This window comes from Pipistrellus hanaki, assembly GCF_964339955.1.
Source record: "Pipistrellus hanaki genome assembly, chromosome: 9".
Taxonomy (NCBI): Eukaryota; Metazoa; Chordata; class Mammalia; order Chiroptera; family Vespertilionidae; genus Pipistrellus; species Pipistrellus hanaki.
Genome location: NC_140511.1, coordinates 7,156,602 through 7,296,509, shown reverse-complemented (window position 1 = coordinate 7,296,509; position 139,908 = coordinate 7,156,602). Strand labels below are relative to the sequence as shown.

Sequence of the window (139,908 nt, the reverse complement as noted above, 5' to 3'; positions counted from 1 at the left end):
CCACCGGGCAGAGCCAGAACAGGAGTCAGAAGCTCGGGGCTATTTCCAAGGATCGCCCACGCTCACCCAGGTTCGGCACCAGCGAAAGATGAGGCAGGGGCCGGAGGCCGGGACACAGGCTTTCTCAGAGGAGAAGGACCTGCCGGCCGCCCCCGGAAGGAAGAGCACATGTGCAGGGGTGAAGGCGCCTTCTGAGGGGAGGAACGAGAAGGGGTGGGGCTTAGGGTACTCGGCATGCACTGATTGGTGGCTTCATTTAGGGCACATGATTAGGCACTTAGGGACTTAGGAATCGAGGGCTTAGGGTATTTGGCAGGTGCTGATTGGCGGTTCAAAGTACAGGCCATGTAAGGTGCCTAGTTAAGTGCTCAGGTGCAGGTTATGTCATACTCTACCCACCAGTTGGGGGAAGGGAGGATATAGCAAGTGTGTGCACAGGTGAGAGTGGGAGGGGCAGATGGGTGTGTGCACAGGTGAGAGTGGGAGGGGCAGATGGGTGTGTGCACAGGTGAGCAGTGGGAAGGGCAGATGGGTGTGTGCACAGGTGAGCAGTGGGAGGGGCAGATGGGTGTGTTCACAGGTGAGCAGTGGGAAGGGCAGATGGGTGTGTGCACAGGTGAGAGTGGGAGGGGCAGATGGGTGTGTGCACAGGTGAGCAGTGGGAAGGGCAGATGGGTGTGTGCACAGGTGAGCAGTGGGAGGGGCAGATGGGTGTGTTCACAGGTGAGCAGTGGGAGGGGCAGGTGGGTGTGTGCACAGGTGAGAGTGGGAGGGGCAGATGGGTGTGTGCACAGGTGAGCAGTGGGAGGGGCAGATAGGTGTGTGCACAGGTGAGCAGTGGGAAGGGCAGATGGGTGTGTGCACAGGTGAGCAGTGGGAAGGGCAGATGGGTGTGTGCACAGGTGAGAGTGGGAGGGGCAGATGGGTGTGTGCACAGGTGAGCAGTGGGAAGGGCAGATGGGTGTGTGCACAGGTGAGCAGTGGGAGGGGCAGGTGGGTGTGTGCACAGGCGAGCAGTGGGAAGGGCAGATGGGTGTGTGCACAGGTGAGAGTGGGAGGGGCAGATGGGTGTGTGCACAGGTGAGCAGTGGGAAGGGCAGATGGGTGTGTGCACAGGTGAGCAGTGGGAGGGGCAGGTGGGTGTGTGCACAGGCGAGCAGTGGGAAGGGCAGATGGGTGTGTGCACAGGTGAGAGTGGGAGGGGCAGATGGGTGTGTGCACAGGTGAGCAGTGGGAAGGGCAGATGGGTGTGTGTACAGGTGAGCAGTGGGAGGGGCAGATGGGTGTGTTCACAGGTGAGCAGTGGGAGGGGCAGATAGGTGTGTGCACAGGTGAGCAGTGGGAAGGGCAGATGGGTGTGTGCACAGGTGAGCAGTGGGAAGGGCAGATGGGTGTGTGCACAGGTGAGCAGTGGGAAGGGCAGATGGGTGTGTGCACAGGTGAGCAGTGGGAAGGGCAGATGGGTGTGTGCACAGGTGAGAGTGGGAGGGGCAGATGGGTGTGTGCACAGGTGAGCAGTGGGAGGGGCAGATGGGTGTGTGCACAGGCGAGCAGTGGGAGGGGCAGATGGGTGTGTGCACAGGTGAGCAGTGGGAGGGGCAGGTGGGTGTGTGCACAGGCGAGCAGTGGGAAGGGCAGGTGGGTGTGTGCACAGCTGAGCACCTGTGGGGAGGATTCTGAGGGAGGGAACCTGAAGGGAGGACTCAGAGAAGGAGGACACCTTTGGGGAGGACTCTGAGGGGGCACCTGTGGGGAGGACTCAGAGAGGGAGGGCACCTGTGGGGAGGACTCTGTGAGGGAGGGCACCTGTGGGGAGGACTGGGTGAGGGAGGATACCTGGGGGGAGGACTCTGTGAGGGAGGGCACCTGTGGGGAAGACTCTGAGGGAGGATACCTGTGGGGAGGACTTGGAAAGGGAGGAGACCTGTGGGGAGGACTCGGTGAGGGAGGACACCTGTGGGGAGGACTCTATGAGGGAGGGCTCCTTTGGGGAGGATTCGGTGAGGGAGGGGACATGTGGGGAGGATTCTGAGGGAGGACACCTGTGGGGAGGACTCTGAATGAGGGCACCTGTGGGGAGGACTTGGAGAGGGAGGGCAACTGTGGGTAGGACATGGTGAGTGAAGACACCTTTGGGGAGGACTCTGTGAGGGAGGGCACCTGTGGGGACGACTCTGTGAGGGGGGGCACCTGTGGAAAGGACTCGGTGAGGGAGGGCAACTGTGGGGAGGCCTCTGAGGAAAGGCATCTGTTGGTTGTACTCTGAGTGAGGGCACCTGAGGGGAGGACTCTGAGGGAGGACACCTGTGGGGAAGACTTTGTGAGGGAGGATACCTGTAGGGAGGACTCGGAGAGAAAGGAAACCTGTGGGGAGGACTCAGTGAGGGAGGACAACTGTGGGAAGACTCAGTGAGGGAGGGCATCTGTGGGGAGGACTCTGAGGGAGGGCACCTGTGGGGAGGACTGGGAAAGGGAGGGCACCTGTGGGGAGGACTCGGTGAGGGATGGCACCTGTGGGTAAGAAGTGGTGAGTGAGGACACCTGTGGGGAGGACTCTGAGGGAGTGCACTTGTGGGGAGGACTCTGAGGGAGGACACATGTTGGGAGGACTCGGATAGGGAGGGAACCTATGGGAAGGACTCTGAGGGAGGGCAGCTGTGGGGAGGACTCTCTGAGGGAGGGCAGCTGTGGGGAGGACTTGGAGAGGGAGGGCAACTGTGGGGAGGACTCAGAGAGGGAGGACACGTGTGGGGAGGACTCTGTGACAGAGGACACTGTTGGGAGGAGTCTGTGAGGAAGTGCACCTATGGGGAGGACTCGATGAGGGAGGACACCTATGGGGAGGACTCGGTGAGGGAGGGCACCTAGGGTATACTTGGTGAGTGAGGGCACATGTGGGGAGGACTCTGAGGGAAGGCACCTGTTGGGGGGAGTCTGAGGGAGGTCACCTGAGGGGAGAACTCTGAGGCAGGACATCTGTGGGAAGAACTTTGTGATGCAGGATACCTGTGGAGAGGACTCGGAGAGGGAAGGACACCTTGGGGAGGACTCGGTGAGGGAGGACACCTGTGGGGAGGACTCAGTGAGCGAGGACACCCGTGGAGAGGACTGAGGGAAGGCACCTGAGTGGAGGACTCTGAGGGAGGACACCTATGGTGAGGACTCTGTGAGGGAGGGCACCTGTGGGGAGGACTCTGAGGGAGGGCGCCTGTAGGGAGAATTCTGTGACAGAGAGCACCTGTGGGGAGGACTCGGTGAGTGAGGTCACCTGTGGCGAGGATGCTGTGACAGAGGGCACTTGTAGGGAGGACTCTGTGAGGGAGTGCACCTATGGGAAGGACTCTGTGACAGAGGGCACCTGTGGGGAGGACTCAGTGAGGGAGGGCACCTGTGGGTAGGACTTGATGAGTGAGGTCACCTGTGAGGAGGACTCTGAGGGAGGGCACTTGAGGGGAGGACTCTGAGGTAGGACAACTCTGGGGAGGACTCTTAGGGAGTGCACCTATGGGAAGGACTCGGTTAGGGAGGACACCTGTGGGGAGGACTCGGTGTAGAAGGGCACCTGTGGGGAGGATTCTGAGGGAGGACACCTGTGGGGAGGACTCTGTGAGGGAGGGCACCTGTGGGGAGGATTCTTGGTAGGACAACAGTGGAGAGGACTCTTAGGGAGGGCACCTGTGGGGAGGACTCAAAGAGGGAAGGACACCTGTGCGGAGGTCTCAGAAAGGGAGGACACCTGTGGGGAGGACTCAGTGAGGGAGTACACCTGTGGGGAGGACTCAGTAAGGGAGGGCTCCTTTGGGGAGGATTCGGTGAGGGAGGGGACTTGCAGGGAAGATTCTGAGGGAGGACACATGTGGGGAGGACTGGGAAAGGGAGGGAAACTGTGGGGAGGACTCTGAGGGAGGGCACTTGTGGGGAGGACTTTGAGAGAAGATACCATTGGCGAGGACTGAGTGAGGGAGGCACCTGTGTGGAGGACTCTGAGGGAGGGTACCTGTTGGGAGGACTCTGAGGGAGGGCACCTGAGGTGAGGACTCTGAGGGAGGACACTGTGGGGAGGACTCGGTTAAGGCGGACACCTGTGTGGAGGACTCGGTGAGTGAGGGCAACTGTGCGGAGGAGTCTGTGAGGGAGGGTACCTGTGGGGAGGAATCAGTGAGGGAGGATACCTGTTGGGTGGACTCTGAGGGAGGGCACCTGTGGGGAGGACTCGGTGAGGGAGGGCACCTATGGGGATGACTCTGAGGGCAGCTGTGGGGTGGACTCTGAGGGAGGGCACCTGTGTGGAGGACTCTGAGGGAGGACACCTGTGGTGAGGACTCTGAGGGAGAACAGCTGTGGGGAGGACTCTGAGGGAGGGCATTTGATGGGATGACTCTGAGGGAGGGCACCTGTGGGGAGGACTCAGAAAGGGAGGACACCTGTAGGGAGGACTCGGTGAGGGAGAACACCTGTGGGGAGGACTCTGTGAGGGAGGGCTCCTTTGGGGAGGATTCTGTGAGGGAGGGGACTTGTGGGGAGGATTCTGAGGGAGGACACCTGTGGGTAGGATTCTAAGGGAGGACACCTTTTGGGAGGACTCTGATGGAGGACACCTGTGAGGAGGACTCTGAATCATGGCACCTATAGGGAGGACTCGGAGAGGGAGGACATCTGTTGGGAGGACTCTTCGGGAGGACACCTGTGGGGAGGAATCTGAGGGAGGGCACCTGTGGGGATGACTCTGTGAGGGAGGGCTGTGCAGAGGACTCGGTGAGGGAGGGCAACTGTGTGGAGGAGTCTGTGAGGGAGGGCACCTGTGGGGAGGAATCGGTGAGGGAGGACACCTGTGGAGAGGACTCTGAGGAGGGCAACTGTGTGGAGGACTCGGAGGGGGAGGGCACCATGTGGAGGACTGGGTGAGGGTGGGCACCTGTTGGTAGGACTCGGTGAGCGAGGACACCTGTGGGGAGGACTCAGTGAGGGAGAGCTCCTATTGGGTGGACTCAATGAGGGAGGATACCTGTGGGGAGGACTTTGAGGGAGGACACCTATGGGGAGGACTTAGTGAGGGAGGAACCTGTAGGGAGGACTCTGTGTGAGGGCACCTGTGGCGAGGACTCTGAGGGAGGAAACCTGTGGGGAGGACTTGGTGAGGGATTGCACCTGTGTTGAGGACTCGGTTAGGGAGAAACCTGTGGGGAGGATTCTGAGGGAGGACACATTTGGGGAGGATTTTGTGTGGGAGGGCATCTATGGGGAAGACTCGGAGAGGGAGGGCACCTGTGGGCAGGATTCTGAGGGAGGACACCTGTGGGGAAGACTCTGAGGGTGGACACCTGTGAGGAGGACTCTGAATGAGGGCACCTGTTGGGAGGACTCTTAGGGAGGGTACCTGTGGGGAGTGCTCAGAGAGGGAGGTCACCTATGGGGAGGACTTTGTGAGTGAGGACACCTGTGGGGAGGAATGGGAGTGGGAGGGCACCTGTTGGGATGACTGGGTGAGGGAAGGCACCTGTGGGGAGAACTCTGAGGGAGGTCAACTGTTGCGAGGACTGGGAAAGGGAAGGCACCTGTGGGGAGGACTTGGTGAGAGAGGGCAGCACTGGGTAAGAAGCGTTGAGTGAGGACACCTGTGGGGAAGACTCTGAGGGAGGGCACTTGTGGGGAGGACTCTGATGTAGGACACCTGTGGGGAGGACTCTGAGAGAGGACTCCAGTGGCCAGGACTAGGTGAGGTAGGCACCAGTGGGGAGTACTCTGAGGGAGGTCACCTGTAAGGAGGACTCTGAGGGAGGGCAATTGTGGGAAGGACTCGGAGAGGAAGGGCACCTGTGGGGAGGACTCTGAGAGAGGACTCCAGTGGCCAGGACTAGGTGAGGTAGGCACCAGTGGGGAGTACTCTGAGGGAGGTCACCTGTAAGGAGGACTCTGAGGGAGGGCAATTGTGGGAAGGACTCAGAGAGGAAGGGCACCTGTGAGGAGGACTCTGAGAGAGGACACCGGTTGCGAGGACTTGGTGAGGGAGGGCACCTGTGGGTAGGGCTCGGTGTGTGAGTACATCTGTGGTGAGGACTCTGTGACAGAGGGCACCTGTGGGGAGGACTTGGTGAGGGAGGGCTCCTATTGGGTGGACTCAGTGAGGGAGGACACCTGTGGGGAGTACTTTGAGGGAGGACACCTGTGGGGAGGACTTAGTGAGGTTGGAACCTGTGGTGAGGACTCTGTGCGAGGGCACCTGTGGGGAGAATTCTGAGGGAGCACACCTGTGGGTAGGACTCTGTGAGGGAGGGAACCCTTGTTGAGGACTCTGTGAGGGAGAAACCTGTGGGGAGGACTCTGATGGAGGACACCTTTGGGGAAGACTTGGTGTGGGAGGGCTGCTATGGGAAGGACTCTGTGAGGGAGTGCACCTATGGGGAGGACTTGGTGAGGGAGGACACCTATGGGGAGGACTCGGTGAGGGCGGACACCTGTGGGTACACTTGGTGAGTGAGGGCAACTGTGGGGAGGACTCTGAGGGAAGGCACCTGTTGGGGGGAGTCTGAGAAAGGTCACCTGAGGGGAGAACTCTGAGGCAGGACACATGTGAGAAGGACTTTGTGACAGAGGATACCTGTGGGTAGGACTCAGAGAGGGAAGGACAACTGTGGGGAGGACTCAGAAAGGGAGGACACCTGTGGGGAGGACTTGGTGAGGGAGTACACCTGTGGGGAGGACTCAGTAAGGGAGGGCTCCTTTGGGGAGGATTCGGTGAGGGAGGGGACTTGCAGGGAGGATTCTGAGGGAGCACACATGTGGGGAGGACTGGGAAAGGAAGGGAAACTGTTGGAGGACTCTGAGGGAGGGCACCAGTGGGGAGGACCCTGAGGGAGGGCACCTGTGGGGAGGAATCTGAGGGACCACACCAGTGAGGAGTACTCTGAGGGAGGGCACCTGTGGGGAGGACTCTGAGCAAGGGCACCTGTTGGGAGGACTCTGAGGGAGGGCACCTGTGGGGAGGACTCAATGAGGGAAGGCACCTGTGGGGAGGACTTTGAGAGAGGGCATCTGAGGCGAGGACTCTGAAGGAGGACACCTGTTGGGAGGACTCTGAAGGAGGGCACCTATGAGGACTCTGAGAGAGGGCACCTGTGGGGAGGACTCTGAGGGAGGGCACTTGATGGGAGGACTCTGAGAGAAGGCACCTGTCGGGAGGATTCTGAGGGAAGACACATGTGGGGAGGACTTTGTTAGAAAGTATACCTGTGGGAAGGACTCGGAAAGGGAGGACACCTGTGGTTAGTACTCGGTGAGTTAGAACAACTGTGGGGAGGACTCTGTGAGGGAGGGCTCCTTTGGGGAGGACTTTGTTAGGGAGTATTCCTATGGGGAGGACTCGGAAAGGGAGGACACAGGTGGGGAGGACTCGGTGAGGGAGAACACCTGTGGGGAGGACTCTGTGAGTGAGGTTACCTGTGGGGAGAACTCTGAGGGAGGATACCTGTGGGGAGGACTTTGTGAGGGAACACACCTGTGTGGAGGACTTGGAGAGGGAGGGCACCCATGGGGAGGACTCTGTGACGGAGGGCACTTGTGGGGAGGCCTCGGTGAGGGAGGGCAACTGTGGGGAGGCTTCTGCAGAAGGGAACCTGTTGGTAGTACTCTGAGGGTGGGCACCTGAGGGGAGGACATTGAGGGAAGACACCTGTGGGGAGAACTCTGAGGGAGGATACCTGTGGGGAGGACTTTGTGAGGGAACACACCTGTGTGGAGGACTTGGAGAGGGAGGGCACCCATGGGGAGGACTCTGTGACGGAGGGCACTTGTGGGGAGGCCTCGGTGAGGGAGGGCAACTGTGGGGAGGCTTCTGCAGAAGGGAACCTGTTGGTAGTACTCTGAGGGTGGGCACCTGAGGGGAGGACATTGAGGGAAGACACCTGTGGGGAGGACTCTTTGAGGGAGGATACCTGTAGGGAGGATTAAGAGAGGAAGGACACCTGTGGGGAGGACTCAGTGAGGGAGGACAACTATAGGTAGGATTCTGTGAGTGAGGGCACCTTTGGGGAGGACTCATATGTAGGGTACCTGTGGGGAGGACTCGGAGAGTGAGGTTACCTGTGGGGATGACTTTGTGAGAAAGGACACCTGTGGAAATGACTGGGAGAGTGAGGGCTTCTGTGGGGAGGACACAGTGAGTGAGGACACCTGTTGGGATGACTGGGTGATGGAGAGCACCTGTGGGGAGGACTCTGAGGGAGGGCACCTGTAGGTAGGACTGGGAAAGGGAGGGAAACTGTGGGTAGGACTCTGAGGGAGGCACCTGTGTGGAGGACTCTGATGGAGGGAACCAGTGGGGAGGACTCTGAGGGAGGACACATGTGGGGAGGACTCGCTGAGAGAGGGCACCTGAGGGTAGGACTCTTAGTGAGGACACCTGTGGGGAAAACTCTGAGGGCAGGCACTAGTAAGGAGAACTCTGAGGGAGGGTAACATTTGAGAGGACTCGGAGATGGAGGGCACCAGTGGGGAGGACTGGGTGTGGGTGGGCACCTGTGGGTAAGACTTGGTGAGGGAGGGCAACCCTGGGGAGGATTCGGTGAGGGAGGACACCTGTGGGCAGGTCATTGAGGGAGTACAACTGTGTGTAGCACTTAATGAGGGAGGCACCTGTGGGGAGGACTCTGTGCGAGTGCACTTGTGGTGAGGACTCTGAGGGAGGACACCTGTGGGTAGGACTCTGTGAGGGAGAAAACCTGTGGGGAGGACTCGGTGAGGGATGGCACCTATGTTGAGGACTAGGTGAGGGAGAAAACTGTGGGGAGGTCTCTGAGGGAGGACACCTTTGGGGAGGACTTGGTGAGGGACAGCAGCTATGGGGAGGACTCTGTGAGGGAGGGCACCTGTAGGGAGGACTCTGAGGGAGGGAACCTGTGGAGAGGACTTGCTGAGGGAGGACACCTGTGCGGAAGACTCTGAGGGGGGGCACCTATGGGGCGGACTCGTTGAGGGAGGGCACCTGTGGGGAGGACTCTGAGGGACTACACCTATGGGGAAGAATCTGAGGGAGGGAACCTGTGGGGAGGACTTGGAGAGGGAGGGTAACTGTGGGTAGGAATTGGTGAGTGAGGACAGCTTTGGGGAGGACTCTGTGAGGGAGGGCAACTGTGGGGACTACTCTGTGAGGGAGCGCACCTGTGGGGAGGACTCGGTGAGGGAGGGCAACTGTGGGGAGGAGTCTGTGAGGGAGGGCACCTGTGGGGATGAACTCTGAGGGGTGCACCCCAGGGGAGGACTCGGAGAGGGAGGGCAGCAGTGTGGAGGACTTGGTGAGGGTGGGCACCTGTGGGTAGGACTCGGTGAGCGAAGACACCTGTGGGGGGACTCTGTGTGGGAGGGAACCTGTGGGGAGGACTCGGTGACGGATGGCACTTGTGTTGAGGACTCGGTGAGGGAGAAACCTGTGGAGAGGACTATGAGGGAGGAAACCTTTGGGGAGGACTTGGTGTGGGAGGGCAGCTATGGGGAGGACTCTGTGAGGGTGGGCACCTGTGGGGAGGACTCTGAGGAAGGGCACCTGGGGCGAGGACTATGAGGGAGAGCATCTGTGGGGAGGACTCAGAGAGTTAGGGCACCTGAGGGAGGACTCTGAGGGAGGGCACCTGTGGGAAGACTCTGAGGGAGGGCACCTATGTTGAGGGCATCTGTAGGGAAGACTCTGAGGGATGACACCTGAGGGGAGGACTGGGTGAGAGAGGATACCTGTGGGGAGGACTCTGAGGGAGGACACCTATGGGCAGGACTCTGAGCGAGGGCACCTGTGGGGAGGACTCGGTGAAGGAAGGCACCTGTGGGGAGGACTATGAGGGATATCACCTGTGGGGAGGACTCTGAGGGAGCCACTTGAGGCGAGGACTCTGAGGGAGGACACTGTGGGGCGAACTTAATGAGTGACGATGCCTCTGGATAGTACTAGGAGAGGAAGGACACCTTTGGGAAGAACTCGGAGAGGGAGGACACCTTTGGGAAGAACTCTGAGGGAGGACACCTGCGGGGAGCACTCTTATGGAGGGCAACTGTGGGGAGGACTCTCTGAGGGAGTGCACCTCTGGGGAGGCCTCAGTGAGGGATGGAACCTGTGGGTAGGAAGTGGTGAGTCAGGAACCTGTGTGGAGGGCTCTGAGAGAGGACACCAGTGGGGAGGTCTGGGTGAGGGAGGCACCTGTGGGGAGGACTCTGAGGGAGGGCATCTGTGGGGAGGACTCTGAGGGAGGACACCTGTGGGGAGGACTTGGTGAGGGAGGGCACCTGTAGGGAGGACACTTAGGGAGGTCACCTGTGGGGAGGATTTTGAGGGAGGGCACCTGTGGGGTGGACTCTGAGAGAGGACACCAGTGGCGAGGACTGGTTGAGGAGGGAACCTGTTGGGAGGACTCTGAGGGAGGGCACCGGTGGGGAGAACTCTGAGATAGGACACTTGTGGGGAGGACTCTGCGGGAGGGCACCTGTAAGGAGGACTCTTAGGGAGGGCACCTGTAAAGACTCGGAGGGAGTGCAATTGTGGAAAGGACTCGGAGAGGGAGCGCACCCGTGGGGAGGACTGGGTGAATGTGGGCACCTGTGGGTAGGACTTGGTGAGCAGGACACCTGTGGGGAGGACTCTGTGACAGAGGGCACCTATGGGGAGGACTCGGTGAGGGAGGGCACCTGTGGGTACGACTCGGTGAGGGAGGACACCAGTGGAGAGGAGTTTGAAGGAGGACACCTGTTGGGAGGACTTAGTGAGGGAGGCAACTGTGGGGAGGACTCTGTACCAGGGCACCTGTGGGGAGGACTCTGAGGGAGGACACCTGTGGGGAGGACTTTGTGAAGGAGGGCACCTGTGGGTGGATTCAGTGAGGAATGGCACCTGTGTGGAGGACTCATTGAGGGAGAAAACTGTGGGGAGGACTCTGTGAGGAAGGGTAACTGTGCAGAGGACTCGTTGAGAAAGAAACCTGTGGGGGGAACTGGTTGAGGGAGGGCAACTGTGGGGTGGACTCTGTGAGCGAGGGCACCTGTGGGTAGCACTCGGTGAGTTAGGGCACCTGTGGGGAGGACTCTGTGAGGGAGGGCACCTGAGGGGAGGACTATGAAGGAGGACACCTCTTGTGATGACTCTGAGGTAGGTCACCTGTGGGGAGGACTATGAAGGAGGACACCTGTTGTGACGACTCTGAGGTAGGTCACCTGTGGGGAGGACTCTGAGGGAAGGCACCTGTGGGGAGGACTTTGCGGTAGGGCACTTGTGGGGAGGACTCTGATGAAGGGTACCTGTGGGGATGACTCGGAGAGGGAGGACACCTGTGGGGAGGACTAAGTGACGGAAGTCACCTGTGGGGAGCACTAGGTGAGTAAGGGCAGCTGTGGGGAGGACTCTGAGGGAGGGCACTTGTGGGGATGATTCTAGGGGAGGGCACCTGTTGGGAAGACTCTGAGGGAGAGAACCTGAGGGGAGGACTCTGAGGGAAGACACCTGTGGGAAGGACTTTGTGAGAGAGAACCTGAGGGGAGGACTCTGAGGGAAGACACCTGTGGGAAGGACTTTGTGAGAGAGGATACATGTGGGGAGGACTCTGAGGGAGGGCTCCTTTGGGGATGACTCTCTGGGAGGGCACTTGAGGGGAGGCATCTGAGGGAGGGCACCTGATGAGTGAACTCTGAGAGAGGACACCTGTGGGTAGGACTCAGTGAGTGAGAACACCTGTGGGGATGATCCTGAGGGAGGGCACCTGTGAGGAGGACTCTGAGGTAGGACACATGTGGGGAGGACTCTGAGGGAGGATAACTGTGGTGAGGACTGGGTGAGGGAGGGCACATGTGGGGAGGACTCTAAGGGAGGGCACCTGTGGGTAGGACTCGGAGGTAGGTCACATGTGGGGAGGACTCTGAGGGAGGATAACTGTGGGTAGGACTCGGAGAGGGAGGGCACCTGTGGGGAGGATTCTGAGGGGGGACACCTGTGAGGAGGACTCTGATGGAGGGCACCTGTGGGGAAGACTCGGTGAGTGAGGACACCTGTGAGGAGGACTCTGATGGAGGGCACCTGTGGGGAAGACTCGGTGAGTGAGGACACCTTTGGGGAGGACTCTGATGGAGGGCACCTGTGGGGAAGACTCGGTGAGTGAGGACACCTGTGGGGAGGACTCTGATGGAGGGCACCTGTGGGGAAGACTCGGTGAGTGAGGACACCTGTGGGGAGGACTCTGTGACAGTGTGCACCTGTGGGGAGGACTCTGTGATGGAGTTCACCTATGGGGAGGACTCTGTGAGGGAGGACACCTGTGGGTAGGTCTCGGTGAGCGAAGGCACCTGTGGGTAGGACTCTGTGAGTGAGGGCACCTGTGGGGAGGACACTGAGGGAGGGCTCCTTTAGGATGACCCTCTGGGAGGGCACCTGATGGGTGAACTCTGAGGGAGGACACCTGTTTGGAGAAATTTTGGAGGACACCTGTAGGGAGGTCTCGGTGAACGAGGGCACCTGTGGGTAGGACTCTGTGATGACGGCACCTGTGCGGAGGACTCTGAGGGAGGGAACCTGTGGGGAGGGCTCTGAGGGAGGGCACCTGTGGGAAGACTCTGAGGGAGGACACCTTGTAGAGGTCTCAGTGCAGGATGACACCTGTGGGGAGGACTAGGTGAGGGAGGGCTCCTTTGGGGAGGATTCGGTGAGTGAGGCCACTTTGGGGAGGACTCTGAGGGAGTACACCTCTGGGTAGGGCTCGGTGAGTGAAGGCACCTGTGGGTAGGACTCTGTGGGAGGGAACCTGTGGGAAGGACTTTGTGAGAGAGGATACATGTGGGGAGGCCTCTGAGGGAGGGCTCCTTTGGGGATGACCCTCTGGGAGGGCACCTGAGGGGAGGACTCTGAGGGAGGGCACCTAATGGGTGAACTCTGAGGGAGGACACCTGTGGGTAGTACTCAGTGAGTGAGAACACCTGTGGGGAGGATCCTGAGGGAGTGCACCTGTGAGGAGGACTCTGAGGTAGGACACATGTGGGGAGGACTCTGAGGGAGGATAACTGTGGTGAGGACTGGGTGAGGGAGCGCACCTGTGGGGAGGACTCTGAGAGAGGACACCTGTGGGGAGGACTCTGTGGGAGGGCACCTGTGGGGAGGACTCGGAGGTAGGACACATGTGGGGAGGACTATGAGGTAAGAGATCTGTGGGGAGAACTGGGTGACGGAGGGAACCCGTGGGGAGGACTCTGTGGGAGGGCACCTGTGTGAAGGACTTGGAGATGGAAGGCACCTGTGGGGAGGATTCAGAGAGAGGACACCTGTGGGGAGAACTCTGATGGAGGGCACCTGTGGGGAAGACTCAGTGAATGAGTACACCTGTGGGGAGGACTCTGAGGGAGGATAACTGTGGTGAGGACTGGGTGAGGGAGGGCACATGTGGGGAGGACTCTGAGGGAGGACACCTGTGGGGAGGACTCTGCGGGAGGGCACCTGTGGGGAGGACTCGGAGGTAGGACACATGTGGGGAGGACTATGAGGTAAGAGATCTGTGGGGAGAACTGGGTGACGGAGGGAACCCGTGGGGAGGACTCTGTGGGAGGGCACCTGTGTGAAGGACTTGGAGATGGAAGGCACCTGTGGGGAGGATTCAGAGAGAGGACACCTGTGGGGAGAACTCTGATGGAGGGCACCTGTGGGGAAGACTCGGTGAGTGAGGACACCTGTGGGGAGGACTCTGACAGAGGACATCTGTGGAGAGGTCTTGGTGAGCAAGGGCACCTGTGGGTGGACTCTGTGAGTGAGGGCACCTGTGGGGAGGACTCTGAGGGAGGGAACCTTTGTGGAGGACTCTGAGGGAGGGCACCTGAGGGAAGATTCTGAGGGAGGACACCTGTGGGGAGGACTCTGTGAGGGAGGGCTCCTTTGGGGAGGATTCGGTGAGGGAGGGCACCTGTGGGGAGGATTCTAGGGAGGACACCTGTGGGTAGGATTCTGAGGGAGGACACCTGTGGGAAGGATTCTCTGGAGGACACCTGTGGGTAGGATTCTGAGGGAGGACACCTGTGGAGAGGACTCTGAGTGAGGGCACTTTGGGGAGGACTCTGAGGGTGGACACCATTGGGGAGGACTCTGAGGGAGGATACCTGTGAGGACTCTGAATGAGGGCACCTGTGGGGACAACTCTGAGGGAGGACACCTTTGGGGAGGACTCTGAGGGAGGACACCTGTGAGAAGGACTCGGTTTGGGAGGGCACCTGTAGGGAGGACTCTGTGAGGGAGAGAACCTGTGGGTAGGACTCTGAGGAACTGCACTTGTGGGGAGGACTCTGTGGGGGAGGGCACATGTGGGTAGGATTCGGTGAGTGAGGGCACCTGTAGGGAGGACTCTGAGGGAGTTCACCTGAGGTGAGGACTCTGAGGGCACCTGTGGGGAGTACTTTGTGAGGGAGAATACCTGTGGGGAGGACTCGTAGAGGGAGGACACTTGTGGGGAAAGGACTCGGTGAGAAAGGACACCTGTGGGGAGGACTCTGTGAGAGAGGGCACCTTTGGGGAGGACTCTGTGAGTGAGGCCACCTGAGGTGTGGACTTTTAGGGAGGGCACCTGTGGGGAGGACTCAGAGAGGGAGGTCACTTGTGGGGAGGACTTTGTGAGTGAGGGCACATGTGGGGAAGAATGGGAGAAGGAGCGCACCTGTGGGGAGGACACAGTGAGTGACAACACCTGTTGGGATGACTGGGTGAGGTAGGGCACCTGTTGGGAGGACTCTGTGAGTGAGGACACCTGTGGGGAGAACTCTGATAGAGGGCACCTGTGGGGAAGACTCGGTGAGTGAGGACACCTGTGGCGGGACCCTGTGAGGGAGGACACCCTTGGGGAGGACTCAGTGAGGGAGGGCACCTGTGGGGTGGACTCTAGGGAGGACACATTTGGGGCGGACTGGTGAGGGAGGGCACCTGTGGGGAGGACTCTGTGACGGAGGGCACCTGAGGGGAGGATTCTGAAGGAGAGCACCAGTGAAGAGGACTCAGAGAGGGAGGGCACCTGTGGGGATGACTAGATGAGGGAGGGCACCTGTGCGGAGGACCCAGTGAGGGAGGACACCCATGGGGAGGACTCACTGAGGGTGGGAACCTGTGTGGAGGACTCTAGGGAGGACACCTGTGGGGATGACTAGATGAGGGAGGATACCTGTGGGGAGGACTCAGTGAGGGAGGACACCCGTGGGGAGGACTCAGTGAGGGAAGGCACCTGAGGAGAGGACTCTGAGGGAGTACCCCTGTGCGGAGGGCTTTGTGAGGGAGGATACCTGTGGGGAGAACTCGGAGAGGAAGGACACCTATGGGGAGGACTCGGTGTGGGCGGACACCTGTGGGGAGGACTCGTGATGGAGGGCACCTGTGGGTAGGACTCTCTGAGTGAGGGCACCTGTGGGGAGGACTCTGAGGGAGGGTACCTGTGGGGAGGACTCGGAGAGGGAGGACACCTGTGGGGAGGACTGGGTGAGGTAGGGGACCTGTGAGGAGGACTCTGTGAGGGAGAGCACCTGTGGGGAAGACGCTGAGTGAGGACACCTGTGGGGAGGATTACGAGAGGGAGGGCACCCATGGGGAGGATTCTGCGAGGGAGGGCACCTGTGGGGAGGACTCGAAGATGGAGGTTACCTGTGGGGATGACTTTGTGAGAAAGGACACTTGTGGGGATGACTGGGAGAGGGAGGGCTCCTGTGGGGAGGACTCTGAGGGAGGGCACCTGTGGGGAGGACTGGGAAAGGGAGGGAAACTGTGTGGAGGATTCTGAGGGAGGGCACTTGTGTGGAAGACTCTGAGGGAGGACACCAGTGGCGAGGACTGGGTGAGGGAGGCACCTGTGTGGAGGACTCTGAGGGAGGGCACCAGTGGGGAGGACTCTTAAGGAGGACACATGTGGGGAGACTTGCTGAGAGAGGGCACCTGAGTGTAGGACTTTTAGTGAGGACACCTGTGGGGAGGACTCTGAGGGCGTGCACTTGTAAGGAGAACTCTGAGGGAGGGTAACTTTTGGGAGGACTCGGAGATGGAGGGCACCAGTGGGGAGGACTGGGTGTGGGTGGGCATCTGTGGGTAGTACTCGGTGAGCGAGGACACCTGTGGGGAGGACTCTGTGACAGAGGGCATCTGTGGGGAGGACTCGGTGAGGGAGGGCACCTGTGGGTTGGACTCGGTGAGGGAGAACACTTGTGGGGGGACTCTGTGAGGCAGGACACCTGTTGGGAGGACTCAGTAATGGAGGGCACCTGTGGGTAGGACTCTGTGAGTGAGGGCACATGTGGGGAGTACTCTGAGGAAGGGTACTGTGGGGAGGACTTGGAGAGGGAGGGCAGCTGTGGGGTGGACTCGGTGAGGGAGAACACTTGTGGGGAGGATTTTGAGGGAGGACACCTGTGGGGAGGACTCTGTACGAGGGCACCTGTAGGGTGGACTCTGAGGGAGGACACCTTTGGGTAGGACTTGGTGTGGGAGGGCAGCTTTGGGGAGGACTCTGTGAGGGAGGGTACCCGTGGGGAGGACTCTGAGGAAGGGCACCTGTGGGGAGGACTCTGAGGGAGGGCACCTGTGGGGAGGACTCAGAGAGTTAGGTCACCTGAGGGAGGACTCTGAGGGAGGGCACCTGTGGGGAGGACTCTGAGGGAGGGCACCTGTGTGGAGGGCACCTATGCAGAGGACTCTGAGGGAGGACACCTGCTGGAGGACTGGGTGAGAGAGGATACCTGTGGGGAGGACTCAGCGAGGGAGGCCCCCCGTGGGGAGGACTCAGTGAGGGAAGGAACCTGAGGGGAGGACTCTGAGGGAGGACCCCTGTGCGGAGGGCTTTGTGAGGGAGGAAACCTGTGGGTAGAACTCAGAGAGGAAGGACATCTATGGGGAGGACTCGGTGAGGCAGGACACCTGTGGTGAGGACAAGTTGTGTGTCGAGGGGCAAGGATGTTGTGTGTGGCATGCCTGTGGATGTATGTGCATGGATGTGAATTTGTGGGGATGAAAATGTTTTGCGATTGTGGGTCATAGAAGAACAGCCTCATATACACATGTGTGCCCATTATGTGGATTTGCCTGTGGAGTGGGGGAGGTGTGTCTGTGTGGCTGTGGATCCTGTGTCTAGGGCAGGCGTGTAGGGTGCCCGGTGTAAATGCGGGCACGAGGCAGGCCTGTACCCATCCATGCGTGTGCCCGCGGTGCCTGTGTGCTGGGAAGGAGGGACATCAGGTGTCCTCGTCAGCTCCCACCCAGCCCCCAGGCCCTCCGTCCTCTGCCTTTTGGTCTGAGAGACCAGAGCCTTCCGGCGGCCGCGGCCTGTGCTGCTGACACCCAGACCCCGTCAGAGCCCCCGCTCCATGTGGCGGGAGGGCAGGGGAGGCGGCACCAGTGTGGACACAGAGTGGACCCCGCGGAGGAAGACCCGGGGGCTCAGGAGCAGGGCCGGCCCGCCGGGCCACTCCTCCTGCCGCCTCCGCCCGCGCAGAGCCTGGGAGCAGCCTCACCGCCAACGCGTGCCCCAGTGACCTTTGTCAGTGTGAAAACACTCCAACCTGGGAGGGATTTTTGTGAGTTTATTTGAGCCAAACTGTGGACATGTGCCGGGAAGCAGAACCACAGCGGACTGAGGTAACGCTCCGGAGAATGGCGGGTCCACCTGTGTTCATTCGTTGCCATCAGAGGAGGGGCACGGGTGGGGACATGAAATCCACTGGTGACAGACTGGAGGCGGGAGAAAGCAAAGCGGGAAACCCTGGGATTGGGTAAAAAGTAAAATGATGGACACGTCCTCAGGTGGGTGCAGGGACAATTAACACGGTAATGAAGGACTTTGTGGTCTCTGTCCTGGCGCCCAGAACCTCAGGCTGTGCCCCAGGGGCTCCGGGAAAAGGGAAGTTACAAGCTACCAGACACTTCAAGGGTGTGTTATCACTGATGCCGAAAGACTGACGGCTCCGGGAAGGTAAAGGTTGACCTTGTCAGGGAAGATACCGCCTAGGAGGTGACTGCACCATCACTGCTTTAGTTAGGGTTTCATTTCACACCATCCTTGTGGTTCCTTTAGGTCTGAGTCTGCAAGACCGCCATGCAGGCCGCGCCTGAGCTGTCAGGTCCGCACGTGGCCCCTTCCGTCCAGTCTGGAAGAGGGTCTCAGCGGGATCTGACTAGGATGGCACTCTGACCTCAGCCAGCACCCGCCCCGCCTCCAGGAAGGCGAGGAATGCACTTCTGCAGCAGCCCGCAGACTCCACCAGTCCGCGGGAAACAGGGCTGTGAGCTGCTGACCGGGTCTTGGCTAGTCTGCACGGTCTGTCCTTCGAGGGGAGCACTGGGCCTGCACCACAAGCCCCCTTTGCAGGGAACAGCCGACCCTCCTAAATGAAGGCAGACAGAGCCATCGGAAATCGCCGGGTGACCTCTGCGCCCCAGCTGTGGCTTGCTGAGGCCAGGGCTTCCGCTCAGAGGAGGCTTTGAGGAGAATAACCCGTGGCCGGTGAGTGCCTTTCCCGGCGCCGCAGAGGGGGGGCAGCACCAGCCCCGGCTCCCGCACACGAGCAGGGGTGGGAATCCAGGGTACGACCTTCTCCACGCCTTCGGACATGGGCTCACAGTCTGGTTGGGACGAGGCCTGAGCTCTGGTGGGCAGGGCGGGCCTAAAGTTTGTCAAAGGCCAGACAGGTGGTCACAGACCTCTGTCGGGGTCAGGCTCCCTCTTATTGACCCCAAGTCGATCTTGAGGAGGCTTTCAAGAAGGGAAGTGCTGGCAGGGCAGAGGGGGTTTCAGATGAGCGGGGGTGGGGAGAGGCGATCCATCCCCTTGGGGGACAGGGCTCCCCTGAGCTCCCCCGGGGGCCTCTCCCCGCCCCGCCATCACGCCCCTGAGCCGTCCGTCTCTCTGGCACCCGTTGGCCAGGACCAGGGAAGTCCCAGCTCTCACAGGGCGGCTGCCGGTGGGCTGTGCGGGCAGACGGCTTCCCACGGCCCAGCCCACATGTCCCGGCCTCCATCAGGGCCCAGGGCGCCCTCTGGAGGCGCACTGTGCGGCCTCAGGGTTTGGGGTTGCCCGGAGTGAGGGCCTCCCCGGGCCCTGGCTCCTGGCTTTTTGTCCTCTGGCAGCTCCTATGAGAGAAGAATGTCTGTCTGGGCCACAGACCTGGACCCCCTTGTCCTGGTGGGGGCGCTGGGCCTGTCAGACAGGCGCCGCAGAGTGCCCGCAGAGTGGGGTTCCTGGCTCTTGCCTCCCAGGACAATGCCTAAGGCGGGGAGAGCGGGAGGAGGGACGAGCGTCTGAGTTCAGAGGAGACCCGGGGGCTGGAAAGCAGGGAGCCATCCATGGGGTCAGCTCTGCTGTCTCTCCCCGTGACTAACGGTCAGTGTCCCCACAGGAGGGGTGGGGGTCAGGGCGGGGCGTCCGGAGGCATCGGCGAGAGGCGGGCGCGTGCCGGGGCCATGCCCCACGCTCCTCTGCCAGGCCATCCCGTCCAGCGCGGAGGGGGGACGCGGGGTCTGGGCCCGGGTCTGCTGAGGGCTGGCCGAGAGCGGCACTGGGCGGGGCGGCGTGAATGGGAGCGGTGCCCCTGCAGGCCAGGCCTGAAGGCCATGCAGAGCGGCCACGGGCAGGCAGGGTCCCAGGAAGGCACCGCTCGGGGCAGTGGTGCCGGGGGTGGGGGTGTGGGAGGCGGGTCGTCCTGGGGTGAGAGGGAGAGAGGAGGGGGCGGAGGAAGGGACCGCATCCGCCCCTCCCACCCGCCGTCCTGCCGCCCGCAGGCCGCATGCCCACGCTCCGCCCAGCAGCAGAGCGGTCCGGCCTGGGCGGCTGTGCGTGGCCTGGGATGGAGAGTTTACTCCTGGGACCTGCACGGACCTCATTCACCCCAACCCTGAGCCCAGGTTGGGGTGCCTCAGGGTCCCCTCACTTCACTCTGGGAGCTCACTTTGGGGGCAGCTCGAGCGCCTTTCCAGGGCTGCCCAGCAGGGGGAGCCCCCACCAGCCACTTTTCCCAGGGCTGCGGCTCCAGGGCTCAGACGTGGACAGTGGCAGCCACTCTGAGGACAGCGGAGCCACAGCGCCCTGACGAGGAGACAGGGTGTCTGCCCTCTGACCCGGGCCCTCTGACCCGGCCCCCTCTGTCCCCATCTCCTCTCTGACCCGGCCCCCTCTGACCCGGCCCCCTCTGTCCCGGCCCCCTCTGTCCCGGCTCCCTCTGTCCCCATCTCCTCTCTGTCCCGGCCCCCTCTGTCCCCATCTCCTCTCTGTCCCGGCCCCCTCTGACCCGGCCCCCTCTGTCCCGGCCCCCTCTGTCCCGGCTCCCTCTGTCCCCATCTCCTCTCTGTCCCGGCCCCCTCTGTCCCCATCTCCTCTCTGTCCCGGCCCCCTCTGTCCCGGCCCCCTCTGTCCCCATCTCCTCTCTGTCCCGGCCCCCTCTGTCCCCATCTCCTCTCTGTCCTGGCCCCCTCTGTCCCGGGCCCCCTCTGTCCCGGCCCCCTCTGTCCCCATCTCCTCTCTGTCCCGGCCCCCTCTGTCCCGGCCCCCTCTGTCCCCATCTCCTCTCTGTCCCGGCCCCCTCTGTCCCGGCCCCCTCTGTCCCCATCTCCTCTCTGTCCCGGTCCCCTCTGTCCCGGCCCCCTCTGACCCGGCCCCCTCTGTCCCGGCTCCCTCTGTCCCCATCTCCTCTCTGTCCCGGCCCCCTCTGACCCGGCCCCCTCTGTCCTGGCCCACCAGACTTCAGGCATGAGACTCGGCCCCTGGGCTCCACGCGACTCTGGGGTGAGCCTGGGCCTCACCTCCTCCAGGTTTAGAAGAACATGGAGCCGGACTGCCAGGGGTTCGGGCCGCCTGTCACCACCTGCGCCAGTCCGGCAGAGACGGTGAAGCACAGGAGCGTGTGCTCCAATCCTCCGCAGTGTGGGAGAGCAGCGGGTCAACCCCCCAACACATCTGCTCTCCCCCTCCCCCCCAGCCAGCTGCCATATTGGGAAGAAGGACGAAGATTACAGGGGAAGGAGGCAAAGGGTGTGCCAAATGGGCAGTTCGCAGGTACTGGGGGCTGGATTTGCAAAGGCCTGTGGGTGAGCAAAGGCCTGAGGGTGAGCAAAGGCCTGTGGGTGATCAAAGGCCTGAGGGTGAGCAAAGGCCTGAGGGTGAGCAAAGGCCTGAGGGTGAGCAAAGGCCTGTGGGTGAGCAAAGGCCTGTGGGTAAGCAAAGGCCTGTGGGTAAACAAAGGCCTGTGGGTAAACAAAGGCCTGTGGGTGAGCAAAGGCCTGTGGGTGAGCAAAGGCCTGAGGGTGAGCAAAGGCCTGTGGGTGAGCAAAGGCCTGTGGGTAAACAAAGGCCTGAGGGTGAGCAAAGGCCTGTGGGTAAACAAAGGCCTGTGGGTGAGCAAAGGCCTGTGGGTGAGCCAGGCTGGGCCTCCAGAGGGCCGGGGCTCTGGCTCGGCAGCAAGGTTGCTGACCTTTCCATGCTCCCAGGAGCTCCCGGAGGGAGGGGGGCTGCATTCCAGGTGAGCGCCCAGGTCCCCCTGCAGCGCCCACCAGGTGAGCCTGCGCCTTCTGTGCTCAGAGCAAAGCAGTCCGGCCACAGACAGGACTCCCGTCCGCAGTCAGAGCCGCCCACACTGACTCTGCCCCTGTCAAGGCTCAGCTGAGAGGGGGTCCCAGGGGCAAAGGCTGTCCCCAGAGGGAAGGGCAGACCCATCAGCGCCTTGGAGGGGAGTTGGGCTGACCCCCAGCTCTCCGGCAGCTCGCACCCCCCTGGCCCACCTGCCCTGGGCAACATCTGGGCCACTAGGACTCAACCCATGGGGGGCTTCAGGGTCAGGCACCCGTCTTGCCCACCTCCCCACAGGCTGATGGGAAAGTGCCCCGCTGGCTGGCCTGTGAGGCCAGGCCTTTGGGTGGTGCCTCTTTCAGCCCAGCCCTGCGTCTGTTTAAATTAAAATGGCCGCCGGCCTGGCTCAGGGCTGAGCTTCCATCTAGGCACCAGGAGGTTATGGTTTGATTCCCGGTCAGGAAATCAAATGCCTGGGCTGTGGGCTCCATCCCAGTGGGGGAGAGGGGGGTGCAGGAGGCAGCCGATCCATGGTTCTCTCTCATCATGAATGTTTCTATCTCTCCAACCCTCTCCCTTCCTCTCTGAAATCAATAAAAATATTTTTTTTTAAAAAATTAATATAAAAATTAAACAGTGTGACATCGACACACCAGTGTGTGGCTGGTGCTGTGCCCTGGAGGGGGCCTGGCTTCGGGGACCTCACTGAACCAGGAGCTGGGTGCAGGGGTGCTCCGCTCACCGTGGGGGGTGGGGGGGTGCTCCGCTCACCGTGGGGGGTGGGGGGGTGCTCCGCTCACCGTGTGGGGGTCCAGAGGGGGGGTGCTCCGCTCACCGTGTGTGTGTGTGTGTGTGTGTGGGGGGGGGGGGACTGACTTCCTGTGGCTCTGAGTCCCATGTCCATTTACAACCTGGAGAGATGGACCAACATGGTCATGGCGAAGAGGCCTGCTGTGTCCGCCCCCCCTCCTCCTGTGCCCGCCTCCCCTCCTCCTCCTGTGCCCGCCTCCCCCCCTCCTGTGCCCACCCCCCCCTAATCCTGTGCCCGCCTCCCCTCCTCCTGTGCCCGCCTCCCCTCCTCCTGTGCCCCTCCTCCTCCTGTGCCCGCCTCACCTCCTCCTCCTGTGCCCCCCCTCCTCCTGTGCCCGCCTCCCCTCCTCCTCCTGTGCCCGCCTCCCCTTCTCCTCCTGTGCCCCCCCCCTGTGCCCGCCTCCCCTCCTCCTGTGCCCCTCCTCCTCCTGTGCCCGCCTCCCCTCCTCCTGTGCCTGCCCCCCCTCCTCCTGTGCCCGCCTCCCCTCCTCCTGTGCCCCCCCTCCTCCTGTGCCCGCCCCCCCTCCTCCTGTGCCCGCCCCCCTCCTCCTCCTGTGCCCGCCCCCCTCCTCCTCCTGTGCCCGCCTCACCTCCTCCTCCTGTGCCCCCCCTCCTGTGCCCGCCTCCCCTCCTCCTGTGCCCCTCCTCCTCCTGTGCCCGCCTCCCCTCCTCCTGTGCCCGCCTCCCCTCCTCCTCCTGTGCCCCCCTCCTCCTGTGCCCGCCTCCCCTCCTCCTCCTGTGCCCGCCTCCCCTCCTCCTGTGCCCGCCTCACCTCCTCCTCCTGTGCCTCCCCTCCTCCTGTGCCCGCCTCCCCTCCACCTGTGCCCCCCCTCCTCCTGTGCCCGCCCCCCTCCTCCTGTGCCCGCCTCACCTCCTCCTCCTGTGCCCGCCTCCCCTCCTCCTCCTGTGCCCCCCCTCCTCCTGTGCCCGCCTCCCCTCCTCCTCCTGTGCCCGCCTCCCCTTCTCCTGTGCCCCCCCTCCTCCTGTGCCCGCCCCCCCTCCTCCTGTGCCCGCCTCACCTCCTCCTCCTGTGCCCGCCTCCCCTCCTCCTGTGCCCGCCTCCCCTCCTCCTCCTGTGCCCCCCCTCCTCCTGTGCCCGCCTCCCCTCCTCCTCCTGTGCCACCCCTCCTCCTGTGCCCGCCTCCCCTCCTCCTCCTGTGCCCGCCTCCCCTTCTCCTGTGCCCCCCCTCCTCCTGTGCCCGCCCCCCCTCCTCCTGTGCCCGCCTCACCTCCTCCTCCTGTGCCCGCCTCCCCTCCTCCTCCTGTGCCCGCCTCCCCTCCTCCTGTGCCCGCCTCCCCTCCTCCTGTGCCCGCCTCACCTCCTCCTCCTGTGCCTCCCCTCCTCCTGTGCCCGCCTCCCCTCCCAGAGGGACCACTTCCTGGACAACAGGCCCAGGAGGGTCTGCAGACGGAGGCGGAGTCCCAGCTGCTGTGAGAGCCTGGCAGCAGGAAGAGGCTTCGGATCTGGGCTGCGGCCGAGGGCCTGGCCTTCTCCCCGGCGGTGGTGGTGGTGGTGGTGGTGGTTGTTGTTGTTCTTCTTCAATACATTTTTATTGAGTTCAGAGGGAGAGGGAGAGGGAGAGACACATCCACGATGAGAGAGAATCATGGACCGGCTGCCTCCTGCACGCCCCCCTCTGGGGACGGAGCCCACACCCGGGCAGGTGCCCTGACGGGAACGGAGCCCTGACCTCCTGGCTCACGGCGGATGCTCAGCTGAGCCGCTGGCCGGCCGCCTGTTCTCTGCGATGGCAGTGAGAGCAGAGGCACCGGTGACCCGTCCCGGAGCCCCCCCCCCCACGCCATGGGTGACCCTGGGCCCAGCTAGGGGCTGGGAGGAGCGGGGCTGGGCACCCTCTCACCCCCGCAGACCCACACTGCCCCAGCCGAGGCGGAGAGCTCCGGGGGAGCCGCGCAGAGCGGCCCGGTGGGACGGGGCCTGGCTCCTGCGGGGGAGCAGCCGGCCGCCGGACGCCGCGCCCTGCGCCCAGGGGGGCAGCGCCTGGGCACCCGGGGCCCCGCCGGCCTCCCTCTCCCTCCCTCAGGGCAGCCTCCACACCCCTCGGCCGCCCAAGAGCCGCAGCCAGGCCGAGCGGCCCGGCCCGGAGCCAGAGGCCAGAGGCCAGGCTCCGTCCCCACAGGCGGAGGCGGAGGCGGGGGCACCGCCCGCTGTGGGATCGGTCCGGGAGGGGAGGGGGGGTGCAGGAGGCCACACCATCCCCTGGTCCGGAAGGGGAGGGGAGGCGTGCAGGAGGCCACACCATCCCCTGGTCCGGGGGGGGGGGGGGGGGGTGCAGGAGGCCACACCATCCCCTGGTCCGGGGGGGGGGGGTGTGCAGGAGGCCACACCATCCCCTGGTCCGGGGGGGGGGGTGCAGGAGGCCACACCATCCCCTGGTCCGGGGGGGGTGCAGGAGGCCACACCATCCCCTGGTCCGGGGGGGGGGGGGGAGGAGGCCACACCATCCCCTGGTCCGGGGGGGGGGGGGGTGCAGGAGGCCACACCATCCCCTGGTCCGGGGGGGGGGGGGGAGGAGGCCACACCATCCCCTGGTCCGGGGGGAGGGGGGGTGCAGGAGGCCACACCATCCCCTGGTCCGGGGGGAGGGGGGGTGCAGGAGGCCACACCATCCCCTGGTCCGGGGGGGGGGGGGGTGCAGGAGGCCACACCATCCCCTGGACCGGGGGGGGGGGGGGGGTGCAGGAGGCCACACCATCCCCTGGACCGGGGGGGGGGGGTGCAGGAGGCCACACCATCCCCTGGTCCGGGGGGGGGGGTGCAGGAGGCCACACCATCCCCTGGTCCGGGGGGGAGGGGGTGCAGGAGGCCACACCATCCCCTGGTCCGGGGGGGGTGCAGGAGGCCACACCATCCCCTGGTCCGGGGGGGGGGGGGGTGTGCAGGAGGCCACACCATCCCCTGGTCCGGGAGGGGGGTTGGGGGTGCAGGAGGCCACACCATCCCCTGGTCCGGGGGGGGGGGTGCAGGAGGCCACACCATCCCCTGGTCCGGGGGGGGGGGTGCAGGAGGCCACACCATCCCCTGGTCCGGGGGGGGTGCAGGAGGCCACACCATCCCCTGGTCCGGGGGGGGGGGTGTGCAGGAGGCCACACCATCCCCTGGTCCGGGAGGGGGGTTGGGGGTGCAGGAGGCCACACCATCCCCTGGTCCGGGGGGGGGGGTGCAGGAGGCCACACCATCCCCTGGTCCGGGGGGGGGGGGTGCAGGAGGCCACACCATCCCCTGGTCGGGGGGGGGGGGGTGCAGGAGCCCTCTCCTCACAGTCTCCCTCTCCTCCCTCCGCTCTGAGGCAGGAAGGTGACTAAGAGATGACCAGGATGCCCCAGGCCAGGTCTCCCCGCAGGTGCTCGGGCTCCCCCGCCAGGCCTTCCCCGCTGGCTCCGACCACTGTGCTTCCTGGGTTTGGATGGGTGCTGGGTGGGGTGAGGTGTTGTGGTGGGGTGGGGTGCAGGGTGGGGTGGGGTGCAGGGTGGGGTGGGGTGCAGGGTGGGGTGGGTGCAGGGTGGGGTGGGTGCAGGGTGTGGTGGGGTGCAGGGTGGGGTGGGTGCAGGGTGGGGTGGGTGCAGGGTGTGGTGGGTGCAGGGTGGGGTGGGTGCAGGGTGGGGTGGGTGCAGGGTGGGGTGGGTGCAGGGTGGGGTGGGGTGCAGGGTGGGGTGGGGTGCAGGGTGGGGTGGGGTGGGTGCAGGGTGGGGTGGGTGCAGGGTGTGGTGGGTGCAGGGTGTGGTGGGTGCAGGGTGGGGTGGGGTGGGTGCAGGGTGGGGTGGGTGCAGGGTGGGGTGTGGTGGGGTGCAGGGTGGGGTGGGTGCAGGGTGTGGTGGGTGCAGGGTGGGGTGGGGTGGGTGCAGGGTGGGGTGGGTGCAGGGTGGGGTGGGGTGGTGTGCAGGGTGGGGTGGGGTGTGGTGGGGTGCAGGGTGTGGTGGGGTGGGTGCAGGGTGGGGTGGGTGCAGGGTGGGGTGGGGTGCAGGGTGGGGTGGGGTGGGTGCAGGGTGGGGTGGGTGCAGGGTGGGTGGGGTGCAGGGTGGGGTGTGGTGGGGTGCAGGGTGGGGTGGGTGCAGGGTGGGTGGGGTGCATGGTGGGGTGGGTGCAGGGTGGGGTGGGTGCAGGGTGGGTGGGGTGGGAGAGCCTTTGGAGAGCTGCGGTATCAGGGAGAGCCTGGCCTCTGACAAGGCCCAGTTTGATCTCCTTTGAAGTCCTGGCCTCTGGAACCAGGCCTCCTGGGGGAGAAGGGCAGGGATGAAAGGGCGCGGGCACAAAGGGAGGGGGGCAGAGACAGGAGAGAAACAGATGTGTGACCGGGAGCTGGTGAGAGGGGTGGACGGGAGTGTGAGGGAGGGAGGGAATCCGTGGGGTGGGGGGCGGGGAGCAGGGTCAGGTCTTGGGGCCCAGCTTTCAGCCTCTTGTGCCCAGGAATCAAACTGTGGGTAGAGCCGACCTGGCCCTCACTGCCATGGCCCTCACTGCCCCACCCTGCACCCCACCCTACCCTGCACCCCACCCCACCAACCCCACCCTGCACCCCACCCCAACACACTACCCACTGCCATGGCCCTCTGCCCCGTGGCACCTCCCTCAGGCTGCTCCTGCCTGGCTGCCGGGATGGCCAATGGCACAGGCCTCCCTGAAGGCAGCACACCGGTTCCAATGCGGACTGACCAGTTACAGGTTACTGATAAGGACTGACCAGTTACCGGTTCCTGATGCGGATTGACCAGTTACCGGTTACTGATGCAGATTGACCAGTTACCGGTTCCAATGCGAACTGACCAGTTACCGGTTACTGATGCGGATTGACCAGTTACCGGTTCCATTGTGGATTGACCAGTTACCAGTTACTGATGCGGATTGACCAGTTACTGGTTCCAGTGCGGATTGACCAGTTACCGGTTACTGATGCGGATTGACCAGTTACCGGTTACTGATGCAGATTGACCAGTTACCGGTTCCATTGTGGATTGACCAGTTACCAGTTACTGATGCGGATTGATCAGTTACCGGTTCCGATGCGGAATGACCAGTTACCGGTTATTGATGCGGATTGACCAGTTACCGGTTCCATTGCGGATTGACCAGTTACCGGTTACTGATGCGGATTGACCAGTTACAGGTTCCAATGCGGATTTACCAGTTACCGGTTACTGATGGGGATTGACCAGTTAACGGTTCCAATATGGATTGACCAGTTACCGGTTCCTGATGCGGATTGACCAGTTAACGGTTCCAATGCGGATTGACCAGTTACTGGTTCCAATGCGGATTGAGCAGTTACCGGTTACTGATGCGGATTGACCAGTTAACGGTTCCAGTGCGGATTGACCAGTTAACGGTTCCAATGCGGATTGACCAGTTACCGGTTACTGATGCGGATTGACCAGTTACCGGTTCCAATGCGGATTGACCAGTTCCGGTTCCAATGCGGATTGAGCAGTTACCGGTTACTGATGCGGATTGACCAATAACCGGTTCCATTGCGGATTGACCAGTTACAGGTTACTGATGTGGATGACCAGTTACCGGTTACTGATGTGGACTGACCAGTTATCGGTTACTGATGCGGACTGACCAGTTACCGGTTCCTGATGCGGACTCACCAGTTACCGGTTCCATTCCGGACTGACCAGTTACCGGTTACTGATGCGGATTGACCAGTTACCGGTTACTGATGTGGATTGACCAGTTACCGGTTCCAATGCGGATTGACCAGTTACCGGTTACTGATGCGGACTGACCAGTTACCGGTTACTGATGCGGATTGACCAGTTACCGGTTCCAATGCGGATTGACCAGTTACTGGTTCCAATGCGGATTGAGCAGTTACCGGTTCCTGATGGGGATTGACCAGTTAACGGTTACTGATGCGGATTGACCAGTTACCAGTTACTGATGCGGATTGACCACTTACCGGTTCCATTGCAGATTGACCAGTTACCGGTTACTGATGTGGATTGACCAGTTACCGGTTCCAATGCGGATTGACCAGTTACCGGTTCCAATGCGGATTGAGCAGTTACTGGTTCCTGATGGGGATTGACCAGTTACCGGTTACTGATGCGGATTGACCACTTACAGGTTCCATTGCAGATTGACCAGTTACCGGTTACTGATGCGGATGACCAGTTACCGGTTACTGATGCAGATTGACCAGTTACCGGTTCCTGATGCGGACTGACCAGTTACCGGTTCCATTCCGGACTGACCAGTTACCGGTTACTGATGCGGATTGACCAGTTACTGGTTCCATTGCGGATTGACCAGTTACCAGTTACTGTTGCGGATTGACCAGTTACCGGTTCCTGATGCGGATTGACCAGTTACCGGTTACTGATGTGGACTGACCAGTTACCGATGCGGATTTTGTCATCAAAGAAAACAATAATTTCAGGAGATACATCGAAAGTGCTTTATTCAAAGTAATGTCCATCGCTAGCTAGGCATTTCCCCATCTTTCAGATAATTTGTGGGTTCCGTCCCAATAGAACTTTTCTTGTTTTGAGGCAAACCATTCAGAGACCCAATTTTCCACTTCTTGGTACATTTGAAGTGCTGCTCAGACAGTGCGTGTGCCATCGATCGGAACAAGTGGCCATCTGAAGAGCAAGGGCTGGTGAATACAGTGGGTGAGTTCATACTTGCCAGGCAAGATCTTTTAATGTGTCTTTAACTGGTTTTGAAGTGTGTGATGGTGCGTCATCATGAAACAAAATTACTTTGCCGTGTCTTCTGGCCCATTCTGGTGGTTTTATGATGAAAATGTGGTTCAAGTTGATTATTTGTTGTTGATAGCGATCAGTGTTAACGGTTTCACCTGGTTTTAGAAGCTCATAAACACCACACTCCCTGATCCCACCAAAGCAGGACATTGACTTCTTTCCAATGCGATTTGCAGTCGATGATGGTGACCTGGATCAACCCATGATTTTGTGCGTTTGGGATTCTCAAATCCATTTTTCACCGCCAGTCACAATTCGATGCAAAAAAGACTTCCTTTCGTGCCGTTGAAGCAATGTTTACTGATGAATCCGGTTTTCCATTTGTCTTTCGTTCAGTTGATGTGGCACCCGTTTCCTTCCTTTAAAATCCCTTTGCTTGTAAACGATTGGAAATTGCTGAGTAACTTTTAATCTTTCTGAAAGGTGTTTTTGAGTTTGACAGGCATCTTCATCCAATAATGCTTGTAATCATTGGTCTTCAAACTTTTTCGGTTGACCTGGACGTTCTTTGTCTCTCACATCGGAATCATCACTGTTAAAGCGTGTAAACCAGCGTTCACAAGTGTCTTGAGATGGAGCATGTTCACCAGAAGCTTCCCGAAGTATTCAGCAGCACTTGTCTTCAAAATAAAGTAATGAATTAAAACTCCCCGCAAATGCTCTCTCTCTCTTTTTTTTTTTTTGGCATGAAATTCAACATTTTTAAGTGTAAAAATATCTGTGATGTTAACACCTTCAGCAAATTCGACATATGAAATTTGGAAACTTGCTGTCAATACAACAAAATAGCATACATACCAAATCGCATATATATCAACATATGTGTAGCTCCATCCATTGAAAAAAATCCGAATTATTAGCCAGTATCTGGTACATAGATATTTGTATTGATTTTAGAGAGGAAGGGAGAGGGGAAGCGAGAGAAACAACGATGAGAGAGAATCACTGACCCGTGGCCTCCTGCACGCCCCTCACTGGGGATTAAGTCTTCAACCCAGGCACGTGCCCTGCCTGGAAATCGAACCCTGACCTCCTGGTTCCCAGTTGATGTTGAACCACTGAGCCATGCCGGCCGGGCAAGCTCTCTTTGGAGCAACCTGGGTTCTGAGATTGGGGTGGGGGTGGCCAAAGGCGGTGCGGGACCCTCTCCAGTTCCTCCGGCAGGTCCTGGGGTGCAGCGCTGCCAGGACCTCGATAGGGTCCACCTCAGAGGCGGGGGCGAGAGGACGAGGCCTCCTGCTTGGCGAGGGGCAGCCTGGGGCCGGCACCTCGCAGGCCAGCTCCGCTCCAGCCTGTCTCACCGGAAGGAAGGGCACCCTCCCGGCAGAGTTCAGGCCTCTCCACCTGCTGATAAACCAAACAGTAACCTCCGCCCTGCTGCCCGCACTGTGCGCACCCAGGGCCGGGGTCCTCCGGCCAGCACCGCACAGGCACCAGTCCGGGCTGCTGCCTCGTCGGGTGCTCCGCGCCCCGCCTCCCACCCAGGCGGTCCCTGTGCCGGCAGGGAGCCCAGCCCAGCTCCTTCTGCCTGCCTCCTTCTCGGACCCCTGCTCGAGGTCGCCCGGCCTCGGCCTTGAGGCCGGAGGTGAGACTGGACGAGAGCGTCCCAGGAGGCACAGGGTGAAGGAGAGGCCGGGCCGGGGCAGGAGTGGCCCTGAGGATGGAGGGGACGAAGGGGGGCACGGGCACCTCAGACAGCAGGGCAGCTCGGAAAGGCTGGGGGCAGCAGGGGCCTCACGCTGGGCCCGCCCACAGGACCGCTGCCTGGCGGCCCAGCTGCGCTCCGGCAGATGTCACGGTGATCCAGCCGGCAGCTGGGCTGTCAGTCAGTGGGGCCCCTGCACCGCTGCAGAGCTACAGACACAACAGGGGTGTGGGGCCGGCATTACCCTCCCCCCCCTCCCCCCAGTTTCCCCTCCCTCCCTCACCCCCTGGGATGCAATTGAGGGTGAATTTGCTCAGGAGTGCCCCGCCTCCTGGCTGCGGGCTGAGAGCGGAGGAGAGAGGGCCGGGAGAGCCCGCGCTGCCGGCTGTGGGGCAGCTGTGCCGCCCCAGCGGAGGGGGCGGCGGACGGAGTGCGGGAACTGATGGCGCAGGGCCCTGTCCTGGTGCCCGGAGCACTGGTGTGGGGCGCATTCCCGGGACATGGCCACGGCCCGCCAGCACCCAGAGCACTGAGCGCTTTGCTCGGAAGGCACTGGCGTGTCCCAGGCGCAGGTGCAGAGCTGGGTGACGCACCAGCACGCGTGGGGCCCCTTTCTGGGGACAAGAGCCAGCAGAAGCCTCCACAGGTGCCCAGGAGCCAGGAAGCAAATCGGAGGTGACATCGTGCTTGCCCTAGCCAGTGTGCTTAGTCGGCTTGTGGACTGAAGGGTCCCGGGTTCAATTCCCATCAAGGGCACATGCCCAGGTTGTGGGCTTGATCCTAGTGTGGGGTGTGCAGGAGGCAGCTGATCAATTATTCTCTCTCATCATTGATGTTTTATCTCTCCCCTCCTCTCTGAAATCAGTGAAAATCGTATATAATAAAAGCCTAATATGCAAATTATTCCCTCGGGTGGTCATAGGACCTGGAGACGGGGAGTTCAATCGCTCACTGTGACATGCGCAGACCACCAGGGGGCAGCGCGGAACACGGCAGGTGGCTGGTACCAGGGCACCGGCAGTGAAGGTGCTTTGGCCCTGATGGGCCCCCACAGAGCGGGACTGCAGTGGGCGGGCTGCGCCAGGCCAAAGGGTGCGAGCGGCCCGATTGCCCCCATGATCACCCCGTTGGGGCGGGGCCTCGAAGGGACAGCGACCGCCTCCCGCATGGCGTCGGGCTGGGGGCTTCGACCTCCTCCAGGGTGAGGGGTGCGGTGAGAAGGCGTGTGGGAAGAGCTCGCTCTCACTGCCGTGCTCCCTCCCCCAGGACCCAGGGCTTGCTGCTAGGAAAGCCCCTTGCGCTCCGGTGCCACCAGGAGCCCGCCCGCCCGCCCCCGGCCTCTTCCGGGCGAGGGGCCAGCCGCTGGGACCGCAGGGCAGGGCAGGCTCTCGTGGGTGCAGCCAGGAGCCGGTCTGCACGGCCAGCCGGGGAGAGCGCCTGCCGCCCAGCTTCCGTGCGGCGCTGCGCCCGGCCGCAGGGTCTGGCTGCCCCCACGCACCTCTGTGTGGGGACTCGGGTGCCGTGACCCAGGTGGAGGGGGCATGGGGGGCCCAGGGGCCCAGGGGCCCAGGTGCTGCCCAGGCCCAGAGGTCAGCTGGGACCTGCCCTTCCATGCCAGACGCTCGCGCTTCCATCGCCGGCCAGGCCTGGGAACGCGCCCGTGCCCGAATCTGGTGCACCGGCCTCTAGTTTACTTTAAACAGTAGTGACATCATGGAGGGTGAGAGATTGGTGACCTCATTACACCCAAGAGGACCGTCCCCTGCAGCGTGTCCAGCTGCCCTGCGGACATGGCTGTGGGTGGCCGGGGCATCATCACGGAGCAGCCCAGATGCAGCTGCCACAGCGTCGGAGCCAGCAGCCCAGTGGCAGTGCTCTGCCAGGCCTCTCTGTGGTGCTGTGTCCCAGCAGGAAGGATGCATGGCCCTGGGACCAGGGATGGGAGCAGGGATGGCCCCACTCCCCATCACACTGATGACTCAATGGGGAAACTGTGCCCCCACTCCCAGCCCTGAGGCCAGGCCCTTGGCAGGGGGACTGGTTCTGGTCAGCAGGAGGAGGCCTGGCTGTGCTCAGACTTGGGCTTCTGCTTTTTGTTTTTGTTTGTTTATAATATACTAGAGGCCTGGTGCACAAAATTAGTGCCTGGAGGGGTTGGGGGAGGGTGTGAGTGTCCCTCAGCCCAGCCTGCACCCTCTCCAATCCAGGACCCCTCGAGGGATGTTGGGCTGCCTGTGGAGGCCCTATTCCAGGATCAGGCCTAAACAGGCCGTCGGACATCCCTCTCACAATCCAGGACTGCTAGCTCCCAACTGCTCGCTTGCCTGCCTGCTCAATTGCCCCTAACTGCCTTCCCCTACTGGGGGCGGCCATCGTGGGTGTTGGAGTGATGGTCAATTTGCATATTACCTCTTTATTCAATAGGATTTTTATTGATTTCAGAGAGGAAGGGAGAGGGAGAGAGAAACATCAATGATGAGAATCATGGATCAGCTGCCTCCTACATGTCCCACACTGGGGATCGAGCCCACAACCCAGACCTGACCGGGAATCAAACTGTGACTTCCTGGTTCATAGGTTGATGCTCAGCCACTGAGCCACGCCAGTCGGGCTGGGCTTCCGCTTTAATGGTGAGTGGACATCGGCCTGGGAAGGGGGCGATGGTCAGGCTCTGACCACTGAGGAGTGGGGATGTGGGTCAGTGCCAGGTAAGCAGCCGGGCCTGCGCTGAGGCGACCACTGAGTGAGGCTGGGAAAGGGCAGTGGGTCCAGCTGTGGCCCTAAGACCTGCCCAGGCAGCATCCTCAGGCTGAGGGGTTTGCTGAACACCGAGGAGCTGGCCTGTGTGCAGGGTGGGCTGTGGGCTCTGGGCCCACACTGCGACCTCGCCGCCCCTCCCCCACAACACACACACACAGAGCGTTGGCGCTAAGACCACGCCCCAGGCTGCCCTGCCCGGTTGTGGCAGCGCCCAGTGCCTCGGGGCCAGCACCCAGAGCCTCTCCCGCCCACCCCTCCCGCCCTCCCCCGTCAGACTACCCCATGGGCCAGGCTCTCTGCTTCTGCCCCTCCTGCCCACTCCTCGGTGCCTCCAAGGACTCTAATTCCTCTTGCACCCCTGCTTGGGAGGCCTGAATGGACACACCAGCCTCAGACCCCCTCCCTCAGAGTCGCTGTGTCCAGTCCTCGGCGTCCGGCCTGGGCCGTCTGTCCTCATGAGGAGTCTCCTCCTCCTTCCTCTCGTCCAGACATCTGCCATGGACCCTCTGCCGTCCTCCCTGAGGTCTAGTCTAGAGCCACCTCGCTTTTCAAGTTGTACCTGCCTGGCCCGGCAGCATGGCTCAGTGGTGTGTCTACCCATGACCACGGTTTGATTCTGGTCAGGGCACATGCCCAGGTCGCGGGCTCCATCTCCAGTGTGGGGCGTGCAGGAGGCAGCCGGTCCATGATTCTCTCTCAGCATTGGTGTTTCTATGTCTCTCTCCCTCCTCTCGGTCATCGATAAAAACATCACGAGTACAAAGCAACAACAATTGTACCTGCCTGGGCAGACTCCGGGCCCAGAAACCTGGCCAGAAATGGGGGCCGTGCTGGCGTGGCCTCGGGTAGCGCCGTGGGGGTGTGCAGCAGGGCCTGGGAGGAGCTTGGATGAGCCTCTGCTAGTCGCTGCCCCCAAGCCTCCGGCAGCCCGCCCCCATCCCTGCCTGGGTCCAGCGCGTGCTCCAGGCCCCCTCTGCGTCTGGGAAGAACGGAAGACACCAATAAGCGCCTTGTAGGCAGCTGCCCTGCGGCAGTCCTGGGTGCTGGGCAAACCCTCCTGCCCGCAGCGGCTCCGAGACGGAAGCAGTTTCCCGTCCCTGGGCGGCTGGCCGGGCCAACCCCACCGCCCTCTGGACGCCCCAGTCGCGTGGCCCGGATTCGGGAGGTAGAGGTCTCCACCCCGAGCCCCCCCTGCCCAGGCGGTGGTGGAGAGGGCTTCTCTCCTCTTTGTGCCTCTTGAATGCTAAGCTCAGCCAGGCTTTCCCTCCGCCCCAGACGGCCGGGCGGGGCCGGGCGGGGCCGGGCGGGGGCACAGGCGGAGCTGCTGGGCCTGGTTGGCAGGGGAAGAGGGTGGAGCAGCGGGCAGGGGAGGGGGCTGCAGCTCCAGCTGGGCTGGGGTCCTCTGTGCCCACCCCCTGCCCGAGGGCTGTGCGTGCCAGGCTGGGCAGCAGGCAGAGTGGGCGGGAGACGGCGCGGGTGGGATCAGGCGGCTGCAGCTGTCCCCTCCGGTCACAGCCGTGTCGGATGTCCGGGCTGAGAGGCCCAGTGCTCAGGGGGCGCCCGCGGCTCCCACCACATGGCGACTTCCACCCCCCCTCGGCCTCGGGCCCTCCCCCTCTTCCACGGGGCTCTGCCGAGGCTGTGGGTCTTGGCGTTGGAGGCACTGGGGGGAGGGGGGGCGATGGCTTCTCCTCGGCAAATACCAGGGTCTGCGTGCTCTCCCTCCTCCCCCTGGCTCCTGGGAACAGTTCTCCCTTATCCTCCGGAGGCAGAGCCTGAGCGGGCTCTCGGAGTCCCTGCCTGGTGCTGTGTGGCCCCAAGTGACAGCTGACACGACTCAGGACACCAGCCGGAGCGCTCGGGCTCCTGGCTGCTCCCGGCGGCCGGGCTGAGAGGCACCGCCCCTGAGCTGAGCACAGGAGCCTGGGCCCCGAGGCTCTGCCTCGGCCAATGCGGGGTGGGGGAGAGGTGCGGGGAATTCTGGGGGATGGGTGTGTGTGGGGGGCGCAGCAGGCCTCACCTCTGAACTCCCCACAAGCGCCGCCAGGGTGGCTGCCTGGTGCCCAGGGCAGCGCTCGGGAGAGCAGGACCGGGCTTAGAATGACGCTCCCCCAGGCACTCGCTGGGTGATCAGGGCAAGCCTTGGCTCCACGGAGCCTCAGTTTCCTCATCTGTGAATGGGGACCCGCCAGGACTTACCTGGAGGGGATGGTGAGAGCATTGAACGGAACAGTGTTTGGAGCCTCAGCCTGGTGCCTGGCCCGGAGGGGCGCTCAGTGCAGCCACCAGGACCCCCTTTCCGGACTCACGGGAGGCGGGATGAGTGGTGTGGGTGGAGCACGAAGCAGCCCAGGAGGTGGGGTGGGAGGGGGAGTCTCCGCGGGGAAGGGGCTCCCAGCTGCTGTTCGAGGAAGGACCCTGTGTCCTCAGTGAGTTCCAGCTCACCTCCGCGCCCCCGCTGGTTTATGATGGTTTATTATTCTCCGGGCATAACAGACAGCTGGAGGTCTCCCCCACTCCAGGCCTGGGATGTGGCCTTTGGCCTCGGGCAGAATTCAGCACCTCAGCATGGGCTCCAGGTGGGGGGGAGGAGGGCTGTACTGGGCCTGGCCCTCCCACCAGTGTCAGGAGGCCATGCCCTCTGGGTGGGAGGTTGGGGGGGGGGGTCTGGCCAGAATCCCTGGGCAGCGCAACCTGGGTGGGAACGGGCAGCAGCCGGGCCGGTGGGAAAGGCCGGGCAGACTGGATGGTTTGCTGGTGGTCGTTGGTGGGGACTGGGTGCAGGGTGGAGAGAGGGGTGGGTTGGGGAGACAAGCTGGGTATCAGATCCCGGTTCTGCCTCATCATAAGCCCCCCTCCTTCCTGGTCTGTCAGTGCCCCACCCACTCCTCCCTGATACCCACCTCAGAGCCACTCCCCGCTCCAGGCCCCCCCTCCCCACCCCCCTAGGCTCCCTGCCCCCTTTCTCTCTGAGGCAGTGGGTGGAACTGGGTGGGGGCACCAATTCAGAGGCCCAGTGGTCCTTCCTGAGGGGTGGAGAGGGAGGCCCCATCACAGTGGGGGGGTCTGCAGGGGCAGCTCCTGCTGTTCCACGTGTCCCCCCAACACCCGCCCTCCGGCTGCTGCTGCAGGGGCCTGGCCACCGGGCTGCAGGGAGCCTGTGGAAGAGAAGCAGGTGAGTGGCTGCAGACTCCACGCGCTCCAGGCAGCCTTTTCACACCCCAGCACGATTGGGGTTTCCTCCGGTCCCCTAGGCACCCCATCTCTGCCTTCGCTGCACTGCTGGCTGCTGGTAACAGGGGCAGAGAGAGTGTGGGCAGCTCTGACTGCGGACGGGAGTCCTGTCTGTGGCCGGACTGCTTTGCTCTGAGCACAGAAGGTGCAGGCTCACCTGGTGGGCGCTGCAGGGGGACCTGGGCGCTCACCTGGAATGCAGCCCCCCTCCCTCCGGGAGCTCCTGGGAGCATGGAAAGGTCAGCAACCTTGCTGCCGAGCCAGAGCCCCGGCCCTCTGGAGGCCCAGCCTGGCTCACCCTAAGGCCTTTGCTCACCCTCAGGCCTTTGTTTACCCACAGGCCTTTGTTTACCCACAGGCCTTTGCTCACCCACAGGCCTTTGCTCACCCTCAGGCCTTTGCTCACCCTCAGGCCTTTGCTCACCCACAGGCCTTTGCTCACCCTCAGGCCTTTGCTCACCCTCAGGCCTTTGCTCACCCACAGGCCTTTGCTCACCCACAGGCCTTTGCTCACCCTCAGGCCTTTGTTTACCCACAGGCCTTTGTTTACCCACAGGCCTTTGCTCACCCTCAGGCCTTTGCTCACTCTCAGGCCATTGCTCACCCTCAGGCCTTTGCTCACCCACAGGCCTTTGCTCACCCACAGGCCTTTGCTCGCCCTCAGGCCTTTGTTTACCCACAGGCCTTTGCTCACCCACAGGCCTTTGCTCACCCACAGGCTTTTGTTTACCCACAGGCCTTTGCTCGCCCTCAGGCCTTTGTTTACCCACAGGCCTTTGCTCGCCCACAGGCCTTTGTAAATCCAGCCCCCAGTACCTGTGAACTGCCCATTTGGCACACCCTTTGCCTCCTTCCCCTGTAATCTTCGTCCTTCTTCCCAATATGGCAGCTGGCTGGGGGGGAGGGGGAGAGCAGATGTGTGGGGGGGTTGACCCTCTGCTCTCCCACACTGCGGAGGATTGGAGCACAGGCTCCTGTGCTTCACCGTCTCTGCCGGACTGGCGCAGGTGGTGACAGGCGGCCCGAACCCCTGGCTGTCCGGCTGCCCTGGGAGGTGCGCAAACAGCTGAGGCCTCAGCTCTGCAGGCTCCAGCGGGGTTCCCTGAGTGGGTGCAGGGGAGGTGTCCAGGGGGTCCTGTCTCTGGGTGGGGACGGGGTGTCCAGGGGCCCATGTGGAGAAGGGCCCCTTCAGGTGGGGTCCCTCCTTGAGGACATCTTCCTTTTTTCTCCCGCCCCCTCATTCCTGGGCCTGGACCCCGCAGGTCCTGTGGGAGGAGGCACCCTTGGGGGGGGCGGGGTGGAAGGGTAGTCCTGGGTGCGCAGAATGAGGCTGGGGGGTGGGGGCTTCCCGTCGGGCCACCTAACAGGAGTGGCCCCGGAGTGGCCGAGCGTGGGCTGTGGTCACCCACGGGGTGGGGAGGTGGCTAGGTGGCTGTGCTCCCCGCCCCGGCCAGGCACAGGCGTCGAGGGGCCACGGTGGGAACCTGAGGGTGCGCGTGGCCCAGGACGCGGGGGGAGGCCTCGGGCAAAGGGGCGTAGACAGGGTCTCGGCCTCCCCGTGAGCAAGGTTCCCGCAGACTCCGACCCGGACCGAGCGCAGCGTCTCCGACGAGAAAGGCCAGCCCCAGTCCAGGCGCTGCACCCGGGGTCCCTGCACCCGCCACGCCCGGGGACGCCACTGGTCACGCTGACCCAGTTGGGGCTCCCGCTAGACCTGGCCAGAGGCCCTTCCCTCTCCTGGCCTGGCCCTGCCTCCCCCCTGGTCCGCCCTGGAGAAGGCTTCTGGGTGTGGGGTGGCCATGCTCAGCCGCCCGCCTCAACAGTGACAGCTGCTGTGAGAGGGAAGGTGGCAGTGCCTCATGCGGGCCGCCTGGCTCCCGCCTCCGAGGGTCCGCTCTCCCCAGGTGCCCGCGGGAGGGAGGCCTGGGGGGCCTGGGCCTCAGGGAGGGGCTGGGCGTCGGCTGGGCTTGCTGATGTCCCCTCCCCCCCAGCAGCTCTTCTCTGCAAGTGAGAGGGGAGCCAGGGAGAGCCCCCAGAACAAGAACGAGGGCAGGAGCCCAGGGGCTGGCTGGCACCCTGGGGGAGGGAGTAGCTGGTAGAGGGGGAGAGGAGGAAAGAGGGAAAGACGAGGGGGGACCCGGTCAGAGAGGAGGGGGAGGGACGAGCAGCAGGCCCCAGCAGGGCCAGCCCTCGCCTTGCCGGCCTGCAGCCCCTCCTCCCTGCCCTCAGGTTGGGCGAGAGGCTGTGGGTGAGGGAGGAACAGACCGCCCATCCTGGGTGCCCAGGGCCCTGTAACCCCAGCCTCTGCCCTCATCCAGGACCTGGGCGTGGAGGTGGGAATGGGGGTGGGAACAGGGCGGACGGAGGGTGCTGAGACGGGGTGCCACCCCCAGCCCGGCAGGGAAGGCTCCCCTGGACGTTCACGTTCTCCCCTCCTTCCCAACTACACACGCAGACCGGGTGGGGCTGTGCTGCAGCTCCGGAGCCAGGCCAGAGCCCAGAGGGGAGAGGGGCGGCCGGCGGGTCCCGGAGACAAGGCCCCCTGTCCTGACAGTGGGCGCCCAGGCTGTGTCTGAGCCCACCCTGCCGGCCCCGCCGGCCAGTGTCCCTGGAGCCCCAGCCCCGGGCCGGAGTGAGCGGGCCGTGGGGGCTCCGGGGGGCTCTGCCTCTGGGCTCAGGAGCAAGGCGCGCGAGGCTCAGTCTGGGTGGGAGCAGCTGGCCGGCCCCGAGGACAGCGCCAGCGGGCACTGCCCTGGGCTGGTGGCTGGTGGCCGCACAGCGACCCTGCTGGCCAGGCTGTGAGGCCTCTCCTGGCCTGTGCTGGCTCGTCTCCCCTCTGACCTCTATAATCCCCGGAAGGAGGAAGGGACGGAGGAGGGGGATCCCCTCCCTCCCGCCCTCCCCTCACCAGGGGGCTCTTGCGGGGCCTGATCAGAGGCAGCTGCAGTGAGCCTCGGGCAGCCATGTCCTCCAGCAGGACTGCCAAGCTCCCGCTCTGTCCCGAGGCTGGGGGGCTGGCTCCCAGGGAGCCCCAGCGCGGGGCGTGGGGCAGCCAGCCTGTCCCCCAGCAGGTCTCATTCTACCACGAAGGCGCAGAGAGGTAGAATCCATGTCCGTGCCCCACGGCCAGGACCGCCCACCAGGCCGCCTCTCCGTCCCCTCTCCTCACTCTGCAGCCTGGAGCCGTCCCGCAGAGCCCCCCTCCCGGCTCAGGCCCCGTCTCTGTGTGAGCACCCTCCTCCTGCACTGTGCCCCCCCATTCCCACCTCCACACGGAGCCCCCCTCCCGGCTCAGGCCCCGTCTCTGTGTGAGCACCCTCCTCCTGCACTGTGCCTCCCCCCATTCCCACCTCCACACGGAGCCCCCCTCCCGGCTCAGGCCCCCGTCTCTGTGTGAGCACCCTCCTCCTGCACTGTGCCCCCCCATTCCCACCTCCACACGGAGCCCCCCTCCCGGCTCAGGCCCCGTCTCTGTGTGAGCACCCTCCTCCTGCACTGTGCCTCCCCCCATTCCCACCTCCACACGGAGCCCCCCTCCCGGCTCAGGCCCCCGTCTCTGTGTGAGCACCCTCCTCCTGCACTGTGCCCCCCCATTCCCACCTCCACACGGAGCCCCCCTCCCGGCTCAGGCCCCGTCTCTGAGCACCCTCCTCCTGCACTGTGACCCCCCCCCATTCCCACCTCCACACAGAGCCCCCCTCCCGGCTCAGGCCCCGTCTCTGTGTGAGCACCCTCCTCCTGCACTGTGCCCCCCCATTCCCACCTCCACACGGAGCCCCCCTCCCGGCTCAGGCCCCCGTCTCTGTGTGAGCACCCTCCTCCTGCACTGTGCCTCCCCCCCCATTCCCACCTCCACACGGAGCCCCCCTCCCGGCTCAGGCCCCGTCTCTGAGCACCCTCCTCCTGCACTGTGACCCCCCCCCCATTCCCACCTCCACACGGAGCCCCCCTCCTGGCTCAGGCCCCGTCTCTGTGTGAGCACCCTCCTCCTGCACTGTGCCCCCCCATTCCCACCTCCACACGGAGCCCCCCTCCCGGCTCAGGCCCCGTCTCTGTGTGAGCACCCTCCTCCTACACTGTGTCCCCCCATTCCCACCTCCACACGGAGCCCCCCTCCCGGCTCAGGCACCGGGATGGCCTCTGCCCACTCCCCCCGCTGGCTCTGGGACCACACCAGTGACACCGCCAAGCCTGGGAGCTCTCCCCTGCCCCCTAGGGACAGCACACCTGGTTTTCCCTCCCACAGACTGAGAATGTGACCCCGGTTCAGAGGGAAACCAGACCTGGGCCCAGTGCTGGGGCGAAGGGGGCTGCAGGCCGAGGACCCAGGCCCTTCCTGGCCTTTCTGGAGCTCCCCTTGGCGCGGAGGTGGGGAGGGTCACCCAGCAATCTCTCTGCGCTCCCCCCTCCCCGACCCCGCGGCCGTACCCCATGGCCCAGACGGCCTGCCTCAGGAGCGCTCGCTTTCCCGGGCTGCTGGCCCTACTGCTGGCCCTACTGCGTGTCAGGTCTGTGGGTCTTGCCCCCGGCTAATGGGGGCGTCAGGCAGGTACACAAACTGAAAGGTGAGGCCGAGGCTTCGCTAGAGGCTCCCTGCCGGGCTGCCTCCGGGAGAGCAGCAGCACCCGCAGCGGGAGCAGCCTTTGGAGGGAGAACGGGAAGGGACGGGGCTTAGGGGACTCGGCCCGCGCTGATTGGTGGCTTCATATAAGGCACATGATTAGGGACTTAGGAATCGGGGCTTAGGGTATTGATTGGCGGTTCAATGTACAGTCCATGTAAGGTGCCTGGCTAGGTGCTCAGGAACATCCAGGCCGCAGGTGCAGGTTACGTCACAGCCGCCCACCAGTTGGGGAAAGGGAGGATCCATCACAAACAAGTCCCTATTGTGTGTCATGACTCAAGAGAAGTCTGTCAAGGCCCCGCACGGTGCCGAGAAGAGAGTGAGTGATGGGCTTCGGAGGAGGGGCCTTCTGAGGAGGCTGGAAAGCACGGCGTTCGCCGGAATGGAGGGAGAAGAGCACGCAGGTGGAGGGAAGCGTGCTGCGCGGACGTGTGAGATGCGGGGCACGTGAGGGAGTGAGCCCTTGTAGAGGGGGCTGGCAGTGGGTGCGGAGGGGTGGGCAGCAGGAGGCGGGGGGGGGGGGGGCAGGCAGCGGCGGGCCTGGCTCAGGGCTGTCGATGCTCCAGCCCGGTGGGCGGGGTGGCTCCACCACTGGCCAGAGGCAGGCAGCCAGGGCTTGCATCTGGGCTCTGGGCCAGCTCTCCTCTCTCCACAGCCTCCCTGCACCTGCACCTCCAGGTGCTAGATGGAGGCGGAGCTCCCGAGACCCATTCTAGTCTTGTTGCTCCGTCCTCTCCGCCAGCTCTGGGAACCAGGACCTGATCCCCAGGGATGGGTTGAGCGGGGCCATAGAGGGCAGCAGACCTCCACAGGACGGTGGCCCCAACATCAAGACAGCTCCCTGCGTGCCCCTCCCCGCAAGGCCCTGCCTGTGCTCCCAGCCCCGCCCACACCCTTCCTGGAAGTGTCTGTCTGTCTGTCTGTCTGTTCCGGCTCCCTCCGCTCCCTGTCAGCGTCTCTATAGTTCAATGCTTGCTTTCCGGGTCCCCAGAGACACCATCACACTTGGGGTGGCAATCACTTGTCCCTCAGCTTAGGAGTGGACACGGCCCTCTCCTCCTCGCTCAGCCCATACTGGAGGGTCTCTCAGGCACTTTCCTCTGACCCAGGCTGGGGAGGGATACCGAGTCTGGAGCTGGGGAGCCGCAGGCAGCCGGGAATACCTGGCCACATGGCTCAGGCGGGGCCAGGCCACTGCCTCTCTCTCCCTGGGATGCTGGGCGAGGAGGCCTGGCCCCGGGGCTAACGCTGCCGGGAACCGCAGCCTGCCTGCTCCCTGGCAGGCTCCTGGCCAGCTCCTGAGCCGGGCTGCACTCCTGCCTGGGCCAGGCTGCCTGTGGCTAGAGTTCGCTGTGGTTCTGAACTTGGGCGGAGGTCCCCTTGTAGGCAAGGCCTCGACCTCCTAGATGGAGGCTGCAGCCCTGGCTCTGCCCTGCCCTCTTTCTACCCCGACCCGACTCCCACTCCTTGTGTCTGGAGCGGACGTACGTTATGCAAAGTGCCTAGCACAGTGCCCAGAATGTTCTCAGTTTGCAATACATGGTGCTCTTTCTGTTATCAGTTACTAAATAGATGCATGTCAATAGTGATGATGATGGTGGTAATGATGATGATGGTTGGTGGTGATGGTGATGATGTGATGATGGTAGATGGTGGCAGTGATGGTGATGATGGTGGTGATGATGTGATGATGGTTGGTAATGATGTTGATGATGGTGATGATGATGGTGGTAATGATGATGATGGTGATGATGATGATGGTGGTGATGGAGGTGATGGTGGCGGTGTTTGTGGTAGTGATGATGGTGGTGGTGATGGTGATGATGATGGTGGTGATGGTGATGATGGTGTTGATGATGGTGATGATGATGGTGGTGATGGTGGTGATGGTGGTGATGGTGATGATGATGATGATGATGGTGGTGATGGTGATGATGATGGTGGTGATGGTGATGATGGTGTTGATGATGGTGATGATGATGGTGGTGATGGTGGTGATGGTGGTGATGGTGATGATGGTGATGATGATGGTGGTGATGGTGATGATGGTGTTGATGATGTTGATGATGATGATGGTGGTGGTGATGGTGTTGATGATGGTGATGATGGTGGTGTTTATGATGGTGATGATGATAATGGTGGTGGTGATTATGGTGATGGTGGTGGCTTCTCCCCTCCCTGGAAGCTGGCTTCTCAGCCAGCACTCGGGCTGAATGACACCTATGTCACATTCGTCTCATATCATTATATCCTGCATGTGTCTTAAGTTAAATAGCTTCATTTGATGTTTCCACCTTTTGCTTTGATGACAGCTGGGTAACTGGAGGCACAGAGAAGTTTAGTAAAATGCTCAAGGTCACACAGCCACTGGTGATGGAATGAGGTAGGAACCAGACACTAAGGTCCTCAGTTCAGATGCCGGCCTGGTCCATTTTCATGCTCCCGCTGCCTTCTTCTCCCAGGTGATCTTCTGAGGAAGACACGCTGCTCACTCTTGAATTCGCCACTTAGCTGTATAACCTTGCAAAGTCTCTCCAACTCTCTTGGCCTCAGTGTCCCCACCTGTATTGCCGGGCGTAGATATGTCATGCATGTTAGAGCTGAGCACAGTGCCTGTGCCCAGTCCGTGCTCAGTGAGCATTGGTGCTGGTGGGGCAGGGGCAGGTCTGCTGCTTGGGCACATCTGGGCAGCGGCCTGTGGCTGGATGCATGCCTGCCCTCAGCTTTCCCCAGCCCCTTGCTGGGTGTGACCCCGCCTGCACACAGTGGTCCACCTTTGCAATGCTCTCCCAGTGTCCCTCATTCCCAGCCCCGCCACCTGGCCTGCCCCCCTGAGCTGTCATTAGGAAGAATGAACATGATGGGCCTGACTCTCCCAGATGCCCACTCTGCCCACTGGCTCTGGCAGGCCCAGCTGGAGGAGTTACTGGGGTTTCGTGCACACTGCTGAGGCGGGAGGGACTGTCTCCTTGTTGGGGATCCTGCCGGATAAGGACCTGACCCCTGGCCCTCGGCCTGCCTTTGCTGAGGGAGAGAGATGAGCAAGGACCTTGCCCAGCCAGGTTGGGAGAGCTAGAAGCACAGAGAAGCCATTTGTGTGTCACACCCGCTGAGGGCTGGCACTCTCCCCCCTCCCCCGCTCTTCCCTGCCTCCCCTCAGAGAGTGCTGCTGGAGGGAAGACGGCAGGTCTGAGCCAATGCACAGGGGCCTGATGCTCCCCCTCTAGCTGGCGGCCCTAACTGCTCTGAGCCTCAGCTTCCCTCTAAATTGGGGACATGGAGGAAGTAAGTGTGATGCGTGCGGAGTGGCAGGGGAGCACTGAACACCAGTACTGTCCTTGTGCTGGTGTCCCTGTGCTCTGGCATTCAAGCAGGGGCTGGGAGGGGAGGGGAGGACGGTGGGGGGTGGGGAGGGGGTGGTGGTGATGCCTGCGGCCTGTGCATAGTTCCAGATTCTCTAGCCCAAGAAGATCCCCCCCGCCCCCGCCCTGCCCCCCTGCTGTCTGGGGCCATTGTCCAGCGCCCAGCAGGAGAGCCCGGCAGGAGAGAGAGCCGGTAGAGCAAGGGTCCCAGACTCTGTCCCTGCAGAAACCAAACCTCGCCGGTCAGTGTGGCTGACCTCTGGGCAGGGATCCACACCAGCCCATGACCTTGAGGGACACATCCAGCTCCTTGGTCGTGGGGGTGAAGCAAACCACTGAGGCGGAAGCTAAGGGGACAGGGTCACACGAGGTGGAAGGCAGGTGTCCGCCTCCGCACGCGGCCGTGCGGGCCCGAGGCTGCCACACCCTCGGCCAGGACTGCGCTCAGCACTCCGCTGGCGGAAGGCCCCCTGTCGCTCCTGCTTCCGCAGGAACCTTCTAGCACAGCGGCCGGCCACCCCAGCAGGCTAGGGTGAGGACACAGCTCAGGGAGTGGGCAGCCTGCCTGAGGCCCACGCAGCTCATAGAGTGCGCCCACTGTCCCCTCACCGGGCTCCTGAGAAACACCTGCTGTGACCTAAGCAGATAGAACACACCTGAGGGGGCTGTGCGGCTCAGTGAGATCCTGGCCAAGCCGTCACGTTCAGGGAGAAGCAGCCAGCACAGGGCGAGAGGCCTGCTCAGAGGATGCACATGCAGAGAAGACTCACCCATCCACCCCCACCCCGAACTGCCACCCCGCCGTGGTCCCCGTCACTGCAAGCGGGCGGCTGGGCTGGCGGTGCCCAGTGTTAGAGGACACAGGCCAGGCTCGGGGGGACAAGCAGATGACACCCCACCCCACCCTGCTGGAACAGTTTTTTATCTCTGGCCTTCAGCGTGAGAGGGAACTAGGAATGTGTGGTGGTTGTCTGTGCATGTGTGTACGTGTGTTTCAGAACAGCTGGAGCAACTGGGATTTTTTTAATGCATATATATATGTATTTGTTGTTGTTGCTTTTTTGTTAATCCTCATCCGAGTCTATTTTTCCATCAATTTTTGGAGAGAGAAACATGGATGTGAGAGAGACACATTGACTGTTTGCCTCCTGCACACACCCCTACCAGAGCCGGGGATCAAGCCAGCCTGAAACTGAGGTACATGCCCTTGACTGGAATCGAACCCAGGGCCCTTCAGTCTGCATCTTATGTTCTATTCACTGAGCCACACCAGCCAGGCCATGTGTACACGTCTTTGATCCGTGACCTGTACTGCATGGTGTGCTCACCACCCACAGTCAGATCGCCTCTCACCAAACAGGTGCCCTGGAAGCGCACCGGCTCAGCCGGCACTTCTTTCTTTTCAGCCAGACTAGCTCTGAACAAAGGAAATTCAGCCTAAAATGCTTGGAAGTTTGAAAATGCAGTTCAGTACCAACTGCCTCTATAATTATTCAAAGTGTGTATGCATGTTTTTGGGAGACACCCTGATAACTCACTTCTTACTCCTTTCAGGTGTAACTGTTTGAAATAATCGGTGAAGCCAGGCTGAGCTTTGAACAAAGAACGTTTGCCCAGGAGCTGTGGGGGGATACTAAAGCTGACGCCCCACACCGGCAGCAGGGGGCGCACCGAGGCGCACAAGCGCGGAACAAAACGATTCCTGATGTTTGCGGTTCCATCGCTTCACGGGTCAGCAGTGCCTGGACCACAACAGTCATCAGTTTGAAACTCATTGACAAAAAAGTATTCATTTCTGTATGTTCTTTTAGCTTTTAAAAATGAACTGTATGTTGATAAACACTGACTTTATAATCACTTAAGTGTGTGTACATTGTTGGGGTACCCTCTCCTTGGCCCCCTCACATGATCTCCTTTATAACTAATATAAGATGCTAAATTCTCATCTGGCCTAGAATCCTCTTAACACAGCTCTGTCTGAAGAATTCCTATACATCCTTCAAGGCCCAGGGAAATGTCACCTCAGACATAAACCTCAGACCTTCCTAGACAGACGTGTCACCAGCAGCGCCCAGCACGCAGCCTGCCTCAGCCCGCCGAGCACAGCAAAGCCTGCTGCTTTGGAATCTGAGATCCTGGAAGATCTGTCTTTAAACAGTGCCCGGCTCAGGGCCCCGAATGGATGAATGGATGAATAAATGGATGAATGGATGCGTGCACAAGTGAATAACTGGCCCCGCCATTCGTCAAGCTCACCCCCCCCCCCCCACCCCCGGCCCCCTGCTGCCAGAGGCCCAGGTGAAAGCCGGAGAGGAGCCCTGAGGTCTCCAGGGAGAAGCTGTGACAGGCTCAGTCCCGGGCCCCCAGCGCAGATGGAGTGCAGGCGGGCAGACAGCGTGTGGCCCTCTGCTCTGTTGAGGGTCGGGCGGGGGGCTGGAGACAAGGGCTGCGACCTGGGGAAGGAACCTCAGCGCAGAACATGGCTTAGCCAGCGGCTCCTGTGCCCGGACTCCGGGGTCCTGAGGTCCTGGGGAGCGGCCGGCCTGGCCCTCCAGCCCAGAGGCTGTGCCAGACTGACTGGCCTGCCTCCTGCCGCCGCCGAGTCTTCATCTGCCAGAACGCTCCAGTTAAAACCAATTAGGACGTCTGTCCACTGACTCTTCCAACCTATTAATCCGCCATCACACCGCTCCTGTGCAAACTAACATGCACTTAACGGATGGAGGGAGGGGCCCCTCCTCAGCCGTCCTCACCTCCTTCGGGCATCAGCATCTACAGCCCGACGGCCTTCGGCGAGGCCACCAGCTGCCGCCAGCTGCCCGCTCATCGCCAGTCTCTGCGCCGGGCGCCCCCGCTGTATCCCCAGCCCCGTGCAAACAGCGCCTTGCGGGCGGCAGGAGCTCTGTGGGCAGCCGTGGCCTCGCCCCTTTGCTCAGACGGTGGTTTCAGGGGGAAGCGCTGGGGGCGGGGGGCCAGGAGCCCGCGCTCCCACGCCGCCCAATTGGTCCTGCATTCCATCCACCGAGATGGGAAGCAGATGGCAGGAGCGAGGAGGGGCACTGAGGAGCCGCAAGCTCGTCCCTGCCGCGGCCCCTCAGGCAGCTGGGTCTCCAGAGCTGGACGCTCGGCCTGGCAGCGCCCTCCACAAAGCAGCTCCCGCCTCTCACCTGTCGGAGGGAGCTGACACACCGTGTGACGCTGCCCCTCCAAAGCCGGGGTGGGGTGGGGGTGCAGCAGGAAGCAGGCCATGGGCGGGGTCAGCAGAGCACCCAGCTTGGGCCGCCTCTCCAGCCAGCCTCCACCCCTCTGGACCCGCACCCTAAGGTCCGTGCCACCCACTGGCCGGCCGGAAGCCGCCGCCTTCTCCTGCGGCGGATGGCAGTGAGCGCAGGAGCGGTGGGCCCTCACGCCCTTCCTTGGGGCCTTTTCAAAACACGCATGTATCTCTATGGATCTCAGAGAGGGGGGAGAGGGAGGGAGAGAATCGCTGACCGGCTGCCTCCTGCACGCCCGCACTGGCAATCAAGCCCACAACCCGGGCCTGTGCCCTGACCGGAATCAAACCACGCCCTCCTGCTCAACCGCTGAGCCGCACTGGCCGGGCTCCCGTGGGGCTCTTGCCGGACGGCAGGATGGGGCTCCCTGGGCCTGGGGGCCCCTGCCAGGAAGGATGGGCACCACTACCCCAGGGGCGGGGAGGGACACGAGCCAGCCAGCATTGTTTCAAACACTTTATTATAAAAAGTACATCTTTCAACCCATGAGTTTTCAATACAAGTAAAAGGGGGCGAGGCCACACCCCCGTCGGAACCAGGAGGCTGTGGGCGCCTGGACCGAAGATGAAAACGGACGAGAAGCCGAGGCAAAGCGTGTGCCTGGCTCGGGAGGCCGCCGGGCGCCTGTGCCTGCGGCGGCGGCCGGAGCGGAGAGGGCAGGCTCCTGGCTGTGCGCCGGGCCCAGGCGCCCCCCCCCCCTGCTTCCTCTGCTTGGCGGGTGCCAGGAGGAAGATGGCACCAGTGACCTGGCACAGGGAGGGGCTGGCAGAGGGTGCAGGCCCGGTGCTCCCCGGAGCCTGTGCTGCCAGGGGTGTACGCACCCGCCCCGGGGTTCTGTCCCACGTTATACCAAACTCTTAGAAAACGGTACAGGGAGGCCGGCTGGGCCCGGGCAGGATGGCAGCCGGAGGTCTCGGGCCCCCAATTCCAAGTTCACCTCGTCTCCAGCCAGGGGGCCAGGGCTCAGTGGTGCTGGTGTCACAGGGAAGCCACGCCCCTCCCCTCCTGCTGGGCCACAGCTCCCCGGGCTGCAGCGTGCCCAGCTCCCTGCAGCGCGGGCACAGGAAACCCACCCCCAGGCCCGCGGACGCGCCTCGTGCCTTTCGGCGGCGGGGGCTCTCCCAGGGGAAGGCCGCGCGGCTCCGGGAGGCACAGGAGCCGCGGTTTGTGCTTTGCTTGGGGAGGGCGTGGAGGGTCCGGGGGCCTCAGGGCTTTGGTGGGCCCAGGGCCTCCAAAGTCCATCAAGTGAGAAACGGGTGGCAGTGGTAGCATGGACAGAGGAGGAATCCTTTCAGTCTAGGGGTTCAAGGGCACAGAGAGGGTGGAGGGACAGTGATGTCACACGGAGAAGGCCCCTCCCCTGGGGGCTAACCCTCCCTCCTCCCCTCCTCTTCTCTGTGGCTGGAAAGAGCCCAGAACTCTCCCCGCCTGCCTTCCAGCCGGCACCCCAGCCCAGGGGAGGTGGCCCCAGGGCTGCCATGGCTTCAGATCTCTGCTACGCGGCTACTGGGCGGCTGGTGGGGGGGAGGGGAGGGTGGCCCAACTGTGGGCCCACGGTTGCAGGAGGTGGCCAGGGCCCAGAGCAGCACCAGAGCGGGAGAAAGAGGAGGGGCTCCCTGGGGAAGCCTGAGGGAGGGCAAGCGGAACCGGGGCGGATCACACCCAGCCCTTCACCAGAATCCAGCAGGCAGGCGTGACCCCGCCGCCCCACCCAGGGTCTCCCACCCGGAGCCAGGGGCAGGGCGGGCAGCGATGGGCAGAGGGAGGACCTGAGGCACTTTGAGGAAGGGACAGGGGCGGGGCGGGCCTTGCTCCTCGTGGAGACGGACTGGGTGGCTGGCAGGAGCTCAGGCTACGCACAGGGAACTGCAGCTCAGAGGTGCGCTCTCCCCGCTCAGGCGGCTGAGCGGGAGTGGGCAGCAGGAGCTCGGAGCAGTATCCAGCTCCCCCTCCGCTTTCTGGCCTCAGTGGGCGAGGCGTACCCACACCCTCAGTCTGAGCTCCCCCGCACGGCCCCCTCCCCCTCCCCCCTCCCCCCCTGCATCCGGACCCCAATCCTGACCCAAGAGTATCTGCTGCTAGAACTTGCTAGGTGAGAGAGACCGGAGGCTTCGCGCTGTACGGAGCGGGTTAGGGCCAGCCCGCCATCCTGGGGAGGCACGGGGCCTCACCCCAGCTGCCCCGCTGTGGGGGGAGGGGAGGAAGCGGGCAGCCGTGGCGGGGTCCCCCCGGGGAAGGTGTGGCCGGGTGTGCGGGGGCAGACGGAGGCCTGTGAGTCCTTGTCTGTCGGCAGTGAGCGGAGGTGGCCCCTCTGTGGGACAGACTGGGGTGGCCGTGCAGGAGGAAAACGCACCCAGTGCGCCCACGGCCCCGGGCCTCGTCTGTCCAGCACCCTGGGCACCCGGCGCCCCCTCGGGTCTAGGCCGGGTCCACCGGCCGCGCCCACTCGCACGGGGACGGGAGCAGCATGGCGAGGCTTTTCCTCGGGAGGCCCTTGGGCCCCTCCCAGCGGAGAAGAGGCATTCCAGTGCTGGGGTGGGGAGGGGCTCCCGGGCCCTGGAGGCTGGGTGCCAGGTGCAGAGACCAGACCGGGCCGGCTGCACACAGCAAGGGGCACTGCCAGGGACAGGGGCGCAGCCACATCAACGCACAGAGGACAGTGGGGAGGCAGGACGGGGGCCAAACCAGGGCTCTGCGGGCCGGGCAGCGTGAGTCCCGGGGTCGGGGGGCGTGCGGGTGGAGGGCGCAGACAGGCCGGGTCTACACGTACCACTCCTTCTTGGAAATGAAAGACCCGTCGTTCTGAGAGACCATGTTCTCGGCCAGGTCCAGCTGCTCGGGGTCGTACTGGTAGCCCAGGGTCCGGTCCCCGTAGCCGTCCGGACAGGCCTGGGCCTCGTCCACCGTGAAGTAGGGCCGCTTGGCGTCCTCGTCGTATTTGGGGTGCGCGCCCCCCACCTTGCACTCGCGCCCCCCGCCGCCCTCCTCCTCCTCCTCCTCCTCGTAGCTGCTGCCCCCCAGCGGGCCGGCCTTCTTCTCGTCGTCCGAGTCGTCGGGGTACTGCAGGCTCTGGCCCAGCGGCGGGTGGTGCTGCGGGACGCCCGCCTTGCTGTAGCCGTTGCCGTACACGTGCTTCTTGGTGCTGTAGTCGCCCTTGAAGGTGTGGCGGCGCCGGCGCAGGGCCAGCAGGGCGGCCCCGACCACCAGCAGCACCAGCACCACGCTCCCCGCCACGCCCCCGATGACGGCCGTGGGCACCGGCCCGGCCCGGCGCCCGTGGTCCGGAGGGGACGGGGTGTAGGGGAATTCTGGGGAGGAAGAGAGACGGGCGGTCAGTGTCGGCTCGGTGGCAGGGGAGGGTGGGGGGAGTGGGCCAGGGAGCGGGCCGGAGGCCGGGGACAGACGGCTCCCGCCCAGCTCCCAGGCTGCGGTGTGACGCGGGCAGAGGCCTCTGTGCCCACCTCCTTGGCTGTGGCGTCGGCCCACCCTGGCCCCGCGCCCGCAGCGCCACGGAGCAGGCTGCGGTTCCTGCCCAGGACACCGGAGAGCCCGGCTCAGGGCCTGCCCGCAGACACCGGCCCTGACACAGCGGGGCTGTTGCATGCCAGTCTGTGCCAATGTCCCTGCTGCCCTGCCCACACCATGTCCCAGGGCCCTGACTTCACTGCTCCTAGAGCACAGGAAGCTGCCGGCTCCCGGGGCGGGCCCATAGGTGCCCAGCCAGTGCCAGAAGCCAGGCTGTGGCTCTGCCTGCATCTGGCCTTGCAGGGCACAGCGGGGTAGGGTGGGGGGAGAGGTGCTGCCAGCCTGGCCCTGCGCATCGGCGCTCAGCCAGCATGTGCGGGGACAGGCGTGCCAGAGCGGACTTGGTACTAAAGGTGACTGGGAGGCAGGTCACCTGGGCACACGCCCTATGCCATGGCGAGCCGTGTGCCCTGCTAATTGGCGAGTCTGTGTAGACACGGTCACACTGGGAATGCAGAAAGGCAGAAAGAGGAGCAAGGAAGAGGCTGGCAGGTGACTTTCTTGGCCAGTGGGGCCAGGACAGAGGCCGGAGTGGCAGTCCCCAGCACCGCCACAGGGTGGCACCAGAGACCACGGCCAGCCGGGGGCAGGAGGCACAGCGGGCAGGTCAGGGCACACCTGGAGGCTGGGGCCCTGGAGCGCCCGTCCTTTCTGCAGGTGGAGGGTGGCCCGCGGGGGAGGGGTGTCTGCCCTGCGGTGCAGCGTGGTCGGCAGCAGGGGGACCAGGCAGATTGCAGGGTGGAAGAGTCCTTCCAAGGCTCAGGCTGGACGGGCTGCCCAGGGACGGGGACGGGGAGGCGGTGGGGGGATCGGTCCTGTCACAGGTGGAGGTGGGGCCGCCATGCCCTCCAGGTGGAGTGGGCAGAGCTCCTGTCCCCATGTGTCCTCTGTGCAGGCGCCCATAAATCTAGCTTTGTTCTTTTGGAAATTGATTTCAGAGGAGAAGGGAGAGGGAGAGAGAAACATCAGTGATGAGGGAATCATGGATCGGCTGCCTCCTGCACGCACCAACCCCGGGATCGAGCCTACAACCCAGGCCTGTGCCCTGACCGAGTCGAACCCTGACCTCTTGGTTCAGAGACCGATGTTCAACCCCTGAGCCAGGCCGGCCTGGCTGCCCAGTAATCCTTTACTGAGTATTTGTCCTCACTGCCCACGTCCAGAGCAGCCCCTCTGGAGCCTCAAGGTTCTCTGGTCTCACACCTGCTCCCACCAGGGGAGAGCTGCCTCCACGAGGGCCCCGAGGCAGCCGCCTCTTCTGGAACTTGCACCTGCCTGTGGCCTCCCCCCGCCCCTGACCTCCCCCGCCCCTGACCTCCCCCCGCCCCTGACCTCCCCCCGCCCCTGACCTCCCCCCGCCCCTGACCTCCCCCGCCCCTGACCTCCCCCGCCCCTGACCTCCCCCCGCCCCTGACCTCCCCCCACCCCTGACCTCCCCCGCCCCTGACCTCCCCCCGCCCCTGACCTCCCCCCGCCCCTGACCTCCCCCGCCCCTGACCTCCCCCGCCCCTGACCTCCCCCCGCCCCTGACCTCCCCCCACCCCTGACCTCCCCCGCCCCTGACCTCCCCCGCCCCTGACCTCCCCCCGCCCCTGACCTCCCCCCGCCCCTGACCTCCCGCCCCTGACCTCCCCCCGCCCGTGACCTCCCCCTGCCCCTGACCTCCCCCCGCCCCTGACCTCCCCCCGCCCCTGACCTCCCCCCGCCCCTGACCTCCCCCCGCCCCTGGCCTCCCCCCGCCCGTGACCTTCCCCTGCCTGTGGCCTTCTCCTGCCTGTGACCCTTCCAGTTTCCACCCAGACTGGATGCTCTCTTCTGTTCACCTGCTCCCCTATCACCCATCCACTCATCCTTCCTCTATCCATCTACCCAACTGGTCAGCACGCATGTGCCGAGCACCCACTTTGCTAGTGGTCACACGGGGCAGGCTCACAGATTCCCCAGCTCTGCACTCTTGGAGACGATTTTTAGAGAGAGTGGGAGAGGGAGAGAAACATCGATGTGAGAGAGACACATCGATTGTTTGCCTCCCACAGGCACCCTGACCTGGGGCTGGGGAGGAGCCACAACTGAGGTACATGCCCTTGACTGGAATCAAACCAGAGACCCTCAGGTCTGAAGGCTGATACTCTATCCACTGAGCCAAACCGCTTTCTGGACCAGGGGACTCTGGCTGTGTTGGCTGTGTCCGGCCAGGCCTGTGCAGAGAAGAATGGCTATGACTCCAGCCCCCCAGGCTTGGGGGGAAGAACCGCCGCCCACGCTGGCCCTCCAGCTGTCCCGCAGGCCGTCTGTGCCAGCAGCACACACAGCCTCCATGGCTGCGGGGGGTGGGGGAGGGAGGGGTGAGCAGGGAGGGAGGAAGAGCTGAGCGGGTTGCTGTGCTTGCTGGCGGGGGTGGGGGAGAGAGGGGGGGCGCGGGATCCAGCTGCAGCCCTCACATCCTCTCACAAAGGGGCCCCGACTCCTCACTGGCTGCAGCTTCCCCTCTGGAGCGGGGGCTGAATCCTGCAGGGCCGGCTCCCGGATGGAGCTGGTGGACTGCTGTGGGGCTTCGGATGGGTCTGAGTAGAGGGAAGGGTTGGGGTTTGCAGTCTGAATCTAGGATCTGGAGGAGGCTTGTGGTCAACAAGAATGTTTGGACTTGCTTCCCAAACCAACACAGTCAGGCAGGAAGTGCTGGGGCACCAGATTAGGCTAGGACACTGAGAACTACACCTTCCAGCATGCAGTGTGGCGGGCCGTGGACAGTGGGAAGGCCGGGGCCAGACTGTGGGGAGCTCTTCCCTCCTCTGCAGCTGTAGCAGCTGAGCATCTGTCAGACCGCAAACGGGCCTCATCGAGTCCAAGGGCACCGGTCCTCCGAGGCGCAGGCCCCGGGCACTGCCACTGCCGGGGGACGACACCAGCCCCGGCCCAGCGGCCTGTTTACACGCTCAGCACGCAGCTGCGCACCCGCTGCTGGCACATCTCCTCACCCAAGGGCGCCCCCACTCAGGACCCCGCGGCGCCCCCTCTCAGGACCGCTGCAGCAGCCTGGGTCTGAAGAGCACCTTGCCCCTGGGGCACACCCGGTCACCTGCATGGGAAGTGGGCCGACCCCCTGCACCCCGGGGCCTCCCTGCCTGCTCTGGAACTGGCCTGAACCTCCAGCCCAGGGGCCAAATTTGGACTCTAGGTTGATCAGGAACATCCCTGAGCGCCCCTCCCACCCAGCATCACCCCACGGGGAGAAGGGCGGGGACCCCGGGGAGGTTATCTCCTCTGCTCTCACCCCGCAGCCCCAGTGCAGGCCCTGGGTCCCCTAGAAAGGCCTCACCCGCCCTCACTGCGCCCCACCCATCCACGGCCCCGCCACTGCCTCAGGGAACCCACAGGCTCCCCTCGGCCAGAGAGAGAAAGTCCCTCCTTCTGTTTCCTTCCACACAGTCCCCCCAGGGGAACCCCCCCACCTCCGCCCATGCACTCATCCTTGTAGGAACAACGCAAATACCACCTCTTCTGGGACCCGAGACCTCTGCTCTCCATCCCTCTGCACAGGCACCGGCCCACTGCTCCCGAGCAGCCGGAGAACGGAATGCGAGCTCCACTTGCCCATCTCCGCACACGCCCCTGCAGGCCAGCCAGGCTTGGGCAAGGACAGGCTGCGCCTCAGTGGCCCAGGGAAGTGACAGGCACCAGCTGGGGCAGGTGAAGACTGGGGGGCTGCTGCTTAGAGACTGCCTTGAGCCCGGCCGGCGTGGCTCAGTGGTTGAATGTTGACTATGAACCAGGAGGTCACGGTTCGATTCCTGGACAGGGCACATGCCCGGGTTGTGGGCTCCATCCCCAGTAGGGGGCATGCAAGAAGCAGCTGATCATGGTTCTCACTCATCATGATGCTTCTCCCTCTACCTCTCCCTCTCCCCCTCCCCTCCTCTCTGGAATCAATAAAAATATTAAAATAAAAAAAATTGCCGTGAGCACAAGCACACTCAGCGGGCAAAGGAGTGGTGCCGGCTGGACCGCCTCTCCCACGGCAGCTCGCGGCCCGGGCCCTCTCCGGCCTGACCAGAGAACAGGGGCCCTCTGCAGCTCACCACCCGGGGTCTCAGTTGCCACCTTGGCCCCGCGATCTCCAGGGCCCGGCCGCCCGCCTGGCCTAGAGGCTGACCCAGGAGACGGCCGCCTCCACGCTGCCTCCCTCCCTCCTTCCCTCTGCTCTGTCCCCAGGCCCCGGGGGAGCCCATCGGCCTCCCTCCTGGGAGGTGTGGCTTCCTGACGAGCAGCGAGCGCTCATGGGCGCTGGGCAAAGCGAGGCCTGGGCGGCACCGAGCCCCAGCCCGGCGGGAGGAAGCTGGTCCCAGCGCTGGCCGGGCCGCCGGGAGGAAGCTGCTGGGCCTCGGGGCCTCCTCCCAGATCTTGGAACCGTGGTTCCCTGGAGCGCCCGGAGGGAGGGGGCCGCCTGGGGAAGGTACAGCGGGCGGAGCAGCGCCCGTGCCAGGCAGTGAGTGCCGATGGGCGTGACCCTCAGAAGCCCGAGGTCTCCATATAAAGACAAGGAAACTGAGGCTCAGAGGCGAAGGACTAGTTCAGCGAGTCTGCACCCCCATACGGCCGCCTCTCGCTGGGCGGCCTAGGCCAGCGCCCAGCTCTGCTCACTCGCCCCGGGAAGGGAGGGTGCAGGCCTGGCCTCCCTTGGCCAGCCTGGAGAGCCCTGAACCCTGGCCTGGAGGCCAATGGCAGGGAGTGGAAGAGGAGAGCAGGTGGCTCCCCCTGCACCACGAGAGCTGAGACGGCCCGGCCCCAGGTCGAGGCGGGCTTAGTGCAGCCAGAGCTGCTCTTCCTGCAGCTGGGCCCATGCACCACGCCGCCCCGCCTCACAGGCTCGGAGCTCCCGGTCCTCGGCTGGCCCAGCCCGGCCCTGGCCCCGCACCACACCGCGATGTCACTGCGCGCTCGCATCCCGCAGAGGCCAAGGCACCAGCTGGACACGTCCTGCGCCGCCGACCAGGCTGAGGGCACGCCCGCTGCGGCCCGTCTCCATCGTTCCCGTGATGACCACGGAGGGCGGCCGCTCGCAGGCAGGGAGGTCTGTGCTGGCGCAGCCTGCCCTCGGCACCTCGCATTTGCCCCATTTCACAGGAGCCGCCCTCCTGACAGGGAAGCTCGCTCCTTCTCATCCCCTGAGGTCGCCGAGCCTCCCAACCCACGTCCTCCCTTTGCCCCGAAAGGCCTGGAGGCCGACCCCTCGTCCGCAGTGACAGAGGCGCAGGGAGAGCGTCCGCTCGGTGCAGGGCCCCGCCCCCTGGCTCCGGGCGGGCGGCTCCGCGCCGGCGGCTCCGCGCTCTCCCTCCAGGATCCCACAGAGTGGGCCTCCTCCTCCAGGCGGGCGGTCCTCCCTGAACCCAGAGCAGAGCTTGGAGATTAGCTCCATCACAGCCCCCTCCCCCGCCGGCCTCCCCGGGGCTGCTGCTGGCAGACCCCAGGGGGACACTCACTGCTCGGGCCTCCCGACTGCCTCACAGCCGTCAGCGGAGGAGAAAGACCCGCGCCCGGAGAACGGCAGATGCAGGCAGAGGAGCACAAGCTTCAGGGACAGAGCGACCGGAGGCAGAGGAGGAGCGTGGGGTGGGGTGGGGGGGGCAGGGAGGCACCTGTGATGTTGACCTCCACCTGGCCCGAGCGGGTGCCGATGGGGTTGGTGGCCTCGCAGACGTAGGTCCCCGTCAGGCTGTAGTCGATAGGCCCCTTGAAGAGGAGGGTTCTGTTCTGCGGCTCCACGCCCCTGGGCAGAGAGCCGTTCAGCCTGCGGTGGAGACATGGCTGGTCAGGACCTCCGCCGCCTTCCCGCGGGGCAGGGGGGCCTGGCTGGAAGGAGGCATGCAGCGGCAGCTTCCTGTACCCAACCCTGCCTCTGACTGTCACCGCACCCAATGCGGACGCCCCCGGGTGTGAGTCCCTCTGGGCAGGTGAGGGCTGAGGGTAAGCGGCAGGACTGGAGCTCGAGCCAGCTCTCTGACCGCCTGCCTGGCGCTTTCTAAGACTCGTGGTTCCTGATTGTTGACCTGGTTTCTGTGGAGTTGGTTAACACACATCTGGGCTCTCACCCAGCTCCACTGAAGCTTGACCCCCGGGGCCATGACCTGGGGATCTGTATTTATAAAAATATATCTTTTTATTGATTTCAGAGAGGAAGGGAGAGGGAGAGAGAGAAACATCAATGGATCGGCTGCCTCCTGCATGCCCCACACTGGGATGGAGCCTGCAACCCGGGCATGTGTCCTGACCAGGAATCGAACTGTGACCTCCTGGTTCCTAGGTTGATGCTCAACCTCTGAGCCACACTGGGGGGCTGGCCATTTGTATTTTAACAAGTTACTTGGGTAAGGAGACGTGCCTCAGGCTTAGGAATTGTTCCATTTCCCTCGCTTGTGTTCTTACTGGGCATGTCACAGGCCCGGACGTTTCCGGAACATAGGGACCTTCCTTCCTCTGCTCCCCAAGGCCACAGAGCAATTACCCTGTGGGATTCCACAGCTGCAGCCCACGGACATGGAACTGGTGAGCAGGCCCCACTCACACCTTCGGAAGCACTTCCGGTTCCAGGAGGTGGAGGGTGACGGCAGGGGCCGGTGCCCGCTCCCTCCTGGAAGAGAGTGTGGAGCCCTGGCTGGTGTGGGTCAGTGGATAGAGCGTCAGGCTGTGGACTGAAGGATTCCGGTTCGATTCCTGGTCAGAGCACATGCCCAGGTGGTGGGCTCGATCCCCAGTGGGGGGCCTGCAGGAGGCAGCCGATCCATTATTCCCTCTCAGCACTGATGTTTCTCTCTCTCCCTCTCCTTCTCCCTTCCTCTTTGAAATCAATAAAAATGTATATATATATATATATATATATATATATATATATATATATATATTTTTTTTTTTTTTTTAAGTATTTTATTGATTTTTTTTACAGAGAGAAAGGGAGAGAAATAGAGAGTTAGAAACATTGATCAGCTGCCTCCTGCACACCCCCTACTGGGGATGTGCCTGCAAACAAGGTACATGCCCTTGACTGGAATCGAACCTGGGACCTTTCAGTCCTCAGGCTGACGCTCCATCCATTGAGCCAAACCAGTCTCGGCAATAATAATAAATAAAAATATATTATAAAAAAGTAGTAAATGTATTTAAAAAAAGAAATAGTTGTTGATGTAATCTAGACAGCCGTCTCTGCCCACCGTGCCCGGCTCCTCCTCGGCCGCCCTACCCACCTCGGCGCCCCCAGCCCTTCTCCAGGAGAGCTGGCTGCGGCCTGGGGCCCCGGAGGGACAGAGCCTCTGCGGGCCAGGCCTGCGCCCGCGAAGCCAGGAGAGCGACAATGGCCCGTGGACGAGCCCTCGAGCACAGGCGCCCGGGCCTCCGCGCCTCCCTGAGAACGGGCGCTGGAGAAGGACGGGGAGAGGGAGGTGGGAAGGCTCCAGGCAGCCAGCTTTCCTGGGGACTCGGACAGAAATGAACGCGGGGGCTGGGCTGGCAGCGACTCAGACCGTCAGCCGCGGAAAAGGGCAGCATCAGCAGCAGCAGAGGGGGCAGGCCACAGGTGAGCCCCTGTGCCGCTGACCGCGCTGTGGACAGGCGCTGGCTGCCACGGAGCAACACTGACAGCGCCGCACACCGAGAGGAGCACAGAGCAGCGTGCTCTCGGCCTCTCACCCAGACCCTGAGCCCAGACTGAGCGTCCGCCCGCCGCAGGCCCCCGTGACCAGCCAGGCGCGCGGCGGCCCGCGCACTCACGTGGTCCAGCGGAACTCGGTGGCTGGGGGGTTAGCGTCGGCTCTGCAGGTGAGCTTCACGTCCGTCCGCTGCAGGTACCAATTCCCATCAAACCCTTCGATGGTCACCTCAGGCTCGTCTGTGGCCAAAGAACGAGGTCAGAGGAGCAGACGTGAGGCCAGGGGCCCCCAGACAGTGAAGGGGTGGCATCGACAATGACACGGAACCAGCCCAGGGGGAAGCGTGAGGGGTGGGAGCTCACAGAGGGAACGGGGAAGAAAGGAGGAGAGGAAGGGCGAGGGAAGGGAGGCCATGGGGAAGAGAGGAGGGGGGACAAACCACCCCAGAAGGAGAAGAGGAGGAAGAGGGAGAGGGCAGAGGGGAGGGTGGAGGCGGGGAGGGCAGGAAGGGGGCGCCCTCGGAGGCCCGCCGCGCCCGCCCGCTCACACTGCACGCGGATGGTGATGCTCTCCCGGAAGCGGTCCAGGTGGTAGTTGACGATGCAGGCCAGGGGCTGCAGGTGGGCCTCCCGGCCCGGCACCAGGCGGTACCGGCTGACGACGGTCACCGTGCCGTTGGGGTTCCGGACCTCCTGGTACTCGGCCTCCCCCTTCAGCCGCGTTTCCCAGGACAGCACGCCGGGCGGCTTCCCATTGGCCGAGGTGCAGGTGGCCACCAGGACTTTCTCGTCCCGCCCCTTCTCGGCACGAAGCACGGCCTGGCTGCTCTCGATCCAGTTGGTGGGTTTGGCTGTGGGAAGCGGAGGCAGCCATGGGCCTGGCTCTCATCCTGGTCAGAGGGCTCGGGCGGGGATGCCCCTGCCTGGCCTCGCTCAGGTCTCCCTGGCTGTCCCACCGCTGTGCCCCCGCACTCCGCCTGGGACTCTGCATGGCGACCTCATTCCACCATCTGCACCGCCTCGAGCAGGCCCAGGCCTCCTGGGCGGCGTGCCGTGACCCAGGCCATGGCTCCACAGCCCTCTCCTTCCCAGGCATCTGAGGCTCTGCACGCCTCCTGCCACCCACCAGGGGCCCCACAGTGGGCTGCGGCCTGAACACTGACCCTCAGCTCCGCCCAGAGCCGAGGCCCTGCCCCAACCCCTAGGAGCTGTGGGCAGCCAGGCTAGAGGGCCTGGAGGTGCCAAGCCCGGAGCCCTGGGAGCTCGCCACCAGGAGACACGCGGGGCCCCGCCGGCCCAGCCCTGCGCACGCGGGCGGAGGGCACTCACCCATCACGGTCAGGTTGAGCTGGCTCTCGCGGTTGCCCGCAGGGAAGGTGGCGAACTCGCAGATGTAGACACCCTCGTCGTCCAGCTCGAGGCGGGAGAGGCGGATGGTGCCGTCGGTGAAGGAGGGCCGCAGGAACTGCACGCGCTCGCGGTAGGGGAGCAGCACCGAGACGCCCATGGCCGGGTTGAAGATGGCCACGTTCTGCTTGGAGCCGTTGGTCGCCTTCTGCCAGGTGACCTGGGTGATCTTCACGCCGGGCAGCGGGTTGGCGAAGCTGCAGTGCAGCACCACGTCGGTGCCGATGAAGCCGGACATGGAGTCGTTCACCTGCACCATCTGGGCGCGGGCACCTGGGCGAGAGGGGGCGGCAGGGTCAGCGCCAGGCACACCCTCCACCCGGCGCCCGCCACTGTCTCCTTTCCCGGCGGCCACACTCCTTATTCTTTTCTTAAAACACATTTGTGTTGGTTTCAGGGAGGAAGGGAGACAGAGAAACATCAGTGATGAGAGAATCACTGATCGCTGCCATCTGCACGCGCCCCCACTGGGGATCGAGCCCGCAACCTGGACATGTGTCCTGGCTGGGCATCAAACCATGACCTCCTGGTTCATAGGTCGACACTCAACCACTGAGCCACGCCGGCCAGGCATATTCTCCTTATTCTGATTACACACAGAATACATGCTTGTTATAAAAACACTGGGTGATACTGAAAAATACTGAGACAAGCCCTGTGGCTCAGTGGATAGAGCACTGGCCTGCAGACTGAAGGGTCTCAGGTTCAATTTTGATCAAGGGCATGCACCGGGTTGCAGGCTCGATCCCCTCAGTGTGGGGCGTGCAGGAGGCACCTGATCCATGATTCTCTCTCGTCATTGATGTTTCTATCTCTCTCTCCCTCTCTGAAATCAATAAAAATATAGAAAGAAAAAAAAAAGAAATACTGAGAAAAAAGTGAGAACCCCGGCCCCACCACTCAGAAACGTCACTGGTCACCTTGTGGGGACACTTTTCACTGTCTTCTCTGCAGCTGCCCCGCCATCTACTCACTTTCCCCACAAAATCAAGACCACACTTTGCATGTTGCTCGATGCTGCCTTCCACGGGTGCTGCTGTCAATACCGCTCCTCGGCAGCACGTACCTGTCCACACCCTCTCTTGTTAATTTTTTGGTTAATCCTCACCTGAGGACATTTTCCCATGGATTTTTAGAGAGAGTGGAAAGGAGAGGGAGAACAGAGAGAAACATTGATGTTGTTTTCCACAAACCCTAATCAGGGCCAGGAGGAGCCTGCAACCAACATACATGCCCTTGACTGGAATCGAACCAGGGACCCTTCAGCCTGCAGGCCAATGCTCTATCCACTTGGTCACACCAGCCAGAGCTCATTTCCCATTTCCAATGAGGGTGGAATACACTGCTCTCAGCCCAGCTCAGCCGAGTGCCACCGGCTGCTTCACTCTGCCTGGCTTCCCTCCTCTGGCAGATGGGCGGGAACCCACGGCCTCCCCACACAGGGCTGCTAGAGCCGAACGGTCTGATGGACGAGGAACTGAGGAGACAGGAAGCGCTGGGGACATAGGACCCCGGTGGCTCCTGCTCTCTCCTCCGCAGAGTTCCATCCCCTGTCCGGGTGCACTGGCTCGCTGCCCCCCCCCCCCCCCCCCCGACCCAGCGGGGCAGGCAGAAGCAGGCGCAGCCTTCCGAACCTGCCTGGTTTTGAGCTTCTCCCCCTCCTTCGTTTATTCTACCTCTAGGTGCTGAGTCCGTATCAGCACTTGAATCATATGAGCAATTCAGTCCCAGCCCCAAGGAGCAGATGCAACACTTCCTGCCTCCTACTCATGCAGTTCCCAAGAAGCGCCCCCCCCCCCCCCCCCGATAATCTACTGGGCCACCCCCTCTGGGAAGCCCCTGATCCTCCAGCTGTGAACCCAGCCACACCCACAACAGCTCCTTTCCGCCTGTGACGTGGCTGCTCACACCGCTGACACAGCGGGTGCTCGGCACATACTTGTTCTACAGAGATTCACAGATCAGCCTCAGCCAGGGAGTGCCATTGCTGGAGTGTCGCCCCGACCGCCGGGGTGCACAGGGCACATACGAGAATCAACCAACGAACAAACACATCTCTCTCCTCTTACTGTCTCTGAGGCCAATCAATAAAAAAACTATTCACAAGTCACGATGGAGGCAGTGAGAGTGGTGACTCGCAGGAAGGAGGGAGCGATTGGTGGGACCCAATAAATACGCCCATGACCTCCCCCAGCCGTTCTATCCCATCGAGAATGGCTTCTGCTTGTGCTGCCTCAGCCCTGAACTTGGCTTAGCCTCCTCTATCGCGTGCCTTCACTCTCTGCGGCCCGAGCTCTGCGCAGCGTGTCCCTGCACCCCCACTCACTCGGCCAGCTTGCTGAGCCCGTGAGCTGCCGCAGCGCCGGGCCCGCGCGGCCTGGAGGCTTCCAGAGGGGTCTGGGCTCCGCAGCAGGACCGCGGGCCGTGCTGCCTCTGCACGTGGGCGCCGGAGCAGGGCACAGCCCTCTGAAGACCCCACGCCACGGTCAGGGAAGCGGGCTGCCCCCTCCCCCCTTACGAGGGTACAGGCCAGCTCTCTCTAGGCACACAGGGACTCAGGAAATGCTTGCGACTAAAGGTCGCTGGTCTCTCCACACCAGGCCCAGCCATGCTCTGCCCCGCACGCACGCCCACAGGCCCACCTGGATTATCCACAGCCCCACCCCCGCCGTCCTCCCTCGGACCGTGGGTTCCAACATGTCCCTGCAGATGCCCTGCAGGCTGGTGGCATCTGACAGAGGAGCACCCACAGGAGGCGAGGAGGCCTGGGTCCTATCGGCTCCCTCCTGAGCTGCCTGAGACCTGACCAGGAACCCCTCTGAGCCCCACTTTCTTCTCCCTGAGTGGCCCTAACTGTTTGAGTCCTTGAACTGTAGCCAACCCAGTGTGGTCAGTGGGCCGGACAGCCCAGACCCCCATGTGACGGGCGAGGTGGCCAGCAGGCAAGTGCAGGGCCCTCCCAGGAGAACAGGGGTGGTGCTCCCTGCCTGCCAGGCTCACCAGCAGCTGAGAATGAGGCCCAGTGGGGAACTTTCACCAACAAAGCAGGAACAGGAAAAGCCGGTTGGGAGCGCTTGGGCCAGGTGCAGGCAGGGTGGAGAAAGGGGTGCCCCCAACTGCTGTCTGGGGGTTGGCGTCGGGCATGGTGGGGCGAGAGGCTGCGAACTCCTCTCCTCACATCTCCCCACAGGTGTGGGGGCAGCAGGGCCAGTGCCTGGCCGCCAGGCCTCTTCAGAGGTGACCTGAGCCTGTGGAGCTGCGTGCCTGGGGAGGGCTGGCAGCACCTGGTGAGGGCAGGAGGGCGCAGCAGAGGCTCGGACTCCCGAGGTCCATCCCACCAGCCATGCCTCCAGGCAGATGTGGCCTTCCCCTACCCTTTCCTCCGTAGGGGAGGCCGCTCTCCCAGAAGCCACCTGGGGCAGTGAGAAAAACCAGTTCGCTGGGCACCAAGTGGGCTCTCCTGGCCCGTGTTCCTTTGCCCGGGGAGGGCGGGCCGGGCACGGCGGGTGGAGGACCTCCAGGCAGCAGGCAGCTCATTCTGATGGGCTCTCTGTGCCCACAGCACTGCTGGCAGGGCCAGGGTGTGGCCCCGGGTTGGGCATGAGGGAGCTCGTGGATATGGGCATGGGGTCACTAGCGGGGGTTCAGAAGTAGAACTGGGAGAGGCTGAATAGACTGGGAAGGTCTGAAGACCCCCCTGCACCCCTCCCCACCTGCCATGCTTGGGAGCCCGAACCCAAGCGTCTGGCCTGGGGCTGCCTGCCCTGCTGTTTACACTGGGAGACGGGCTTTCAGAGGGGCAGACTCCTGGGGAGGCAGGGCCAGGATGCCAGTCACTGAGGGAAAGGGCTCACCACTGAAGGGAGAGAAAGGGCTGATGGGAAAGGGCAGGAGTCTGGACAGGGCCTCCTAGGGGCAGAAAGCCCCCCTGGCAGCCGGGGGAGTAGTGGGATGGAGGGAGGCCCCTTGGACACTGACGGGGATCGTCACCCTCATCCCAGCCTTCTCCATGGTGTCCAGGCCTCTCTACTAGCCCCCCTCCCCCCGACCCCCCCCCCCCGGCTCTGACAACCCAAAAACGGATGCTATGTCATCTGCACTGCCCACCCCTGCCTCCCGAAGGGCTGTCCAGCTCCCTCCCTGACAGCCAGTCAGTGGGGCTGCGGAGGGTTCTCATTCTGCCCCTGCCACGGGCGAGCTGTGAAACCTTGGGCGAATGACTTCACCTCTTTGTGCCTCAGTTTGCACTGAGGTTGCACATCTGTAAAATGGGGACCATAATAGCACATACCCCACAAACTCATAAGGATTAAACGAGTGGGCACATGTGAAACTCAGAGAAGTAGCACTAAGCACAAATTAAATGCTCAGTAAAAGTTAGTTGCTGTCATCATCACCATCCTCATCCTCATCGTCACCATCATTGTCATCATTGTCACCATCATCATCATCGTCATCATCATCACCATCCTCATTATCATCATCATCACCATCATCGTCACCTTCCTCATCATCCTCATCATCACCATCATTGTCATCATAGTCACCATCCTCATCATTATCACCACCACCATCACTGTCATCATCGTCACCACCATTATCACCCTCATTGTCATCATTGTCACCATCATCATCATCGTCATCATCATCACCATCCTCATTATCATCATCATCACCATCGTCACCTTCCTCATCCTCATCATCACCATCATTGTCATCATAGTCACCATCCTCATCATTATCACCACCACCATCACTGTCATCATCGTCACCACCATTATCACCCTCATTGTCATCATTGTCACCATCATCATCATCGTCATCATCATCACCATCCTCATTATCATCATCATTGTCATCATAGTCACCATCCTCATCATTATCACCACCACCATCACTGTCATCATCGTCACCATCATTATCACCCTCATTGTCATCATTGTCACCATCATCGTCATCATCACCATCCTCCTCATCATCACCATCCTCATTATCATCATCACCATCACCTTCCTCCTCATCCTCATCATCACCATCATTGTCACCAGCATTATCACCATCATTGTCATCATAGTCACCATACTCATCATTATCATCACCACCATCATTGTCATCGTCACCATCCTCATGATCATCACATCCTCATCATTGTCACCATCATTCTCATCATTGTCACCATCATCATCATCACCGTCACCATGCTCATCATCATTATCATCACCATCATCATCATCACCATCATCATCATTGTCACCATCCTCATCATCATCATCACCATGCTCATCATCTTATCATCACCACCATCATCATCATCACCATCATCGTCACCATCATCATCATTGTCACCATCCTCATCATCATCATCACCATCATTGTCACCATCTTCCTCCTCATTATCATCATTGTCATCATCATCACCATCATTGTCACCATCCTCCTCATTATCATCGTCATCATCATCACCATCACCACCATGATCACTGTCACCACCATCATCACCATCACACTGGGAGACGGGCTTTCAGAGGGGCAGACTCCTGGTGAGGCAGGGCCAGGATGCCAGTCACTGTCATCACTATCATCACTGTCATCACCGCTCTCGGTCCCTGGGGCCCGGCCAGCCTGTGCACTCTCGGTCCACTATCACTGTCATCATCACCATCACTGTCACCACCATCATTGTCATCATCGTCACCATCCTCAGTCTCCACCATCATCACTCGCCACCAGCACCATCACATCCTCTCCTCTACGAAGCAGTGGGCTTCCCTTCCTGGAACCTCACTCAGCAGATATCTATTGAGCACCTACCCAGTACGAGGCCTTGGACTGGGTGCTCCTAGGCCCCCTCTTCCAGGAAGCCCTTTCTGACTCCCATCCCTTCCTACTTAGCACATCCTGCTATTGTGTTCCTGCTGTGTCACCCCGTCTCCCACAGGCTGCAAGCTCCTGCAGGGGAGGAAGAAGCAGGCCTGGTGTTGGGTTGGGTTGGTCACGTCACAGCAGACCCTGGCAGGGTCCAGAGAGTGAAGAGGACCCCCTGCCTCTTTCTGGTTCCCAGCAGCCAGGCCGGTCTACCGAAGGCACCATGTCTCCCTGCCCAAAGGCTCCCTCTTGCCTGGGAAGCAGAGGCTGTCCAGGTGTGGGAATGGGACGACTCCAATGGCAGCATGTAGGAGCTCACTGGAACATGCAACCCGTTGTTTTATGGAGAACAGGGTCAGGAGGGGTTGGGTCACTTGCTCAGGGACACAGAGCAGCAGCCCCCAGCAGTGGTCTTCCCACCTGCCCTAAACCATCACTGCCATCACCACCATCATCAGCGTCACTGCCATCATCATCAGACATCTCTCCTCTGTGAAGCAGTGGGCTCTCTTCCTGCCATAAAAACAGACCCTGCTTCTCAGTCTAACACCCCAGGGCCTCATTCTGGTGACCCCCCCTCCCCCCCAATGTAACCTCAGAGCCTCCGTCACTTCCTCAGAGAAACGGCTGCAGTCACAGGGCCTGGAGCCAGGAGGCTGGTGAGTGGGGGTCAGGTGGGGAAGGAGGGACTTTGGGAGCCCAGGAGGGGATCCTGCAAGAGGCTGCGATGTTCAGAGCAAGAAGGAGCCGGAGAGGCGGGGAGTGGAGGGTGGACAGGCCCAGGGAGCCTGGGCCCCCGTGGAGGGGTTCCTGTACCCCAGGGACATCCTAGAACGAGCGTTTCCTAACCTAAAGCTCGGGCATGCTTCTTCCCGATCGCCCTGGACTCCAGGCTGGGCCCGGCCGGCCTGTGCGGCCTCGGTCTCCGGGGCCCAACCGGCCTGTGTGCTCTCGGTCCCCGGGGCCCGGCCGGCCTGTGCGGCCTCGGTCCCCGGGGCCCGGCCGGCCTGTGCGGCCTCGGTCCCCGGGGCCCGGCCGGCCTGTGTGCTCTCGGTCCCCAGTGCTCAGGCAGGGCTGCGGCCGTATCTTCTCGGAAATGCTGAGCCAGCGGCGGTGCTGGGCGGGTCTGAGCCTCACGGCCGCGAAAGCCCACGCTCAGCAGCCCAGCCACAGGCTCCCAGTGTGGCCAGCAGCCCGCTGCCAGCCCTGCCCAGGCCCTGCCCAGGCCCTGCGCCGTGGCGCTCGTCCCAGGCGGGGCGGGTGCCCATGCAGCGGGTGCAGCCAGTGTGCGGCGCGGCTCTGCTTCCACCCGCGGCCAGCAGCCTCCCCTCCTGCCCCACGCAACCCAGACCCCTCATCCTGGGCCTGCGTGGTGGAGGGGAGGGCCAGGGGAGGGGCCTGGGGATTGCAGGCATGGACCCCTCCCTTCTGTTCCTCACTGCCCGATCCCGCAATAGGTGGGCAGGAGTGGGGCCTGGCCCGGGACAAAGTAGGGGTGCCTGGGGGGCACTGGGCTCAACAGGGGCCCCTCCAAAACCAAAGCCCATGGCCTGGCAGCCCCTCCAGGGCTTTCCAAGGATCTACCTGCCCCACACCCCCCACCACTGGCAGAGATGAAAAGGGTATCTAGTGAGAAACCCGCTAAGGCCAGAGCGGCCAGGGCAAGCAGGGTGCAGGGAGGGCAGGGAGGGCAGGGAGGCCAGGGCGGGCAGGGAGGCCAGGGTGGGCAGGGAGGGCAGGGAGGACACGGGGACAGGGAGGCCAGGGCGGGCAGGGAGGCCAGGGCGCCTCTAGAGAGGTTTTGTGGTCAGTGTCGTCGGAACCCACTGTGCGGTCAGCAAGAACCTGGCAGGTTCTCACTGAGGTCCTTCCTATTGCCTGTCTCATTCCCACATCCCACATGTCTCCCCACTGTTGGGGGGCTCCCACGTGACCAGGCTGCACCCAGGTTCCCGTTGGCACCCAGGGTGGTGCCCAAGGTGATGCAGGTCAGAGTGAAGCAGCAGCGCACCCCGCGCCCTCCCTGGGCTGGGCATGAGGAGTGGGCGTGAGCCCAGCTCCTGTGAGCCAGCCACTTGCTCCCCACGGCGCCTGCGGGGCACGGGCAGCCCTGGGAGTGGGCCCTGGGGCTGGGGGGAGGGTGCCAGGGGCGCCAGGTGTCCTGGGCCTGAATCCCTTCCACACCCACCTCGCTGCAGGGCTACCTCCCAGGAACCCACAGCCAGGGGCTAATTGTTACTGTCAGAGCCAGGCTCCTCTGGGTTTGGGGTCACAGAAACTGCGGCTGCTTTCCCCTTGGCTGACACCCCACCCCCCGTCCCCACACGGAGCTGGTAATGATGGGCTGTGGGGCTGGCGCCGGGTGCCTTAGGCGGGTGAGCTCCTGCATGGGACAGGAAGGGGCGCGGCGCCTGGGAACAGCCCGAGGGAGCGGGAGCGGGAGCGGGAGCGGGAGCAGAGCCCAGCATCTCCCAGACGGGCCCCGCAGCACGGAAGCCGGGTGTGTGTGTGTGTGTGTGTGTCCCTGGGAGTGGCAGGGGGGCTGCTCTGGTGAGTCCTGGCTCTCCCCGAAACCTGGCAGGACAGGTTGGGGGACAGGGATGAATCAGGGGCTGGGTTTTGCAGAGGAGCCGGACTGCGGTCTACAGCCTGTCTCATGCCGGTGCCCATCCCCAAGGCCAAGGCAGGGCTGGTCCTGAGCAGTCCAACTAGACCTCGCCCTCAGAACCGGGAGCCGCTCTGCCCCTCCCCCCCCCCCCCCCCCCAATCAGGCCAGGCCAGGCGGGAGGAGGAAGGCACCACTGAGCTTGGGGAGGCAAGCTCCGGTCGCGCCTCCTCTTGGGCCTGAGGAAAGGTAATCACCCCTCTTTGGCCTCCGTTTCCTTGATGGTAGAGGGAAATGTGGACCCCAAGACCTTGGAGGACGAGGCTTTGGATGTCAAATGTCCAGCCGCCTGGGCCCCAGAGCCGCACCTTCCCTGGACCAGCCTCGGGGACCTTTCCACCTCTGTGCCCAGACCTCTGTGCACTGCCCACCAACTCCAGGCAGACCTCCTGGATTACATGGAGCGCCAGGGAGGTCCGGCTGCACAGTGGCAGAGCTGGTTGCCACAGCATGCAGTCACCAAGGCCAGCGGTTGCCAGCCCCCCAGAAGTCCCTCCCCTCAAGCAGACTCACTTCCTTAGCTTTCAACCCTCCTGGGCTGGACTCTACCTCGGTGAGGTGTAAACCCTTTTCCTCTGAACCCTAGGGACCCCCTTCTCATCCCTCCCACCCCGTCTTCTCCCCACAGCCTGCTCCTGCGCCAGCCACAGCATCTCTTACCGGCCTCCTGGAGTACACCACCAGGTGTACACCCCTGCGTCTAGCTCCCTGCTCCGATCCCTCCTCCACCCAAAACAAATCATTCTGTGCACAATTCTTCCCTGGTTCCCTGCAGCCTCGGGACAAGTTCAAATCCTTCCACTCCAGACCATCTGGGGGGATCCCAGCCTCGGCCACCTCCCCCTGCTCTCCCCTGCCGCACGAGACAAGGCCATCATTCCGTTAAAAACACCGCCGGTACTGGCCCGTCCTCCTCCTCGGTCTTGAATGACCTTAGCTTTGACTTCCAACCTTCCTGGAGCTTCCTCCCAGCTGAGCTGGGGGGGGGGGCATCCATCTGCCTCAGCCCCCCTCAGCCCAGGCTGGCGTGGAGTAAGCATCAGAGCTGCCACGCGGTTGGAGAAGACGAGCCCACTGGGTCCCGGGCCAGGGCGAGCCGTTGCTCAGGTCTGACGTGCTCCCTGGAAGCTGCTGTCAGCGGAAGGCATGGCCCGTGCAGGAGGGCACCGCGCACAGAGAGGCGAGGCTCATACCTGCATGGGGGGGGGGGGGGGGGGGAGGCGCAGCACCGAGTCTTCCACTTCTTGACTGAAACCAGGAAGCTATACCCCAAAAAGGTGTAGGTCTGCCTGACCTGTTGCCGGCCCCCCATTTGTGTCCTCTGCTGGCGCTCACTTGCCTCTCCTGGATTCCTTTCCTCCCTCCTCTGTCCCAGTCCCCCTCCTCCTCCACGCCAGGCCATCATGTAAACTTATTCTCACCCAGCGGGCAGCCCCGAGCCCCCTCCCCAGGTCCGAGGCCTGCAAAGCCTGCGGCTCCCACTCCACACCCTCGAAGCCCTGAACAGCCAGTAAGGCCAGGGCGCAGACGGGGCCTGCCTGTAGCTGATGCCACCCTCTCCACCGCGGACAGCACCGCCTCTCAGGGACCCACACGGACCTGGATCCCCCCTGCCAGGTGTTTCTTAGTTTGGGGTGTGTGTGTGTGTGAGTGTTTATTGATTTCACAGAGGAAGGGAGAGGGGCAGAGGGACAGAAACATCAATGATGGGACAACATAAACTGATGAACAAAAACAACCAGTCATAGTAGCATCAAACAGACTGTCCAGCCTCAGAGGGAAGGCGGAGGGTGAGGGGTAAGAGATCAGCTGAGGGACTTGTATGCATGCATATGAGCATGACCAATGGACACAGACAGAAGTGGGGTGAGGGCATGTGCTGGGGGCGGCGGCAGCCGGGGAGAGGTCAATGGGGGGAAAAGGAGATTAATGTAATACTTTAAACAATAAAAAAGTTTAAAAAGAAAAAAGAAACATCAATGATGAGAATCATTTATTGGCTGCCTCTTGCACACCTCTCACTGAAGTTCCAGCCCACAACCCAGGCACCTGCCCAGACCAGGAACTGAACCATGACCTCCTGGGTCATAGGTCGACATTCAACCACTGAGCCAGGCCGACCGGCCGGGTGGGAGGAGGGTTTGAGAGGGTACGGGCGGAGGTTGAGTGCCTGCTCTGGGCCCTGTAGGGGGAGGGCGGTGAGGTGCGTGGGGAGGCGGGGGGACGGCCCGCTGCCGTTGGCGTGGGGTATGCCGTGGCACGCCTGGCCCTCAGAGGGCAGAGCACGGGGAGGCAGGGCGTGCTGGGGGCTGCGGGGACAGGACAGCGATGGGAAAGGCGCCGCTTGGGGAGGATGTGCTCCGTGCGGGCCGGCGCCTGCGCTCTCCGCTCGGGCAGGGCCTCTGTGAGAGGCACTGGGTCTTGCGTTTGCGTCTCCCCTCTGCTCTCCCCGGTCCTTCCAGCTGCAGGACGGGTGGAGCCGCATGCACCAGCCATCCCGCGGCACTGGGCCCGGGGCCGGCCGCCGGCCCACCGCGCTGGGATTGTTGCTCCCAGCACCGCTGTCCGGCCCGGCCTCCGCCTCTGCCACCGGCCGGCCACCTGGCTCAGGCAGCGCCCAGGCCAGAACTCGGGCAGGACCCCGGCTGGAGGGGGCGGGCCCTGCAGGCCTCAGGTGCGGGCAGGGGTGCTGGGACAGGCAGAAGGCACCCTGTGCACAGTGTCTGCCAGCAGGGGGTGGTGCTGGGGGTGTGGAGGCCCTGGAGGGGGAATGGGCCGGCCTCTGGAACCCCCTCTATGACGGCCTTGGTCTCAGGGGCCGTGTGACGCTGGGCCTGGGAGGAAGAAGGGTCAGCGATCAGGCCTGTGTGAGGGCAGTCCCCGAGGGAGAAGGTACTGCACGGCAGCTCTGGGCCTGCGGGCCCTCCTCTGGCCTGGACCCGTGAGGCCGGGAGGGAGCCCTGTTCACATCCCCATGGGAAGCCCTCCTAGGGGGGTCTCAGGTGGCACAACCAGGCCCAGACTCAGGGCTGAGTCTCCATACACCCTCCCGACTGGAGCCATTACACACTCTGCCTGGAGCCATTACACACTCCACCCAGGGCCACTACACACTCCGCCCAGGGACATTACACACTCCACCCAGGGCCATGTCAAACCCCGCCCAGGGCCGTGTCACACTCCGCCCAGGGCCATTACACACTCCGCCCAGGGCCACTACACACTCCGCCCAGGGCCGTGTCACACTCCGCCCAGGGCCGTGTCACACTCCGCCCAGGGCCGTGTCACACTCCGCCCAGGGCCATTACACACTCCGCCCAGAGCCACTACACACTCCGCCCAGGGCCGTGTCACACTCCGCCCAGGGCCATTACACACTCCTCCCAGGGCCATTACACACTCCGCCCAGGGCCATGTCACACTCCGCCCAGGGCCATGTCACACCTCCCAGGGCCATTACACACTCCGCCCAGGGCCATGTCACACCTCCCAGGGCCATTACACACTCCGCCCAGAGCCACTACACACTCCGCCCAGGGCCGTGTCACACTCCGCCCAGGGCCGTGTCACACTCCGCCCAGGGCCATTACACACTCCGCCCAGGGCCATTACACACTCCGCCCAGGGCCATTACACACTCCTCCCAGGGCCATTACACACTCCACCCAGGGCCGTGTCACACCTCCCAGGGCCATTACACACTCCGCCCAGGGCCACTACACACTCCGCCCAGGGCCGTGTCACACTCCGCCCAGGGCCACTACACACTCCGCCCAGGGCCGTGTCACACTCCGCCCAGGGCCGTGTCACACTCCGCCCAGGGCCATTACACACTCCGCCCAGGGCCATTACACACTCCGCCCAGGGCCATGTCACACTCCGCCCAGGGCCATTACACACTCCGCCCAGGGCCGTGTCACACTCCGCCCAGGGCCATTACACACTCCGCCCAGGGCCATGTCACACTCCGCCCAGGGCCGTGTCACACTCCGCCCAGGGCCACTACACACTCCGCCCAGGGCCATTACACACTCCGCCCAGGGCCATTACACACTCCGCCCAGGGCCATGTCACACTCCGCCCAGGGCCACTACACACTCCGCCCAGGGCCATTACACACTCCGCCCAGGGCCATTACACACTCCGCCCAGGGCCATTACACACTCCGCCCAGGGCCATTACACACTCCGCCCAGGGCCGTGTCACACTCCGCCCAGGGCCACTACACACTCCGCCCAGGGCCGTGTCACACTCCGCCCAGGGCCGTGTCACACTCCGCCCAGGGCCATTACACACTCCGCCCAGGGCCATTACACACTCCGCCCAGGGCCACTACACACTCCGCCCAGGGCCACTACACACTCCGCCCAGGGCCACTACACACTCCGCCCAGGGCCACTACACACTCCGCCCAGGGCCACTACACACTCCGCCCAGGGCCACTACACACTCCGCCCAGGGCCGTGTCACACTCCGCCCAGGGCCATTACACACTCCGCCCAGGGCCGTGTCACACTCCGCCCAGGGCCATTACACACTCCGCCCAGGGCCATGTCATACCTCCCAGGGCCATTACACACTCCGCCCAGGGCCGTGACACACTCCCGTCTGTTTTTGTCTCCAGAAGCCTACGTTGCCAGCCTAGGAGCTCGCTCCAGGCCTCAGTGGAGCAGCCGCTCCCCAGGCACAAGCACATCCACCCTCTGGGCAGGCCGAGCTGGCAGACAAGAGGCAGCAGGGAGCAGGGGACTGGCGAAGGCTCTGGGGACATTTGCTCTTTGATTAGCTGTCCTTAGCGGTGTGGCCCCAAGAGCCCCACAGGGTCTCCCACAGGAGGGCTGTGGGGTGGGGGGAGGACAGCAGGCCCCCAGGTCAGTCAGGGCTCAGGCCTGCTGAGTGCAGAGGAGGAGGCAAACCTTTAGTTCTCGCTGGCCCTTGGCTGATGGGAGAACCGAACCCCACAGAGGAGAGGCCTCTTGAGGACTGACGTTCAGGCTGCCGTCCAGGGAGCATCTGACAGGTGGACACCGGGGCCCAAGGCGGGGTGGAACAGGGGTCAGGGGGGTGGACACAGGGGTCAGGGGGGTGGACACAGGGGCCGGAGGGTGGACACAGGGGCTGGGGGTGGACATAGGGCCCGGGGGGTGGACACAGGGTCGGGGGGCGTGGACACAGGGTCCGGGGGCGTGGACACAGGTTCCGGGGGGTGGACACAGGGTCCTGGGGGTGGACACAGGGGTCGGGGGGGGTGGACACAGGGTCCCAGGGGGTGGACACAGGGTCCGGGGGGTGGACACAGGGTCCGGGGAGATGGACACAGGGTCCGGGGGCGTGGACACAGGTTCCGGGGGGATGGACACAGGGTCCTGGGGGTGGACACAGGGGTCGGGGGGTGGACACAGGGTCCGAGGGGTGGACACAAGGTCCGGGGGGTAGACACAGAGTCTGAGGAGGTAGACACAGGGTCCAGGGGGTGGACACAGGGTCCCAGGGGGGTGGACACAGGGTCCGGGGGGTGGACACAGGTTCCGGGGGGATGGACACAGGGTCCTGGGGGTGGACACAGGGGTCGGGGGGGTGGACACAGGGTCCGGGGGGTGGACACAGGGTCCGGGGGGTGAACACAGGGTCCGGGGGCGTGGACACAGGGTCCGTGGGTGTGGACACAGGGTCCCAGGGGGTGGACACAGCGTCCGGGGGGGTGGACACAGGGTCCGGGGGCGTGGACACAGGGTCCGGGGGGTGGGCACAGGGGACCGGGGGGTGGACACAGGGTCCGGGGGGGTGGACACAGGGTCCGGGGGTGGGCACAGGGGGCCGGGGGGTGGACACAGGGTCCGTGGGCGTGGACACAGGGTCCCAGGGGGTGGACACAGGGTCCGGGGGGGTGGACACAGGGTCCGGGGGGTGGACACAGGGTCTGGGGGGTGGACACAGGGTCCCGGGGGGTGGACACAGGGTCCGGGGGGTGGACACAGGGTCTGGGGGGTGGACACAGGGTCCCGGGGGGTGGACACAGGGTCCGGGGGGTGGACACAGGGTCTGGGGGGTGGACACAGGGGCCGGGGGGGTGGACACAGGGGCCGGGGGTGGACACAGGGTCCGGGGGGTGGACACAGGATCCTGGGGGTGGACACAGGGGTCGGGGGTGGACACAGGGTCCTGGGGGGTGGACACAGGGTCCTGGGGGGTGGACACAGGGTCCTGGGGGGTGGACACAGGGGCTCAGGGGGGTAGACACAGGGTCCGGGGGGTGGACACTGGGGCCCGAGGGGATGGACACATGGGCTGGGGGGTGGACACCGGGTCCAGGGGGTGGACACAGGGTTCGGGGTAGACACAGGGTCCAGGGTGTGGACACAGTGTCTGGGGGATGGACACAGGATCCGGGGGGTGGACACAGGGGCTGGGGGTGGACACAGGGTCCTGGGGGGTGGACACAGGGGCCGGGGAGTGGACACAGGATGAGAGAGGTGAGTGACTTGCGGAAAGGGAGGGAGAGGTCTCCCATGGTTACCTCTTACCCCCCACACTCCCCCTGCTGCCCCACGAGAAACAGACCTTTCACTCCACTTACAAGCAACAGGTGCTGGGTCCCTCACTCCCACCTTCCTGGACATGTCCTGGTTGAACCCTGAGAAGCACCTGACCCCCATGTGAACCCCCAGCCCAGCCCAGCCCACCTCAGGGCCCATCCGGACCAGACCTACCCTCCCTGCAGCGCCCACTGTGGCTCATCTCAGCCCAATCTCCCCTCGCTGGGGTGGGGGGGGGGGGCTTAGCTGGTGGCTTCCGCCCCACCTGACAGTTCTCCTCCTGGTGGTCCGAGAAGGGCCTGCAAAGGGTCCGGACCTCGTGTGGCTGGGCCTGGAGGCCACCCTGTGAGTGGCGTCCGATCTCCATCGCCTGACGGGGCTTAGGCTCCCCCACTCTCTGCTCCCCTTCCCCCCCCCCCCCCCCCCCCCCCCCCGCGGAGCCTCAGGAACAAGCCCGGGCCTGGGAAGCCCTCCTGCCTGGTCCTGCCCACCCGCAGGGGTTGGGAAGGGCAGGGGAGGCCATGCTTTGCCGTTTGTCCTGCTAATTTCAGTGCAGGAACCACACGCATGTCCACACACAGCCTTCCTGAGCCCCAGCCTCTTAGCTGCGAGCTGGGCTGAGGTCAGGGGAGAGGAAGGGAGGGCCTGTGGAGAGACCCCCAGCTCGGGGTCCCTGGGCCTCTCCCGCTGGCTCACTGCGCCCCGCACGCTGCCTGCCCCCCACGCCGCTCCTCGCTCCCTCTCACAGCACTGAGGTCATCCCTTCCTGGCAAAGTGCTGAGGGAGCAGCCCTGCCCCCCCAGCCTGTCCGCCCCGCAGGAGCTGTGGGTGCTGGGACCCAGGGGTGGGGGTGAAACCCTGAGCCGCTCACTCCCCCGCCTGCCCGCCCGCCAGCTCCGGCCCACAGTCCTGGGAGGGCAGCTCCTGGCTGCCAGTGCGGGTCTCCCCGCCCCCACCTCCCCGCCCCCCTTCTGCCCACCAGTCTCTCAGGAGCCGCGCCCAGCCGCTCCCGCTCAGGCTTGTCAGGGTTTCAGGAGCCACTGGGTAGGGGCCGGCGTGCCAGAGCCCGCCGGGCCGCCTGCAGGAACACGGGCACGTAGGCGCAGGCCCTGTGCCCAGCCTCTGGGCACTCGCTTCCTCCTTCCCAGCTCGTCACCCAGTCCCATTCCCGGGCCCTCCTGCCTGCCCTCACGCTGCCTGAAGGGCTGAGGTGTGAGTGACTGTGGGAGGGGGGGCTAGACCCCGTGTTCTTCCTTCAGGGAAGGGGCTGCCTGCTTCCCGGAGGGAGCCCCAGGCCCGGCCCTCTCCTTGGCGGCAGAATCAGAGCCTCCGTGCTCCGCCTGGGAGAGGAGCATGGTGTCCGCTGCCCCCAGGCCCGTGGCACACACGGTGACACCGTGACCACGGGCCTGAGCCGCCCAGGTGATGTCTGCGTGCATCGGCTCAGTCGGCCCCACCCCTACGGGGCGCCAGTCCCATTCCTGTCTCATCTGGGAGAGGAGGAAACGGGTGTGTGTGTGTGTGTGTGTGTGTGTGTGTGTGCGCGCGCGCGGCACCTGCCTGCGGCACAGCCCACGGTGCTGCTGCGACGGCAGCCGGCCCAGCCCCCACACCTCCCGGACACACCGGTGAGGGACACGCACACGTGGACGCCTGTCTCCGGCAGCACAGCGATGGGCCTCCGTCACCCCGCCCCCTCTGACCCCCATGCTATGGGCAGCCAGGCCCAGGGCTGCCCGGCCAAGGGGCGCCCAAACCCAGAAGCCATTTCCCTGCGCCCTCTCTGCCTGGTCCCGGAGCTGAGAGCCTGGGTCCCGTCCAGGCCTGCCTCCCTGGCTGTGGGTGGGCCACCCTCCGCCCCTGCGCTCCCCGCTGGGCCATGGGCCACCCTGCCCCTGGCCTCTGGGCTGCGGGGCCGGGAGGCCGACAAAGCACCCAGGCGTGCCTGCCGCGTCCCTCCTCTGTCTCCACGCGCATCCCGGGGCCCTCAGCGTCCGGCCCGAGGGGCAGGCGACCGCCCACTCTCCCTGCCTCAGGCCCCAGAAACGTGCGGTTGTTCTTTTCCTACTCGTTTCCTCCTGCTTCCCGCCTGGTAGGCACTGCCCACCCCAGCGCCGCTCGCCCTCCCGCTCTGGGGGGCTGGCTGCCGACGCTCTGCAGGGAGCCTCACCCTCCCTGGAGAGGCCTGGAGGCGGGGCGGCCCCCTCAGACTCCAGGTGAGCAGGGGCACGGCCGCCACAGGCTCCGCAGGCTGCGGGACGGACAGCAGCTCCAAGGAGCGTGAGCGGCGGCGAGGCTGCGTGTGGGCCGGCTCCCGGTGCGGCTCCCCTCCTGCTTGGACGCGGATGCTGGGAACGGGGTGGCGGTCTCTTTCTGGGTGCCTGCACATTTCACCCTGGCTGCCAGGGGCCCCCACGGAAGCTAGCTGGGTTTATGACAGGGTAATTCACGATTCTGTGGAAAACTGACATTCTGTGAGTGCACTTTACATATAAACTAAAGGCCCGGTGCACGAATTTGTGCACAGATGGGTCAGGCTGCCCAGGGTAGGGGCCTCAGGTGATTGGCAGGCCAGCCTCACCCCCCCACCCCCCATTGAAGGGACAATTTGCGTATTAGCCTTTTATTAGAAAGGATAGATGGGACAAAGGGTCAGAGAATTCACAGTGAGACTCAGGACGAGCTTGGGGTGGAGGGAGGTCAGCTGTCCTGCGTCAGGAAAGGGAGAGGCGGCGCCAGGAAGAGCCCTGGTCCGAGGCAGTTGGTGGTGGGAGGGGTGGCTGGTGGAGCCGCCCGCTCCTCACTCGTGGCCACGGGGGCGCCCAGGGCGGAGGGCTCAGGCTGCCGCGGCCCGACGCCCTCTGCGTGGGCCCAGCCTCTGGTCAGTGGGCACCAACAGCCCTCAGGCCGTCGGCGGAGCAGCAGGTGGGCGGAGCGCAGGGCCCCCTCCGCCCCCTGCCTCCTCCCGCGGAGCGCTCCCTGGGGTCCACACGGGGGCTCACCCAGCCTCCCCCTGAATGCCGGGAGGACGGGCCGGGGGCAGAGAGGTTGTACTCCTCGGGGCGGAAGGAGACTGGGGGGAAATATGAGATAAGAAGGGCAGAGAGGACTGGCTGCTGGGGGGATATCTGGTCCACGTTCCCCGCGGCCTCGATGATGCCTCCACGCTGGCGGCCCACACAGACCCCTTCTCCTCCCAGCGGCTCCCCCCTTCAACCTGCCCTCCTCCCTCACTCCTCCCTCACTGCTCCCAGGGCCCAGCCACCAGCCCCTCGTGGACGCACTGGACAGCTTCCTCTGAATCCCTGGGACAGAGCTCCTTGCCGCCCGGTCCTCATGCAGACCCCCTGGCCGCTCCTCTGGAACCCGGCCCGCGCCCTCCCCCGAGGGCCGCCAGGCTCCGATCTCATCGTCCTCGCAGGAGCCTCGCGGCTGCAGCGATGCTGGAAACTGAGGTGCTGGTCCGTCTCCACGGCCTTGGACTGAGGCTCAGCTCCCATCAGCACAGCCTGTCCCTGATGTGTGCCCAGGCCTCAGGCCCCCTTGTCTCCATGTCCCCAGCAGCCGTGGGCACTCCCACCACATTCACATGCAGGTCCCACTGCCACCGAGACACGCGATTGCTGATGTCCCGGCACATGGCACACGCACACGGCACACAGCAGGACGGGAGGCCCGTGATTCCTGTTTGCTCACTGACCCCAGAGCCGGGCTAGACGCTCAAAGCTCCGAGAAGGGGCTCAGAAACACGGGCCCTGTAACTTGTAACCACGACCTCCCGGAAGCCAGGGCACAGGCCGGGCAGGCTGGAGGAGGCCAGGCTGGCTGCGAGGGAGGGTCTCTCAGAGAGGATGGCTGGGCCCCAGGTGGGGGACAGGCATCGATTCCAGCCCCATGGGAGCGGAGACCCCTCCTCGGCTCCCTGGTGCCCGGCTCCAGGAGGTGCTGCCCCCCACAGGCACACAGGACAGGAACCAAAAAGCCGAGAGAGCTGCAGTCTAGACCTCCCACTTTCCTGGTCCCAATGGCACAGGAGCAGGTGGGCAGAGCAGAGCCGCTGCGGGAGCCCGGGGGCGGACCTTTGGGGGGCATGCCCAAGCTCGGAGGCGCAGGACGGCCTGGGCCAGGGGGAGCACGGGCAGCACCCTTCAGCCCCATGGCTGCCCGCTCGGCCTCAGCAGTCCCAGGCCGGCTCCTTGCGGTCCATCACAATCGGACCATGGGCGGGGGCGGGGTGGTGTGCTCTGGGGTTCACACCGGCCGGGGTGGAGGCGGGTGAGGGAGGGAAGCCTAGAGAAGCAGGTCAGAGCAAATCCTCCGGGGCCCCACCCCACCCCCACCCCCCGGAGCGGCACCGGAGCCGGCAGGACCAGAACCCGCACCCTGTCCTGACTCGTCCCAGTCAACAGCCTGAGTGGGAGCTGAGCGATGAGTCAGGGCTGGGTGGGGCGTGGGGCCAGGCGGTGGGGCTGGGAGACCTGTCTGCCTCGGAGGACAGGGGCCATGCGGGGAGGATCCCAGAGGGGGTGGGGGGTTCCAGGGCTGGGATGAGCCCACGCTGGCTCCCGCTCCCTGAAGGGGGGTGCTGTTGGCCGCAGACAGAAGAGGGGAGCGGCCTCGGCTCCCGCTGTCTGGGCACAGCCTCCCCAAGGCCTGCTGGTGGTGAGAGCGCCTTCACCCCGACACTGAGCTGCAATCAGCAGGAGGCCTGGCAGGCGGAGCTGGGGCTGCTTTCATATCCATTTCCCACCCCCTCCTCGCCTCCCGCCAGGCCTGGCACCTCTGGGTCCTGCCCACCTGGTCACAGCCCGGCCTGGGGGCAGGGCCCATGCCCGCTCACCCACAGGGGGCGTGGGCGTGGGGGTGGAGGCCAGGGGGACGATGAGGCTGGGAGATGCTTTGAACCCAAGAAACAAGGTGGGAACTGGTTCTTGACTCATGGTGGAAAGGGGGGGCAGGCTGTGCCATGTGATTTTTCTTTTATGCCTTGTGAACACAGCAATTAAAACGCACATCTCACTTCACAGACTGCGCAGTCCCTTCGTCTTGCTCCAGAGCTGGCATTTCACAGCAACTTTTATCTTCAAAGTGATGGGACAGATTAGGCCCCTGAATCCTTACAAAGCTCAGAGCCCCCAACCCTTATGGCTCCCCATCCCTACCAATAGATCCTGGAGGCAGCATCGGTCCCAGGCTCCTGCCTCCCTAAGGGGAGCTACTTTATTCCCCCCAATCCCGACGGACAGCTCCCCAATCCCGACAGACAGCTCCCCAATACTGACAGACAGCTCCCCAATACCGACAGACAGCTCCCCAATACTGACAGACAGCTCTCCAATACCGACAGACAGCTCCCCAATACCGACAGACAGCTCCCCAATACTGACAGATAGCTCCCCAATACCGACAGACAGCTCCCCAATACTGACAGATAGCTCCCCAATACCGACAGACAGCTTGACAGACAGCTCCCCAATACTGACAGACAGCTCTCCAATACCGACAGACAGCTCCCCAATACCGACAGACAGCTCCCCAATACTGACAGATAGCTCCCCAATACCGACAGACAGCTCCCCAATACTGACAGACAGCTCTCCAATACCAACGGACAGCTCCCCAATACCGACGGACAGCTGGGATGCAGCCCCCATTCAGGGTCGATCACACTTTTACTCCCATTCTTCCGTTTTGCTTTGTTTTGTTTTAAAATATATATTTATTGATCTCAGAGAGGAAGGGAGAGGAAGAGAGAGAAACATCAATGATGAGAGAGAATCAGTGTTCGGCTGCCTCCTCCATGCCCCCCACTGGGGATGGAGCCCGCACCGGGAATCCCACAGTGACCTCCTGGTTCATAGGTCAATGCTCAACACCGAGCCAGGCCGGTTGGCTCCTCCCGTCCTCTGGAGGAAGAGCTGCTGTCCCGTCTGGCAGAGGGGAGAGGGGCTGGGAAGCCGTCCAGCTGCATGCGCACAGCACCGCCGACCCGGCTGCAGGCCTCTGGCTCCGTGACCCTGGCCACAGCGCTCTGGCCCCAGACCCGTGACCCCGGTCGCAGGGCTCTGGCTCCAGACCAGTGACCCCGGCCGCAGCGCTCTGGCCCCGGACTTGTGACCCCGGCCGCAGGGCTCTGGCCCCGGACCCGTGACCCCGGCCACAGCACTCTGGCCCCGGACCCGTGACCCCGGCCGCAGCGCTCTGGCCCCAGACCCGTGACCCCGGCCGCAGCGCTCTGGCCCCGGACCCGTGACCCCGGCCGCAGCGCTCTGGCCCCGGACCCGTGACCCCGGCCGCAGCGCTCTGGCCCCGGACCCGTGACCCCGGCCGCAGCGCTCTGGCCCCGGACCCGTGACCCCGGCCGCAGCGCTCTGGCTCCGGACCCGTGACCCCGGCCGCAGCGCTCTGGCTCCGGACCCGTGACCCCGGCCGCAGCGCTCTGGCTCCGGACCCGTGACCCCGGCCGCAGGGCTCTGGCTCCGGACCCGTGACCCCGGCCGCAGCGCTCTGGCTCCGGACCCGTGACCCCGGCCGCAGTGCTCTGGCTCCAGACCCGTGACCCCGGCCGCAGCGCTCTGGCTCCGTGACCCCGGCCGCAGGGCTCTGGCTCCGGACCCGTGACCCCGGCCGCAGCGCTCTGGCTCTGTGACCCCGGCCACAGGGCTCTGGCTCCGGGCCCGTGACCCCGGCAGCAGCGCTCTGGCTCCTGGCGCTGTGCTGGCTCTCAGATGAGCCCCGGCTGCCTTACGGCTGCGGTTAGAGCCTCCTCTGCCCCCATCTGAGGACGTGGGGATCGTGGCTCCCGGCTGACAGGCAAGTGGGACAGACGTGTGGACGTGAGCAGGACGGGTGTCCCCAGAGGACGGGGTGAGCATTAGAAGCCGAAGCTGGGGGTGACCTACCCGTCCAGGCCTCTGCGCAGCCCTGTCCTGGATGCGGGAAAGGAAATGGGGGTGAGGACTGGGGTCTGGAGCGGCTGAGCTCTCGCCGTGAGCCAGCTGGTGCCAGAGATCGCTGGGCCCGCGCCTGCCCAGCCCTGCCGGGCTGGCGCATGGCCCGCAGCAGCTGGCGAGGCAGCCGAGGGGCCCGGAAGGCGGCGTGTCCTTGGGGAGGCGGCACCCGCGCTGCCTCTGAGCCAGGTGCGGCGGGGAGGGCGGCGTGCCCACGGCCACCTGCCCCCTCTGCCTCCTGAGCCTGTGCCCTGGCTCCCAGGTCGTTGGAGTCGGGGACGCCACCATTTTCACCCACAGAGAAGCCCTTCGCCATCTGCCCTCATGCTTCCTGCTGCCTTGCAGCCGCTGCCCGGGGTGCTCGGCTTTGGGTCCGGTGCCAGAGCCAGAGCCAGAGGCTGCACAGCCCCCTCACAGCGCCAGGGGCACCCCTTCTCCGCAGTGAGCCCGGAGCCTCGGTCTGCCCATCTGTAAAGTGGACGTACTGTGTCATTACATAACAGCTAAGGGTGCGATAGAGCACAGAGCGCCCGGTTCCTGTGGGTCACTGCGCAGGAGGCGCGGCTGGCAGGTGGGCCCTCGGGGGCAGGGACAAAGCCACCAAGCCGAGGTCACCCCAAGGCTGACGCCGCCTTCCCTGCCCTGACGTGGCTCCGGGCTCTCCGTTTGTCTGGCTGCTGTGCCTCCTGCTGAGGACGGGAAGCCTCAGGGCCCCAGGCGTGTGCCTGGAGCTTGGCTGCTGCCCACGTCAGCACCCTCCTGGCCGGGGGCGGGGCCTAGGGTCCTCTGGCGAGTGGCCTGGGCACCCAGCACAGCTGGTGGTGCCAGCACGGACCCGCACGCACACCACAGGCCCTGGACTGCAGGCAAACGAAGGGCCAGCGCTGCCCAGGTGTGACCGGCCGAGGGACTTCCTGCCGCCCTCCCCGGCCTGGGAGACTCAGAGAGCTCTGTGTCCTCACAGGAACCCAGGAGTCCTCCCCCGCCCCCACAGAGGCCAACTATGCCAGCTCCTCCCTCTCCTGCATCCTTCTCTCCACCCCCAGGCCAGCCGCACCCCGCTGTCGGTGCCCAGCCCGAGTCCAGCTGCCCGCCATGCTCCTTTACCCTGGCCCTCAGGCCGGCAGGCAGGCACCTCTGCCAACATCTCCCCTGCTCCCCCGTCGGGTGCTCCTGCACCCACCTGGCTCCTCCGCCCTCCGCACGGCCGTCTGGAGCAGGCACGGGGGAGGGCTGAGGAAGCAGCTCAGAGCCCCAATCCGTTAGCGGTGGAGCCCCGAGAGACCCAGGCTGCCACGGCTCAGCCGCTCCAGGCCCCGGAGTGAGGACGGCTCTCAGGCCTGCCTGGACAGCGGGAGCCACCGCCACCGCTGCTGGCGCCGACAGGCCGTGGGGCCGGAGAAGGTGCCGGCTGCCACCGTTTCTCCACCTGAATGCGGGGAGCAGGGCTGCGTGCCCCACGGGGAGGCTCTCCTCACAGCTTGGCCTGGAGGCTGGAGGGGTGGGGGCAGCGATCTTGCCGCCCCCGGCCCCGGGCACAGGCCCCCCTCCCAGGGTGCTGCACTCCTTGCTGCCACCGACTCCTCAGCCTGTCCTTGACTGTGACAGTCCCTGACGGGACGAGGTCACTGCCTTACGATGAGTTCACCAGCACCAACACCCACTCCCCGGCAGGCGGCCAGTGATGCCAGCCTGCGACTCTCTTTTCTGGGCTTCAGTTTCCTCCTTGGAAACCCAGGAGTGTCCCCCTCAGGCTGCCCCCAGCGCGGCCAGTCAGGGAGTCACTGCCGGTGCAGCCCCTGCGGGCGCAGGCGCAGGAGGCACGGGCTCTGGGCATCCAGGAGATGCTGCCGCGCGGGGAGGGCTCGCTCCCACGGGCCTGGGAGCTGCCGGTGGCAGAAATGGACTCGGAGAGCTGGGACAGTGTGGCTCAGTGGTTGAGCGTCAACTATGAACCAGGGGGTCAGAGTTCAATTCCCGGTCAGGGCACGTGCCCAGGCTGTGGGCTCGATCCTCAGTGAGGGGTGTGCAGGAGGCAGCAGATCCATGATTCTCTCTCACCATTGATGTTTCTCTCTCCCCCTCTTCCTCTCAATAAAATGTATTAAAAAGAGAAATGGGCTCTGAGATGATAGCTCACAGTGGATAGAGAACACGCTGGATTGTGCAACCTTACAGATCAGGCGTGGCCGTTCTCCGGCTCCTCGCCCAGCTGGTGGGAAGGCGGCTGTCAGCGGGTGGTTCTGAGATGGCGCGGCTGTGCCCTGTTCTGGGGCGGGGTGAGGCAGGGTGTGGTGGGGGGTGCAGGGGAAGGTGCCAGCTCTCCAGAGGAACACTGGCTCTTGCCTAAGTTGGGGACAGGGAGGGGCAGTGTGCACACGCACCGGGCGCTGGAAGCTGGGAGCTGGGAGAGGCGCCTGGGCTGGAGACCTTGAACTCACACCCAGGAAGTGAGGTGTCTGTGATGAAGCAGGTTTGTGGGCCCCGGGGCAGAGGGACGGGCCAGGCCGGAGGCAGAGCGTGTGCCTGGCCGGCCCATCTGGCCCTGCCGCTCCGGAGTGCCGGGTCTCAGTGACGCCCTCCCCCGTGCTCCTCTGGGCACCGGTGCAGGCGCCCAGCTCCCCGTGCGGGTCCGGGCGACGCACCCGCGCACCAGCCAGGCTGCGGCCGCGTCAGGGCGTCCCGGGGCTGCCTCCTGGCCGGGGCAGCATGGGCTCTCCTGCCGGGCTGGACATGCGGTGTTGGTGCTGGCCAATTCGTGAACGAAATGAATTGTCGCATCAGCGACTTCCAGAGTCAGGAGCAGGGCTGGAGGTTTTCGGGCTCCAGCCCAGCACGTGTGGCCCAGGACGGACAGGCACCTCAGTAGGCGGACACGGCGATTTTGTGGGTCCCTCCCAGCGTGCAGTTCCTAGAACGGGACCCCGAAGCCTGAAGTCCGGCTTCTCCCAGACCCTCCCTCCTCTCGGGGGTCGGAAGAGGCGAGGCATCGGAGGAGATGTTACTGGCTCTATTCTCTGTCCCATTTCCTGCCCTGCGCTCGCTCGGCTCCTGCGGACCAGCCAGAAAGGGGGCGTCACAGGCACAGAAGACAAAGGCACGGCCCAGAGCAGGCGGGGCCAGCCTGGGATGGGGAGGACCAGAGGAGCAGGCGGGTGCAGGGCCCCAGCCCAGGGGGCTCCAGGCACTGGAGGGGCGGCCTTTTCCTGCATCTGATGAAACCTCCCTCTTTGCGGACACACACACACACACACACACACACACACATACACACACACGTCCCTGACCTCCAGCCCGCACTGGGCAGAGCCCTGCTGTCCTTAAGGTGGAAACGACTGGAAGGCTCCTGCGGCCCTCCTTCCGCACAGCCCAGGAGAACGCAGGCCCAGCCGCACTGGCTCCGTGGCCCCCTCGGACCCTAGGTCCCCTCGCACATGCGTGCAGAGCTGAGTGTAACGCCGGGTGCCCCTGCCCTCGGGCTGTGAGGGCTGCGTGTGTGCTCTGGACGGGGCCACGCAGCGCCTGCCTGCGGAGGCGGGGCGGGGCCTCGGTGTGAGGAATCCCCTTCTCTTCCTGGCTTTCTCATTTCCAAGAGATAAGACTCCCTGCCGGGGACTGTTCCATGCTGTTTATTTCAAATAAGCTTGAAAGCGATCGGTACTGATTTGGGGGGGCAGGGGGCAGATGTAGCCCCGCTCCCACCCCCAGGGTGCCATGTGCCGGGTGCCACCCACAGGCGGAGGCAGAGGGGTCTGCTCCCTGCTCTGGCGGGTGAGGGCTGGGGAGGAGGCTGTGAGGGTCTGCCCTCCCCGCCTCGGGCTCCAGTTCCCAAGGGGGTGCGAGGGGCCTCCTGCCCAGCACGCACAAAGCGCCCAGGGGTGAGGGTGGATACGATCTCCGATCTCCGAGGGGAGCTATCTGATCTCCGAGGGGAGAGAATCCGCCGGGAGGAGGTGGGACCGCGGAGGGGCAGAGCCGGCGGCTCCCGGCTCCCAAAAGCTGTCTCACTCGGGACGGTCCCAACGAAGGGAACCAGCGTCTCACCTTGGCACAAGGCCAGTCTCAGCAGGCTCCCCCGCCCCCTCCAGCTCCCTCAGGCCCAGGCTGGGGAGCAGCTTATGGCTGGGAGAGGGTGCAGGCTGCCAGCTGTCCCATCTGAGAGGAAGGGGGGAGGGAGGGAGGGAAGGGAGCAGAGGCCCCAGACCTGGATGCCCCACCCATCAGGCTCGCTCTGCACATGCTCCCCCGCTTCATGCCCCTAGCTGCAGTGTGTTCTCCACAACTACAACCAGTGTGTCTTCCTCACCCGCTCACACCCTCAGCCCTCACACCTCCATCCTCACAGCCTCAGCCCTCACCCCTCAAACCTCCATCCTCACACCCTCAGCCCTCACACCTCCATCCTCACACCTCCATCCTCACAACCTCAGCCCTCACACCTCCATCCTCACACCTCCATCCCCACACCTCCATCCTCACACCTCCATCCTCACACCTCCATCCTCACAACCTCAGCCCTCACACCTCCATCCTCACACCTCCATCCTCACACCTCCATCCTCACAACCTCAGCCCTCACACCTCCATCCTCACACCATCCAGCCCTCACACCTCCATCCTCACACCTCCATCCTCACACCTCCATCCTCATACCCTCAGCCCTCACACCTCCATCCTCACACCTCCATCCTCACAACCTCAGCCCTCACACCTCCATCCTCACACCTCCATCCCCACACCTCCATCCTCACACCTCCATCCTCACACCCTCAGCCCTCACCCCCTCAGCCCTCACCCCTCCATCCTCACACCCTCAGCCCTCACACCCTCAGCCCTCACACCTCCATCCTCACCCCCTCAGCCCTCACCCCCTCAGCCCTCACCCCTCCATCCTCACACCCTCAGCCCTCACACCTCCATCCTCACACCCTCAGCCCTCACCCCTCAGCCCTCACACCCTCAGCCCTCACACCCTCAGCCCTCACCCCTCACACCTCCATCCTCACACCTCCATCCTCACACCCTCAGCCCTCACACCTCCATCCTCACACCCTCAGCCCTCACACCTCCATCCTCACACCCTCAGCCCTCACACCTCCATCTTCACACCCTCCAGCCCTCACACCTCCATCCTCACACCTCCATCCTCACAACCTCAGCCCTCACACCTCCATCCTCACACCTCCATCCTCACATCTCCATCCCTCACACCCTCCATCCCTCACACCCTCCAGCCCTCACACCTCCATCCTCACACCCTCCAGCCCTCACACTTCCATCCTCACACCTCCATCCTCACACCTCCATCCTCACACCTCCATCCTCACACCTCCATCCTCACACCCTCCAGCCCTCACACCTCCATCCTCACACCCTCCAGCCCTCACACCTCCATCCTCACACCCTCAGCCCTCACACCCTCAGCCCTCACACCTCATTCTCACACCCTCAGCCCTCACACCTCCATCCCCACACCCTCAGCCTCACACCCTCAGCCCTCACACCTCCATCCTCACACCCTCAGCCCTCACACCTCCATCCTCACACCTCCATCCTCACACCTCCATCCTCACACCTCCATCCTCACACCTCCATCCTCACACCTCCATCCTCACACCTCCATCCTCACACCCTCCAGCCCTCACACCTCCATTCTCACACCTCCATCCTCACACCTCCAGCCCTCACACCTCCAGCCTCTGCTGTGCCAGGCTGCCCACCGCCTGCCCAGGCCTCTCTAGGTTGCATCGCTTGGGCTCACTGATAGCTGACTGAGCGTGCCCATGCCCAACGCTGTTTGCACACGTGGGGAGGTGATGAGGGGGCAGGAAGCAGGAGGCAGAGGAACAAGAAAACACACACATTTTCTTTTCCTCTAGAAACCCAGCCTGCGGGCCCAGATGGGAAACAGTCACCCCTGGGTGGCAAGTGTCGTGCTTAGTTGTTTCTCACAGTCTAACCCAAAGCCACGGGCGTTCCGGAGGAGGCCTGGGCGACGGGAGAGGTGGAGAGAGGGGGTGAGCTGGGCCTCAGAGCGAGGGAGTTAGCGGGAGGAGGGAGAAGAAAGACTATTTCATTCTTATTTTTAAATAAAATTCTGTATACTAGTTTTTTAAATTGGTTTCAGAGAGGAAGGGAGAGGGAGAGATAGAAACATCAATGGTGAGAGAGAATCATGGATGGGCTGTCTCCTGCACGCCCCACACTGGGGATGGAGCCCGCAACTCGGGCCTGTGCCCTGACCAGAATTGAACCTTGACATCCTGGCTCCTAGGTCGACGCTCAGCCGCTGAGCCAGGCGGCGGGGCAGAAAGACGGTTTTTAAAAAGCACTGCGGGGAGAGGGAGAGGGCCAGAGGCGGGCCAGGAGCGTGCGTGCAGCCATGTGACCGCCTGACACACAGACACGGACAGAGGCCTGGCCACGGCTCTGGGGAGACACGGGTGTCTGCACACAGCCCAGGCTTCCTGGCGACGAGTGTCTGCGAGGGGGTGGCTGCGCTGCCTGTGAGCACACTGCACCGCTCACTGCGCACTTCGCGATTTTATTTTTATTTGTTGCTGCTAATCCTCACCCGAGGGTGTTTTTCCATTGATTTTTAGAGAGAATGGAAGGGAGGGGAGGGGGACAGAGAAAATCCATGTGGGAGAGTCACATCAATTGGTTGCCTCCTGCTGGAGCCTGCCACCGAGATAAGTGCCCTTGACGGGAATGGAACCCGGGACCCTTCGGGCGTGGGCCAGTGCTCTAGCCACCGAGCCACCAGCCAGGCTGACCAAACACTTAAAGGGCGGATGAGATGGCAGTGCATTGTGTCAACAGAGGGAAAAGAGGCACGTGAAGTAGCCTGGCGTGGGGAAGCTGACCCCGCAATGGAAGCCTCCCCAAACGGCTGCTCTGAGAATGACCACTGACGACCGGGCTGCCCGCCCGGGCTGGACGCGGCCGGGTGGGGGCCCTGGCAGCCCCCTCAGCCCCTGTGGGGAAGGTGTGGTGGCACATCGTGCCCGAGAGAGAAAGACCCCCGGGCGAGCGGCGTGCACCTGGGGTTGAAGACGCGCAGCAGCCACAGAAGAGGCCGTGAGGGAGGGATGAGGGCAGGATCGCTCCCGGAGGGCACTGCCTGGGGGCGGGGCACAGCCTCACACCGTGTCCGGGCTTTCCGAGGAGCTGGCCGGGGCGGGGCCTGGGGTTGCCCCATCTCTCGTGCCATGACCACTGAGGCGCTCCCCAGGTCCCCCGTGTGGGCTGTGAGGGAGCACTCAGGCCCAGGGAGGAACAGAGGACCCCACGCTCCAGGCCTGTCACCTGCAGGGCCGTGGGGGCAGGTCCCTGGGCACAGGCCGGGAGGGGCAATGCATAAGCCATCATGGGGGGCATCTGTGAACTGTGAGCGACAGAGTGCGGCACGGTGAGGAAGTGGTTGGGAGGCAGAGTGGCTGAGCTCAAAAGTCTAGGCACAGACTTAGCTGGGTGGCTCAGTAGGTAGAGCGTGGGCTGCGGGCTAAAGGGTCCCAGGTTTGGTTCCAATCAAGGGCATAAGCTATCCATAGTGTGGGACGTGCAGGAGGCAACTGATCAATGATTCTCCTTCATCATTGATGTTTTTCTCTCTCTTCCTCTTCCTTCCTCTCTGAGATCAATAAAAATATATATATATTTTTAAAAGTCTAGGCACAAACCACAGGCTTGCACGTCCCCAAGTTCCCTCCAGCTGTGGGTGCGGGCAGGAGGGCCGGGCTCGCTCCCTGGTCTGCGAGGTGTATGGAGGGGGCGGGAATCATGTGGGGGAAGGCTGAGAAGCCAGGAGAGAGAGGGCTGGGTGGGGTGGGCAAGGGGGTGCCCCAGACTCGCTGCCTTAGCAGGAGGGCAGGGCAGAGAGGAGAAGGTGAGGCAGTCAGAGCAGTTTGAGGGAAGGACTTGGCTGATTTTTCCCAGCATCCCCCAGGCCACTTTGCTCACCACAAACCTCAGTCTCAAGCCACTTGGTTGTCATGGAAACAGGCTGGAAGAGAACAGATGGTCTCCACTAGCCAAATTCCAATTAATCAGGGCAGAGATGGATCGGAAGGGGGTGTGAGGTGACTAGGCCACAGAGGACTGCCCACCGAGGGCACAGTGGACAGGAGGCTCGGCCATCCCCTTGGAGTAGGGCTGGGCCAGAGGAGATCCTGGAGGGGCAGGAGTCTCAGGTGGGTGGACAAAGCCAAGCTTGTGGGGGGGGGGGCCCTAGTTACCACCAGTCACCCCAACCTCCACCTTCTCAGGTCTCACCTGTGCAGGCGCGGGGCTGGAGGTTGGGGCCACCTAGACAGGGCAGCACTGGAGGGCACACGGAAAGATCTGCAGAAACATGGGAACAGACACCTGCATGCGTGTGTGTGCAGACACCTGCATGCGTGTGTGTGTGTGTGGGCACACAGCGCTGTGTGTAGAAGTATGTGCATGTCTACATGCACAGAAACACATGGGAGCCCGGGCAGGTTAGCTAAAGGTGTTCACCAGAGCACTCTCAGAACAGCACAAAGGAATGCTTTGGAAAACAAAGCCATTTAATTCCATTTACTTAATAATTATGAATCCGTCCAGTGCCTGAAAGTAGGGATTATAAACAAATAGACGCACGCACACACATGCACGTGGGACATGGTCACAGCTCAAGGACACAGGATAGGTTAAACAATAACGCAGCAGGACTGGAGGAAATAATGAATTTGGGGGCAGATGAGAGAAGGGCCTTGAAGGCTGAGTGGACGTTTGCCAAGTAGCGAAGCAGGCCCGCCAAGCACAGGGACAGCGAGAGCGAGGGCCTGGCAGGATGGGGGTGGGAGCTGGCGTGGAGGAGGGACCGTGGGGTGCGGAGCCGCTGGTGGAAGGGAGACCCAGAACACACCCTGGTGGGAACAGCACAGACACCCACAAGAGTAATTCACCGAGCACCCTGCCTGCCAAGCCACACGTCTGCCCGGCCTGTATGGCTCAGCGGCTGAGTGTCGACCTCTGAACCAGGAGATCAGGGTTTGAGTCCCGGTCAGGGCACATGGCCAGGTTGTGGGCTCATTCTCCAGTGTGGGGCGTGCAGGAGGCAGACGATCCATGATTCTCATCATTGGTGTTTCTAACCCTCTTTCCCTCTCCCTTCCTCTCTGAGATCAATAAAGATATATTAAAAATAAAAAGTCACACGCTCATGTCCAGCACCTCACACAGCCACAGCGCCCTGGCCCCAGAGGCGTGGTACACAGGAGGTACACAGTAAGTGCCAACTCAATGGGAAAAGGCTTCTGTTTGCTGCAAACACTGCCAGGAGGGAGGTGTCAGCAGATGTTTTCCCATCTGCTCCAGGGGTTAAACAAAGTGCCAGGAACACAGGTGTGCAAAGAGGGAGCCTCAGAACTTCCTGGGGCTGCGGAGGGAAAGCCGGCCAGCTCCCACCCGTCTACTGTGCGTTTATGGAGCACTACTGTGTACAGCGCACCGAGCCTGCAGACATGTTAAGGCTGAGCCCCCTCTTTCAAAGGTGAAGGGATGGGAGGAAGTACAGACAGCGCGGTCCCAGGAGACAGCGGAGCGGTGGGGGAGGGAGCTGCGTAGGAACTCGGTATTCACAGGCGGATGTGCTGGGGCCTGGGCTGAGCCGAAGGAGCCACGCCCAGGGCCGGCGTGGAGGAGCTGTGAACAGTAACTCTGGCTGGAACCTGCGGTGCCCACGTCAAGTGCGGGGGTACTTTTGGAAAAGCAGGGTCTGGGCACAGTGACAGCACAGGATCTAGTGGTTTCCAGCCGGGGTAATGCTGCCCCCACACCCCCTGGACACTCAGCCATGCATAAAGACACTTTTCTTTTTAATGCTCACCAGAGGATATTTTCCCATTGATTGTGGGAGGAGAGGGAAAGACAGAGAAACATCGATGTGAGACACATTGGTTGGTTGCCTCCTGCATGAGCCCTGCCCAGGGCCCAGGCCTGGGAGGAGCCTGTAACTGAGGTACATGCCCTTGACTGGAATAGAACCTGGGACCCTTTGGTCGCAGGCCAGGCCGGCGCTCAGAAAGACAACTTTTAGTGGCGCACATGGGGGAGGGGAAGTGGTGCTATTGGCCACACAGGCCACTGCCATCCTCCAGGCACAGGCCAGCCCGCCCAGCAGAGAAGGACCGGGCCCAGGTGGCACTATGCTGGCTGGTGGTGAGGAACCTGGCCCAGACACGGGGTCTGCACTGCAGCGAGCAGAACAGGGAGCGGGAGCACGGCCGCTTGCACTTCCTGCTTGGGGCTGAGTGCGGGGCTGGATGCTGGGCTGAGTGCAGGGCTGGGGGCAGGGCTGGGTGCAGGGCTGGGTGCGGGGCTGGGTGCGGGGCTGGGTGTGGGGCTGGGGGCGGGGCTGGGGGCGGGGCTGAGTGAGGGGCTGGGTGCGGGGCTGAGGGCTGGGTGAGGAGCTGGGTGTGGGGCTGAGTGCAGGGGCTGGGGGCGGGGCTGAGGGCTGGGTGCAGGACTGGGTGCGGGGCTGAGTGAGGGGCTGGGTGCGGGGGCTGGGGGTGGGGCTGGGTATGGGGCTGGGGGTGGGGCTGGGGGTGGGGCTGGGTGCGGGGCTGAGTGCGGGGCTGGGTGCGGGGCTGAGGGCTGGGTGCAGGACTGGGTGCGGGGCTGGGTGCGGGCTGGGTGCGGGGCTGGGTGCGGGGCTGAGGGCTGGGTGCAGGACTGGGTGCGGGGCTGGGTGCGGGCTGGGTGCGGGGCTGAGGGCTGGGCTGGGTGCGGGGCTGAGTGCGGGCTGGGTGCGGGGCTGGGTGCGGGGCTGGGTGCGGGCTGGGTGCGGGGCTGGGGGCAGGTCAGGGTTTGATTCCCGGTCAGGGCACAGGCCCGGGCTGCGGGCTTGACCCCCAGTGTGGGGCGTGCAGGAGGCAGCTGATGGATGATTCTCTCATCATGGATGTTTCTCTCTTTCTCCCTCTCCCTTCCTCTGAAACCAATAAAAAAAAAATTTTTTTTAAACAACTGATAACAAGTCAGATACGAGGGAGAAGGAGGCGGCGTGCAGCCCCGGGGAATGCAGATCTGGGCTCCGAGCCCCGGAGACGTGCCCACCAGAGAAAGGCCGAGGCCGTGAGGCCGCGCTGGGTGCACGGTGGGCCACAGTGCCCGTGGGTGCCGGTCTGGCTGGAATTGGACAGGACAGATCGGGGGCCTATTCTCTCAGGTCCCCGATCCTCCCGTGGCCTTCCCCGCCTCCACGGCCACAGGGGGCCGCCCCAGGAGCCGCCAGCCTCCTCCCCGTGGCCACTCCCACCCAGCCCAGGTCTGTGCCGGGGTCCCCCAGGGGAGGGCAGCGTCTCCCTCCCACCCTGGGCCTCCCAGGGGACAGGGACCCTGGTTGGAGGGCAGGCGTGGGAGGCAGGATGGGTCCCTCTCCACTCCGGCCTCCTTTTCCCTTTGCCCTCCTCTGCCCGCCCCCTCCAGACCTACGGAAACGGCTCCGCCCCGGAGAGAAGCACAGCCATGGGGTGGGCTGCACCAGGGACCCGAGGAGGAGGCACCAGACCTGGAGGCCTCTGCTGGGACGCTGTCCAGCCGTTATCGGAGAAACACGCCACCAGAGGGCAAACTCCGGGCCCCCGCCTCCCCCCTCACCTAAACCCTTAGAAGCTGATTGTCTGAGAGGGAGAGAGAGAGAGACATCAATGATGGGAGAGAATCACGGACGGGGAGGGGGCTCCTGTCAGAGCTGGGGAAGGGCTGGGCGTAGCTCCAGGTGGGAGAGAAAACTGAGGGGACACCAATGACTGACAACCAGGTGCTAATTATTAACCAGCTGGACCCTTGGACTGAGGGCCAAATTCCTGGCTTCCTCTTTCCTCACGGGAATCCCAGCACCTCTGGAGCCCTCACCTCATCTCCCAGGCCCCGGCCTCCTGCAGACTGTCCCGCCTGGCCTTGCTCTTCATCTCAGTGCCATCCTCTCCCCTCCTCCCCCCTCCCCTTCCCCTTTCTCTCCGTCTCCTGTTTTCTGAAATATCAACCCCTACTCCCAGCCTTGTCAGGAGACTGGGGGACAGTGACTTTGGTGTGAGGGGCCTGGCGGCAATCCTAGGGACTCCGCCCCCCCCCAGCTCCCATCTGCCCCAGCTCAGCCTCAGGGTTTGGCAAGCGGAGGGGGGTACCAGGAGGAAGCAGGAAAGTATGCCACCCTGCTGGGCCAGGAGTTCCCTGCCAAGGAAGTTCCCTGCCAAGGAAGGGGGTAAAGAGCAATAGCCTTTATTGACATATGAGAAGGGGCTCCAGGTCGGTCTGAACTGAGTAGGTGAGGGCGGGGAGGTGGGGAGGGGGGCAGATCCTGAGGATTCCCCTTTGGGGTTCAGGAAGGAGGCACCTGGGTTACTTTTAGGATCAAAGAAGTCCAGCCTCTCCCAGGGCGAGCGGCTCCTTTAACCCCTTTAACGCGGGCAGCTTAGCACAGCTCAGAGAGGCAAGCAGCCCCGGGCCTGCAGGAGGGAGTGACCAGTGCCAGGCCGATGTGTCTCTAAGCACCGAGGGACCGAGGGGCGACGATGGGAGACTGCCAGTGACCCACACAGGAGCTCCCACCAGGGCCACACCCACCCGGCCGCCCGTCCTCGGCACAGGCAGCCCGGAGAGTCTGGGCTGCCAGGGCTTCAGGGTGAAGTGACTGCAGGAATCCCGCTCTAGGTCCCACACCACTGCGCCCTGTGCCGCCACCCCGCTGTCTGCCCGGGCCCCGAGTCTCTCTCTCAATATTGTTATTGATTTCAGAGCGGAAGGGAGAGGGAGAGAGAGAGAAACATCAATGAGAAAGAACCATTCATTAGTTGCCTCCTGCACGCCCCACACTGGGGATGGAGCCCACAACCCGGGTGTGTGCCCTGACCGGGAATGGAACTGTGACCTTCTGGCTCTTCCTAGGTCCACGCTCAGCCCCTGGGCCACGCTCCCTCCCGCGGGGCCCCTCCTTCCCCACACCACCTAATCCTCACTCCCACTGGGGTAAGCGGATCTTTCTCTGCAATTTGCTGCTAATCCAGAGCACAGCAGGGCTGGAGGGAAGATGGCGGACGTGGGCGCAGCTGCCCGCTCTGCTCCGGGAGCCTGGGCTGTGGGGGGAGTCCTGGCGGCCCAGGCTGCAGCAGCCAGCTGAGAGGGGCTGGACCATCTGCTCCAAAGAGCCCTGAGGGGCCAGCATCAGTCGTGGCTGAAGGAGCGAACGGGAGGGGCCCCCGGGAGCCAGGGCCACCTGGGTGACCAGGGACGTCCTGTGAGACAGCGTGTCTGAGGCGCTGGGCTGCAGCCTCGGGCCAGGATCGGGGCAGTCAGAACGGTAGGCTCCTGTGTGGGTGTGAGTCCTCTGTCACGGGGGGAGGGGGGCACAGGCAGAGGCTGGATGATCAGCAACTGGGCGAGTTTTAAGAAGTGAGAGGGGCCCTAGCCGACGGTGATAGAGCGTCGGCCTACAGACCCAAGAGTCCCGGGTTCCATTCTGGTCAAAGGCACGTGCCTTGGTTGCAGGCTTAATTCCCAGCCCTGGTCAGGTGCTTGTGAGAGGCAACCAATCGATAGATCTCTCTCACATCAATGTTTCTCTCTCTCTCCCCCCCCTTTCTCCCATTCTGTAAAAAAAAAAAAAAAAAAAAAAAGGCAAAATATCCTTGGGATAATTAAGAAAAAAAGTGCGTGGGTGTTAAATGATCCGACTCCTGCTGATTCTGAGACCCTAGGATTCCGACTCACCTTCCCCTCTGGCAGGCAGGACTCTGCCCTCCCCCGCCCCCTCCGCAGGGGACAGAGGGGTGTGGCCATCTAGCCGAGGGGAGGGGACGGAGAGGCGGCCCCTGCCTAGCCCCGGCACTAAGTGTGGACACATGGAGGCTGGGGAGCAGCACCCACAGGCCCAGTCCTCCTCCCCATCTCCCAGCCAGGCCTCTGCCCTCTGGGCATCGAGAGGTGGCACCCTCAGGGGCAGCCTGCTGTGGGTGAGGCCGGAGGCTGGGCCGGCCCTCAGTGCCAGGACCAGGAGGGAAACTGCTCCTCCCAGGCCAGGGCTTCCCACCTGGTCCTGGGCCTCCTGGCCGCCGACACCCTTCATGAAGGAGCCCAGGCACCAGGCACTTCCCAGGCGATGCTCCGGGCCTGGGTGTTCTCCGTGGGCTGGGCCCGATGGCCTTCCTGAGCGGACCCCCCGGGAGCCGTCCCGGAGCCGGGCCAGGGAGCCAGGCCAGGAACTGCAGGGAGGGCAGCCCCGGAGCCCACCCCTCGCCGGGCCTGGGCACAGGCTGGCTCACCAGGCACCGGGCCGGCAGCGAAGCCTCCAGGGGTGGCATTGTGTTGCCAGTGGCGGAGGTCGCCTTCGGGAGAGAAGGCACGGACACTCAGGCGCGCGCCAGTAACAAAGCAGGGACCACGGCCTCCATCAGACCCAGCCCGCAGGCCGTTTTCTGGGGGGAAAGAGTCAAACCAGTGGTCTGTGATCTTATGGACAGAACGATTATCCGAGACCGACCTGTGCCCTCCTCCCGCTGGGCCCTCACCTCCACAGGGAAAGGAGGCGACCAGGCGTCCCGCACAGGCTGTGGCCCGTGCACACACAGCACAGCCCTCCCCACACACAGGAACCACAAACCGCTCTCACAAAGCACAGCAAGGACACACACCAACGATCCTGGCCGCACACGCTGCACACCGGAGAGAGAAATGAAGTGATGAGGGGGAGGGGACTGGCCTCTGGGGAAGCTGCCCGCCCCCAGCACTGTCTGCCCTGCCCCAGCTCCCTGGTGGGAAGGGGGCACAGACCTCCCAGCCCCCCAAAGCATCTCTGAGAGGCTGGTGCCTGCCCTACTCCATCACCACCCCTTCAACACTGACGTCCCCCGCCCCCACACACACACCGGCCATTATCTGAGCCTTGGGAGGTGACAAGGGTGGGGAGGGGGCCTGGCAGGGGCCCATCCATCAATGTGGGGCTAATCAGGGTGCTCCCAGGCCCAGGGTGCTCCTCTCTGGGTGTCATAAACACAGGCATGTCTGGGAAGGGCTGAGAAGGCGGTGGCTTGGGAGCGGGCTGGCCGCAGGGCGGGGGGGAGGGGGCAGGCCATCCATCACTCAGATGCAGGATGCAGGCCAGAGAGGTCGGCTCAGTGGGGGCGGGGAGTGGGCAATCAGACCCGCAGGGCCACCTGGGGCAAGGCTCCGGGAGCAGCCTGTCCCAGCCCCCGCCCCAATCTTTAACCAGAAATTCGGCAGAAGCCTCCGCCATCCACTGAACCCTCAGAGGAGGCCTGGCCAGGGGCAGAGCGCTGGTGTGAGTGGCCCCATCCAGTGGCCCCCCCACACCCCCTCTCACCCCGACAGAAAGCTCTGGGCAAGCGGCCCCTGGGTGAACGAAGGCCGTCCGTAGGTGTGCGGTGTGGGTGGCTTCGGGTGGCCGGGCGCCCTCCCTCCAGGCCGGCTGCAGGGAGAGTCCAGCGGGCGGCCGTGGACAATCCGGAGTGGCGGGTCGGAGGAAGGCCTCTCCGCTTCCAAACACATCAGGGACTGCAGCGAGCTGCCTCCTAACGTCAGTGAGGCCTGAGCCGCGGTGACCCTGGCCCAGCTCGTGCTCGGCATGACAGGGCGGGCTCCGGTGCTCCCGGACAGGCCCTGGGCCCGAGGCAGCTCCGGTCCTTTCGTCCGAGACCAAGGCAGCGCCCAGAACGCCCCGTCCCCAGCGAGGAGCCCCTCTTTGCCGCCGGTTGGGATTTGGGTGAGGACAGGAGAGCCTTGGAGAAGCCCTCCAAGCTGAGGACAGGCCTGGCACAGCGCGCCTGCTGGCGTGGGCCCCGGGGTCTGGGGCAGCCGGGACGCCCTGGGCAGCTCCGGGCACTCTCCCAGACCGGCTCTCCATGGCCGGCTCCCTGGGCAGCGCGGCCCCGTGATGCTGAAGGCTCAGGGGACGGAAGTGGTCACGTCAGGACACGCCTCCAGCACAGCCAGGGCACCGCTCCCGGCACAGGCACCGGCAGGAAGCGGGCGCGAGGACACGCTTAGTGCTGGGGAGGCACCGCGGGCACAGGAACGACGCCGAGGCTGAGGATGAGCAGAGCTCCGGGCGTCTGCGGTCAGGGGAGCAGGCGGGCAGACAGGAGCCAGGGGCGGGGCGGGGCGGCGACACAGGGTGGCAGCCCTGGAGGTGAGGTCCGGCGTGGCTCAGGCTCAGGGAGCGGCCCCCTCCCGGCCCCCACGGGGGAGAGGGGCCGCGTGGACAGAGAGCCTGGCTTTCCAGACCGGGACCCCGGCTCTGCACTGACAGGGCGGTTAGCCCACTCTCTGTGGGGAGAGGGTGGGTTCCTGGCTTCTCCATTGCGAGAAGGGGGAGCACAGGAGTCCTGCCCAGGGAGCGGCCAGGGAAGCGAAATGCGTTGTTGTGTGTGAGATGCTTACAACAGTGTCTGAATGACCAAGAACTCTGGGAAGTTTTCTGTTCTTTAAAAAAATGTATTTTTAAAAAAATTGATTTCAGAGAGGAAGGGAGAGGGAAAAGCATCCATGATAAGAGAGAATCATGGATGGGCTGCCTCGTGCACGGCCCCCACTGGGGATGGAGCCCACAACCCGGGCCTGTGTTCTGACCAGGAATCCAACCCTGACCTCCTGGTCCATAGGTGGACGCTCAGCCCTGAGCCGCGCCGGGAAGTTTGTTCTTATAACCACCAACTGTCCAATAAGCAACCGCGTAGCCCCCAGCACGCACTCCCAGCCCAGCCCAGGCCGCAGCGCCGTCCTGTGCCCCTGGGAGCCGCCTCACGGAGGAGCCCGGCCCGGGCCAGCGAGGCCACGGTGAGGCCACGGCGAGGCGCTGGTGCCGGCTCTGAGAGGAGGGTCGCCCAGCCGGCTCACAGGCTTCACCCAGCAGCCGCTGTGACCTCGATGCTCGGTGTGAGATGAGGGCAGGGGTGCGGCGGGGAGGCAGGTGCACGGGCGCTGAGGCGGGAAGCAGGGTGCAGAGGGGGTGGCCCGTGGGCCTGGCCATGTCCAGGGCAGCTGCGGTGAGCCGGGGAGGGGCAGCGACACCCGGAGGCTGAGTGAGTCCCAGGTGAGCGCCCCCAAGCAGCAAGGTGGACAGAGCGGCTGAGAGCCAGGGCCGCTGCGGCCAGCCCCCTCCCCCCAACGGGAGCCTCGAGGGCAGCCAGGCTTGGCTTGGAGGTGCTTTCTCGACCTCTTTTGCCCTGGCAGCTCACAGCAGCTGCCCCCAGAGCCTAGGAGTGAGGCGGGGGGGGGGGGGGGTGCTGGGGAGCTGGCCAGGGATCAGAGAATGGGGTTCCTGGAGGCAGCCTCGCCAGCCACATGGGCTCCACTCCAGACCACAACCTGCAGGGCCCGCACAGGCTCTGCCCCTCTCCCGGCGGGCCAGCCTCAGGGCTGCAGGCTGCCGCTCCCTCTCAGCGGACTCGCTTGGCGCCAAGCTGGGGGCCGGGCGGTGTGACCTCAGGACAGACCGAGTCCCCGTGGGCACCAGGAACCAGTGACTGGGGACGGGCATCGCGCTCCCTGAGACAGGCGCTCAGAAGGCAGTTTGCTGTGCTCTCGCCTCACTTTTTTCTGGTTTCTCTGCACCGAGGATGTTTTCTATTGGTTTTAGGTAGAGCAGAAGGAGGGAGACACACAGAGAGACACTGTGCGAGGCACATTGATCGGCTGCCTCCCGCACACATCCTGGCCTGGGGCCTGGGGGCTGGGGCCTGGGCCGGGGAGGAGCTGCAACCGAGGTGCATGCCCTTGACCAGAATCGAACCTGGGACCCTTCGGTCCACGGGCCGACGCTCTATCCACTGAGCCACACCGGCCAGGGCTCTTGCCTCATTTTCTCATGGTGACACCGTGAGCCGGTGGCAGGGGAGGACAGATGGTGGGGCGGGAGGACGCAGCAGGGAGGCGGTGTGAGGACCCGCTGAGGAGGACGGTTTTGCCTGTGGGAGGAGGCCCCCGAGCTGGAACCCGGGGCTCTGTCACAGTGCTGTGGGTCCCTGCATGCAGGGAGGGCGTGGACCAGGCTCAGCCGAGCTCCCGGCAGGTGAGACCGCGTCTGTAGGGGAGGGGAGATGCTCCCCAGGAGGTCCCAGGCCCCTAGCCCTCTGAACAGAAAGGGCCATGAGGAAGGCCAGGGGCGGCTGGCAGGCTGCCCTCTCCGGCGAGGGCAGGCCCCGGCCTCCGGCCCTCAGGCATGGGCGGGCATGCCGGCTCCCACGCCCAGACTCTCCTCCAGGAATGGGAGCTTCTGGGCGGCTCCTCCCGGGGAAGGCCCGCACCCAGGCCCAGCCCGTGGAGCGAGTCCCGGCCGCCCAGGCAGGAGTGAGCTCAGGCTCTGAGCGGACAGAGGAGCCGGGCTTCGAGGTCTGGACGCTCCAATTCCAGGAGGAGGGTGCAGACTCCACGTCAGTCCACGGTCACACTCCCTACGGCCCTCGTGCCCCGGCCTCCGGCCTGCTCTCCGCCAGCTGTGCCAGCAGCTGCGCCCGTGGAGCCCCCGGCCACCAGCCGGCGGCTCTGACGTCCCCTGAGAGAGCCTGCCGAGAACCGGGCTCTGCACAGCCCAGGAGAGGGGCTGACTCCACCTGCCACATCTTCCCCCCCAGTCCGTGCTTTCTGGGCACTGTTCTACTGGTCTCTGCCCAGCGCCAGGCTCACCCCGCCTGGGCCTGCCATGCCCTGCACCCTGTGCCCACACTGCAGGGGCTGTCTCTGTCTCAGGCTGGATCCCAGGGGACCCTCCCTTTGGCCCCTCTGTTCTTGGACGGCTTGTATTCTGCGAGCCTGGGATGTGGGCCCCACATTCAGCTCTGGCTGGGCCCCCCTCCAACCATGTCCTCGACTGACCCCCTGTCCCTGCAGGAGCTGTCCCGTCTTGTCTGTGTGTGTCTGTGTGTGTGTGTGGAGGGGGTGGCTGGTGGAGCAAGTGGCATGTCACTGGCTAGGCTGCACCCCGGCCGGGCCCCGCCTCCTCTGAGGTGTCTGTCCACCGGGTCCCTCCCGCTCCCTCGGCTTCGAGTTGGGGAGCAGGAAGGCCTGGGCCACAGGTGGCCGCTCGGTGTGAGACGGCCAGCAAATGCCTGCCGTGGCCCCACCTTCCTCCTCTGTGAAATGGAGAACGACTGGCCCTCGCTCCCAGGCCACCAGAGGCTCGGCTGAAGCAGGGGCAAACGCACAGCACGCTTGGCAAAGCTCCTCTGCAGCAGGGAGCCGCGAGGGAGCCTTCCCTGACCGGCTGCACTGCTCACTGGAGGAGGTGGGACCAGGCCGCTGGAGAGGGGTCCTGTGGCCCTCCCTCCCCAAGTGGGGACGTTTGAGGGGAGGCAGGGGCCGGCCCCGGCTTCCCTGCTAGTGCAGGCTGCTGCCACGGCGAGCACTCCAGATGGTCAGCGGTGTCCAGCAGGCTGAGCCCGGGAGAGGTGGGTGCTGGGGAGAGCCCCTTGGGGTGCAGAACAAAGGCTGCACAGCACCCGATGCCCATGCAGTACCAGCCACCTGGCTGCAGGCTCCACCACAACTCCGGGTGGGGGCAGGGGCGGGCTCCCTGCTCAAAGCAGCTCCTGGCTGGAGAGGGAAGGGAGTGGCAGTGGGCAGGCAGCGGAGTTGCTCTTTCTTCAGGACGTGCAGAGTTGGCACTGCCCACTGCCCGATGCAGCGGGGCAGGACACTTTAAGGACAGGCATGGAACAGGGCAGCCACCACTCACATTCACGTTCATCACCGGCCTGGCGCCATGCTAGCACACATTACTGTGATCTAGTCTTCACAAACCTCTTTGGATCCCGTTTTACAGATTGGAATACTGAGGTCTACAAAGTCCACTCAGCTAGCAACCGGCAGAGCTGGCATTCCAATCCAGTGCACCGGGCCCCACCTGGCTGTCTCACGGTGCCAGGCAGCCACACGGGGGAATCTCCAGGCCACAGGGAGGGGAACGGAGCTAGCTACCCGCTGCTCCCTTTGAACGAGGGCCTCGGGCCACTGCCGCTCTGCCTGGACGGCTATGGAAGGCACAGACCCCAGAAGCCCGGAGAATTCATACCCCCGCTCCCTCCCGGCTGCAGGACAAACTGTGGGGTCACCGTTCCCCTGAGCCCCTGCCTGCTGTGCAGTCGGGACGTCTCTGGGCCTCCCTGCCTCTGAGCTCCTGCTTCCGTGTGGCACGGCGCCGGTTACGCTGGGTAAGACGTGCTTTCTCCCATTCCCCCCTTTGCATCTCCCACCTCCAAACAGCACAACAGCGCCGGGCTCACAGAGCTTACAGAGTTACCGGGCAGGGTGCTGTCTCCAGCTCAGCGCGCTTCCTTTGCAAGATGATCCCTGCTCAGATCTCACGTTACCTCCTCCCCAGCCAGCACATCTGCTGCCGCCCTGCAGCCGGTCTCTGGAGAGTGGTGGGCACCGTGGCGGGAAACAGTTGCAGCTGAACTTCAGACAGGGTGCTGGGCTCCAGGACAGCCCCCCCCCCCCCACTCCTCACCCCTCACTCCCACTTCCCTTCCCGGCAAGGGGGGCGCCATGTCTGCTGCATGGACTGGGGAGGCCTCAGGCACATGCTGGACACAGATGGTTCCGCAGGGCTGGTCAGGGGGCACCAAAGCCTAATGCACCCTCCTTCTCAGATGCCCAGAGTGCACCACCTTTCCCCCCTGAGGGCACCTCTCTCCAAGTATCCGTGCAGGAAGCAAAGGTGCTAAGTTAGTAGCTGAAATCCTGTCTCTGCGGTCCCTCCCCTCCCACAGGATCCCGAGGCCGCAGAGGCTGAGAAGAGAAGACCATCTCTCCAGGGAAGCACCTTCCGAGAGGGCACAGCCCCTCCTCCGGTCTACAGCCAAGGGCAGAGCACAAGGAGGCCGGCCCAGGCCTGCTGCCCCTCAAGGACCTGGCAGCCCGTGGGCACATCCCTGTCTCCTCCCAGGGTCACCCCCGCTAAGTGGACAGGAACAGACATCGCCTCAGAGTCACTCACTGAACCGTGTTGGGCACAGGCGATCTGTTCCACAAGGACATACACTTGATGGTGTCCCGTCCATGGAGACCGCAGCCAGCAGTGCGTACCCTCCCGTGCCCGCCCAGGCCGCACGCAGGTAGTGTGGAGGCCAGCACAGTGCACAAAGCCCCGGCGGCGAGGCCGTACGGTGACGTCACAACTACACGCACAGCTGGCTGCCGCGCCTCCCGGCCTGGCACACACCAGCATCCACGCTTAGAGTCAGGACAGGCGAACCTGCAGATGCCCCTGCCCAGATGGAGCCGCTCAGTTACCAGATTAACCAGGAAAGACACACTCGGGAAAACGGAAGGGACACTGACACCTCCCTTGGGTGTTTTCTGTTTGTGATGAACAGTGAACATTAGTCAGCTGCTAAACAATGGCAGCCCCACAGGCACAGCAGCTGGGCTCACCCTCGGCCCCGGCCAGGCCCCCTGACTTGGCCATCACACCAGGCTCTGGCCTGTGGGACAGCCGGGCCCCGACTTAGCCATCACTCAGGTGCTGCCTGTGGGACGGCCTGCTGGGCCAGACAGTGGCGCGTGCAGCACTGAGAAATGGGGAGAGGAAAGTGAGCCGACACCCCGCATTCAAAGGAGCCCCAGGACAGCCAGCTCTGCCCAGCTGTGGCCAGAGGCCTTCCGAGGGTATGCACGGCACCTGGGCAGTGTTTTCCTTCCAGAAAAAAGGTTTGGGAAGCCAATTAGGGGGGGTGTGGTACAGGTGGGACACCAACGCTGCACCTGCTCCTGAGGCTCTGCCTCCTCCGGAGCCGCATGCTCCACTGGCTCTCCTGTGGGGAGACCGTCCTCACCGGTGGACTGCTCGCGCGCGCACACACACACACACACACACACACACACGCACACCCGCCTGGCAGTCTGGCCCGTTGCAAATATACTTTGGTGTTGACACTCCAGTGGCTAGATTTGGGATGTTTTTGAAGTCGGGACCCACCCTCCACCAGCGGCTCCCCCCAGAGGCCCCTCTCCTCACCCCCCAGGTTCAGGAGAGCCCAGGGAAGACCCACCCAGGCTGCTGAGTCCCCGAGAGGAGCAGCAGCAGGCATCAGGAGGCTGGGTGTGGTGGAGGGGGCAGAGGGGGCAACGTCTGGGCTTGCCAGCCTCAGTCCAAGTGTCAGGCCCAGGCCCTGCACACCCACACCCCCTCCCCCAGGGCCAGGCCCAGGCCCTGCACAGCCACACGCCTGCCCCAAGCAGGAGCGGTTGAGTCCACAGCCACAACAAGGACAGCCAAGCCCAGAGCCCACGAGCTCAGTAAGCGCTTTCTGGCCCGGGTCCTGCTCTGCGCCCCACCCTCCACCTGGATTTCTGGTGTGGGGAGTGTCCTTGCTCAAACCTGTGACCCTGGCCCCTCTCAGCTCCTGCTTCCTGAGTTGGGTGCAGCAGGACAGGCCTCCACGCCCCCAAAGCAGGAATTCCCCACTAGGCACCCCAGGTCTGGGGGAAGAAATAACCAAAGGAGGGGAGCATGGGGGTGAGTGGCTCCCCACCCCTTATGGGGCCCAAGGTTAGCATGCCCCTAGTGTGCCAGGTCCCTGAGCCCAGGGTCCGCCTTGGCCCTCCTGGGGCGGACTCCAGTGGCTGAGGAAGGGTGCCCAGAGTCCACCCCAGTCAGAATTCCCTGGCTGCCCCTGAGGAGGCTCGGGTGAGAAAAGACCCCTCACTCCCTCCAAAGCGGGGTGGGGGGAGGGTGAATAGGCAGAGGCACCTATGTCCAGGGATTTCCCTCCCCGACAGGCTCAGGAGTGGGGGCACCTGCCTCCACAAGCGCTTTAGGTGCCACTGGCCACTCCCCGAGATTTGTGAGGCTTGGCAGGGAGCTGGCGGCGGTGGAGGCACAGACCGGCATGGCGCCGGGTTCCTGCCTCCCAGGGGGCACCCCAGCCCCGAAGTGGGCGGCCAGGCTGGGCCTGGAAACCAACTGCCCTCGGGATTCGCGCCTCAACGCTGGCCCCTGGGAGCGGATCTCTATCCGACCGTCCTTCTGCCACCCTCAGGCCACGCCACGTGCTCAGCCCAACCTGCCGCTGCCGCTGCCCCTGCCCCTGCCTGCCTCTGCCGCTGCCCCTGCCGCCACAGCGGGGTTCCTCCGGGGAGTCCCAGCCGCCTGGGAGGCGCGCGGCTGCCCCAGGGACGCTTAGGGTTAAGTCCGGGCGCCGGGACTCAGGGGATTAGCCTCCTAAACGCATTTTCCAGTCCATTCCCGGCACCAGCGCCCGGCGGCCCGGGCCTCCGCCCCCGGCCTCCGCCCCCGGCTCCGCGTCCTCCGGTCGGCGGGGCGCCGCGGGCCACCCCGGGGCGAGCTTCCGGGGAGCTCCGCCGCCGCCCGCCCGCAATGCGAGGAAGGGCACCCGGGAAAGTGGGTCACGCGGCCACCTGGCCGGCACGAAGCGGAGGCGGCCCCCTGGGGAGAGTCCCCAACTGGGAGCGGAGCCCCGCCGGCCGGGAGAGGGGCCGCAGGGGGCTGTGTGGGAGCCGCAGTCCCGGCTCCACGCGCCCGCCGGGGCACCCGCACAGCCAGGCACAGGCGCTGGCGCTGGACAAAGAGAGGCAGCCCTGCGCCCCCCGCCCGCAGCCCCCCGGGGGACAGACGGACGGACGCCTCCGTCCGGAGAGGGACGGCGGCTATCTGCATTTATGTAACAAGCAGTGCTTCCAAACTGCCTCCGGCTGGAGCTGGGTGCTAATAACTAGGACGCGATTACACAGGATTTTTGTGGAAAGCTGGGCGGACGGAGCGCTCTGGTGCGGCACAGACATTTGCCTCCCACCAGCCCCCTTCGGCGCAGGCTGCCCGGTCTCCCCGTCCGCCCGCCGCGCCCCCTCTGCCCTCGCGTCCCTAACCCTGACCCAGCTCTCCCGGTGCCTTTCACTCCCCAGTCCAGGCGCGCCCGCCACCGGCCCGGGAGGCACCGAACGCGGAGTTAACCAGAGGAGGGGAGCTCACCTGGGAGGAAGAAGGCGGCCAAGCCGAGAGCGAGGCCCCACCAGCGTCCAGCGTCGTCCGCAAGCCCCCGCGGAGCCATGGGGGCCCGGAGGTCCGGCGAGGAGCGCTCCTCGCCCCAGAAGCGGGCGGAAGGCGCAGGCGGTCGGGGCCGGCGCGCTGCGGGATCCAGGTCCGCCGAGGGGCCCGGCGGGCGGGCGGCGCGGGGTGCGCTCGGCGCGGTCCAGGCCTCAGCCGCCGGCAGCTCAGAGGCTCGGCAGATGCCCGCCGCCAGGCGCAGGAGTCATGCCCCTCGCCTCGCTCCCCGCCCCGCGCGGCCCCGCCCTCTCCTCCACGCAGAGCCCCGGAGAGGGACCCACCCCGGTTCGGGCCGCCGGCGGCTCCGCGGCGCGGGTTCCGGCCGGCGCGCTCACGCCCTCCCGCGCGGCTCCAGTCCCGGCGTCCGGCCGGCGTCCTCGGGGCCGGTGGCGGGCGTGGGCCCAGCGGGGCTGGCGGGCGGGGCTCGGGCCCGGGCGGCGGGCGGAGGCCGGGGCGCCTCGGCGGGGGGCGGGGGGGGGGGGAGGCCGATCTGCGCGCGGACAGCCAGCCAGGTGCGCGCTCCGCCGGCCGCGGATGCACTGTGAGCGCGGCGTCGGGAGCCCGCGCCTCCTGTCCTTTCTCTCCCCGCCGCGCCGGCCTCTCCCCGCCGGCGTGATGTCAGGGGGAGGGGTTAGCGTTAACCCTCCCGGCGCCGCGCCGGCCTCCGCGGCTCTCCCGCCTTCCGGCTGCGGGCAGAGGCGGATCCCAGCGGGGCCCGGGGTCCCGCTCGGCCCTCTGGCTCGGAGATGCCCCCGCCGCCTGCAGCCGGGAGGCGGGACCGCTCCGCGCGGGAAGGCGCGCAGTGCCCCCTGGCGGCCGGCGCGGGGCCGCGCTGCGCCGCGGGGCGGAGTTAGCCGGGCGGTGCGGTAGGGGCTGCGGGAAACTGGGTCTATTCACGACCCCGCGGAACGGCTCCCCCAGGTCCCCCGCCCCAGTCCTGGCCCCATTTTACAGCTGTGGAAGCAAAGGCCCCGAAGGGTAAGGCGGCGGGTCTCTGGGACTGGAACCCAGGGCCAGGGCCCTGGCAGTGCCAGGACGCCCGACCAAGAGGCCGCCTGGCGGGACCGCTGGGAGCTGTGAGGAGGGGGGGCGGGGGGGCGGTAGTGGATGAGATGGGGCCACGGAGGTTTCTGGTCTTTTCTAATCCCCGCTCCCTTCAAGGGTTCCTTTTCTAAAAACTGCGCCCTCGCCTCCCCAGATAGAGCGTTGCGCGGGGTTCCCTCTGAGGGCACCTTCGTTGTGCTTGGCGGGGACCCATCCCGCGGGCCTCCTGCCGGGCTCACCACATCCGGGTGGGGTGGGCCTCCTGCCAAGATGGCCAGCCCTCCGGTCCTTAGCAGCCCTTCTGGCTGGACCTCCCTTTCTCCCTCCTGGCAGCAGACAGACAGACAGACAGAGAGGGCTTCCCGGGAAGAGGAACCTGGTTTTCCCCAGAAGCGGGGCCACAGGATGCGTCCTCTGTCCATTGCTGCCCTTTGCCCGCGGGCAGGAGCGAGGGGCGTGGCTGTGGGTCCTAAAAGGAAATTCTCATTTTCGTGAGGAGACAGAGCAGGGGATGGGTAGGAGGGTGCCGCTGTCCCGCCCCCTCAGACCTGGCCCTGGAGTGTCTGGGGTTCCGTTTGAAACCATTTAAGTATATTTTTTATTGATTTTAGAGAGGAAGGGAGAGGGAGAGAGATAGAAACATCAATGATGAGAGAGATCATTGATGGGCTGCCCCCTGCACATCTCACACTAGGGATCCAGCCCAAGCCCGGGCATGTGCCCTGACTGGGAATCGAACTGTGACCTCCTGGCTCACAGGTCCATGCTCAGCTGTTTAGTTTGGCACTTGAGTACCTGCATCACCTTGACCCAATGTGACCCACATTCTTGTTAGCAAGCGCTGCGCAGGCTTGCAGAGGCAGAGGCGTGCCATTGTCCTGAAGGACCCAGTCCCCTGGGGGCGTGGGAAGACACACAGGGTGTGTGTGCTTACAGAGGGCACAGAGTTGCTGGGTCTCAGAGAAAGTGCCCAGCTCCGCAGGGAGGTGGGGGCCTCCACAGGGCTGAGCCAGTCACCCATCAGACGGGCATGCCCCGCAGGGAGGCACTGAGGCCGGATGGAAGCCAGCTGGGTCAGCATGGAGAAGGTGCAAAGGCCAGCAAATGGCTGAGGCCTGAGCGAGGTCCCATGTGTTGGCTGCAGCCTCAGCCTGACTTGGACAAAGGGGCAGCCTGCAGAGCCACTGGGAGGGTCACCCTGGGCAATGCCTAGTCAGGATCTGTGCCCAGCCTGGCAGCTGGCACCTCCCCACGGCTCTCCATGGACTCCACGGCCAGGGCTGCATTATGTCCGTGCTGTGGTCTTGGACTCTACTGGCGTGTTGTGGAGTGAATAGATAGTTGGAGGCACTTCCAGATGCGCCATGTCTGTTCACTTCCTGTCGGCGAGGCTTCTGTGACCTCACTGGGTGTCCAGAGAGGCTGTGTGGGCATTGGCATGACTGCCCGGGGGTGGGTGGGTAGAGGAGATGAAGGCAAGTACCTGAGCTAGCATGGTCACCCATGTGTCATCTTTAAAAACAAGCCTGGCCTATAACATGCAAAGCACCAGCAAGGGGCCAGTGGTGTGTGTGTGTGTGTGTGGTGGGTTTACTCGGAGAGTAAATGGAGGTCTTTGGGTACCTACTAGCGAGGTGCAGAGGCTACAAGAGTGAGCTACAGATAAGAGCCCAGTCAAATAACTAGATTAGTATAGGATGGAAGGTCACGGCCAGAGCCACAGCCTCACGTGGAGAGCAGGGGAGGCTTGTGGACGAGGTGACATTTGAGGGAGCCCTGAAGGGCGGGTCAGCTTGGAACCCAGGGAGACCAGGAGAGCATTTTGGCAAAGGGGACCGCTTACTGGGAGCAGTTGGGCTGAGCTTTCGGATGAGCCTGGCAGTAAGGATGGACGGACGGACGGACGGACGGACGGCAAGTGAGGACTCGGGAGGAGGAGGAGAGACGCCCTGTCAGTCCGGGAGGAGGGCCAGGGAGGAGGAGGAAGCTGCCCCAGGGTCTGAGGCTATAGGAAGCGGGTGGGGGTCGGAGGGACTTTGGAAACGGTGACAGGAACACTGTGCCCTTGGAGAGCAGTGTTGGGGGCAGAGCAGGGGCAGAACCCAGACCAAGGTGCCAGGAGCAAGCAGGATGTGGGAGCGGAGGCTGCAGACACCGGCACTACTTCTGAGGCGCCTGGTGGCAGCTGATGAGCAAACTGGAACAGAAGCTGGGACACGTTAGCACGACACATACAAGGGGCTTGCTCTCTCCTTTTGCTGGAAAAAAAAAAGCTACGGAGTCTCTGTCAGCAGAGGGGAGGGAGTAGAAAGCAGACTGGAGAGGTGGTCAGCAGAGGAGGCTTGGGTGGGGAACCAGGGGGCAGAGGTCAGCTGGGAATGTAGCGGACCCACCCTCCCTGAGCCTGGAGGGGGATGGAAGTGCGGTGAAGAAGGAGGTTTGGGGTAGAAGGCAGGGAGTTTATAATAAGGTCGCTGCAGGGCAGCAGGGGGAGCTGCCTGCAGGGAGGCAGCCTGGCATCTCAGGCCGGGGAAGCTGCGGGCGGTGGAGGGAGGGCGCTTAGCCGTCCCCAGACCAGAGGGAGAAGGAGCAGGGTGTCTGTGCTCCCCAGAGGGGAACCAGGATCCGAGGGCACAAGGGACGGGGAAGTCGATTTTAATTTATTCCAGGGCAACTATTTGGGGAGCGCCCCCTGTCCCTAGGCAGATGGAGGCCCAGGCCCGTTTACCAGGGGTGCCGTCGGTGGGATTCTTGCCAGGGCAGGAGATGAAGGCAAGTACCTGAGCTAGCATGGTCACCCATGTGTCACCTTTAAAACAAGCCCTACAACACGAGGAGCCCTTCATTCTTGCCTGCCTGGCTCTGAGACCAGTGACTGCAGAAAGGACACCATCCATAGGACAGCACTTGGCCCATCAGAAGAGAAGCTGTGGGCATTCACACCACGGAACGATGCAGCAGTGAAAGGAGGGTCTCTTACCCTTGGGACAGCACGGAGGGGCCTGGAGAGTCTCATGCTGAGTGAAGTCAGTCAGTCAGAGAACGGCACGTATCACATGACCTCACTCACAGGTGGAATCTCCGTAACACAATAAACTGGTGGACGGAGTGGACCCAGAGCCATGGGGCATGGCGCAGAGTGCGGAGTCTCGGAGGGAAGGCTGGGGAGGGGGCGTGGGTGGGAGGTGATCAACCAAAGACCCTGGGCACAGACAGGGGGGAGGGGCTGAGGGCCTTGGGGTGGGGAGAGGGGGTCAATGGGGGAAGGAGTAGACATGGAATACTTTCAACAGTAGAGATTTAAAAAAGTAAATAAACAAAGGGCCGACACTTGGACTGTGTCTTCTCTCCTACCGGCCGGGCAGTGGCCAGACAGGCTCCACCCTGAGGAAGGCAGCCCGGGAACTGCTCGGAGCCCCTCAATGCGCGGGCTGGAAGGCCCTCAGCCCATACAGGATGACTCCTGTGGCCATGCCTCGGCCCCTCCGTGTCACCCACCACTGGCTGGTGAAGCTCACTCCGATGAGAGGGGAACCCTAGGAAGAAGCCCCGGGATGCCCCAAACCCCGAAATCTCCTGCTAGAAGATAAACTTGAACGTGCTGCATGGGGTCCCCCACTTCTGGGTCCCCAGTCTGGGGTCAGTTGAGGCTGAGGGCAAGGAGAGAGGAGAGGAAGAGGAGGAGGAATTCATGGAGGAAGGCAGGCCAGAGCCCTAGCCAGCCCCAAGGAGGACTCACTGGCGTGGGTGTCCCCTCCCCCCGCAGTGCTCCTGGGCAGCCAGTAGCCCAGCACCTAGTGGGTGCTTGAGCCACCCGTAGCTGTGGTAATGGTGCTGCCTTGCGCCCACACTGCTCCGTGACATCTAATTGTTATTCTTACCGAGGACACGGCAGAGCCTGCCAACCACCATGGCTGCCACCGCTCAGGGGATGCAGCCGGCCCCGGGGCCAGTGATGCCCCACCTCAGCGGGGACCAGGATGCTGATGGCAGCCAGTCCCTCCCCGGGGGCCGTGCCGCCCCAGGATCTCCAGGACTCTGGGCGCTGGAGCTCTGAGCAGGGAGAGCGGTCCCCATTCACCCCAGCCAGTTTGGCTCAGTGGATAGAGTGTTAGCCTCTGGACCGAAGGGTCCTGGGTTCCATTCCGGTCAAGGGCACGTACCTGGGTTGCGGCTCCTCCCGGCCAGGTCCCTGGTCAGGGCACGTGAGGAGGCAACCAATCGATGTATCTCTCTCACGTTGAAGTTTCTCTCTGTCTTTCCCTCTCCCTAAAACCCAGGATTAACAAGAAAGAGAGGCCCCTGCTCCACCCAATTCCCAGGACAGAGGGCCTGGAAGGTCAGGTCCTGCCTCCGGCTGGAAGCCCTCCACACCTTCCTGTGCGGCACCGCAGCATCCTAAGGAGCCGGGCTGGCTGGCCTCCGGGCAGTCCTGCCAGGAGGGTTCCTTCTCCGTGAGCTCAGCCCGGAGGCGGGCCCAGCCGAGAGGCGGCGGGGAAGACACTCCCCTCCCGCTTCCTCCGGTGGCCCGGACCCGGGGGCGGGTGGCCAGATAGGACCAGGATGGACTACCTGTCCAGAACCAGGCTTGCGCTGAGCCTCAGGGAAGCTGAGAGGTGGGACTCCTATGGGCGCAGAGCTCGGGGTCAGCCAGCCCCGGGAGCAGCCAGCGGTCTCCGGCTGTGGGTCTTCACCCACTCTCTGGGCGCAGGCCCGTGGGGTCGGAGGAAAGCTGTCCCTCTGCCCTGCCAGCCCCCAGCACCCCGGCCAGGGCGGCGAGGCGGCCACGGAGCCCAGGGGGCCTGGGTGGGTCTGCTGAGGAGGGCGCCCGTAGGGGAGGGCGGCCCAGGCTGGGGCAGGGCGCCGTGACTGCGGGGTCCGGGTGGGGACGTGGGGACCGGAGTTCTACAACGTGCCCAGGAGCGCAGCGCGGGCGCTGTGCACACAGCATGGCACCCCGTGGCAAAGCGAAGCCGCTGAGGGAGGGAGGGAGGGCCTGGGGTGCAGGTTTCTGACTGTAACGTTGACTTACTGTCAGTATGAAGTCGCTGTAAAACAGGCTTAGTTCTACATTCTGTAAAGTGCTTGTCCTAGCCCGGCTGGCGTGGCTCAGGGATTAAGCGTTGACCTATGAACCAGAAAGTTGTGGTTCGACTCTGGTCAGGACACATGCCTGGGTGGTGGGTTTGATCCCCAGTGGGGGCCGTGCAGGAGGCAGCTGGTCCATGGTTCTCTCATGGTTGATGTCTCTTCCTCTCCCTTCCGCTCTGGAATCAATAAAAACTCATTAAAAAATTAAAAAATGAAGTGCTTGTCCTGCAGAAACGAGCCCCCTGCTGCGGAGAGGGTGGGCGTTCCGGGGCACAGGCTGCTGGGAGAGGCTGCTGGGAGAGGCTGGGTGCCCGGTGCCCCGGGGCACAGGCTGCGGGGAGGGTGGGTGCCCCAGGGCACAGGCTGCTGGGAGAGGCTGCGGGGAGGGTGGGCGCCCTGGGGCACAGGCTGCTGGGAGAGGCTGGGAGAGGGTGGGCGCCCTGGGGCACAGGCTGCTGGGAGAGGCTGCACAGGGTCCCGGACGCAGTACTGAGAGGAAAGTTCGGGGCCAGAGGAGCTGGTCCCACTGTGAGCGGCGTTAGCCTCTCTGTGCCTCCCTTCCCTCGCGGTAAAACGGTGTTGTGACTCCCGGGGCCTTTGCAAAAGGGCTTTCAAACTCTGCCATCCCCACCTGTTGGGTGATAAGTATGATGGTGGGGGGACAGAGGAGAGGCAGCATGGGGAGGTGGCTGTCCCGGCCTGGAGGGAGAGGCCACGGGCCTGGCCCCCGGCACGCGTGGCTCCGATAGGGAGAGCCGAACCACTCTCCACACAGGCTTCCCACAGGAATTGGTCAGCAGGCACGGGCCAGCTACCACGCCAGCGCTGGAATCAAGCGGTGAACGACTGAGACACGCCCCTCCTTTCTGGGGCTAGAGTCCAGCAGCAGAGGACGGGTGTGTGGGGAAGTGGGGTGATAGGGAAATCTGGGTGCCATGGGAACTTCCTGGGGGGGCCTTTCTAATCCAGGAGGTCAGGAAGGGTTAGAGTGAGCTGAGTGGCTGGTCAGGGACGGCGTGTGGAGAGACCAGGCAGAGGGAAAGCAGCGAGTTGGGACAGAAGACTAAGAGTAGTGCAGCCCGGCCGGTGTGGCTCAGGGTGAACCAGGAGGTCACAGTTCAATTCCTAGTCAGGGCACATGCCCGGGTTATAGGCTCCATCCCCAGTGAGGGCGTGCAGGAGGCAGCTGATCAATGATTCTCTCTCATCATTGGTGTTTCTCTCTCTCTCCTTCTCCCTTCCTCTCTGAAATCAGTAAAAATAGATTAAAAAGAAAACGACTAGTCTGGCTGGTGGGCAAAGGCGATGGGGACGTGTGTGCGGCTGTGGACTTCATCCTGAGGGCAGCGAGGAGCAGGGTATCTGCACCCAACCCCACTCGCTCCGACAGTGTGCCTGGGCCAGGCCTCTGCACTGCAGGTGCCAGCTGTCTGTCCTGCTCTGGCCCTGAGCTGGCCCGTCTGCTAGCACTCCTGTGGCTCCAAGCCTGGTGGACCTTGCCCTGGCAGGGCCCTGCTGCCTGGCACAGAGTGGCACGCCCCAAGCCTGTAGCTGTCACCTGTGTGGGTTGATGGCTGTCTGGCTGTGAACACAGGCTGTCCAGGCAGCTGATAAACAGTGAACAGTGACACCCATCAGCTCAGGTGCAGGGAGGAGGGGTGCATCTATCTGCACATATGTTCACACACATGCATGCGTGCACACAGACTCACTGACACGTATGTCCACACTGTCACTGAAACTCAGGTGAGCGCACGAGTTCCCTGTTGCCAGCACATGGTGAGGGCCAAGCCGGTCACGTTCCCCCAGCACATGCTCTGTGCGAAGCCTCACACAGCTGCCTGCACCCCACGCTGGCCCACACCCTGTATTAAGTGTTTATTTTTTATTGTTGATTGTATTACAGACATCTCCCATTTGCTCTCGCTTCCCCCGCTTCTCTCCCAGCCTCTGCCGCTCCCCTTCCCCCCCAGGTCCTCACCACCCTATTGCCCGTGTGCAGGGACTGTGCATGTAAGTATGTAAGTTCTTAGGTTTATCTCTTCTGGCCCCCACCCCACATAGAGTGTGTAAGTCTGCCCATGCCTCCCTGCTTCAGGTCTTATTTTGTTGGTTAATTCATTTTGTTCATTAGGTTCCACAAATAAGTGAGATCACATGATACGTGTCTTTCTCTGACTGCCTGACTTCACTTAGCATGATGCTCTCTCGGTCTCTCCATGCTGTCTCAATGGGTAAGAGATCCTTCTTTTTTATAACCACATAGTTTTCCATGGTATCAATGTATTATACCACAGCTTTTTGAAAAAACTAGTTCTATTTTCTTTTCTTTTTCTGATGGAACAACTACAGTATTGCCTAACATACTGTGATTTTTAAAAATAAATCTTTATTGTTCAGATTATTATAATTGTTCCTCTCCCCCCCATAGTTCCCCTCCACCCAGTTCCCACTCCACACTCTGCCCTTACCCCCCCTCACACCCCTTTCCCCTCTGAGAATTGTCAGTCCAATCCCTTTCTATGCCCCTGATTCTATTATATTCACCAGTTTATTCTGTTCATCAGATTTTTATTCACTTGATTTTTAGATTCACTTGTTGATAGATATGTATTTGTTGTTCATAATTTTTATCTCTACCTTTTTCTTCTTTTTCCTCTTCTTAAAGAATACCTTTCAGCATTTCATATAATTCTGGTTTGGTGTTGATGAAATTATTTAGCTTTTTCTTATCTGTGAAGCTCTTTATCTGCCTTCAACTCTGAATGATAACTTTGCTGGGTAGAGTAATCTTGGTTGTAGGTTCTTGCTATTCATCACTTTGAATATTTTTTGCCACTTCCATCTGGCCTGCGTAGTTTCTGTTGAGAAATCAGTTGACAGTGGTATGGGTGCTCCCTTGAAGGTAAGTAACTGTTTTTCTCTTGCTGCTTTTAATATTCTTTCTTTGTCTTTTGCTCTTGGCATTTTAATTATGATGAGTCTTTGGATTCCTTTTGTTTGGGGGTTCTGTGTGCGTCCTGGACTTGTAAGTCTATTTCTTTCATCAGGTGGGGGAAGTTTTCTGTCCTTATCTCTTCAAATAAGTTTTCAATGTCTTGCTCTCTCTTTTCTTCTGGTACCCCCATAATTCAGATGTTGGTATGCTTGAAGTTGTCCCAGAGGCTCCTTACACTATCTTCATATTTTTGGATTCTTTTTTCTTTTTTCTTTTCTGGTTGGGTGTTTTTTGCTTCTTTGTATTTCAAATCTTTGACTTGATTCTTTCGATCCTCTAGTTTGCTGTTGGATCTCTGTATATTATTATTTTTTTTAAAATAAATCTTTATTGTTCATATTATTACAAAAGTTCCTCATTTTTCCCCCCTCCACCAGGTTCCCACCCCACCCTCTGCCCTTTCCCCACCCCCCATTGTCCTCATCCATAGGTGCACAGTTTATGTTCAGTCTCTTCCCGCAACCCCCCTCTCCTCTTTTCCCTGAGAATTGTCAGTCCACTTCCTTTCCGTACCTCTGATTCTATTATATTCAACAGTTAATATTGTTCATCAGGTTTTTTAATTCCCTTGGTTTTTAGAATCACTTGTTGATAGTTACGTATTTGTTGTTCATAATTTTTATCTTTATTTTCTTCCTCTTCCTAAAGAACCCCCTTCAGCAATTCATATAATTCTGGTTTGGCGGTGATGAACTCCTTTAGCTTTTTTTTATTTGTGAAGCTCTTTATCTGGCCTTCGATTCTGAGTGATAGCTTTGCTGGTTAGAGTATTTTTGGCTGTAGGTTCTTGTTATTCATCACCTTGAATATTTCTTGCCTGCATGGTTTCTGTTGAGAAATCAGCTGACAACCATATGGGTGCTCCTTTATAGGTAACTACCTGCTTTTCTCTTGCTGCTTTTAATATTCTCTCTTTGTCTCTTGCTCTTGAAATTTTAATTATGATGTGTCTTGGTGTGGTCCTCTTTGGATTCCTTTTGTTTGGGGTTCTGTATACTTCCTGGACTTATAAGTCTATTTCTTTCACCAGGTGGGGGAAGTTTTCTGTCACTATTTCTTCCAATATGTTTTTGGTATCTTGCTCTCTGTCATCTTCTGGGATGCCCATAATTCTGAAGTTGTCCCAGAGGTTTCTTACACTATCTTCAACTTTCTGGATTCTCTTATCTTCTTGCTTCTGTGGAGGAGTGTCCTCTGGCTCTTTGTGTTCCAAGTCTTTGACTTGATTCTTGCAATCTTCCATTCTATTTTTAGGACTCTATAATATTTTTTTATTTCAGAGAATGTATTCTTTATTTCTTATTGATTCCTTATCATTTGTTGATCCATTATTATTTCTAGTTGATCCCTTTTCATATCTTCATAGGTCTTGTTTATTTTATCGGCCTTTTCTAGGAGATTCTTGAAAAACCTTATAAGCATGGTATTGAACTCTATATCCAGTTGCTTTTTGTCCTCCATTTCTTTCGTTTGTGATCTGTTTCCTTGTCTCAGCATTTTTGTTGCTTCCCTGAGTTGGTAGGGTGGGAGGATCAGCTGTGTCTATGCCAGGAGACAGCCTTATTCGACTAGACTTGGAAAACTGCAAGAGCCTCTGTGCTCAGCTTCGATGGGGCGGAGTTTCAGGGTGGAGCCTATAGCCTTGGCTTCCGTCAGTCCCACCCTATGAGGTTCCTGAGTCTCAGTGTTCCTCAGTGTCCTTTGGTACTCGCTGCAAGTACCTCTGAGAGAAAGGTGCCCTAGAGTTTCGCCCACTACCAGACAGTCCAGTCTCTCCCCCAACAAGCCCGCAACTGGGGTTCAGTGCAGTTGGAAGTGGGGTTAAGAGCAGTCTGTAGCTTATGTCTCTTTCCCGCTAGGGCAATCCACGGCTCAATCAACAGTCTGTCCTCTGCGCGAAATGTGCGCGACTCGGGGCTCTGCCTTTTGCCACTCCTCTGAGCTTCCGCCTTATAACCCAGATTCCTTCTGTATGAGCCTGGGGCCTGAGGGTCTCACCCAGAACTGGGGTTCAGTGCTGTCGGAACTGGGGCTGAGCACAGTCTGGAGCTTTTATCTCCTTCCCACTAGGGAACGCCAGACAGGCACTCAGCCATTCCTCCTCTCCGGCTCTGTCCCCTCCGGCCATGCAACGTATCTCCATACCTTAGGCTTTTATAGTCTTCTGATTTTCCTTCTGGTTTTCTTTCCTTCTCGTTGTAGAATTTCCAGTCAGTCAACTTTCCTGTAGTTCTGGATAATGTCCACTTTATATTTTAGTTGTATTTTTTGAAATTGTTGTGTGAGACTGCAGTTAGGGGTTTACCTATGCCACCATCTTGGTTTCTCTGGATCTCTATATATTATTTTTAATTTCACTCAGTGTATACTTAATTTCTAGTTGGTCTTTTTTCATATCTGCAAAGGTCTCACTAAATTTATTGGCCTTTTCTAGGAAATTCTTGAAAAATCTTATAACAGTGATTTTGAACTCTATATCCAGCAGTTTGTTTTTCTCCATTTCTTTCATTTGTGACCTGTTTCTTTGTCTCTGCATTTTGACCGCTTCCCTGAGTTGATAGAGTAACTTTGTGTGCTAGGTGTCCTGTAGGGCCCAGTGGCTCAGCCTTCCCAATTACCTGAGGTGGACACTCTTGGTGCACCCCTTTGTGGGCTGTGTGCACAGTCTTGTTGTAGTTAAGCCTTGATTGTTGTTGGTATCACTGGGAGGAACTGACTGTGTCTACACAATCAGCTGTGTCTACAATGGGAGAACTTCTGTGCTGGAGACACCCTTATGAGGCAAGACTTGCTTCAGTGGGGCGTTGGTGCTCACTGAGTCTGCCCCCTGAGTGTGTCCCTTATGGATCTGAGGAGTTGTAATCTGACCACTGGGTACACTGGCTCTTGGATCTCTAAGGAGGTGCTAATTTAGCCTCTGCCTGAGGTCATCTAGCAGGAGCTATGGAGAGATCTATAGACCTCTTCTTTGTTTGGGCTTTGGAGGTGCCCAGATGAGGCCCAGCTGTGAAGCAATGCAAGCTGCTGTGGGCCTTGGGCCTTCTTTTGGATGTTCTGGGTCTCTCTGATTCAACTGCAGTTTGTTAGGTAAGTTTAGATTGCAAAAGGCCAGGCCATTCATATGCAAAAGCCTCTGCACAGAGCTTGGACGGGTGAAGTCTCAGGGCAGAGCAAACAGCAATGGCTTCCTGTCAGCCCTGCCCTAAGAAGCCCCCATGTCTCAGGGTCCCTTGGTAATCTCTGCAAGCACCTCTGAGAGAAAGCCACTCTCGAGTTCCACCCACTGCCAGACAGTTCAGACAGACACTGTATGAGTCTGGGTCCCCAAAGTCTTGCCTGTAACTGAAGTTCAGAGCAGTCAGGAGCTTGTATCTCCCTGCAGATTGAAAAATCCATCTGCATACTCCTTTGCCAGCCCTTTCCTGCATGCATGCATCCATACTTCTGCCTTTACTTCCACAGTTCCTCTGAGTCTTAGTGTGCTTTTCTCTTTCCTTCTAGTTGTAGAATTTCCACTCAGCCAGCCTTCCTGTGGTTCTGGATGATGTCCGTTTTGTCTTTTAGTTGTAGTTTTGAAGTGGTTGTGTGAGGCAGCAATTTCAGGTGTTTACCTATGCCACCATCTTGGTTTCTCCCCACCTCTCTATTTTCTTCTTCTTTTTAAAATATTTTTATTGATTTCAGAGGAGGGGGGAAAGAGAGACAGAAACATCAATGATGAGAGAATCATTGATCGGCTGCCTCCTGAATGCCCCACACTGGGGATTGAGCCCACAACCTAGGCATGTGCTCTTGATTGGAATCAAACCTGGGACCCCTCAGTCTGCAGGCTGACACTCTAGCCACTGGGCAAAACCAGCCAGGGCTACCACAGCTTTTTTATTTACTTGTCTACTGATTGGCAAGCTGCTGTGGATCCTTGGGCTACTTCCAGATCTTAGTAAGCTGTGCTATGAACATAGGGGTGCTTACATTCTTTCTGATTGGTGTTTTAGGATATATCAAGTTTTTAACAAAATGCCTGGCACGTAAATCTATTACATTATTGAAAGGTGAAACAGAGGGCCAGAGACCAGGAGTCTAGGACACAGGCTTTATTGAGGAGAAGACCCTTGCCGGGCTGCCTTCCAGAGGGGAAAGAGCACACGTGCTGGGTGAACATGCCTTTTGAGGGAAGAAAAAGAAAGGGACGGGGCTTAGGACACTCAGCACACGCTGATTGGTGGTTTCATGTAAGGCACAAGATTAGGGACCTAGGGACTTAGGAATTGGGGGCTTAGGGTATTTGGTAGGTGCTGATTGGTGCTTCAATGTACAGTACATATAAGGTGCCTGGTTAGGTGCTCAGGAATGTTCAGGCTGCAGGGGGAGTTTACGTCATTCTCCGTCCATCAGCTGGGGGAAGGGAGGATCTATCAATTATTATGCTTTAATTTGGTGCTTTATTAAAGTGCTCTGTGTGTGCTCGTGTGCCCACCCACACTCTTGCCTCACATGCTCCTTTGAGCCAGCGCGAACGCAAGCCTGCCATCCTGTGAACGTACCCAGATGTGCGGATGCTACAGGGCACCTTCATCCCGCCCCAGCAGGAATAATAACAGCACCAAGCCCTCTGAGCACTGGCTTCACGTTGTTCAAAGGGCTTTCAGGCTAAGGCGGACCTGACCCTCAGAGCATCCCAGGAAGGCAGGCGAGTGGGGCAGGGACGTGGAAGAAGCAGAATCCAGGGTTAGCTGTGCCATCGGGGAGGCGGCCTGGGACCCATGTCACAAGAATGTCCCCAAGGCCTCGAGGCCTCTGCCTGTGAGACCTCCAGCCCTCATGATGGGAGCGGAACTGGGACGAGAGCTGGACTGGGACAGGCTGCTCCCGGACCCTAGACCCTGGTCGAAACATTTCCTAGAGTGCACCTGCGCTGAGAAGTTGGAATTGGAGGCTGGCCTGGGATAGCTGCTGCCATCAGAAACCCGCCGTCTCATTCGCAGCTCCATCAGGCAAAGGGAGCCGGACTGCCACTGGGTTAGAGGGACACGCCAATCTGATTTTCTTTAGGATTGCGGGCCACAGCTGATCCCGGAGGGTCTGGAGGGCCTGGGGTGGGGTCCTGCCCCATCAGGATCTCCCCTGTCTGACTGGCCCTAGGGTCAGTGGTAAGAGAAGGGGAGAAGGAACAAGGGAAGCTCCTCGGCCCCCCCGCCCCTAGTGAAACCCCCTCCTTTCTCAGTGCTGGGCCTGCAGGGCCCATCAGCACCCTGTCCCTGGCCTGACGGGGCGGGAATGGGGGACAGGCTGCGGGCCCCACACCTGGCCTGCCTCACCCACGGAGGCCAGGCCCTCTGCCCCACCTGCTGGGCTGGCCTCCCCTGCCCCATGGCAGGGCACGGCAGGAGGGTGGTATGGCAAGAGGTGCCTCCTGGGTATGCTGCCCTGGCTGCAGGGGGGTGGGGGGCAGACGTCTGTCTGACACTTCTGTCACCTGGTATGTATTTCCTGATTGCATTGGATGCACTGATCAACATTGGGAGCTAAGCCCTGGGGCAGCTGAGCAGAATGCTAAGTCTGGTGCTAGGGCTGGAGCTGCTGAGACAGGCCAGCGATGAGCTCCGTGCCCAGCTAGCCTCGTGGTGCTCTCTGCCTTTTGCTTCCCTGAGGCCCCTGCTCTGGCCCCAGCGGGCCCTGAGGACATGGCCCAGTGCGCTCACTCCAGCAGGAGAGACCGGAGTGAGACTCAGGCAGGCTGGCGCCTGGGCCTGTCCCTTCACCTCCTGAGCCTCAGTCTCCCCTTCTGGGAAGTGGGCTGAACAGCTTCACCAGAGAGAGAGCTGTCCTGCCTCTGCTGTGCTTTGGTCTGAGCAGCAGCTTCTCAGGTTGACTTTGGGACTACAGGGAGGGGCCTACCAGGCTCTGGTGAGGAAACGGCCTGTTTCCCAGCTGGCTGGCCCTGGGCAGGAGCAAAAGCACACACAAACCCCCTTCCCAAGAGCAGGGTGAGCTGTGTGGTCACCACCTAGTCCTGCAGCCTCTTCCTCCCAGCAGGGCTGTGCCACCTGGTCTCCAGCAAACCTTGAAGGTGGCCACCAAGGCTGGTGTGGGACGAAGGATGTCAGACATTCTGGTCCAGGCAGTCCTGCTTGTCCCCCTCACAGCCCCCACGCCCTCAGAGCCTGTGCCCCTCAGAGCCTGCTCCCCTCAGAGCCCCTCCCATCAGGGCCCCTCCCCTCAGAGCCCCTCCCCTCAGAGCCCCCTCCCCTCAGAGCCCCTCCCCTCAGAGCCCCTCCCCTCAGAGCCCCTCCCCTCAGAGCCCCTCCCCTCAGAGCCCCTCCCATCAGGGCCCCTCCCCTCAGAGCCCCTCCCCTCAGAGCCCCTCCCCTCAGAGCCCCTCCCATCAGGGCCCCTCCCCTCAGAGCCCCTCCCCTCAGAGCCCCCTCCCCTCAGAGCCCCTCCCCTCAGAGCCCCTCCCCTCAGAGCCCCTCCCCTCAGAGCCCCTCCCCTCAGAGCCCCTCCCCTCAGAGCCCCTCCCCTCAGAGCCCCCTCCCCTCAGAGCCCCTCCCCTCAGAGCCCCTCCCCTCAGAGCCCCTCCCCTCAGAGCCCCTCCCCTCAGAGCCCCTCCCCTCTGAGCCCCCTCCCCTCAGAGCCCCTCCCCTCAGAGCCCCTCCCCTCAGAGCCCCTCCCCTCTGAGCCCCCTCCCCTCAGAGCCCCTCCCCTCAGGGCCCCTCCCCTCTGAGCCCCCTCCCCTCAGAGCCCCTCCCCTCAGGGCCCCTCCCCTCAGAGCCGCCCCCTTGCCCTGGCTGTTATAGGTCCTCTGGAGGAAAGCTCCCTGCCTGCTGCTATCTCTGAGTGGGCTTCTAAGTTTCAGGAGGAGAGCGAAGGGCATGCCTGGGAGATTCAGTGGGGATGGACAGACAGACCGTCATGAGTACATGAAGGAGGATGCTCTCAGCTCCCCCGCCCACCTGGGCTGGGGCAGCGAGGCTGCAGCCAGTGCCTGTGGGCCAGGCCTCTAGGTCTCTGTTGTGGAGGCCCCTGCCCCCACCATGCCAGGCCTCACTCCTGCTCCAGGCAGTTTTCCAGCCCTGGGTTCCAGGGAGCCTTGGGCCCAAGGGCGACAGGTACCCACAAGGTGGCCTCCCTCCACCCCCCACATTTGCTGCATCGCCCTCCTTCCTCAGCCCAAAGAGCCATGGATTGAAAGAGCAGCAGGTTGTGGTGGGACAGGGAGAAGGACATGTGGACACGGGGTGCGTAGGAGGGGGCACGGATCAGGCCCCAGGTGGAGGTGCTGGTCCCAGGAGAGCTTGGACCGGGGAGCCCCCCCTCAGATGGCACCACCCCGGGCTGCCCGCCTCCCCCGCCCCTGCCTCCTGTGGCGCTGTCTCCTTCCGCAGCAAAGATGTTGGTGGCATGTGGGGCCCTTTAAAAAAAATGTATGCTTCTTGATTTCAGAGAGAACCATCAGTGATGAGAGAATCACCGATCCGCTGCCTCCTGCACGCCCCACACTGGGGACCAAGTCCACAACTGGGCCTGTGCCCTGATTGGGAACTGAACCCTGACCTCCTGGTTCCTAGGTCGATGCTCAGCTGAGCCACACGGGCAGGCCAGGGGCCGTGAACCCAGGGGAAGCCCAGGGTGTGAGGAAGGAGGCTCCCCGGGCGGGGGGCTGGACGGCTCTGGCTCAGCGTCAGGCCCTCACGTAGGAGAGCGAACCCAGGGCTGTGTGGGGGGGATAGAGCGGGGGAGAAGAGCGGGCCGGAGCAGAAGTTTGGGCAGCCCTCCTGGGTCCCTCTTTCTATCCCACCCTGAGGGGTGGGGGCTGGCGTGACCTTGACCTTTGGCTAGAGCTGGTGCTTCTGAACCTCCTGCAGTCCTGCTTCGTCAGGTCTGATAAGGGGTCCTTGTCTCACAGAACCCACCTCTAAGCACCAACCCCTACAGGCCAGCTGCCCGGCTGCCTATCAGCCCACCTGCTGGCATGGTAGAACCGCCCGCCCCGCCCAGTCCCGCCCTGCCTGAGCATCGCAGGGTTGGGGTACAGTAAGGGGTGGGGTGGCAGTTGGTGCTCGGGAGAGACAGCTGGGAGTGGGAGGGACCAGTGCTTGCAATGCAGTCTGGCGCCTGCCACCTGGCCGCCCTGTGGACACAGGACCGGCTGTGCTGGGCACGGCGGAGGGGGCTGCGGACTCACCTGGTCTCCAGTATGGCCCCCCAGGCCAGTGCTGAGGGCTCGCCCTTCCATGTGTGCCTCCATCAGTGGCAAAGCCTCGCCGGCATGGTGCGGGAGACTCGGCTCAGGCTCAGCTCCGTGCCGGCAGCTGGGGCAGGCGTGTCAGACTCAGGCCGACACGGACCCAATAACACGGTGTGAGCGGATGTGGCCCAAACAAACCAGAGCTCCCATTTTCATAGAAACAGGGTTTATTTCGGGAGAGACGTGCTGACTACAAAGGGCTGAGATGAATGCTTCATCGTTCACATAAAATAACAGAACATTTTAATAAACATTGATATTCTTCTTGAACATGAACTTACCAGACACTGATAACTGCACAGATTAACAAGCATAATGCAAATAAACCTATTTTTCTTGTTCTCTGAAAGGGAAACATCTCCTGTTGCACTCACCCAACACGTCAGGCCCAGACCCCTGCGCGGCCGCCGGCTGTGGCGGTGTCAGTGGAGGGAAAGGCCTGGGTGAGGGCCATGAGGGAAACGAGGGCAGCACGACTGTGGTCATCAGCCATCAGCGAACGTACAACAGGAGACTAAAAGTTAGGTTACGGAATTTTTATTAAAACGTTTCTAGAGCTCAGCTACGCGTATGCCCTTGCCGGTCCTCTCCTCGGGGGAAGGTCGTCCTTTTCCCAAGGGCGCAGCTTCGGGAGGGACGCACATGGACCGGGGAGGGGGGAGGGGACACCCGCCTCGCCAGCCAGATCTGCCCAATCAACAGCCATGTGATCCATGGGGTGACGGATGTCGCCGCCAGACCGCCCTCACCTCCTAAAACGTTTCCTGCAGGCCGTTACATTGGCTGGGCCGGGAAAGTATTCGCTGTGGCCACCTGAGGCCTGCAGGCCGCGAGTTTGACATGCTTGGCCTAGACAGTGCCCCCTCCTGCAGGAAGACAGGAAGGACAGGTGCCAGGAAACAGCACCCACATCGTTGTGGCCAATGCTTACTGAGTGCCGCCACGCTCACGCCCAGGATCCTCACAGAGCTGCGTGCGTGTGCTGAACCGAGACTGAAGGAAGATGAGGAACTTCCCTCAAACTTCACAGCCCAGAGTCCTCAGACTCCCTCATTGTATCCCACTCACCACCCCAAGAGGGAGCGTGCATGTATGTGCATGTGCATGTGTGTGCATGTGCATGTGTGTGTTCATGTGCACGTGTGCGTGTGCATGCATGTGCATGTGTGTGTGTGTGTTCACCAGTCTGGGAAGCAGCACTCAGCGGTGTGATAGGCAGCTGGGAACCTTGGACAGAAAGCGAGGAGATTTGCCCTCTGCTCTCTCTTCCCTGCCCCTCACCCCTGCTGCTCCATCACCATGGCCTCACCTTCGTCTGAGTTAAGTCATCCTCTGAGGACGTGTGTGTTCAGGGGTCTGAAGCAAGGAGCCCTGGAGTGTCCGGGCCCAGCCAGGTGTGTGGCTGTGCTGGGGGGCAGGTGGGAGATAAATGGATCCGTCTTTCTCTCCATGACAGCCAAGAGGTCACGGCACAGCTTCAGGATTTTACTTTCTACTAGAAGCCGGTGCACAGATTCATGCACTGGTGCGGGTTCCTAGGCCTAGCCGTCGGGGATTGGGCTGAAACCAGCTCTCCAACATCCTCCGAGCAGTTCTGGATTGCAAGAGAGCAGCTTTCAGGTGATGCACCCCAGAATCTGGCTCCCTCCTCTCTGGTTCTAGGTGTGTCACCCGAGAACCACAGCTGCCAAGTCACCGCAGCTTGACAGCTCCTGTGTTGAGGGTCTGCCCCCTGGTGGTCAGTTCACATCATAACTACTGTCACATGGTCAAATGGTTGGCCGGTCACTTTGGCTTTTATATAGAGAGATTAAAAAAAAAATCTGTGAGAGTATTAGACAGGTCCTCCCTCCCCCCCTCCCCCCCATTAGCCTCTTCCAGCCACTCCCATCCCCCCAACTCCCCCCTCCCCCTTTTGTCTGTCCACGGGCCATGCATCTGTGCACACAGGCTCATTGGTTGATCTCTTCCCCCCCTCCCCCTCCCCTGCTTCCCTCTGAGGTCCGACATCTGTTCACGCATCTGTGTCTCTGGTCTGTTCTTGCCATCAGTTTGTGTTGGTCATTATAGCCCACGTGAGTGACATCGTGTGGTACTTGTCTTTCTCCGACTGGCTTCTTTCCCTCAGCATGATGCTCTCCAGGCGCCAGGCTGGTGCAGATGGTAAGCGTTCTGTCTTTTTCATTGCCACGTAGTGTGCCATGGTGTGGGTGGACCACAGCTTTCTAACCCGCTCGTCTGCTCATGGGCACGTGGGCTGTTTCAGAGTTTTGTGTTCCATTTCATGTCTGGACAGAGTTGGGGTGAAGCTGTCCCTTCCAATCCGTGCACAGGGCACCCCTGGGCGCTGCTCTCAGGAGCCTTCTTGCTGCCCTGCCTTTGCTGTGTGCTCTCGAGAACAAGGCTCGGCAGAGCGGACGGGAGTGAGCGCTGGCTGGTTGTCAGGGCCTGGGCATGGGTCCGCCCCCAGCATGTGGGTGACCCAGCCTTTCTGGTCTTGCTTCCCCACTTGTGAGATGAAAGGCTAGGCTTGCTGGTCTGCTGGCCTCTGGGGGTGTCCTCCCTGCAGTCTGCCAAGTGGGCTGCTCGGGCAGGCCGTGCTGTGCGAGGACAGGGGCCCAGAGTGGGTGGCGCTAAAACCAGCCCCTGCTCTTCCCACAGGCACCTGGCAAGGCTACTCCTCCCAGAGCAAGAGCCTTCTGTTCTATAAAATATGTTTATTAATGTCGGAGAGGAAGTGGGAGGGAGAGACAGAAACATCAATGATGAGAGAGAATCATGGAGCAGCTGCCTCCTGCATGCCCTGCATGGGATTGAGCCGCGACCCGGGCTGTGTCCTTGACCAGAAATCGGACCCCGACCTCCTGGTTCATAGGTGGATGCTCCACCACTGAGCCGAGCTGGCCGGAGGCGCCGGCGGATCAGCATGCCCCTGCGAGGCCGTGCCTCCGTGCGGGCGTTCGGGTGTTTTTTTATCAACAGTGAGGAGGGCTGGGGTGGAGGTGACAGCCGTGGGGGTGAGCTGACCTTGGATGGGCCCTGGGCTGGGGTTAAGCTACTCCTGGGAGCTGTGAAAAAAAAAGAGCCACATTCTAACCTGACAAGCTCAGGGGAGGCCTACGTGGCAGTCTTGCAAACTTAGAGACCTAAGATAACCACAAAAGATGGTTTGAAAATTAAATATCTAACTCTGTGCCGGCCGGGTCCTTCCAGTCCGACGTGGACGCCGCAGGCCAGGGGAGGTGGCCGCCCAGGTGGGGCGCCTGTGTCTGCAGGAGGAGAAGGGAGAGACACCATGGCCAGATTTCTGAGGCCCCTCCACGCTTAGGGAGGACATGGGGTCCCTGAGGAGCAAATTGGAGGCTGTTGGGAGAGAGGAAGGAGAGGCGGGCAGGCCACGTGGCAGGAGGGGGCTGGACGGGGTGGGAGGCTGACCCTGTGAGGGGAGCTCTGGCCACAGCCAGGCCTGGAGCCTCTCCATCGCCCCGCCCCGCCCGCCCGCACAGCCAGCGCCTCCTGCTCCGCTGGGTCCTCGGGACGGTCCTCTGGCGCCTGCGCTCTCGGAGCAGCGCCCCTCGTCTGTGCAGAGCAGCCCCCCAGTGAGGGGGGTCCGACCAGCACTGCCCAGCGGCACCCAGGTCTCTGTGGGGACAGCCCGGGCAGCTCTGCCGCTCTCCCCCGGCGCCCTCTCCCCCGGCACCCCCACCCCTGTTCTGGGGAAGGAAGGGCTGCAGGAGGTGACCCCGGCCGCCTCTCACTCACAGGGGCCTGTGCCAGGGGACGCAGTTTTGAGGATGTTGTCTACCCCCCGCCCCCCCCCCCCCCCCCCAGCCGATTTGCCTGCAGACTCCCAGAAAAGGGAGCAGCAGTGGGGAAAAGGGGACTGGGGAAGGGGAAGCAGCTGCGTGGCAGTCCTCTGTCCTGTGCTGTCACAGGGTGACAATGGCGGTGATGACCTGGATGTTAAAGAGCCCACACTGCCTGGCCAGGGTGCTCAGGGGCTGAGCGTCGACCTATGAACCAGGAGGTCACGGTTTGACTCTCAGTCAAAGGCACAGGCCCGGGTTATGGGTTCGACCCCCCCAGTGTGGGGCATGCAGGAGGCAGCGGATCCATGATCCTCTCTCATCATGGATGTTTCTATCTCCTTCTTCTGTCAGCCTGGTCACCCCTAACTGCCCTCTCCTGCAGACTTGATTGCCCACAACTGCCCTCCCTTGCAGGCCTGGTCCCTCCCAACTGCCCTCCCCTGCTGGCCATCTCGTGGTGACCATCTTGTGTCCACATGGGGGCAGGATCTTTGACCACATGGGGGCAGCCATCTTGTGTGTTGGGGTGATGCTCTATCTGCATATTACTCTTTTATTAGATAGGATAGAGGCCTGGTGCACGGATGGGGAGCCAGCTGGTTTGTCCTGAAGGGTGTCCCTGATCAGGGTGGGGGTTCCCTTGGGCCGTGGGGTGGCCTGGGCGAGGGGCTTGTGGTAGTTTGCAGGCTGGCCACTCCCCCCGGTGACCCAAACAGAGGCCCTGGTATCTGGGATTTATTTATCTTTATAATTGAAACTTTGTAGCCTGGAGTGGAGGCCTAGGCTGGCCAGGGCAGGTGGAAAGCTTGGCTTCCTCTGTCGCCAGGCACAACCCTAGCCTGCTCTCTCCAGCTCTGTGGCTGCTGCCATTTCTGTTGGAATTATTTACCTTCTAAAATTGAAACTTTGTATTCTTAAGTGGAGGCCTGGCCCGCCAGGGTGAGGAAAGCTTGGCTTCCTCTATTGCTGGGAGACCCAAGCCCCGCTCTGTGGTGGCAGCCATCTTGGTTGGGGTCAATTTGCATACTTGCACTGACTGGCTGGTGGGCATGGTTTGTGGGTGCTGGTGGGCATGGCTTGTGTGTGTAGTGGAGTGATAATTTGTGTATTATTCTTTTATTAGGTAGGATTGTAGACTATACTAGAGGCCCAGTGCACAAATTCATGAACCATTGGGGTCCCTTGGCCTGGCCTGCAAGATCTGGCCAAAACTTGCTCTTCGACATCCCCTGGGGGATCCTGGATTGTGAGAGGGTGCAGGCCAGGCTGAGGGACCCCACTGCATGATTGGGGTCAGAGAGAGACTTGGGAGGTTGGCCAGCCAGGGAGGAGACACGGGAAGGTTTCAGGACATGTCTGGTCCATTTCAGTCCTGATGGGTGGACCCCGGCAGTTGGAGTTAGACAGTTAACTCCAATAGTGGACCCCAAGATAACCTACCAGTTGGAGCATCTGCCCCCGGTGGTCAGTGCACATCATAGCAAGTGGTTGAGCGACCTTAGCATATCATTAGCATATAGAGGCCCATTTCAGGAAGATTCCTGCAGGAATAGGGCTTCCTGTGGCCTTCTCTGCCATCCTGCCAACTTCCCTCCCTCCTCCACAGCCCCTCCTGCTTCCCCACCGCCCCGCTTGCTTCTCTGCAGCTTCGCTCCCTTCTGCAGCACTTGGCTTCCTTCTATACTGTCTTCAGTCTTTGCTCTGTGCCTGGATATGCAAATTAACCTAATCGTGTTTGAGTTAATTTGCATACTCGCTTCTGATTGGCTGGTGGGCATGGCTTGTGGGCATAGTGGAAGTATGGTCAATTTGCATGTTTCTCTTTTATTAGATAGGATTACACTTTGATTGGTTGAATGGCTAACTGGTCAACCGGATACTTAGCATATTAGGCTTTTAATGTATACTAATGGGCCTGCGCACAAATCTACGCAGGTTGGAGTAGCTTGCTGCAGCTTGCCTTAGCTGGCTACCCCGCCCACCACCACTCCTAGCTCTCTGTCACACACAGCTGGCTGTACCATCCTCCTATAGCTCTCCGCTGCTTGTGACTCACTGCCCTGCCCTCCTGCTAATCAGTTATGTGATGGCATCATGACCAATTTGCATATTACCCTATTATAAGTATAGACTAGAGGCCCATGCAGAAACGTCCTCCCTAATTAGCACATTACCCATTTTTAAATATATATATATTTTACTGATTTTTTACGTAGAGGAAGAGAGAGGACAGAGAGTTAGAAACATCGATGAGAGAGAATCATTGATCAGCTGCCTCCTGCACACCCCCTACTGGGAATGTGCCCACAACCAAGGTACATGCCCTCGACCAGAATCGAACCTGGGACCTTTCAGTCCACAGGCTGATGCTCTATCCACTGAGCCAAACCGGTTTCGGCCACATTACCCTTTTATTAGTATATACTAGAGGCCCAGTGCATGAAAATTCGTGCACTTGCGGGGGGGGGGGGAGGGGGAGGGGAGGGGAGGGGCAGGGAGTGGTCCTCAGCCCGTCCTGCACCCTCTTACAGTTCGGGAGCCCTCAGGGGATGTCCTACTGATGGCTTAAGCTTGTTCCCCAGAGGAAGCAGGACTAAGCCACAGTCTGGCCTACCTCTGCAGGAAGTGACCAGGCTGCTGATCAGGGGATGATGGTGCCAGTCGGTGTGGCCCCACCTCTTCCCCCATCGCCCCTCTGCCAACCCTTGTTGATGCTTCCCTCCCCCATCTCCGTCCCCTCCTTCTGCCTGCTGGCATGCACCTGCCTGCAGGCCCCGCTCTCCGCCTACTGGCCTATTTACATATTACATTTTTATTATGTAGGAGGATCCCCTATGTGGTTCCTTACATCCCCATGCCTGTTTTTACAATTGCCAGTTTGTATTTCTCAATCCCTTCACCCTTTTCACCATCTCACCAATTGGTCCTCTGCATCTATGAGCTTGTTCCTGTTGTTTGGTCATTTGTTTCTTAGATTCTACTTGTAAGGGAAATCACATGGTATCTGTCTTTCTCTGTATGACTTACTTCACTCAGTATAATGCCCTCTAAGTCCATCCATATTGTTGCAAGTAGCAAGACTTCATTATTTTTAAAAATATATATTTTTAGATCTTCACCCGAGGATATGTTTATTGATTTTAGAGAGAGGGGGAAAGAGAAGCAGAGAGAGATAACATCAATGTGAGAGTGAAACATTGATCAGTTGCCTCCCATACTCACCCAGACTGGGGGTCAAACCTGCAACGTAGGTATGTACCCTGACCAGGAATCAAACCCATCACCTGTCAGTGTGTGAAATAATGCTCCAACCCACTGAGCATACCAGCCAGGACAGGATTTCATTCTTTTTTATGGCTAATATTCCAATATATATATATATATATATATATATATATATATATATATATATATATATATATTCCCCCAAAATGTATACACACTTTGAGTAATTATTAATTCCAATGTTTTTTTCTTTTCATATTTAACCTATTGGAATTATTCAAAGTGTGTATATGGCCAAAACCAGTTTGTCTCAGTGGACAGAGCATCAGCCTGCGGACTGAGGGGTCCCATGTTCGATTCCAGTCAAGGGCACGTACCTTGGTTGCAGGCACATCCCCAGTAGGGGGTGTGCAAGAGGCAGCTGATTGCTGTTTTTCTCTCATTGATGTTTCTAACTCTCCATCCCTCTCCCTTCCTCTTTGTAAAAAATCAATAAAATATATTAAAAACGAAACAAAAAGCAAAGTATGTATACATTTTTTTTCTAAAATGTTTTTAAAATTGATTTCAGAGAGAAAGAGAGAAACGTCAATGATGGGAGATCATGGGCTGCCTCCCGCATGGTCCTTGCTGGGGATCAAGCCCCAAACCAGGGCACGTGCCCTGACTGGGAATCGAACCATGACCTCCTGGTTCTTGGGTCAACTCAACCACTGAGAAACACCAGCTGAGCTATGAACATTTTTGGGAACAACCTGTATAGACAGCAGTGGGAAAAAGTACCTCGTAGTTTAATAATAATAATACAGTGATAAATAAATAAATAAATAATACAAGAAAAAGTCTATTTTGCATATTCACAACTATAAATCTACTTTGCCCACCCCTGCGTGTGAATCACAGCTTTTTAAAAATTTAATAAATCTTTATTATCCACAAATGAGTGAGGTCATGTGGTGTTTCTCTTTCATTGATTGGCTTATTTCACTCAGCATGATGTTCTCCAATTCCATCCAGGTTGCTGCAAATGATGAGAATTCCTTCTTTTTTATGGCAGCATAGTATTCCATTGTGTAGATGTACCATAGTTTTTGGATCCAATCATATAACATAACTCTGGGGAGGGAGGGGATGTGTGGGAGGGAGGGGGGCAAAAAAAATCAATAAAATATATTAAAATAAATAAATAAATTAATTAATTAATTAAAAATAAATAAATAAATAATTTAATAAATCTTTATTGTTCAGATTATTACAATTGTTCCTCTTCCCCCCCCCATAGCTCCCCTTCACCAGGTTCTTACCCCTCCCTTTGCCCTTACCCCTTCCACTGTCCTCATCAATAGGTGTACGCTTTTTGTTCAGTCTCTTCCCACATCCCCACTCCCCTTGTCCCCTGAGAATTGTCAGCCTACTCCCTTTCTATGCCCCTGTTTTCATTATATTCACCAGTTAATACTGTTCATCAGATTTTAAAAAAATATATTTTTATTGATTTTTTACAAAGAGGAAGGGAGAGGGATAGAGAGTTAGAAACATCGATGAGAGAGAAACATCAATCAGCTGCCTCCTGCACACCTCCTACTGGGGATGTGCCCACAACCAAGATATGCGCCCTTGACTGGAATTGAACCTGGGACCCTTGAGTCCACAGGCTGATGTTCTATCCACTGAGTCAAACCGGTCATGGCTGTTCATCAGATTTTTTATTCCCTTGGTTTTTAGATTCACTTATTGATACCCTATTTCCCCGAAAATAAGACAGTGTCTTATATTAATTTTTGCTCCCAAAGATGCGCTAGGTCTTATTTTCAGGGGATGTCTTATTTTTCCATGAAGAAGAATACGGTACACATTTATTGTTAAATGAAAAAAAAGGAAATTTATTACCTTTATACAGTACGGTAGTACGGTAGTTGTCAACACAAACCAGACAAACTGTGAATCCTACAGTATCTAGAATGTACTCATCTATTCAATGACGATCATGTCATCATCTTCTGGAACATCATAATAACAATCCAATTCCTGAATTTCCTGGTGAATTTCTTGTGACTCCATTTCTTTTAGAATCAGTGGACCAAATCTCTCATGTTTAGCAATAGCACTGCCTTTAAATGAGTACTTTTTGTCAATGTAGCCTGCTCGCAGTGCATTTGCAATGCAACTATCAGTGATTTTCTCCCATGAATTCTTCACCCAAGTCACAACTTCTTGCAGTTTAGGTTTCACAAAGTTTCCATGCTGATTTCTCTCCATTCTATTTTCAATGTAGTCATTAATTTCTATGTGCAAATTGTCTTTGAATGGTTTGTTTATTGCAATATCAAGAGTCTGGGGATAGGCTGTCATTCCTGTGGGAATCATTATCTGATCTATTTTTCTTTCATGAAGAAATGTCTTCATGTCTTGAGCGCGGTGAGTGCTGGCTGCATCCCAGACTAGCAGATCTCTTTGGTTTCCTTGCATAACAAGCGGCAGCATTAAATTGACCCACTTCCTTATAACTGCTTGTGTGGCCCAGGCTTTTTTAGTTTCAAGAATAAAAATGCCCAAAACACTTTCAGTCTTTTCCTTCTTGCCCTTATGAAATGATTAAAGGTGGGATTTTAGTGCCATCCAGACGAATTGCCAAAATACAGGAAACACATGCACTTTTGTAAGCAGTGGAGGGAATGTACACTAAGGAGGCACCCCGCTGTTCAATTGTTGTTTGAGATGATTGGCCCATAAACACTGCAGTTTCATCCATAGCAATCATGTTGGAAAGATTGTATTTAGAGAAGTCAGCATCATCAATAAAGGACTTGAATGCAAATGCTTGCTTAATAACTTGAGTATCTTCCAACCTAAACAATGTTGTACCAGTAGATCTTTTTAAAGACAGTTCACTTCGCTGAAGGATATTTTTCAGCCAGTGTTGTGATGCTTTGAAGTCTTCGGGGCTATGTCAAACTATGGTGCCATTGCAAGGGCAAATTCTTGAATCTGAGTCCTATTCACAACCAAAGCCTCTGCTCTCCTGTCAACAACCCATTCACAGATCAGGTCTTCCAGCTCGGAAAATAATGGTTGCCGACCTGATCCACACTTGCGCTTTTTAGCATTTCCCTTGTCTACTTGTTCAATGAGGTTACCACACTCTGCTCGCCATTTTCGGACCAATCGAATACTCAACATCTTCTCTTTGCAGAAAGCAGTAAGATTTTGGCCCCAAGAGTCTTCCACGATTCCTTTCTTGTACTTCACGGCTTTTCTTTTTTTGCTCATTTCTAGGGGTAAAAAAAAAAAAGGAATTGGGGTATCAAGGTGGGGGAAGGGGGATCACTTAAAATGACACAGGGAGGATCAGAGGGGGAAATCAAAATGGCACAGGAGAATCAGAGGGGGGATTACCAGACATCCCCCCTACCCCTTTATCAGACATTTACCCCCTGGGGCCTGCCTGGGGACTGTCACTGGACTTGCTGGGGCCTGGATCTGGGCTGGAGCAGGGTCTGCCACTGACTGAGAACCTTCAGTCATCATGAGGGCGGCCTCGAGCATCAGATAGTGTCACCAGAGACAGACCAGCACTCACCACCTTCACCGCGTCCCATCCACTCTAATCCTCCTGTTTTTCCTACACGCATCTGTGAAAGTCTCCTCCTCTCTCCTGCCCCGCGCTCACCCTCACTCTGACCTTCGCTCTGCCTCCACACGGCAGTGACGTCAGGACTCCACGTAACGTCACTGGTTGCTAGACGCCAGTCGGGGTGGCCCTAGCGACCAGTTTATGGTAAATTAATTTTCATTCTGAGACAGTGCCTAGGGGGGGCCTTATTTTGGGGGGGATGCCTTATATTTTACTCAGAAGGAAACCTGTAAGTAGGTCTTATTTTCAGAGGATGTTTTATTTTCGGGGAAACACGGTAGATACGTGTTTGCTGTTCATAATTTTTATCTGTACAACTTTCTTCTTTTTCCTCTTCTTAAAGAATACCTTTCAGCATTTTATATAATACTGGTTTGGTGGTGATGAACTCATTTAGCTTTTTCTTATCTGTGAAGCTCTTTATCTGCCCTTCAATTCTGAATGATAGCTTTGCTGGGTAGAATAATCTTGGTTGTAGGTTCTTGCTATTCATCACTTTGAATATTTCTTGCCATTCCCATCTGGCCTGCGTAGTTTCTGTTGAGAAATCAGTTGACAGTGGTATGGGTGCTCCCTTGTAGGTAACTAACTGTTTTTCTCTTGCTGCTTTTAATATTTTTCTTTGTCTTTTGCTCTTGGCATTTTAATTATGATGTGCCTTTGGATTCCTTTTGTTTGGAGTTCTGTGTGCTTCCTGGACTTGTAAGTCTATTTCTTTCATCAGGTGGGGGAAGTTTTGTGTCACTATTTCTTCAAATAGGTTTTCAATGTCTTGCTCTCTTTTCTTCTGGCACCCCCATAATTCTGATGTTGGTATGCTTGAAGTTGTCCCAGAGTCTTCTTACACTATCTTCAACTTTTTGGATTCTTTTTCCTTTTTGATTTTCCGGTTGGGTGTTTTTTGCTTCTTTGTATTCCAAATCTTTGACTTGATTCTTGTGATCCTATAATCTTTGTATAATATTTTTAATTTCACTCAATGTATGCCTAATTTCTAGTTGGTCCTTTTTCATATCTTCAAGGGTCTCATTAAATTTATCAGCCTTTTATTTTTTTTCCATATCTTCTTTCTCTTTATTGAAAAAAATTTTTAGAAAATGGCAATTAATAAAGCAAATCAATAGGGATATATAAGTGAAAAGCGTAGACAATATAAAACTAAAAATGTCATTAGCTTCTTTAATCGGTTAAGAGCACACAAAATGTAATAGGCAGAGGGTCTATTTTAAACAAATTAAAAAGCTATTTTTCCCCCCCAATTTGCCTAGTCAGATATATACACAGCACAAAAAAAATGATATATACACAGCACAAAAAAATGGTGTGTGAAGATGCGTAGAAGTAATTGTATCCTGAATTAAGGATACAATTAAAACAACTATTGAAACAGGAATTAACAACAGATTGACAATCTTAAAAACTGAGTCTTAATACACTGCATGGCACAAAGCTATACTATTCTGCTAGATATGGAGAAAGTCTGTTCAGTTTTTAGTAAAAATTCTTCTCCAGAAAAGCAAATGAAAACAGTGTAATCAGCAGACCAAGAAAGCTACAGCTAGATATCAGAGCTATAATTTCTCATATTTCAGATAGAAAATCCTATTTATCCAGAATGGACTAAATTTCAGGACAAAACAGTAACATTTAACCTTTTTTACATTGCTTCTTTCCTTCTCACCCCATAATTTTGCATGATCTTACAAAAAGATAGCTGTTTTTAGAATTGGCTATTTTATTTTTCTTTCTGTGGCAAGACTGTTATGAAGTCTTGATATTTCAGGCTCATATGCATCCATGACCAGTGTCCCACTGTGGTAAAAAAACAACAACTTAGCAATGGACCTGGTGAACTCAGCTTCCCATTGCTGCTTTGTTCTCCCATGATAAAGGGCAGCTTCAGAATGTATTTGTCATCACACCTTTTGAGACTAAAGGATAGTTGCCAAATTATCATCAAGATCCATTCCTGTAGGATCTTTCCTGTGGGCTCTTCTCCTCATATGAGGTATAAATGGTCAGGATCCCCATCATCACAAAATAGGATATGACACACAACGCCAAAATAGGTTTGGACTCTGGAAAAGGGTGTATATAATCCCAAATCAAAGCCACGATGGCAAAGAAACAGGAGATGGTACAGATGGTGAGGCAACTGTCAATTAGACCAAAATTCTCCACATACTTGTACTTTTCCAGAAGTACTTTTTTGGCAGAATCATCCAAAGAATTTTTCACAGCTGATCCATCCCATTTGCCAATTTTTACAGGCTTATCACCAATCTTCCACTTATACATCAAGCCACTGCAGCCACTGCCTGTCCCACAGCTAGAGCCACTTCCAGCCTCACTACTGCCTCCACCACCACCAGATCTCCTGCCCTGTCTATCGGCCTTTTCTAGGAAATTCTTTAAAAACCTTATAACCGTGGTTTTGAACTTATATCCAGTCTTTTGGATTCCTCCATTTCCTTCATTTTTGGCCTACCTCTTTCTCTCTTCATTTTAGCTGCTTCCCTTAGTTGATGGAGTAGCTTTGTGTGCTAGCTGTCCTAGCAGGGCCTAGTTCAGCCCCCTCAGTTACCTGAGATGGACACTCTTGGTGAACCCCTTTGTGGGTTGTGTGTGCAGTCTTCTCACATCATTTTAAAAAACTATTGTTCTTGTTGACAAATTACAGATGTCTGCACTTCCTCTTTCACCACTTCCACCAGCCATGCCATCCCCTCTGGCCATCAGCACTGCTGACTGTGTCTATCATGCATTGTGACCTCTGGGGACCCTTCACTCAATCACCTACTGATGGGCACTTAGAATGTTTCAGTGAGCACGGGGCGCGTTCATCTTCTCAAACTGCTATTTTGGATTTCCTCAGAGAAATACCTGGAGTTGGAAATCTGGTCATGAGTAGTTCTGCTTTTAGTTCTTAGAGCAATCTCCACACTGCTTGCCATAGTGCTGCACCAATTTATAATCCACCAACTTATAATTTATAATTCTCCGCATCCTCACCGCACTTGTTTGCGCGTTTATTGATGAAAGCGTTCTGAAAGGTGTGAGGTGACAGCTCACTGTGGCTTTAATCTCATCTCTCTGATGATTGTGCCCTGAGCATCTTTTCCTATGTCTGTGGGCCACGTGTAGGACCTCTTTGGAGAAATGTCTGTTCAGGGCCTCTGACTGTTTTTTAGTCGGATTGTTTGGTCTTGGGTGTTGAGCTTTATGTGTTCTTCTTATATATTTTGGATATTACCTCTTGTTGAATATGTCATTTGCAAATATTTTCCCCTATGCAATAGGTTGCTTCTTGGTTTTGATTTCACTATACTTTACTCTGAGGTGCAGAAGTTTTTCAGTTTGATGTGTTCCCATTGGTTTATCTTTGCTTTTGTTGTCTTTGCTCAAGAAGACACATCCACAGAGCCATGTCAGAGAGTGTACTGCTGTCATTGTAAAAAGCATTCAGAGACTGAACTGCTGACCTCTGGGAGAGAGAAAGAGAGGCTTGGCAGAGAGAGGAGACAAAATGGTGGCCGAACAGGTGGACCTGTTCTGAGCTTAGTCCCAGAGGAGATAGAAGGAGCATCTGAGAGTCGCTCAGGGAGTATTAGTTGGCAATATAAGGGGTAGCAGAACTCTAAAAGAAGGTAAGGGGCTGCTGGACAGGATTTCCTGACCAAGCAGCCAGCACTGCGGTGGAGACCTGTCCCGGAGCTATGGGCTCAGAGGGAAAACTACACCATCTTACAAAGAATAGAGGATCTTATCTGAAGCCTGAAAAACCCACAACAGAGGAGACCACCAAGCAGCTGTGACACCTCAATCGGCGCAAACATGTGGATTCAAGGGAGTTCTTCAATCACCTATGGAAAAGAGAAAGAGAACTACATAATCAGACATCCTGAAAAGAGAGACCATGGGAAGACAAAGAAATAGCCTGCACATGAAAGAAAAGCAGGCATCACCAGAAAAGGAAGTAAATGAGTTAGAGTCAAGCAACCTAGCAGAGCAAGAATTCAGAGTAATGATCATAAGATAGCTAAAAAGAATGGAAGAGAAATTTGACAATATGAGTAAGAACCAAGAAGAAATGAAGAAGGACCAAGAGGAATTGAAGAAGAACCAAGAGGAAATGAAGATGAACCAAGAAGAAATGAAAAATGACATCACTACTATGAAGAACTCAATAGAAAGCATCAAGAGTAGACTAGAAGAAGCAGAGGACCACATCAGTGAGCTAGAAGACAAGATGGAAAAAGATATCCAATTAGAGCAGCTTCTTAAAAAAAAAAAAAAATTAAAAAGCAGGAGGAGAGCCTACGGGAGCTTTGGGACAATACAAAACAAAACAATATTCGAGTAATAGGGGTTCCAGAAGGAAAGGAAACTGAGGAAGACATGGAAAACGTATTTCAAGAAATAATGTCAGAAAACTTTCCTGAAATAGACAAGAAAAAACCCACACAAATCCAAGGTGCTCGCAGAGTCCCAAGCAAAATGAATCCCAAAAGATCGACGCCAAGGTACATTATAATTAAATTGGCTAACACCAACGACAAAGTAAGAATCTTAAAAGCAGCCAGATAGAGACAGAAAGTGACATATAAAGGAACTCCCATCAGACTAGCAACTGATTTCTCAACAGAAACTCATCAGGCCAGAAGGGAATGAAATGAAATATACAAAGTCATGCAAAGGAAGGGTCTGAAACCAAGAATACTGTACCCAGCAAGGCTATCAATCAAAATTTAAGGTGAAATCAGGAGCTTCACAGACAAAAAAAGACTAAAGGAATTTATCTCCATCTAACCAGCAATGCAAGAGATGCTAAAGGGTCTACTGTAAAAATAAAGAAATACTAGGAAGCGAAGAAGGAACACAAGGGTATAGAATAAAAATGGCATCAAATAAGTACCTATCAATAATAACTTTAAATGTAAATGGATTAAATGCTCCAATCAAAAGACATAGGGTAACAGATTGAATAAGAAAACAAGACCTATATATCTGCTGACTACAAGAAACCCATTTCAGAAAAAAAGACGCACACAGACTGAGGGTGAAGGGATGGAAAAAAGGTTTTCCAGGCGAATGGAAATGAAAAAAAAAAAAAGCTGGGGTAGCAATACTTATATCTAACAAATTAGATCTCAAAGTGAAGGACATAACAAGAGATAATGAAGGCCATTTCATAATACTAAAGGGAGCAATCCAACAAGAAGAAATAACCTTGGTAAACATATATGCACCCAATAAA

At 61.0% G+C, this 139,908-nt stretch overlaps 1 protein-coding gene and 1 pseudogene across 2 annotated transcripts; both read right to left on the bottom strand.

Annotated features, from left to right (window-relative positions):
- Nucleotides 1-50,032: 50,032 nt before the first annotated feature.
- On the bottom strand, nt 50,033-106,806 carry NECTIN1 (nectin cell adhesion molecule 1). The gene is made up of 6 exons (XM_084895617.1): nt 106,528-106,806; nt 60,460-60,810; nt 59,679-59,981; nt 59,253-59,370; nt 57,128-57,279; nt 50,033-51,274 (listed from the first exon to the last, which is right to left on the bottom strand). The coding sequence occupies exons 1-6, from the start codon at nt 106,604-106,606 to the stop codon at nt 50,727-50,729; spliced, it is 1,551 nt and encodes a 516-aa protein (XP_084751743.1). The 5' UTR covers nt 106,607-106,806; the 3' UTR covers nt 50,033-50,726.
- A 29,264-nt stretch (nt 106,807-136,070) lies between these two features.
- On the bottom strand, nt 136,071-137,005 carry LOC311627231 (signal peptidase complex subunit 2-like; annotated as a pseudogene). The gene has a single exon. The product of its transcript is annotated as a signal peptidase complex subunit 2-like (transcript).
- Between the last annotated feature and the right edge of the window lie 2,903 nt (nt 137,006-139,908).

Coding starts and splice junctions, on each gene's coding strand:
- NECTIN1 (XM_084895617.1), bottom strand. CDS start 106,606: ATGGCTCCGCGGGGGCTTGCGGACGACGCTGGACGCTGGTGGGGCCTC. Junction 60,811..106,527: donor GGCCGCCTTCTTCCTCCCAG/GTGAGCTCCCCT, acceptor CCTCTCGCCCAG/GTGCCCGCGCCCAGATGGTG. Junction 51,275..57,127: donor GGTGGAGGTCAACATCACAG/GTGCCTCCCTGC, acceptor CTTCCTCCCCAG/AATTCCCCTACACCCCGTCC.